Source organism: Canis lupus, chromosome 29, assembly GCF_003254725.2.
Source record: "Canis lupus dingo isolate Sandy chromosome 29, ASM325472v2, whole genome shotgun sequence".
NCBI lineage: Eukaryota > Metazoa > Chordata > Mammalia > Carnivora > Canidae > Canis > Canis lupus.
Genome location: NC_064271.1, coordinates 32,275,511 through 32,419,689, shown reverse-complemented (window position 1 = coordinate 32,419,689; position 144,179 = coordinate 32,275,511). Strand labels below are relative to the sequence as shown.

The window sequence follows — 144,179 nt, the reverse complement described above, 5'->3', positions numbered from 1 at the left end:
GCAGTTTCTCCACATCCATGCCAACATCTACTCTGGAATGAGCATCTTCATAACAGAAGCCCTAGAGAGCTTTCTCCCCACTTCCACCATGTGAGCACACAGTGAGAAGGCAGTTGTCTGGGAACGGGGAAACAGACCCTCACCCGATGCCAAATCTGCCAGGACCTTGATCTTGGACTTGGCAGCTTCCAGAACTGTTGAGACATAAACTTCTATTATTTATAAGCCACTCAGTCTATGGTGCTGTTATAGCAGAATCCAGATTGACTAAGACACAAGACTTCCTCCAGTCTGGCCCAATGCCTGGGCCCGGCTGCTTGCAGGCCTCTCCTCTTAGCCAGGAGTACTTGACGTCCATTAGCAGGCACGCCGTGGCCCCAGGGAGGAGAGAACGGTAGCCCTGGCATACAAGCCTCACTCTTAGGAGGATTTGCTCCTAAGATCCTGGGAAGGTTTAGGTATGGCTTTCTCCTAACTCCCGTGGCACTTGTGTATCTCTAATATAACTTGTCACGTGGCAATTTTTTTTGCCGTATGTCTTTGCCTTAATAGATTGTGAACACATGGAGTGCAAGAATCATTTCTTTTTCACTTTGGTGCCTCTTAAATGAAGCAAAGTGCCTGGATTATGCTAGGATCTCAGTAAATATTTGACACTTTTCAAATACATGTATATATGCACATATGCACACACACTCACTGCACCTAAACATTTATCACATTTTTTTGCCCTGAGAATGTAGGTACTCAGCCATAATTCTATTACTCTAGTTCAGCTAGCTAGCTGTCTCAGCTGCTCTTTGCTCCCAGTTACATTTTCCATCTTGCGTTCTGATTTTGATAACTGGTGCCTCCTTTTGATTTCTATGCTTAAGACTAGGTTTTTGGGGGGAAGAGCGGGGGGTAAAATCGACTGTCTTCTGTTCTGTCCCAATGTCCTTCTTGTCATTATTTCATGAGACTCAGTGCCCAGTGCCCAGGTTCTGCAGGTAAGTTTGGTACGTAGACTCTACTCCCCAGTGCTGCCTCACTGCCAGATTTGCCACATAAATACCAGCTCCTTGTTTGTTACTGTGTTTTCTGGGCCACTAGGACAACCTGTAGCTTATGTTGAACTTCTGGATATTATCTGTAGATGTGGACCTGTAATCTTCACAGCATGTCCACCTGCCACACTGGATCTCCTCTCATACCTAAGACTGTCATTCCTCTGCCCACAAAGGCATATCCTGAGCTCTCGATGGCTGTATGCCCTGTAATGGAAAACCAGCTCTTTTATTTTTAAGATTTTTTAAATTTATTTTAGAGAGGCAGGGTAGGAGCAGAGGGAGAGAGAGAGAGAACAAGCAGACTCCATGCTGAGCATGGAGCCTGACGCAGGGCTCCGTCCCCCAACCCTGAGATCATGACCTGAGCTGAAATCAAGAGTCGACTGTTCAACTGACTGAGCCACCCAGACACCCCCAAATGCAATAGCTTTTGATAACTTGGAGGGTCATAAATCCATTTTTGTGCAACAGATGAAAGCCCCATCTGCAGAAAAAAATGCATGCAAAAACACATGAAATTTTGCATCTGATTTCAAGCAGGTGATGGACTTTTAAACTGAAGATCTAGTGACCCAGCATATCGGGTGGGGGGGTCAGACACAGAGGAAGAAGGGCAGTCATTAAAGCCAGTGCCATGGTGGGCACCCACTGCCGTCTCAATTGTCACTCTTATTAGATAGGAAAGGGATGTAGTCATTCAGGAGGGCAGGACTCTTTTTATGTGCGATCTAAGAAATATGTATAAAAGGTATTTTCAAAAGCCATAATCTCTAAAGAAGTTTCATGAATAGCCTGCAACGTTATGATTATTGAACAAGATAAAGAAGTATGTTCTAACTGTCAGCAGGGAATGATTGTCACCTTCCACTTGATAACTTCAGCATTGAAAAGAAGCGTGGGCAAAATGAAAAACCCAGAAACTAAGCTTTTAAACATGTCAATAATCATGAGCTAATAGGAGAATGAAAAATGAGGAATTTGAGTGATTTTGAGCAGAGACTTTTAAAGATTTTTTTAAAATTTCAGTTCTGCAACTGATTCTAATGATTGAGCCGGGGAAAAACAGGAAAATCAAAAGGAATGTTTAGATTTCACTGCTGTTAAAAGGATAAAGAAGAATCTGGAGATTTGAACTGAAGTTTTCCAAATTATTCTTTCTCACAAAGAGGTTAATCAACCGTCAATAAACAATTCTGAGGGGAATTTGGTGGAAGATTTTTGGTATTTTGTGGATTAGTAATGGAGACTAATTTCACAGAGGATATGTGATATGTATACGTCAATATTATATATTTAGATTTTCTCATTTTGCAAACTATTGCCTTTATAGTCGTATGATGTTAGTCAGACTCCAGAAAAAGATTACCTATTCTTGTGAAGCTAGAGGAGTATGACTGGCTATCAGAATAAAAATGTTTTTGAAGAGCTAATTTTCTAAACAGTTTCAGATATTGGGAGGACTCTGATTTGCCTATGATAAGCAGTTTAATCTTGAAGGACAAATTCTTTTTTGGTACTGTAAAGTGGGAGTTAATAAAGAATTCGCGTTTTCTGTCATAAGGAAGATAAGTGATATTTCTTGAATGAAGTTTTGAGTAATTATTCCCATTTCATTTACATAAGATCATTATCCAAGATGATTTTAAAATGATTTCTTTTTCCACTTTTTTACATCTGTCATAAGAATCTAGAGTTCAATTACACTTTCTTTAAGTAATATGAAAATAAATAAATGAATAAATGCTCTTTTCTTATATGTTTCTGTCTTCCTTATTAAGAAATTCTCATCTTCCAGTTTTGGGGAGAAAGCAAGCCTCTTTCCCTTTCCCCAAACAATTGTTTTTGCTTATGTCAGCATACATGGTAAAAGCTCTTCAAGAAAGTAGTTGAAAAATGTGTAGAATCTATTATTCACCAGTATCTAATACCTCTGTACATGAAGGCATCTGGGAGGATTACACTTCCCATCCCCTTCCATTTGACTGGGGTCATGTGACTGGTTCTAGCCAGTGAATTGTAAGTCAATCTCACAGCTAAATATTTAATTGCTAGTGCCAGACACTCTAGAAGATTCTTCTGCTACCACAGTAACAATGGAAGCATGTGTAGAGATGGATCCACCATTAATTTAGGTCCTTGAGGCACTAAGATAAACAGAGCAATGAGCAGAGCCCCTGCCAACCTACACCGGTCATTGGCATATGCTGCAGAGAAATATTTCTGTTTTAGCCACTGAAATTTTGGGAGTATTATTTAGGACAATATAACCTAAGCTATTCTAATTTAATACAGGGAGAACAATTAATAACAGATACCACTAGTAATTCTGATAAAAGACAACTGCTAACTACTCTAATACAAACGATATGGATTTGATATATAGCATGTGCCAGACACTTAAAACTACTCTATGAGGTAATTATTAATATGATTTTTATTTTATAGATCAGGCAATTGAGACTGAGAGATTAAGTAAAGATTACCCAATTAGAAGATATTAGAATGAGGATTTGAATCTAAATAAATTTACTTCCCAATTTAGCTATTAACCAGAGTGACCTTCTAAGAACTCTCCAATTGTACCTTCTAAAATTTCATCAATGGTGTCCCAGGGAAAATAATGTTCTTGATTATACCTCTAGGTGTTTCATCTTTTAGTCAGTAATTATGGATGAGATGAATTTAACTGCAAGCTAGTTTTTCTACTCCCTTAATGAAACCATATATAAAGCTTTTAAAGTTGAATCAACATTTAGGGAATACCTATTATGAATTAGATGTTCTAGTAGGGGTATTTTACATATGTTTTTTCACTTATTCTTCCTTGAAATCCTTTCAATTTATAATATTACTATCCCCACTGTATAGAAAAAAAATGTAAGGACCAGAGAAGATATGTATTATGTCCAACATCACCCAGCTTGTAGATGGCAGTTTGTAAAGTTTTAGCTTAAAATCTTATGCCTTTCCTATTAGGAGAGAACTCATGCACATAAACACAGCAAATGAAGCAAAACTCTATTATGTTGATTCTTTTAAGATGAACTGGGTCTTGAACAAAGTTGGCTTAGAGGACTGTGAGAATTCCTGCCAACTCTGGATTCCTGACAATCAGAGCAGGTCTCATCATGCTGGTTCAGAGCACGCGCAGTGTTCAGGCTAGTATCCCAACAGCCCTGAACTGGGAAATGACTCTCCTTTCAGGGTTTAAGGAGAAAGTCCAGAATGATTTCCAAATATGCCTGAAATGACACTGCAAAAGCCACAAACACACCATCAGTTATGGCTTTGGGTTATTGTAAAGGTTTCCTCTTGAATACCCTAACATTTTTCCCTTTAGAAGAAGACTGTCAGTAAGCACCAGGGTTTTGGTCAACTACAACTTCTTGGCTTCCATACCATTCGGGTGACTACTTCAGTACATGATGTGACATCTATCTTTCATTAGGTCCCTCACTATATACTTCTATTTTTGCATTTCCAAACTCCAATTTAAAAAAAAGTGTTAAGTGAACTTCTTTATACTTTGCGCCTTAATCTTATTATGGACTTGTCTGTAAAGTTGGCATCATGACCAACTCTTCACTAAAATTCAAATTTAAATTCAGTGTGAACACAAAATTGCCACAGGAGCAGTAGTAGAACAAGGAAGACTTGATTCCTGTTATATTCAGTCTTAACCATATTTGGTTTGTCAGTAAAATTCCTCAGCAAGTTGGCAGTACCTTGCTCCAGGTGCGATAACTGTATATTTTATCATAATACAAATAAGTATACAGCCCTGCCCTTTACTTAACTCTGAGTTTTGAAGTTTCTTTATGGAATGTTCTGAGCTCCTGACACCTCTCTGCACATGAAAAGCATACTTTAGTTTCTTTACACAGCGCTTGTCGAAGGTTAGGACTAATTATAACTTCAACTCTGTTTTTGGAACTAAATCAAACCAAAAGTGTTAATGTCTTTAAAAATTCTGTCCATGAGTGGCATTTAGAGTCTCCTTGGGTGTTTGGAATTTACAGAGCTGAATTTTTTTGGTGGAAGAGTCTGAACACTGTTGATAAGAGAGATAAATGTCCAATGTCTACGTCTTCTCTCTGCATCTTCTGCCTCCAAGAGCCAGACATAGGATGGCTAGAAGGCAACCTTTCCTGTCAGACTCCCAGCAGCAAGGTGTTTATACTGCGATCATCATTTTCCTTTTAAATTTTTTTGGAATCAAAAAAATAAATAAATAAATAAATTTTTTTGGAATCACTGGAGTCACTGATGTTGCTTGCAAATAAAAATGATCAAATGTAACATAGGTCACCACAAATCAAATAGGAAAAGAAAATTGTGTTGGAATTTTGCCAGCTTGTAATCCCCAGAGAGTTGAAGCCTACCTGAAAGAAATGACTCACTTTTCTTTGGGTATAATTTCTTGAATTTATACATCTCACATTTGAGCCCTTTTTAATTTAATTTAATTTAATTTAATTTAATTTAATTTAATTAATTAATTTATTTTTTATTCTTTGTCCATCTTCTCCCACACTCTCACCACTACCACCACCCTGGAGAATAAAGTCAAAGTAAAGGAAGGATTTCATTGCAAGATGGCAGAATTCCTTCCTTCCTAATAACACTCTCCTTAGTATTTCATTTAAAACTGGTCCAACTGTTTTAAAGGGTAAAAATATGAGTGCTGGAAGATGAAGGAACTAAGTCCCAGGCCACTAAAAATCTCTCCTGAATTAAAATATAAATGTGAGGGAATTGTGCTGCCCAGAACAAAGATTTTTTGTTTTCTCTTTAATTAGCATTGTGGCTTTCATTAAGTTTCTTGAGTTTGGTAGGCTTTTCCTGGAATTACTTCAATTTTTCTGGACTCCTTAATAAAGCAAGTCCCTTCCACACGCAGGCTCAGGGGTGGACAATACCGGGCACTGCGCCCAGAATGATCACAGAGATCATCGGAAGTGTGCTTGTTCCATGGGTTAAAGCTAAGATTAAATGGATGGTATTTAATAGAAAACAGGAAGAGACCAGAATAGAAGTTTACAGAGGAAAAAATGCAAGGAGCCCCTCAATATTTGAATGGATGCTCGAGGTTTTCCATAATAAGGAAAATGCAAATTAAAACTTCACTGAGCAGAAACAAATAAACGTGACATTTGTTCTCAATATTCTAAAAATTTTGTGGAACATCAATGTCTTTTGAGATTGTAAGAAATATTTTGCATCCTCTTCAATCACCATTCCTTCTCTTTCACCACACACACACACACATATTTAAAGAGTTTTGTAGGGATGCTTGGGTGGCTCAGTGGTTGAGCATCTTTCTTGGGCTCAGATCGTGATCCTGGGGTCCTGGGATCGAGCCCCGCCTCGGGCTCCCTATAGGGAGCCTGCTTCTTCCTCTGCCTATGTCTCTGCTTCTCTCTGTGTGTCTCTCATGAATAAATAAATAAAATCTTTTTTAAAAAATAGCTTTGTAATAAATAAATAAGTTTGGGTTAGTAAGTTTGGGGAGCTTCTTTTGATGATTCATAATGTGCGAAAGCATATTAAAGTCTTTATGAAATTGTAAGTTAAGTGGGACCCTTTGACATGGTTTAACTGAACATCTTTGCCCCGGGAATACTGATTACATTTTTGGTGATCACAGCTTCAGAAATGTTGGGCTAGAAATAGAAGTAAGAATTAAGCCCCAAATTTGCAGCAACTTAAACCCTAGGCAAATTGGAGCTCTGCATGGGCAGCACATAATTGTGGAGGAGGCGGTAAAGCTACATGGTCCAGGACGTGGGCCTAGTTGTCAGAAACACGTCTTGCACCCATTCAGCCTGACCATGTACTATTGTGTGTTTGTGGGCAGATTGCCTCACTTATCTGCAGCTGTGACTCCTCATTTATAAAGACTGGAGATGTTAATATATACCTCAGTGTTATTGGGAGACGCTGGCACATTTTGAGGGACTGAAAGAATTGGAAGAATTTGGAAGCTTCATGAAACAATGTTTTCTTCAGAGTTAGTAAATGGCTCTAGACCTGTCAACCAAATCAATTTCCTCCTTCTCTGTTGATAATTATAGGTTCATGAGACTCTTTTTTTCTTTCTTTTGGACCAAAGCAGGTAGCCTCCTGAGTAGCGCTGGCAGGATTTCCTGGCTAGAAACAAATGTAAAGAAGAAATGAGTCAACTGTTCTCAGTCTAGGAGAAGTATCAACAAAAATCCAGTTCTGAGGACATGAGGGAAAGAAGGTATATCTCTTTATCATGTATTTATCTTGCTGCTTTTTGTATTAATATTGACTTGATATTTACTAGGTTTTTTTCTTTATTCCTGTGGCTTCCAAATCTACATCACATATTTATGAGAAGAAAATACAAATGTGCTATTTTTTTTTTCCTTTTCACATATAAACATCCTGATGTATAGAAATGTACCATAAAATAGTGATGTAGGAAGGAAGAGGAACCATGGGGAAAAGACAAAAAAAAAAAAAAAAGATAGAATATCTATTAAGTTAGAGAGATCTTAAAGGGCAAAGAGAAAATAGAAGGAAATAATCCTGGCAATTGCCAATGAAATGAACTGGGGGTTCCTGTCTCTGAGAAGTATTGTCAAGTATTTGGTGATATGAGCCAAAGCAGAAATGTGGGCTTAGCATGACCTTTGGATTTTGAGAAGATTATCTGAAGCAGATAATGATGCAAATGTATTTTTTGATAGTCAATATGGGTATCATATGATATTTTAGGTTCCTGGTACTTCTTCAAGTAGCCTTTTCATAATACTGCTCACCTAGTATTTTTAAAAAATATTTTATTTAATTATTCATGAGAGATACAGAGAGAGGCAGAGACATAGGCAGAGGGAAACGCAGGCTTCCTGCAAGGAGCCCGATGTGGGACTCAATCCCGGACCCTGGGATCACGCCCTGGGCCGAAGGCAGATATTCAACCGCTGAGCCACTCAGGCGTCCCTCACCTAGTATTTTAAATGCTCTTAGAAGTGATGGGTTTTGAGAGGATATAGATGTGAATTATGTCATTACCAGTATGCCATTAAGTCAGAATACTCTGAGGAAATTCACGCAAAACTGCATTGATACATTAAAAAAAAAAAGAGAGAGAGAGAGAGAAAAAAAAAATTGCACTGGTTTGTTTGCCACACATTTTTTTTTTTTCCTAGAATACCTTTCACTGCATCATTGCCAGTAAAGATAGTCTTGAAGCTATGAAGTGTTTGTTTCTTGCCAAAGTTCAGGAAGTGGAAACAACTCTGTTTCATTTAAAACAATAACAAATATTTATTCAGATCCTTTCATGGATCCTTCTAATTATGCTGTACTGCATTGGGGAAATAAGGCATATACATATTCGTTAATTTAATAGATATTAACTGAGTGCCTACTATGTGCCAGACTCAGTATTAGGCTATGGGATATTGCACTACACTGAACAAAAAGACACAAATGAACAACATCCTCCCCCCCCTCCCGCCCCAAACCCTGGTGTTGAGGCTTATATTCTTATTGGCTGGTTGGGGAGGACAGTGAGCAGTGGAAGTAAACCGTATAGAGCGAGTGATGAGGAATATATTATAAGGATAAAACCTAAAATAGGGAAGTGAAGGACAGGAGAAGTGAAGGGCGTTGAAATAGGTAAATTGGAGCTCTGCATGGGCAGCACATAATTGTGGAGGAGGCAGTAAAGCTACATGGTCCAGGACGTGGGCCTGGTTGTCAGAAACACGTTTTGCATCCATCCAGCCTGACCATAGATAGGGTGGCCAGCAAAGGCTTGCTGAGAAGTTGACTTTTACGTAATAGACCCAAGGAAGTGAGAGAGTGAGTAGGGTGGCTATCTGGGGGAAGAGCATCAAGTCTGCAGGGAGAGGAAATAGCAAGTGCCAGGGGCCCAAGTAGAAACGTGTCTGGCGTGTTGGAATAAGAGTAGGAGGTGGTGGTGGCACAGAGCGGAGGAAGAGCAAAGCAGCAGGAGATGAGATCACAGGCCCATTGATGGACACGTAGGTCACTTCTATGTCTCGCTTTTGGAAATTATGCGGCAATAAGCATAGGGGTGCCTGTGTGTTTTTAAGTTAGTATTTTCATTTCCTTTAGGTAAATACCCAGAAGTGGAGTTGCTGGATCACATGGTAGGCCCACTGTTGATTTTTTGAGGAACCTCCATACTCTCTCCCCCAGGGGCTGCACCAATTTATATTCCCATGAACTGCGCACAAGGATTCCCTTTTCTTCACACCCTCACCAACACTTGTTATTTATCTTTTTGATGAAAACCATTCTGACAGGTGTGAAGTGATAGCTCATTGTAATTTTGATTTGCATTCCCCTGATGATGAGTGATGTTGGGCACCTTTACATATACCTATTAGCCATATGGATATCTTCTTCGGAAAAGTGTCTATTCATCTCCTCTGCTCATTTTTAATGGGATTGTTTGGGTTTTTTGTTCTGTTTTGTTTTTTGCTATTCAGTTGTATGAGGTCTTCATATATTTGGGATACAGACTCCTTGTTGGATATATCATTTGCAAATATTTTCTTCCATTCAGTAGGTTGTCTTTTTATTTTATTGTGTGTGTGTGTGTGTGTATGTGTAGAGGCTTCTTAGTTTCATGTAGTTCCTCTTGTTTACTTTTGCTTTTGTTGCCTTTGCTTTTGGCATCAGATCCAAAAATCATTGCCAAGACTCATGTCAAGGAATTACTGCCTAATAATATCTTCTAGGAGTTTTATGGTTCGGGGTCTTAGAGTCAAGTCTTGAATTAATTCTAAGGTAATTTTTAAAGTAATGTGTGTGGTATAAGAAGGTGGTCCAGTTGCATCTTTTTGAGTGAGGCTGTCCCATTCTCCCAATACCATCTATTAAAGAGACTGCCCTTTCCTCACTGTATATTTTTGGTACCTTCATCCTAACAGACATATTCTTTAGCTGTGAAAACAATTGTGATTTGTTTGCCCATTAGTTTCTAGAAGCAATTGATTTTTCTGGGTTAGAAATTAGCTTACAAAACAGGTTAGGCGGCCTGATACAGAACGAACCCTTTATTTATTGGCATTCCATCTTACTACTGCTTTTACTTGCTGTTGAATACATGAATTTCTAAATGACATGGACCTAGGAGGTTGGATTAAATTGGAGGAGAGAAGGTGGAGAGAGTACAAAGAACACTAGGTTATGCCTAGAATGGTTTCGGGAGTAATTCTGTTTGCTGGCAGCAGGGCCACTCTTGTTTTGGTCAAATTCCAGACACCATCTGCTGGAGGTCCTAAAACATGGCAGCACGGTGCCTGGATATTCCACCTCAGGACGGGGATTTAGCCTCACATAATACCCTCCAGCTGTGGTTGCCTGTGCAGCAATTTGAACTTTCTTCCCTGGTGTTCTGGTGGATTTTTTGATAAAATTCCTTTCATCGTATTTTGGCCCATGATTTTAATTTGAATTTGCCTTTCGATTTAGAGTCACATTTCAGAACAAGCTAGAAGTTTTGGAAAAAAGAACCATTTACCCTCTGCACCACCCACACCTCCCTGTAATGCCTAGAAGCAATATGCTTTGATGGGGGGGGCCTCCACACAGGCCAAGGAATAGTTACTGTCCAGGCCGTTGGTTTGCTTTTAAAACTAAGTGCCTGGGCTCGTCTCAGAGCCTGTGAGCCAGATAAGGCAGCTTAAAGGCTTTTTACACAATCCTCTCTCATAACCCTCCCAGCACTGGACACTGCCCTGGGCCACGCTCACAGAAATTCACCTACAGAATTTGAGCTCCAGAGATCTGACAACTTCGGTAGCTGACAAGGGTTAAAACTGCATTAAATGTTGGGGATCCTGAAACACGCTGCTATTTCCATGCAGAAGGAACTGTAGTAGGCAAGAACCAAAAAGTAACTGAAAAGCATGTCAGTTAGGTTTTCCTAGCAACCCCCGCCCCCTTTAGACTCCTTTATTCCTTTCCTCATCCAATGAAGAATGAACAGAACTGAGGTAGGCTTGGTTTGAATTCTAATCTTCCACTATGGTTGTGACATCCTAGGCTTGCTTTTATTTTCCACTCTGAACCTCAATTTCCTCATTCAGAAATGGGAATAGCAATGTACCCACCTTCCTGGATTGGTAAGAAGGTTAAATTGAGATAATGTTTGTGAAGCACTCAACACCAGGCCTGGCCCATAGTAGATGCTCAATAAATCATCTTTCTTTCTTTCTCTCTCTTCCTTTCTTTCTTTCTTTCTTTCTTTCTTTCTTTCTTTCTTTCTTTCTTTCTTTCTTTCTTTCTTTTCTTCCTTTCTTCCTTTCTTTCTTCCTTACTTGCTTGAACTCATGACCCTGAGATCAGGATCAGAGCTGAGGTGAAGAGTCAGACACTTAACTGTCTGAGTCACCCAGGCGCCCCCAATAAATAATTCTTAAAAGAAGGACAACGAGTGCCTGGCTGGCTCAGTCGGTGGAGGGTGTGACTTTTGATCTCGAGGTTGTGAGTTTGAACCTCACATTGGGTATAGAGATTACTTAAAAATAAAATCTTTAAAAAAAAAAAAAAAAAAAAGAAGGACAAAGGGCAGCTATTACTATCTTATCTGACACGGCAACCCATGATCACTTTGTTCTCCATTCTTTGTGTGGTTGTTTTCTTTCCAAAAACAAATCATAAGATTTACATCAAAGACAAAGATTTTTGGTTTTGTTCTTATGTTTTTAAATCCTCTTGAGGTATTTAATGCAAAGCAAGAGTAAATGCTGTGTAAAGAGGAACACTAGATTGCATTCGAATGTATCAACCTAAAATGTGTTAGTTTTATAGAATAAATGAATGTTTCTTTACTTTGTATGATATGAGCAAAAGAGATTTTATTTCCTTTTTGTTTTTAGCCCTGCTCTGTAGGGGAAGATTATTAATGATTCAGAGACAGGACTTTAAACAACCTCGAATCACAGGGTGAGAAAATTCCTCCTTCTCAATTACCTTTCATGCCTTCTGATTATGTCAAGAAATGGTGTCTCAGTTCCAAATCAACAAGATTTTACCATTTTAGTAATCTTCTTTGTTGACAAAGAGAGGGCAGGGATCAGACTGCAGCTTTAGCAGTCAACAGTATTTATTGGGGATTAAATAATACTGTGTGGCTTTCGTTGTACATTTAGTACATACTGCAAATATTTTTAAATTTAATTTCTATTTTTGTTAGACTGATTAGTAAAATGACATTTGATTTTTAAAATATTTGAATAAAAAAATGGGCCACTAAAAAATAATTTACCAAACAATATCACAACTGATACCCATACATGGAAAAAGTGGGATGATGGCACTCCATTGAGCTCCATACTGGGAAACTTCTAGACTAGAAGACCTGCCACTTTTTCCTTGAGGAAAGTCCTTTTCCTAAAAGGACTCTGAGCAGCAGAGGGAGGATCTGACTCAGTCCGTTCATGCTTGGAGAAGCTGATAAGCAGGGCAGTGACTCAAGGGGTCACGTTGGATGAATACTCTTCCCTACCTCCTATTCCGCCTGCATTTTCCTTTTGGGCTACAAAGAACAAGGAAGGAACTAGAAAAGAAAATGAGATTGGAGCAGAAATAAGAAGAATATTCATTCCCAGTTTTTCTGGACATGGCATATGTTTTCTCAAAAAGAAAAAAAAAAGCTTCTCTTGTGAAAAAGAAAGACAACTGTAGTCTGAACAAAAGTCTCAAAAAAAAAAAAAAAAGTCTTATGCCATTTTAACCCAGCAATCAAAATATCATGGTAGCTGAAGCTATTGGCCTATTCACGGGCTTTTTATTTTTCTGCATGAAATAAGCTACTGTCCAGGATCTGCAGGAGGCATTTTCCATTTTGTGGATTATTTCTCTCTGTCTCTCTCTCTCCTTCCCTCTCTTCCTCTCTCCTTTTGCTGCTCTAGATTGTTCTGAGTTGTTCTTCCATTGCCTCAAAAATATTCGCCTGGAGAATATGAAACAATTTCTCTACTGCCTTGAATAAAACATTTGACAGGCAAAATACGATGAAGGCGTTGGTTAGGAACATTTTAGTCTGACAAAAATTAGTCTTGATATCTACAATACACAGTGTTTATGCAAATACCAAAAACTGACTGCAACTTGTTTGTGTGTGTGTGTGTGTGTGTCCCTTTGATAGACTGAATCCCAATAATATTCATTAAATGAACAGACCTAGGGGTACTATTTAATTCTTATTATTCACTTATTTAAAAAAAAAAAACTATTTCTATCTAGGCTAAGATTTTACTTATATTTTCTGGAGTGTGGGTATGGCTTAGTTAGCAGGGACCAAGAAATAAGTCGTTGTAGACAGGAAGTATCTCAGAGATGACCTAGCTCATCCTGTGCATTCTTTGAGTAGGTAAAATGAGGCCCAGAGAGATTAACTGAATTTGCCCAAGCTTATATCACTAGTGGTTGCATAGAGTTAAAGATGAAACCCAGAGGCAAGCTTCCCAGATGAAGACTTCATCATATTGTTCACCACCCAAGCATACAAGACTAGTTACCATTTGGTTCAACTCCTGTGACATGTCATCTTAACCATTTTTTCAGCTGCTTTAATAAAAGAGGTAAGTTTTTCAAATCAAAAAACTCCATTACTCCATTACATGTGCAAAGCCATCCATTACTCTTTACTCAGCTATTTTATTAAATGTTCCATAGTATATCCCCCCTTGAATCCTAAATGTAAACGTGCACTTTCCGTGAATAACTTTTTCTAATTGAGATCAAAGCTGGCATTAAAGTTTTCTCCAGAGTTGAGTCTCTTTCATTTCCTTTTTTTAGGAATGTGGACGTTAGGAAATTGCACCTCAAGCTGTAGTTTGCCAGGGGATCTATCCGTCTTCACTTCAAAGCAATGTCTTTCTTTCATATTTGTTCCTTTGATAAACAATGTTGCGGCATTTATTGCTGAAGGGAAGAGAGAAAAAAAAGTTATCGTCCAGGCACAACATGAAATACTTTGAGACATTTCAAATAGTGCCTTAATCTGATGGGTGGTTCCGCATACAGACTTAGACATCATTTCCCAAGAGAATATATGTGTGCAAATGGTTGAGTAAGCTCACCCTTATATTTTATATTCATAAATTACAATTTATATATTAATATATATAACATTATGTAACACACATATATGTGTTTATATATATTTATATTTATAAATATATTGTGTGCTTATATATATTTATGTTTATAAATATATATATTTTTATATACCCCTGAATGGAGTAGAGACAGATTATTTTATTGTTACTAATAGTGATCTAGAGGAAGCCAAGTTAAAAACTGATTCTTCAAGGAGCATGATTGCTCTATTTTTCTAAGAGTAGTCATCATCCAAAATCATTTAAACATTTATTATATGTGGATCATTTCTGTGTCTATTTTGCCCATACATGTTACTCAAGGAGAAGTGTTATTTGGTGGCGATGGAGAGAAAGGGAAGACATTTCATGAAAACAGCAAGCTATGACATTTCCAAGTTAATGGTTTAGTCACATAATCCTGTAGTAGCCTCTTATTCTTTCATCTATACATATGCAAGGATTAAATAGTGTGATATTCATTTTTTACAAAACCATCTGTACTCTCAATCACTTTTATAGACTAAAAGAATTTGCAATTAAAAGTTCTACTTGTATGATGTTGATCTTCTTGGATTATGACTATTTAAGGAACCAATCTATATTTTTTGCCTCCCAAAAGACCCAATCTTCCCATAACTCCGGCCCTAAATCTTCCAGAAGACCAGTGCATGAGCCACTGACAGGCCAGTAAGTCCTGGTGTTGCCAGTTGCTCTATCGCTCAGCATCCCCTGAGCTGCCCTCAGCAATCACGTCTCACTGTGCCTTCCCACAGTGTGACAAGGCGTGGCCTCCAAGGTCTTTGTGAACTGTTTGGGACAAAATACACAGTCCCACGCTTTTATTTTTTTGTACTTCAAATCACGTGCTGTAATTTTGATTTTTATATGTGTTGATGTGCATAAAATCAGAAGTAAGTAGGATTTTTTTCTCCTGATACCCTCATTCTTTTTTGTGCTTTATCTTCATCTCCCATTCATCCAAAACTTCACACAGACTTATTACCTGATTACATGTATACCCCTCCCTTAGTTACACTGGACTATCTAGTGTTTGGTTTGTGATATTTAAAAATTCACAAGGGCGGAGAGCACTGGCAAGGACGACTCTTTTAAACTTAATGTCTTTTCCTGTTAAAATGGTACCTCAGTCGTACATAGGTTTTCCTGTTCTGTTTTTCTTGAGTTTATCTAACAGAACATGTGGAAATTAATTCAGAAGAGAGGCAGTCTAAGAATTTATTTAATCTCTTCAACAGAAAGTTACTGAAGATAACAAATTCAATGTCCATAATTTAAAAGAAATTTTTCCTCCCACAACTATAAAATAGTCAATATATCTGGAGGCTGGGATTAAGTATGGTAAGTTTTAAATAAACTATCACACTTTTTATTTGTTATCTGTTTTTTGTAGAAAGATTTATTCTAAGGTCTATAGTCTTTGGTTCCTGCTTAGTATTTTCCGTCCAAGTTTAGCAATATTTTGCAATATTTTCAGATTTACAACAATAGCAGCTATATTTTTATTGCCATTATTCATCAACCTTACAATTATAACTAAGTTTTTTAAGTATAATTTTCATTTTATTATTATTTTTTTCTCCAGAGGACAGTTTTCTTCAGTCCTTAAGGACATGGCTCCTTACAGGGGCTTTGGTGGAGGTCGTGGGGCAGCACCAGTAGGTCTAACTGGGCAGGGGTGTTCGGTTCTTCTGGTTGCCCAAGAGTGATCCTGGTTACCTTGCTGTGAACAGCACAGCTCACACAGTAATGGAGTTTCACACGCAGCTTGGGGAGCACACACTAATCATTTAACATTATCATCCTTTTATCACAGCTGCTTCAATAAGATCTACTTTGAATGAAAAGATATCTGAATAAATGGTTTTAAAGATTTGATTAAAGCACTAGTACCAATCTTTCTCTGAAACACTACTCCCGCCTTAAATAATCCTATATGCCCATTGTGTTGTCTTGTGTATTAGTATAACTTCATAAATACCTACATAGATATTTTTCACGGATTTATTGAGGTGAGTTGATATACAAGAAGGAGCACATATTTAATACATGCAGTTTGATAAGATTTAAACTATGCATCTGGGAAGCCATATGATTTTATTAGCATAGCTATGTTGATAGTTACATGAGTTTTTTCATCAAAGGAATTTTTAATTTGTTTGTTTATTAAAGATTTTGTTTATTCACTCATGAGAGAAACAGAGAGAGAGGCAGAGACACAGGCAGAGGGAGAGGCAGGCTCCCTGTGAGGAGCTTGATGAGGAACTCTATCCCAGGACCCCGAGACCATGACCTGAGCCAAAGGAAGATGCTGAACCACTGAGCCACCCAAGTCCCCCTCAAAAGAATCTTTTAAAAGAGAAATTTTTAGGGATGCCTGGGTGGCTCGGTTGGTTAAGTGTCTGACTTCATTCAGGTCATGATCTCAGGGTCTTGGGATCAAGGCCCATGTTCAGCTCCCTGCTCAGTAGAGAGTCTGCTTCTCCCTCTCCCTCCACCTCCTCCCCCCTTGCTCATGCTCATGCTATGTTTTTCTCTCGCTCTCAAATAAATAAATAAAATCTTGTAGAAAGAGAGAGAAATTTTTAAAGTAAAATCTCAGTTGAGGTGGCTTGCCCCTGATTTGGTTCATTTTCTTTACCCAGTAGAACCATTCAAGATTATATATTTTGGGTGTAGATGGGCTAGACTTTTACCTTCATCATAATTCTAAAATGACCACTATCTTTATCTACTTGTTTTTACCTAATGTTCTCCTAATGTTATTCTATCATTTAATAGGATATCTTTGCAGTCCAAATTTTGCAGGACCCATTTTTCCAAATTCTGTGATGAATCTATTTGACTGCACATTTTTGTAGCTAATATTCATTTGACCTGATTACTACATATGTAAATTCCAAAGCAAAATAAGACTATTTGTGGGATGCTTGGGTGGCTCAGTGGTTGAGCGTCTGCCTTTGGCTCAGGGTGTAATCCCAGGGTCCTGGGATCAAGTCCCACATCGGGCTCCCTGCATGGAGCCTGCTTCTCCTCCTGCCTATGTCTCTGCCTCTCTCTGTGTGTCTCTCATGAGTAAATCAATAAAATCTTTTAAAAAAAAAGATTATTTTAATAATTAGTTCTCATTCTGAAATTATTTATGATTTCTAAGATGTTATTTTCTTTTTTGTTAGTCTGTACCCTTATGAAACATTTACACGCATGCACACACATACACTCAAGGTGTATGTCTTCACAAACTCTGTATTACTGTCAGCCCCAGCTGTCTAGAAGGCGTTTGTGTTGCCACTGGTCTGAGTAGCCCGACATCTGCACAGAGATAGCAGTTAGATCTTGCCCAGCCAGGAGGAGGCTGTGACGTGGCCTCCCATGGGTTTCATGCCAAACAACACACATTCTTCTCCTGCACCCTTGTGACGGCACGAAGGGGAGAGCAGATTGCAACTCTTCTAACACATTCCTCAGACTTCCGAAATGGGTTCTTTTTCTTGGAATCTCAATGCCTGGAGCCTCATTTTTCTTAGCTCAGAAAATTCATGTTTCTGAACTGTAAAAACTTGTTCTCCACACCCAATGGATATTGATTTTTTTTTTAATATCTTTATTTCCTCTGGCACTAGGTCCTTTAAAGATACCTGGTACTATTTTTAGGCCTCTGACATCCAGGTAAGGTAACAGAGAAGAAATATTGTTTTCTGCAATGTCTACTTCGTCACAGTTTCAATATAAGCATTTATGGAGGAAAGCTTCCAGGGTCCTTGCTCTCAAACAGTGGTGACATTCTCAAGAGGTAGAAGGGGTCTCTATAGTGTCTATATTAAACTGTGGGTCCTTTGAAAGTAATTTTTTTTTTGCATCGTTGCTGATCTAGCAAAATCACCACACGTAGCCAGTGTTTAACAATTGTTTATAAGATGAATCTTTATCTGGCTGAGAAGAGCGGTAAAACCCAGTGCCATATTAGGTCAGGCTAGAGGCAGCAGTAAGTGAGCACAAGAGAAATACAGCTCAGTGCAATTTAGAAAAATAATTTCTGGTTCCACAATTTATTTGATATACGTTAAAGTGGAAATTTTGAAGGGAGAGACGCTATTGCTCAGACCTTTGGAATATGAATGTCTAATGTTATCTGTCTTGTAGGTTAACTGTGGACTTTATTTGGCTATGGGATAGGCAGTTTAGGCAGTTCTGTACACTCAACGAACATTACTACTTCCACCTCGAAATGCATTCTCATCTCACTATGACCAGAAACATGAAAATGTGAAATACAGGGGAGACTAGCTTTTAAAAATGTATCTTATTTTACGCTAGCAGTCTAGGTAAAGTTCTGCACAGAGAGATGGAATGGTCAAAGCCCCCTTCGAGATTCCTACTGTCTTTAAGATACTGGGGAAGTCAGAGAAAGCATAAGAAAAAGAAAGCATCTAGTTGTATCTTAGTGATAAAGAAAAGATGCATTCTTTTAACTTAATCCTTGCTGAAAATCTTTCGGATATATTGAATCATTTAAAAATATATCCATATCTCTACCTCAATAAATATATTTTTCTACTGTTCAATTAAATACAGTTAAACGTTTCTTCAGAAATCCTGGACTTTTGCTTCCTTGGTCATGGTGTATCATTAATTGTTAATCAAATTCTTGATGAATTCCTAAAAGACAATTAAGAATATTCTAGTGGGCAGGGGTACAATAATATAAACATATAATCCCATATACAGGTTGGGGAAGAAAAATATACAGACAGGATATGGCCAGTGATGAAGATGGCATTTCAAATACCAACAAAATTAATTTTCATTGAATATAAGATGCTGTAGATTATGATATATACTATTACGTGTCTGTGCCACTAATAAGGCAAAGTCAAATTATATTGGCAGTAAGTCATTGACTAAATGCATTCTGATTTGAGAGATGTTAAAATTTGAAAAAAGTGTGCCTCTTAGAATTAATGACCCACTGCACATCTGACGTAACAAGATTAAACTATTAACAGTACTAGTTGCAGCAGAAATCATAACTACACAATGACCACATGAGGATTGGTGGGTAGATTGTTCTTGGGAAGAATGAGCAAGGTATGAGCAGAAAGAAGGGAGAGTGGATGTGTGATAATAGCTAATATACATTAACTGCCCAGCAGTATATATATATATATATATATACACACACACACACACACACAAAGCACACAACTTTTTAAATAAATGGAGAATTAAAAAATACATAATATAAATAGAATGTATTATTTAAGTATATACAACTAAACATATCATATACATACAATTAAATATAATTAAAATATGCAATTAGAAAATTTCTGGAGAATTCTGGATGATCAGGATGCGGACCTTTTCATGTCAATAAATGCTACCACAGCAGAGAAATCAATGGAAATCTGTAAGACATGCTGTGTTCTGCTTTCATCAGAGTGATTTTTTTTTTTTAACCTGAACTCATCTGTTTATAAAATACAAATCACTATTTGGGGACATGTGAGGAGGTTAGATATAAAGTTCCTGAAATGGCATATTTCTCCAGGGGACTGAATGTGATCTAAAATATGAAACAGTAAAGGGATGTTTATGATGAAAATTCCATTCACGCCAAGTCTTCAATATAGCTGTACTAATTTAATCCCTTTAGGGAAATTAGGGAAAGTTTAGGACATCTGGAAGTACGGGGAGCGAGCAATACAAACATAGTTTAAACATTTGGGTTACTCCATGATAATATATATTCCATATACGTACACATTCAAACTTTCATCCTCGCCTCCCCGCTCCCCATTGCTGTCTCCTTCAGAAATACTTCAGGGTCTTGTTTTGTTTTTTTGTTTTGTTTTGTTTCGTTTTGTTTTTAAGAAAAGAACTATAAATATTTAGAGTAAGTATTCTCAGCACATCATCACTGAATCACTGTAATTACTGAAAACTATATTCTTCACCAGGGCCTGTGTCTTATGGTTTAGCAGAACTTTGGTACATCCATTTCAGATTGGGCACATTTTCCAGAGACAAGAACCTAGAATCTTAAAACTGAGATTACATCAAAAAAGAGAAAATCCATTCAGTTATGCAGGAGATAAATAAACTGAATTTATGTGTATGTGTGATGAAGATAGTATAAAAAAAGACACAGTTCTGGGGCACAAGGGTGGCTCAGTGGTTGAGCGTCTGCCTTTAGCTCAGGCCGTGATCCTGGGGTCATGGGATCAAGTCCTGCATCAGGCTCCCTTCAGGGAGCCTGCTTCTCCCTCTGCCTCTCTCTCTGTGTCTCTCATGAATAAATAAAATCCTAAAAAAAAAAAAAAAAAAAGACACAGTTCTTACCCTCATAGAATTTTAATAAGCTTTATGTATTTACATACATAATTATTGCAATAATAACCATTATTAATAATGATTATGTTAGCTCTATTTGTTAAATTTTTACTGTAGCCAGGAGTTGTGTTGATGCTTTAATGCATTCTTGAATTGTTACAACAGCTCTGTTTCCTAGCTGTGTTTATTCCCATTTTATAGATGAAGAAATGAAGTACAAGGAGGTACAGTGGTTTCAATGAGGTCACACAGCAATTTGTGGCAGAGTCAACTTTGAAGTCGGCCTCTGTGCCCTACTGTGGCATGAGGATGTGATAAACACCCTAATAGGGATGTGAGCAAAATGCTGTAGGAACCAGAGAGCACTCTCCCTTTCTCTGTGGGTGTGAGGATGGGGGTAGGGTCAGTCAAAGAAGGTTTTACAGAGAAGATGACATTTGAATTGGCGTTAAAGATGATAGGAGCTCACCAAGGGAAGACTGAAGAAATGCCTTTCTGGGGAGAGGAAATAGTCTTTGTAAAAGCTAGAAGCCTTAGAGGGATCCCCTGTGCAGAGGTTGGAGAGCAGGCTTGGTGACAATGCAGTCAGGTGACGGTAAAATGATGCTCAACTGCATGGGGCCCCATAGACTGTGCCAAGGAGCTGGGCTTTGTCCTGTGTGCAAGAGAGTGGATTCGCCACGTCCTCCTTGGAATGGTGCCCTCGGTAGCCTGGTGTGCAGACCACCTGGGAGAGCTAAAGGGATGACACTGATGGTGGAAGAGGGGCATTATTCAAGAGTCATTTCAACGAGGTAAATCTTGGTGACTAAGTGGATTTGGAGATGGAGAAAGCGAGAGTTAAGACTATCATGAGGGCCTATCACCATGTTCACTACGTGATCATGAAATGTTAGGCTGTGACTAGGTCAGCATCACCAGCTTACTTCTTAGATTCCAGTCAAGTGGTGTAAATAGGTTTGTCTTTGGATCAACCGGTTTTCCCCTAAGAATTACAGAGGGCGGAATGTATCTTCTTGTTTCCATCTGACAGCTAGAGTTAACTTTTCTAAACCTGCACGCCAATTTTAAGTCTGCACCTTTAGTTCTGGGCAATTTAAATGATAAAGGAGGCATGACTATGTAAGGACATTTTAATAAAATAGCTTTATTAAGAAGGAGCCATTTATTATGCTTCAAGTTTTACATCCCCTGTCTGGGAACAGTGGCTCAATATACAGTTTCTCACTGAATCCTGAGTTCTTGGGACAGTCCCCAAATTTCTCCAGGACAGGATGTCAGTGACTTCCCCCCTGACCCCCAATCTGTTGCTCTTTCAGTCTGCTTCCTGTATTTTAGCTTCTATCCCATTCCCACCACCACCATCCCTCCAGTCCTGGTCTCTCTGGTCAAAAGAGTGTTATTGCTTTCCTCAGCTCCCAAACTGGAGTAGCTGTTGGGGCAACAGGAGCTTGATTTGGGATAAGCAGAAGAGATAAGCTCAAAGTCCCAACAAAAATAGAATAAGAAATACTCTGCCCTTTGAGACTTTGGCTGCCTAGACTCCAGCCTTGTATTTATGAAGCTTTTAGTGCATCACAGAAGAGACATGGGGATGGAAAATTGGACGAGAACTTCAGTTTTCTCCATATTTTAAATTTTAAGAGAAGTCAGTTATATATCTTAGAATCCCCCCCCCCCCTTTTTTTTCTTTCTCTCTCTCTCCTGTTCGTAGCTGTCTAAATCAGATCTTGTTGAAGCCAGGCTAAAATATTCTGAAATATTTCCTTTGCTTTATAAGGACATGCTCACCTGAGTTTTTTGAAAAGTGTAAAGGATAATTTAAAAGTGAATAATTTAAAATGTCTACTCTAGAAAAAAAGGAATAATCAGAACTGTACAAAGGCTTCAGATTTTATAGACTTACCATTCTATTTTGAAGACAAAGGCCAAAGTTTGAAAACTGTTCTTTCCTTATTTATATTACCCTCAGCTGAATTCTTCGAACTGCTAATCTTTTTACTGAATTTTGTGGCCTGGGCTTTTTCTTCTCCTTTTTAGGAAAATATAATAATAGATGAATGCATTATTGTGTAGAAGAGTTTCATATAACATGGAATCGTTCATGTAAGTCTTTCTGTTTGTCTAGGTTTTGCTTTAATAAAGTAAATAATACCTATTGATTCAAATATATTAGAATATTAATATATATTAATATATTATATATTATAATTATATATAATTATATATAATAAAGCAAATAATACCTATTGATTCAAATATATTAGAATATATTCTCATATTAGAATAGTCACATGACCTTTCAATATTGGCCATATAATTAGGAATCTGTGTGACTGTTTTACTGACAACTGGTGATTTAGGAGGGCCCAGGTTTAACATAGGGAGAGTTGACTTATCACTAGTATATATTAAAACCTTATTTGTGCATTCTTCATTTTAGTAGGGCGATGTGTATTTTGGAACTTATAAACTATGCTATTCAAGATATTTTATTTATGTAAAAAAACCCAAAAAACAAAAAACAAAAAAACGTTTTGTTAAAACTTCCAGGAAGTTTGGCTTGGTTCTTGGGTATTGATATTTTTGCCAAAATGCTCCTGGAGACCTTACATAAATGTTCAGAGTTTTAAGAAGTTGTTCAAGAACCACACAAATGACTGTCCTGATTTTGAAAAAGCACAACACAGAAATAATGCATTGCTCACAAAAATTATGAAACCATAGGAGAGGAAAGGAGGCTCCAGAATCTTTTAGCCTGAAATCCCAGGGATATAGGTTTGCCCCAAGCGTATGACACATCTTTGTAAATTATTCGTGGCTCCTTTCTTTAGCGTCTCAAAAGAAAACTTGGCAAACAAATAGTTAAAATCCTCTGGTCTAGGACCTCCCATTGCTCTAAAGGTAATTGATCTTATTTTTATCATTAGCTTAGCACCCAGTTAAACAGCAAGCACTATATTAGTCCTTGGAGTAACCCATAACTATTTTTTACATACAGAAGACCCTAAGTCATAACCACAAAGGCAACACCTCCTTTGTGTGAGTTTTGCTGTAACCTCATCCATTAACTCCAGACTGAGATTTCTTTGGCTCCTACACCCTCCAGGCAGTGCAGTTGCTTGTGTGAACCAGGAACTCCACGGTCCTGACTCACCACCCTCTTCCTGGGCTCATCTGGTCCCCATACAGTGCCACGACATGCGCTGCCACACTCACCATGAGTCAGAAAAGCTGAAAATGGTTTGGAAAAAAAAAAAAGACAGGAATGGTCATACTTTATTCCTGGAATGTGTTATTATTAGTTTGATCCAGTTAAATATTAAATGAAGCTGGCATACTCAACAATTAAATCCCTATTTTTATTCATTTTATTTTATTTCATACCTCATAGGAATAGATTCTTTGAACAACGTTTTGTTAGCGAAAGAAGACATTAAGACTTAGAGTTTCATCCTGACTGTTATCTTTGGTAACACATAAACTTCTATATATGTGAGACGCCTGGGGACTAGTCTTACTTCTCATCCCCACTGCAGTGGATCACTGCCTTCACAGCTGTACTAGAAAACAGGGCCTTTCGAAAGGAAGAGTTCAACCCTAGGACCAAACTTCCCTAAAGAAATTAAATTGGATATGCCTTTACTGAACACTTGCCATGTACGAAGGTGCTGGAAATCAGGCAAGGATAAAAATAAGACAGTTTTGGTCTTCACAGACTGACATTCCGTGATGAGTTTACAGACTCGTGTGATGTATGGGCTTGACACATCTATACACATTCCTTTGGTGCAGGGCACTGTGTGGTGACCATGTGGTATTCCGAGGCAGGAAATAAGACTGGAATGCAGAAGCAGATCTTCACAAGACAGGTGACCTTGGGTCAAGGTCTTAAAGACTAGGAAGGCAAGAGCTAAGACAAGACAGTGCATGACTTGTTCAGAGAATGGTAAGTAATCCCTGGGTGACTGGAGTGTAGAGGACATGAGTAGAGCCATGAAGAGGGAAGCTAGCAGGGTAAAGATGACTGTCCTCAAATGATACATGTAGAAATTTAGTCTTTTTCTACAAAATGGTGGTATCCAATGTAGTGTGAGCAAGGACTGGTAGGCCACCGTTTATAATTTACTTTTTGTCTCTTTTTAAGTGTATATTTGTAATGTATTTTTTAAAGATTTTATTTATTTATTCATGAGAGACACACAGAGAGAAAGAGGCAGAGACACAGGCAGAGGGAGAAGCAGGCTCCATTCAGGGAGCCCAACGTGGGACTCAATCTCAGGTCTCCAGTATCACATCCTGGGACTCAATCTCAGGTCTCCAGTATCACATCCTGGGCTGAAGGCAGAGACACAGGCAGAGGGAGAAGCAGGCTCCATTCAGGGAGCCCAACGTGGGACTCAATCTCAGGTCTCCAGTATCACATCCTGGGCTGAAGGCAGCGCTAAACCACTGAGCCACCCAGGCTGCCCAATTTTTAATGTATTTTTAAAAATTTACCAATTGGTGGAACTGTAAATGGATATTTTCTTGGATTAATATACATCTACTGGGGATCCATAATTAACCTGTTCCCCAAGAGGGAGCACAATCAGAAAGCACGGAAACAATCGGTATGAATAACCACATTTTCTTTAGTCTCAAGTAGAGGATGGAAGCAGATTAATTTTGGAATTGGGTGATGGAGATTATGAGATCTGGATGGGTCTTAGAGGTGATATAATTTAACTTGGTTTCTACAGATGAACTAGAACCACTGACTATCAATGATATGAGCATGTTGGTGGAAGGGCTGGGTCTGGATAATCTATTTGCATTTCTACCATGGACATCCTCGCCTTTTAACAATATTCTATAAGCAAATTGAAATAAATAAGTCCCATGTTCATGGCATTGACAGATAAACCCCAAATAACCTTAGCTGAAGCATGAAGAAAAGAAGATATTTAAAAGTGTAGCCTAATGAACGAAATGTTTAAAAATATATATATTTTTAAAAAGCGTTTAAGGTAAAAGCTTGTTATCTGGAAAACCGTCATATGTGATAACCCCTTATTCTCCCAACCACAGATAACAGTATTCTGTTCTGTGGTAAGAGGAAAGTAGCAGGGAAGGCAGATAGTCCAACTCCCAGGGCCCCTGACAATCCTCAAGTCCTTGAGTCTAAGCTGAAATTCTTAGAATACATTACTTTCTTGTTTTGAAATTTACCTCCTCTTTCTCTCTCTCTCTTTTTTTTTTAAGATTTTATTTATTTATTTGACAGAGAGAGCAAGTGAGCACAAGCAGGGAGAGCAGCAGGCAGAGGGAGAGGGAGAAGCAGACTCCTGATGTAGGATTCAATCCCAGGACCCTGGGATCATGGCCTGAGCCAAAGGCAGACGCTGAACAGACTGATCCACCCAGGCGCCCTCCTCTATCTTTTTTAAAGTTAATTTTTAGGAAGAAATCACACTTAGGCATTACAACATAGAACCAGCCTTGAGGTGGAAGGCTTGAAAGTTTGTTTATTTTCTCTGATTTAGTTTTACTACAATTAGGTGGAGGGTTCTATTTAACTAGTTCCTTAATTGTTTCAGATACTCAAGTCAAATGATACTTTAAATCAGAGGCCACAAAATGGAAGCTCATGGATAGAATTTGACTCAGATAGTTTTTGTCTTTGTATTTCCCACACAGTTTCTTTTATAACTTAAAAATTTTAAGAAACAATATTTAATTTTGAAAATTTGAAGAAAGAACATCAAAATATACATTTTATCTAAACTCACCAATTTTTACACATTTTGCACATGTGCTTTTCTTTCTCTTTCTCCACACATACACACAGACCTACTGTTTTTCATGTTTTTAAAAAACTATTTAACAGCAGATCGCCTATATTTTACTCCCTAATACTTCAATGTGTATTTTCTGAGAACAGTAATAACTCTAGTACAATGATAACTTCTGTAACCCCAGTATAATAATGAAATTTAGAAAATATAACATGGATATATTTCTCTTATCTACTTTCCATATTTCACTTTTATCCACTTATCCCAGTAATATTTCCTAATGCAGCTTCCCCCAATACATAATCCAGTGCAGGATCACATTTTGGCTTCTTGTCCTGTCTGCTTAGTTTCCTCAGTCTGGGAGAGTTCCTCAGCCTTTCTTTGGTTTTGCTTGTTTCCTTGTGATGACATCTATGGCATATTTGAGAATTCAGGCCAGTTATTTTTATACATATTTTATACAGTATACTCGGTTTAGGTTTTTCAAATGTTTCCTCATGATTGGATTTCAGTTATGCATTTTTGGCTGGAATGCTACAAAGCAGATGTTGTGCCTTTCTCAGGGAACCATGTCTGACATGAGATGCGCATGTGCCCTTCCTTGATGATGTCAATGTTGGTTACCTTGCCAAGGTTTTGTCTGTTTTCTCCACTGTATTGTTACTATTTTCCTTTTTGTGATTAACTAAGTAATTTGCAAGGAGAGGTTCTCACATCATGTAAGCATCCTGTTCCTTATCTGACTCCCTTCCCCACCACAACTAAGCAGCCACTAATGATTCTTGCCCAAAGGGTTTTTTCTTATGAGTCATAAAGTGACGATTTTCAAATTTCAATATTCCTTCTCTATATTAGTCAGCAGTGTACTGTAAGAAAGAAGTTGACTTTGTTTTTTCTCAAAACTTTCTTTTCTTGCCTCCTTTCTTTCTCCTCTTTCTTTCTTAACAGTATGAACTCATGGATTATTTTTTATTCAATTTTGGTTTTTTAAAGTTTTCATTTATTGAGAAAGAGAGAGCAGGAGCATGGGTAGGGGGCGGAGAGGAGGGGCAGAGAGAGAGGGAGAAACAGACTCCCCACTGAGCAGAAAGCCCAGACTTGGAGCTTAATCCCAGGACCCTGAGATCATGACCTGAGCCAAAGCCAGATGCTTAGCTGATTTAGCCACTCAGGTGCTCCTTATTCAATTTTGTTTCAATCTATTAGTTTTCATTTATTTTGATTCTCAAATTGTCCTAGATCTGTTGCTTTCATGCTACCTACTTGTGTCCTTTTGATTTGGTTATTTATTTAGTTACTCGCACTCCTTTATATTCTGTCACAAGATATTCTAAGACTTGTTTTGTCCTTTCCCTGAATCAGCCCCAGAATCAGCCATTTCTAAAGCAAACAAAAAAATTGGTTTCTTGTAGTGTGGAATGATAGAAAAGTTTCAATTCTCAACTGGGCATTAAGACCATTGCTTCTGGAATGTATTTATTTTTCAAAGTCTTTCGGTAGTTTTTGGCTATTTGTTGCTGCTCAACAAGCCACTCAAGTCACAATGACTTGAAACAACAGCTTATTCATGCCTCTCACAATTGTGTGTGTTGACTGGGCTCAGCCAGGCAGTTCTCACTTGGGCTTCCTTAGCAGTTGTAGTTCAGTGGTGGCTAAGGCGGGAGTTGTCCAAGGTTTGACTGGAATTGACACCCAAAGCTTGCTAGTTGATGCTGGCTGTCAGTTCAGAGATCAGCCAGGACTTTCAATGAGGGTACCTCTAGGTGGCCTCTCTGTGCAGCTTAGGCTTCCAAAGCATGATGGGTGGATTCTGAGAACAGGTGTCCCAAGATTAAGAGAAGGAAGCAGAATTGCCTTTGCTGTAACAGGCAAAGTCTGGTACTGGCCTGATGTCTCTTCCTGAAAATTCTATTAATAAGAGTAGACACAGACAAGCCCAGATTCAAACAGGTGGAGACATAGATGCCACCTCTCTTAGGCAGACTGGGGTGGAGGGAGAAAAGAGGTTGATAGTATCCATCTTTCTACTGTATTTATATTAGAAATGATGAATTTATACTGATACTTCCAATTTTGTTCCAGCCCCACGGTGATCTTCCTTGCAGCTCCCTTCTTCTAGGTTGTTCAATCAGATAACACATACCCCAAATAGTTTCAGGATTGCTGCACACATGTCACATTTCACTATGAAACACAAACCCAGTGTGAAGAGATCAAGATTTGTTTGCAGTTCTTGCTTTTTTAGACTGAGGGCATGTAGTTTAAATTTTCATACAGCTTTACTGTGTTCTTATTGTTTGTTCAATTTTATATTTTTTATTGCTATTATAAATGTTGCTCTCTCTCTTTTTTTTTTTTTGCTATTATAAATAGGATTTTGTTTTCTGCAATATTGTTGAAGTTGTATTTATTTGCCCATGCACTATTTTTTAATAGATTGCTTGTGGATATTTTAGTTGGACATGCACTGTTTCACAGTCTTCACCACTACCCCTTATCTTAGATCTAGCCTGTTAGTTGGCTAACCCCTAAAGGCATTTGCATTTTTTTCAACCATTGAAAGAAATTTTTTTCCAAATTATTTTATAAAGAATCTAATGTAAATAGTTTTAGTATGTGAAGAAATTATCTGTAATGCAAATCTCATTACAATATATGTGTTTTACAAATTTAATTTTTATAGGTATATTTTTTTAATAAATGCACTGACCTCATAATTAATTCATCTTTATCCAAGGCATACAATGGGCCACCTGGTATTGCACCCAAGTTGAACAGTGGGTCTTGTAATTTGAGAAGATTCTCTCAGCTATGCAATAATAATTATATATTGCATGTGTATTTAATAAGAATTATTCTGATAAACTTTGCATAGAATGCCTTCATACTGCTTGGCATTTACAAATCCAGTGTCTTTTAAGAAAGTAGTTTACATCAGAATTTCCCACAAGTCCCACTTTTAACTCATTTAAAAAGTGAGCAAAATAGGTCCTTGAATACCAAAAGCATTTATAATAAATAACTCTTGAATACTTTATTAATAGACAAGGATCTAAAGCAATTATCTAATCATCTGTTAATTTTGAAGCATTTGTAATATGATGTTTTCTAACACCAGCTAATTCTCCAATTCTCCAACCTCAACTGGGTGTCTGACAATTCAATTTAGTTCTGACACTATCTCCCTGGAGTTAACATCAGATCTCACTAATTAAAGGCCTCAGTCCCCAAAGGCACCGCCACTTTTGACACCAGTCACAAGTCCCAGGCCACTTATACTTCTGATTGATTGGTGGTAAATTGCGGACTCCCACCACCCCGTCCTCAGGTTTGATAATTTGCTATGATGGCTCATGGAACTCAGGAAAACACTTTGCTCATGTTTACCAGTTTATTATAAAGCATACACCTCAAGAGCAGCCAAATGGACGAGACTTAGAGGACAAGGTGGTGGGGAGAGGAACACAGGCTCCCATGGCTTCTCCAGGTGCACCACCATCCCAGAACTTTAATGTGTTCATCAGCCTAGAAGCTCTCCAAGTCTTGTTCCAGAGCTTCTCTAGAGTGAGTTCAGTGTGTAGCAAGCCTTCCTCTTCCCAAGAAACAGGTGGATAGGTCTAAAAATTCCAACCCTCTAATCTCCTGGTCTGGTGATCAGGCTTATCCTGAGGTGATCTAGGGGGCCCCCTCCTAAGTCATTGCATTGTAAACTCAGGTGTGACCCAAAGGGGCTTGTTATGAATAGCAAAAGACATTCCTATCACTCAGGAAATTCCAAAGGTTTTAGGAGCTCTTTGCCAGAACTCAGGAAAAGGCCAAATATATTTCTTATTATATGACAAGTAGATATTTCACATATAAACTATGACTTCTTTTCCCCCCAAAAGTAACAGTGGAGAGAAAAAACCAAGTGGGAGACAACTATGAATAGACTGAAAGGGAGAAAATGAGATGAGAAAGTATGGAGACATAAAGAGAAAAAGAATGAAGTGAGAAAAGCATTTATGTGCTTTAAAAGGCAACTTTTTAAACTTTTTACAACATCCCACAGGTTTCACAGAATTCATTTGAAGCTGGAATTGGTTTTAACTCTGACTGTTCATGATGATAACAGTTCTGGTCATTTTGAATTATCTTCTTTTTCTTTTAATGATGATGGTAGTGATGATGATAATGCCTTTTTTGAAAGATGCTGCCTACTTATTGTTAAAATATATATCAAACTTGGGGCACATGGGTGGCTCAGGGTGTGATCCTGGGGTCCTGGGATCGAGTTCCGCATTGGGCTCCCTATAGGGAGCCTGCTTCTCTCTCTGCCTGTGTCTCTGCCTCTCTCTGTGTGTCTCTCATGAATAAATAAATAAAATCTTTAAAATATATATATATATATATATCAAACTTACCATAAATTTTGATGATTATTCTTACAAACAAGTAGTTCATTTTCTTTGTTGTGGAAAAGTCACAGGTATCTTTGAGTATTACAAGAAGACAAAAATTAAGTCCTTGAAACTTAATGAAATGACTCAGGAACCACTTTAATGCAAGGCAATTATTTCAGGGAAGTTGAACTATCATAATCATTCATTAACCAATTGTAGAATGGTTCAGTGATGTTCTCTGTAGGAAGTACCTAGCCACCAGAGTCACATTATTAGTTTACACAAATAAACATAACAAATTTGCCTTGGGCTGGCTTGTCAAGTATTTAGTTCAATAAAGAAACATCACTTTTAAATTGTCTAAAATAGCCCCCAGAGGTAAATTCAGGAATACAGGAATAATGAAAGTAAGAACAGCTCTTCTCATTTAAAAGAAAACTCAACTAATTGTTTCTTCTCAGCTAGAGTCTCTAGTGAACAAATGAACAAGAACCAGTGTCTTTTGAGAGAAATATATTTAGGCAAATTTCTGTGATTACCGTGGTAGCAATAAAAAGTTATATTCATAATGACTTTCTAAATAATTTCGTCCGTCGCCTTCATTGCCATATGATTCTAAGAAGAGATATCTAACAGTTAATTTAAGAAGTCTGAATTTATATTGACTTTGTTCTCAGATTAGTAGGAAAATCAATGAGATAGGTGGGCAATGAGACCCCCAAAGAATAAAGACAACAACAGCAACGCTAGTAGCTACTATGCATTGCGTAGTTTGTCGGTGTCAGGCGCTGTTACCTTCCACCTTACCTTCCACTTCCTCAAGCCCTGTAAGGTAGAAAGAACCATAGAATCTATGTATGACTTTCCACTTACTGTTCCCTTTCTGTTCCGAAAGCTGCAAAAGAATTCGTCTAATCTTTTTCTTTTAATTCAAAGATTTAATTTATTTATTCATGAGAGACACAGAGAGAGAGGCAAAGACAGAGGCAGAGGGAGAAGCAGGCTCCACAAAAGGAGCCCGATGTGGGACTCAATCCCAGGACCCAGGATCATGCTCTGAGCCAAGAGCAGATACTCAACTGCTGAGCCACCCAGTCATCCCAAATTTGTCTAATCTTTGGCGTTGATAGACTCAGTGATCTTGAAGACAGTCTTTCAAGCATATATTTTTTTCTTCAAAGGGCATTCTTCTTCATACCAAATAGCCCACATTTTTCTCTTCTGTCTTCTTAACTTTAAAATTTGCCACCCCCCCCCCTTGTAGATGTGATTTTCTGAAATGTACACAGAAATTCAATGACCTTCTAATGTGTAGATGATTGAGGAGGGAGCAATCACTTCCCTTGTTCTGGAATCTAAAATTTTATATTCTATTAATTGCTGGCCCAGCCTTATCACATTATTCACTGTTTTTAAGTTTTGATGGCAACTATAACATCAAATTGATTTTCACATGTGAACTTCTGAACTACAAACTTCTGTTTTTGTTTTTGTTTTTTTAAAGATTTTATTTATTTATTCATGAGAGACACAGAGAGAGAGAGAGGCAGAGACACAGGCAGAGGGAGAAGCAGGCTCCAGGATCACACCCTGGGCTGAAGGCAGCGCTAAACCGCTGAGCCACTCGGGCTGCCCTGAACTACAAACTTCTGAACCACCCATCCTAGTTCTGTGATTCTTGATGCGAGGAATTTTTAATTTATATTTTATCATGTACTTAATATATATATATATTTTAAAGATTTCATTTATTTATTCATGAGAGACACATAGAGAGAGGCAGAGACATAGGCAGAAGGAGAAGCAGGCTCCCTGTGAGAAGCCCGAAGTGGGACTCGATCTGGGAACTCCGAGATGACACCCTGAACCCAATGCAGATGCTTAACCTCTGAGCCACCCAGGCATCCATGTACTTCGTATGTTTATTTGTGTTCTTGTATCTAATATATAACATTTATATATTATTTATATAGCCATCTTGCATAATATGTAAAAATAAGTTTTATATTTTACTTATGTTTGTATATTTATATGCTATAAATATTTACTTGCCTTATTAATTTTGTCATAATAGATCTGTTTATCATAATCTTAAAATCCATTTCTCTAACATATTTATTTCCTTCTGCCCTCATGTTATGTCAATGGTTACTGGTTCAGTGGATTTGCCAATTTGCCCAGTATTATATTTATGTCCTCACTGAAGTCACTGACCACAAAACTTTACACACACATCACAAACAGTCTTGGATAGTACAATGGGACTGTGCCATTATAAAATTTTACTCAAATTTAGATTTGTTCATCAATCAGTCTTCTGCTTGTATTACTATGTCGGTAACAGTATACTTTGCCAGATATCTTGCTAAAACCTTTAACATCAAAAATGGAAAACCTTTCTTAGTTAATTTCTTGTTAGCATTAATGAGGCTTTACTCCCTACATATTTTAAAAATCATATTTGTTAGAGAGTTTTGTGTGAGAGATTGATGTCAAGGTCATCGGTCTATAGGTTTACATCATCTACCCTCTCTTGCAAATTTAGAAAAATAATACCCTTTCTCCTGTCTCTGAGTACCTTTTATGAGAACATTTCCTTAAAGATCATGGACAATGGTTCCATGTTTAATCTTTTCACTGTACCCTGAGAGAGATTTCATCTAGCAGACCTAAGCTCATTTAGAATAAAAAAATTGTTCTCTAACCATTTTCTTCCCTCATTTCTGCTATAATTTCATTGCATTATTTTTAAGTTTTCTTCTCAATATCACAATCACCTCCTTGACAGAGCAAATAGAGAAAATGCTGGAATATTTTCTCTTTGTCATGAATTAACAGGTCGCTATTCACCATCATCATCACACCTATTCTTTATTTTCCTGGGACTGTACTTAGGACAAAAATGCGTTTGTTCATTCTTGATATTTTTGAAAGCCTTGGTTCATTTTCAACCTTAACCCTGGTTATATTGTTCTTCCAGTAGGCCCGTTTCACACTTTGTATTCATCTTCACTAGGTGTCATGATTTAATCTAATATTTATTGAATATTTTCTGTAATTATCTTGTTTGATATTCACAACATCCCAGGAGGTATGTATTATTAACCCATCTTACAAATAAGAAATTAAGGACATTGACCAAGTCAGGAATCTGGTATGCCATACAGCTGGACTAAAATAAGCAATCTTATTTCAGAGTCTGCACTCTCAACTGATATAATATATTGGCATTTCCTTCCATGTTTTTTTCTGACCTTTTAAAATCTGGAAAGTTCCTTTTGTAACCATATGCAGTAAGCCCCTTCTTATTATTAAAGGTATTAAATGTAGAATAATCTTGCTGCCCTCTTGAGTCACTTTTTCCCCTTTAAAGAAGATCTATGTCAGATTCTTTTAAACTTTTTCATATTTTATATGATATAATAAATGTGTATCAATTAACCCAAAATCTATCAAAGTAATGGTTAGCTGTTTTCTTTTTTTTTTTTTTTTAATTTATTTATGATAGTCACAGAGAGAGAGAGAGGCAGAGACACAGGCAGAGGGAGAAGCAGGCTCCATGCACCGGGAGCCTGACGTGGGATTCGATCCCGGGTCTCCAGGATCGCGCCCTGGGCCAAAGGCAGGCGCCAAACCGCTGCGCCACCCAGGGATCCCTGGTTAGCTGTTTTCAATCTGTTTTCCCATTTTGAAAGAATTGATATGATGTTGAATGCTTTTGACCAACCAAAATTATTGAACTGGTGTTTACTTGTTGGTGACATTTCAACAACATAACTAAATTATAAAATTTATCTTCTTGAGGGACCCTCTTATCCTAGACACAGGCAAGTACATTAAAGTAGGTGGGGAAATAGATACCACCACCACTCCATGGCAAACTGGCATTGATGTAGAAGGAGGAAAGAAGTTGACAGCAACCATCTTTGAAGTCAAGTTACTATGTAGCTCAGAAATGATGAGTATATACTGTGACCTCCAATTTCATTCCAACCTCACCATGGATGATCTTCCTTGCTTGATCTCCCTTCTCAGTTTCTCAGTCTAATAAAATTCACAAAATATTTTCAGGATTGTTGTATACATACCACTATGCAAAATGAAACCTACTGAAAAGAGATCAAAATTTATTTGTACTTTTAGATTCAATCTCAAGGACTCAAGTTCTAAGCAATAAGCCCAGGAAATTAATGAGAGGATTTTAAAAAGGCTCTTCAAAATAGGTTCCATCTATCCTCCTAAAAACATTCTTCTGAAGTTTGAAATTGTTTTTTAAAGATTTTATTTATTTATTCATGAGACACACACACACAGAGAGAGAGAGAGGCAGAGATACAGGCAGAGAGAGAGAAGCAGGCCCCATGCAGCAAGCCTGACGTGGGACTCGATCCTAGGTCTCCAGGATCAGTCCCTGGGCTGAAGGCGGTGCTAAACTGCTGAGCCACCCAGGCTGCCCTAAAGTTTGAAATCAACCTGATATTTAGATCATTATATTTAGAAGAATATAGAATGTCCAATGCTTAATGAAAAGAAGTGCAAGGCAGGTTGAGATCACTTCAGTAGGTCAAAGAAACCTGAATGGACCATCTCCATGGAAAACTCCTGAGAGGGCCAAATGGGGCTCACGGTAACTCTAAACCTTTGCACCTCTGGGTCACGCTACGTAGGCTTTCTTTCCTCAAATGTTAGCTTTCTTCTTTATCATATGCTGACTTCTGGTTTCTATTTACCTGTCTGAACCATTTTGTTGGCAGGAGCTATTTAATGCCCTGTTCTGTCTAGGGCTTCTTAATAGGCGCACCTGTAAGTAATTGTATATTACAACAAAAGTGAACCAACCATTCTTTTGGCTCCATTCTTTTGGTTGATCACAGATCAGCCCTGTTGGCACAGAGCTCTTGGCCTACAACACTCCTATTGATTTTCAAAGGTGGAAAAGTGCCTCCCCACCCCCATTTTGAAGGAAGGTGTAGTGAAGCAAAACCATCTAGACATGGTATTTAGCTTAGCTGAAATGAGAGCTGCTGATCCACTAGTGCTAATTAAAATCAATATTCTAAACAATGAAAGGCCAGGCTCACCTAGGAATATAAGAAACTTGCCAAATGCAATGCTGTACTGACAGGAAGAGGCCAAGCTCATCCTAAAAATACAGGCTGGGGGAAAACAGCCAAGAATTTAGTAAGATTTGGCAAACTTTATCCAGAAAATGTATCTCATAAATTCAGTTTTGATCAGAAGTAGAAATCTTGTCTTTATTCTAATTAGCTCCAACTCACATTCTAAGGTTGAGAAATAGGACAAATAATTAAACCTCTTGGAAAATCCCAGGAAATTCCAGTCTCGATTTCCTTACATCACTTAGAAAGCCCTAGAGTTCATTTAATTTTGAAAATAAATTTCAGAGTAGTTAAGCCACTTGTTATCCCTCACACAGTAAAGCAAATATTAGGTAAGCAAAGAATCACTATAATCTACTCACACTGGAGATGAATCACCTACTACTTACATGATGTATACAAGTATGTGAGCATATACTGCTCTTTATAGGAAAACCTTTCAGCCAAACCCAGTCCGATGAGACCTCACTACCCTGGTCTTCAGTTACTGACTCAGCTGGGGGCTCTGATTCTTTTTCAGGTTGTCATCACCTTAAATCTCTGAAATCAGAAATGAAAACCTTCAACATTTTATCCACACATCCTTATTAATAGAAATAGTATTACGAATGAAGTTTCCAATATTTTCCAGGACGAATGTTCTTTTCAGTAAATGGTCTCTTGATAATTGCTCTGTGAGCATTTAAACACTATGATTACCGTTCTTAAAATGACCAGAAGTCATTACTCAAAAGCTTCCTTACTACACAATTACTAGGTCATGTGCTTCTCCTGTGCTTTTGTGCTACTCCAGCATGATTCAACTTTTGTTGGGGAAATTAGACTTTGTTTGTGCCAGCAGCAAAAAATCTGTCTTTTATGAAAATCTGTAAAATGAAAACTTGCATTATTTTTATGCAATCAAGCACATGGAAATAAGTATTAGAAGTATTGAACTTTTGGTCTGTTACCAGATATTAATTATTGTGTGCCACGTCTAACGTTGTGATAGGGATTAGTTCATATCATTTCATCTGGACATCATCCTCTGAGGTGGATACTAAAATTAACTCAGTCTTGAAGAGAAAGAAATTGTTTAACAGGAATTCCTGTGTCATCCAAAGTCATGTGTCATCAAAAGTGAAGCTATTAAACTAATTCTTGGAAAAGATAATAGAAGTCCTAATAGTAGTGGTGATAATGGTGAGGAGGAGGCTGATTACTTAAGAGGTAGAAGGAACCGAGGGGCAACTGGAGAACCCCTTGGTTGATGTAGCTGGGAAGGCACCAAAAAATCAAAGAGACTCAAGCCATTTCTAGACTTTCATGAAACCTGTCTTAACTCATCAAAAGTTATGCTCTACCTCAAGACTTCTGGGTATGAATTTAAACTTCTCTTGGGGGTTCTAAGTCACTACAATAGATTTGGCACTGATGTCTCGAGTGGGTCTCTTCTTTACAAATCTCCCACTAAGCTCTAAGGTCATCTGGGGCCTATGTACATAGGCTCTTATTTCTCATCTCCTCCAAATGGAGCCAGCTATCCTAGAAAAGAGCACTAACCAATGGAAGGTTAAGAGATGGGTGACAGGGAACAGAAAAGTGCAGAGGAAGACCAGGGATTACCATAGTGGAGAGGAGTCGCCTGCTACTTGTATGATGACATCAGTATAGGCTCCATTCCAAAGTTAAGGCTCTCTTTGTCTGACAAAGGGGAATCAGGCCAATGATCTACAAACCAAGTTTTTTGGGTTTTGTTTTTCTTTAAATCCCAAGCTTAGTGAGGATTAGATCCTAATAAGCTACAATTTTGTATTGTGTTCCCCAAACTAGAAATCACAATAGAGATGTTGTCCTTTGTTCCTTGTCAGTGTTGTCAGACTCTAGACTGTACACTAGCGTTAATCTTCATGATCACTGAACTTTCTATCTCTGGTTACAAAAGCTCCAGGCTGCATGTATACAAGCCAAACAATAGCCAGGGAAGGACAAAAGTTCATTCATGAGACAGTGTCAGAACTGCAACAGAATAGAGAAACTATTTTTTCCCCCTTTCAAATGGGGATGAAACACATGCTATAGATTATTCTCATTGTCTGTGCTGTCACAAGGGTGGTTAGTGACAATTGCAGCTCATAACTCTTTCCTTCATTCCTGGGGCTGAACATCCATTCAGACCATTCAGTGGGGAAGAGGTGGGAATGATTTTACTTGAACATGGATGATCAACAGATTCTTGCTTGATTTTGGAACTAGTTCCACTTAAGAAGCATCCTTTCTGATGTTAAAAGGTTTATAGTTTGATATTTAATATTGTATTAACTTATAATTTTTTTTGTTTTTTTTTTTTAAGATTTTATTTATTCATGAGAGACACAGAGAGAGAGAGAGGCAGAGACACATGCAGAGGGAGAAGCAGGCTCCATGCAGGGAGCCTGACGTGGGACTCCATCCCTGGTCTCCAGGATCACGCCCTGGGCTGAAGGCGGTGTTAAACCACTGAGCCACCCTGGCTGCCAAACTAATACTTATTATTAAAGCTGTCTTTTGATAATATTAATAATATAAGTAATATAATGATAATTATATGTTTTACTAATATTTTAGAAAGATTTTTTTTTAATTTTTTATTCATTTATGATAGTCACAGAGAGAGAGCGAGAGAGAGAGGCAGAGAGAGAAGCAGGCTCCATGCACCGGGAGCCCGACGCGGGACTCCATCCCGGATCTCCAGGATCGCGCCCTGGGCCAAAGGCAGGCGCCAAACCGCTGCGCCACCCAGGGATCCCTATTTTAGAAAGATTTTACATAGGACTTCTAGACATGAGATAAACAAAGCCACCAGTCTCACTCTGATATAATGCATAAATGGTTAAAATCCCCTTCCTTGTCCTGTAACACCCATCAGTTGGATTCTGGTAACAGCTAAGGGTTTAGTTGTATGAAAGAATATCTCTAGAATTCTTCAACATCCTGGGAGAAGGTCAGATTTGCCTGTTTCAAAATGTAGTTGAGCTATGTCACTGCTTCATTTGACCACCATTTCTCAAATATGTGTTATCCTAAGCCAGTTCTGCAAACTAAATATAAAAAATTTTTCTTTTTACTAATCCATTCGGTCCTTTATAAAAGACTTTCTAAGTATCTAGTGGGTGCCAGGTGCTGTCCTAGGGCTGGAGATAGAAATGATTGAGTTATTATCTCTAACCGAAAGACCTTAAATATTTTGGAAGGTTAGTGCTACTAATATTTATTGGGTACTTAATATGTGCCAGGTGGTTTTCTAAGAAATGTATGTGTGTAAGTTTTTAATTTAATATATTATAGTATTCTTCTGAAGATAGATATATTCTTAATTATTATTATTATCCCTAGTTCACAAGTGCAGGCACAGAGTGACCTGCTCAGGGCTACATGGGACAGTAAGGGGTAAAGAATTAAATGCAGACCATTTGACCCTGAGTTCATGCTCTTAAATGCTATGCAGTGATATAAGGTGGTGCTATGGGAACAGCAGAGACAGTGTCTTACCCAGGCTGATGAAGGAAGCAGGTCCAGGCTGACTTTCAAAGTAAAAGACTGAGTAGGAGTGGCTAGCAAAGGAATGAAGAAGAAAACGTAAGGACCTAGTGGAGATCAACAGCAGGAGCGGAGCCAAGGCAGGGAGTGCCACACAGCGAGATGAAGGACCATCTTGAGGCCCTGCTGCTGGTGGCGGATGGAGTTGCGAAGAAATTGGTGTCAAGAGGGAGGGGGATGGTGGCTGGCCTTGAGGCTGGCAGGTGGACCCGGTGGACCTCTTTAGGGAAGTTGAATCTTTTCCTATTCCTGATCCTGAACTACACGCTGTATTGCTTTGTTTTGTTTTGTTGTTTTCTTGTCTGTTTATGTTGCTTTGAGCTACGTAAGCTCAGTGGCTCAGTGAGTAAATTTACATTTACAGTAAAAACATTTACAGTGAGTAAATGTCAAGTCACTTTTCTGAGGCTCAGTTTCCTCATTATAATTTAAGGAGGTTGGTTTAAATGACAGCATAGATCCCTTCTAGTGTTGGGGTTTATACCTGTGTATCTTATTCCTTTGGTCTCTTATTTGTGTGATTAAGTTCTTGTAAACCTAAGCTTTACCAAGTCTATCTCTGCCTCAGCTCGATATGGAAGCAAAGTCTAGTGCAACCAGTGGTAATTACAATTTGAAGGAGCAATGCTCCCCTTTACTCAATTTCAATGTAGGAGTTGGTGGGGATGTGAAGGGATGACATAACAGTAGTAGAATTACAAGTTAGGATACATGCCAGTAAAACCAAATTATATATTATTGAGGCAAGATTCTCATAAAACATCATTACTCTAGCGTGTGCTAATCCTTTGTTCTTTGGCTTTCCCGATTGCAATGAACTCTGGTTCAGAGATGCAGCTTTGTCGTGTCATCTCTTTTACTCAATTGCCTCATTCCCATTTCTCGTTCTGCCAAAATTACGTTGTCCTGCAACCTCGTCACCTCTGCCCTCCCGGTCTCTTGTCCTCATCTGTGACCTTTCTCTGTTTGGGGCCCTTGCTGCAGAGTTCACATCTTTGATCTGCCCTGTGACAAAAGTATTTTTTCTCTCTTATTACAGTCAATGAGCTTTGCTTCCCACTCCTTTAAGTTTAGCTTAATCTCTTTCATGTTCCTTGGTAAAATTAGAATACATTTCCATTTTGCCAGTAGTTTCTTAAAAATTTCTTGTTTGCAAAAACTTCACGGTCAGGACTCACAAGGCATATGTACAAGAGTAGATTTTTCCTTCATCTCCTAGCTCTCTCTCCGGCTTCTTCTCTCTCTCCCTCCTCTTTGCGCCTTTCTTCCCCACCCAGAAAGGATGTAAAAGATCTTAAAAAAGAAATATGGTACAACATGACTAGATCAAATGAAAGTAACATTCTGTAATTGAGGAAATCAAGTTAGAGGGGAAATTAAAAAATCAGGAATGAGGCTAATTTCAAAACAAGGGTTAAGAGGTTCTTCCCACAGGTTAAGAGACAAGACACACATTTGGCTCTAAGCAATCTAGCCCCTAGTGCTTAGGGGGAGACCAGATTCACCGCATCCAAAAGATAGACCCAGATGCAAGACAGTGCTTCTCAGTGCTGAGAGAATTGAGAAAATTTCTCCCATGGACCCTCCCAAAGAAGATACACTATGGACAGTGTTCTCAGCAATATCCTTAAATAAAGCCAGAGCCACACATGTGACTTTCTAAAGATCTATATTTTGGAGGCTGACATCATGCCAAAGCCAATTCAGTAATTTTAGAGGGCTACAACGTAGTCTTGATATGCAGCTCTGTACTAGGCTAGTTAATCCAGGGATAGATTTTAGAAGCTAGAGAACAGCAATGTGCATTCTCTGCTTCATTATTCGCAAGAGGCGATGGGGTGGAGAAGGAGAGAAGCTTCCATGGCCAAATGAATTTGGATTTGCAAACTCGCTTTGAAGATTCAATATGTAGGTTAGCATATAAAGAAAGGCTCTGAAAAATCCCATGGTAAAGAAACATTCTTACCTTAGTTCAGCCTACTTTTTGTTCAAATATATTTCAACATAGAACAAGTTTTTATTACCATTTGTGTCGTCTCCCAGCCCATTATTTGGGCCACTTCACTATGTTCAAGGAACAGATTAGTCGTTAATAGTTAATTGGGTTAATCACACACAAATGTTTACTTTCTTTTACACATATTGGAATATATCAGCTTCTAGACTGTTACAAAATCATGGTAGAAATTAGGTGAAATTGAATTAAATCTCACTAAGGACTTCAACGATATTTTACTTTGGGTCAAACAAAAGCTCTTCCTTTTAGAATATAAGAAAATGTCCATTTTGTTTGTTTGTTTTTTTTAATGACTACTTAAAGTACTACGGAAGTCAATTTAACCATACTCATTTACAATTTTTCAAATATTCTGAACATAAATAAATTTCAACTGCTAGTAGTTGAGTTTTTCTGAGCAAAATTTTTTTTTCAATTAGCTAATCACTTTTACATATCATAAGGCTGCACCATGATTAAGCTTTTAAGACAAACATTTCTTAGATATGCACCAAACACTTTCAGGAGGACTTTATATTTAATTTCTAAGTAGAAACGAACAATTAACAAGAAGTCATATCTTAGTTTCCCTTTTCAGTGTAAAGAGACAGGAAATTAATAGAAGATATTTAAAGAAACACTGTTGCATGCCTTCTGGCTCTATTATTAGTTGGGCAAAATTCTTCCTAGGTCTATTTTTTTCCCAAGCAAACAAACAAATAAACAAGGATCAATGAATGAATTGTATATGAGTCAGAAATTCTCCCCCAAATATTTCCCAAGCAGCACCTTTGCAAAATTAATTCTTTTCCATGCTCAGTCCGTGCTCTTTCCTTTGGTTATACAAACATGCTATTTTGGGATCACTATTTATCTGAGGTATAATGCAGATTCCAGCCTATCTTCATTTTTAGAACCCACATAATAATTAAATTCTCTACTGAGAAAATTACTAGGCAGAGAGAAGAAATCCTTCTTTACTCCACTAGACTTTCTTGTTAGAAAGAGTTTTGCACATTGGACATTTTTTAAAAGATTGTAGACTATCAGTTGAAACCTCTAGTGAGACATATACTTTCCTTTTGGAAGGTTATGGACAATACAAAGTATTACAACTGGAAGGGATCCTACCCCATAATTTTATAGATGCAGAGACTGAAGGTTAGGCACAGAAAGGGATTTTCCCATGATCACATACAAGTTGGTGGCAAAAATAAAAACAAAGCCTCGATGTTCTTATTCCTAACCTTGTGGTTTCCCCATGACGGCGCGCTGATGATTTTCAGAAATCCCTATGGGCAAATCAATTTTTTTTCTGTTGATGAAATAGGTTTCTAAAAGCAGGAAGTCACAGGGTTTCTAAGTATTTATTAAGCACTGACTATATTTGTAAATAACATGGTAGCAACACAGTGAGTCAGAATATCCCAAGATGTGAAGTGATTCTGGTGTTTGGAGGAAGCTTACCACACTCGGTGCATTTATTAGACTGAAGAAGTACACAAAATGCATGACTATCACATTGATCATCTTCGGTCCTCTTATTCTTAACGTTCAACAACCATCTTTATGTCAGTGACATTGAAATACTCATCTTTAGCCCAGGTCTCTGCCCTGAAGTCTAGCCTCATAGCTCCAACCACCAATGGACCGTCTCTCCTCTACGTTCCTCAGGAGTCTTAGGTGATATTTGAACTTATATCTTGAGCCTTCAATCCTGTCTTTGCCCTGCCCTCATCAGCTCCACAGTGTCCCAATCTGGAAATCTGGATATCCCCCTGATGCCTTCCTTTTCCCAAACCCTCACATCCAATCAGTCACCAAGTCCCAGAGCCTTAGTATCTTTTGCATCCACAACTTCCATTCCATCTTCCCTGCAGAGCTTTAGTTTGAGCCATTTTTGCTGTACTGCAACAGCCTCCTAATTAATTTCCTGCATCTCCTATCCTCTTTCAGACCACTAATCAATCTTCTATTGCTTAGGCAACAGGAAATTCCATACTATATATACTAGGTTATCAGGACCTTTTAAAATTCTATGTAATCCAGCAGTTACCATAGATCCCCTGCTTAAGGAACTGGCTAATCCTAAAGGCATTAGCTGCTGGTTTAAGCTGCTGCTTGAGTTCAGCACTACTAATACATTTTCTATGCTTCCTCCTTGTTTCAATAAATACTATAGGAGAAAGAGAAGGGGAACATGGCAGGTATAGTTTGGGCTTTCTGGACATATAACTAAATAGGTTTTAATAATTTTCATGAAGCATATTAATCTCATCACTTACTTGGGAGCAACCTTTATAGGTAGATATAGAAAGAAAAAATAGAAATGGCGCTATCATCTGTCCTCCCTCTTAGAAATGTTTATTTAGATCTAAGAAAGGCGTGAAGTCAGCAATGTACATAAATGTTAAGCAAATGAAAGTTTATGAGAAAGGATTATAAAAATTAATTCACGTTGTGGTCTTTGGGAGAAGTTCTAGAATGCATGAGTGTGGGTGCACAGGCACGCTTATGTGTGCATGTGTGGTTGTCTCATTTTCTCCCATTCACAGCAAATACAGTTTGGAGCCATTGTTTCATCAATATCAAGATGGTGACAGGTCTAAATTCTGAAAAATGGCAAATTTACTTTCTGGAAGTTACAATGGGAATAAAATGCTCACACTCTTTATGCCCTTTACTGTAATTCTCCTTAAAAGTTCACTGATTCTTTCCCTTTTGTAATTTCTTTTGCCAGTATTTTTTTTTTAAATCATACTTTTTCTTTGAAGAAATTGAAGAGTTAATGAATGACACCTGCAATAGCCAGGCAGCCAAATAGACCACAAGGCTTTCATAATCCTACCAAATAAGACAAGCACCTGGGACTACAAAAAAGCATGCGGGCTTCAATCAATAGAGATGTGTTTTATATCTTTCCAACCCAAAACACTGCTGAATAATTTATATGATTCTTACTCAAAAGAGGAAACCTTAAAAATTCATCGGCAGTCCCTCTTTAGGTATCTGTTAGCCTCACACAGCCCAGAATCCCTCCTTTTACTTTTATTCCCCTCCCCATTCTAGAGTATTCTAAACAGTTAATATACCTGGGAAGCCTCACAGCACTCATATCAGATTGGGTATGAGAAAGCACATAGGCAGATACAGGAAATTAAACAGAAGCAAAAATAGATCCACAAAATCACAGGACTTTCTGAGTTTGATAAGAGTGTGCAATCCAACATCCTCATTTTATAGAGGAATTAATTTTGTCAAATTTAGTTTCCAGAGCCAGGCAAATAGATATCAGTATTATTTTGTTATTATTATCACTATTATCATTATTATTTCATTGAGGGCACTGGGACAGTAAGGGTTATGGGAACTGTTGAACCCAGGCCACATGTTCTGATCTAGCATTTTAGGAATGCCCGTGTCTAAGCCCCTCTCATTAGCTTGCCTCTGTTAAGGTTAAGCATGTAGGAAGTGAGGAGAATGGTTCTATACAGGTCTGGAAAGGTATAGGAGGCAATTTGGGGGGAACTGGGAAGATTTTTATCTCAAAGTTCTGCTCCACTAGTTTGTCCCATTGCTTGCCACTTCCTGCTAGAGGATTAGACTACCTGGCATGATGAGCACATAAAGCAGGTTACACACGGCTTCAGACTTTTGTATCAAAGGACTGGCAGGATCACCACCTGCCTTATTTCCTTTTCTCTCTTTAACTTCCAACCTTCTTCCTCCTTCCCTTTGTTTATTTTATATTCTTTCTTTTTTCCTTTCCTTTCTCTTGTGTTTATCAGTGTCCATCATGTGCCAGGCATTGTAGCAGGTATTGCAAAAAGGAAGATTAGAAACTCCTTATCTGCCAAGAGTTCAAAGTCCAGGGGGGAGGCTAAATATAAAAACTGAGTTATGAGGAAAATGCAATGCCATACATGCTAAATAGAGCTCCTTGCAAAGAATTATGTGAACCTTGAGGAAGGAACACCTAACAAGGGAGTTGGGTTGAAAGGTAGAGATAGCGTGGAAACGATCAGGAAAAGCTTCAAAGATTTCAACAGAAAGGACCATGTTCATTTCACAAGCAACGTGCTGAGGATTGTTCTAGGTGCTGGAGATGACTGAAGGAAACAATCCTCTCAATTTGCCCAGGACTTTCTTGGTTTTAAAACTAAAAGTTTCACACCTGAGTTCTAAGCAAACCCAGATGATTGGCCCGTCTACTAGGGACAGAGTGGCAAACGAGACCAAGGCAAATCTTTGAGTTTATAGACTTCTGTCTAGCATGGGAACACACACTAAACACATAATTCCCATTTATGTATTTTTATTTACTTACAGTCATTTCAGTGATAATTTTACAGTATTTTAGTTAGTTGTAATCTAAGAAAGAAAATACCAGTTCTGTACGTTAGAGAATATTTCCCTAAAGAATGTTTAAGTTGAGGCTTTAAATAGAAGTAGGCATTAGCCAAGCAAAGAGCAGCAGTAAGAGGAAACAGCACAGGGTAACATAGAAAGAGAGTGATGTTTTGTGCCTTTGAGAAACATACAGGAGGCCAGGGTGTCTGAGCGAGTGGTGCGAGAGAAGCCCAGAGACATAGCAGAGTCAGATGATGTCTGCTATTGAGGGTCATGTTAGGGACTTACAACTTAATAAGAGCAAAGAAAGTCACTGAAGGGTTTGGAGACAGACTAACATGATCACATTTTTTAAAGAGGTTACTATGGCTATTGTTTGAAGCATGAACTTGGATGTCATATAGAGAGGGGTTGTGTCAGAGCAGTGAGGAAGCTATTGCTATAGTCTGACTATAGACTTGAGCCAGATAGACAAAGGCAGAGGATGAAAGATGAGGACAGGTGAGAGAAATTATAAAGATAGAACTGGCAGGACTTGGTTGGTTGCCTGACTGTAGAGAGTGAATGCAAGATGAGGTGCCATTTACTGATATTATTGAGTTACTCAACCCAGGAAGGTAGAAAGACAGATCCATTTCAGCAATACTGTTTTTGAGGGGCTTATCAGAGGTCCAAAAAGAAGTGTCAAGTAGGCAGTTAACTGTGTGTATGTGTTCAGAATGCAAAAGAGAGTGTGGAGGTGGAGATGCAAATGTGGGGGCTGTCAGCATAAAGAGGCCACAAGAATGGATAATTTTACTTGTAGAGACTAAGAGTGACATGAGGAGACTTAAAATGAGATTCTCTCCTAGGTAAAGGCAGTAGAAGAGAGGAGACTATTTGCAAGAGAGTGAGTGAACAGATATATTGTGGAATGTGAGCCAGTTAAATAAGAGATAGAAAACCAGGGGCTCCAGGGTGGCTCAGCTGGTTAAGCAACTGTCTTAGGCTCAGGTCATGATCCTGGGGGCCTGGGATTGAGCCCCTGCTTCCTCCTCTGCCCCTCACTCCACTTGTGCTTTTTTGTCTAATAAATAAAGTCTTTTAAAAAGAGAGAGAGAGAGAGAGAGAGAGAGAGAGATTGAAAACCAAAGATTAATGAATAGTTAGAAAAGAAACTTCCTTGGGAATAGGGAGTTATCCAGGCATTTGCGAACCCAGTAAAGTGAAGGAACAATCGCAGTAATGAAAGGTTGAACGGGCATGCTAGCTGGAAGGTTAGGAGAAGGGTGATTTTCAGTGAGTGATTTTGGAGGTTACACTGTTTTCCCTGGAAGACAAGATCCTTGGTGCAACCATGGGAGGAAATGGCTACGGCAGAAATGAATGTAAATACTCACATCAAAATTAAAGTCTTCTAGGAAGACGGCTGATGTGGGGGTACAGAGAAAGACACAGGGTCTCAGGCACAGAGTCCTCAATAAATGGAGGGGATATGGCTGGGGAGTCAGTGGATGATTGCAATGAGGAGAAAGAGTGGTTTAGCTCAGTGCTAGAAGCTTCAACACAGATGTGGTTTTTCTTCCAGTTTTATTGAAATATAATTGACATAGAACAATGTATTAGTCTAAGGTGTACAACAACGATTTGATATAAATATAAATTGCAAAATAGTCACCATGATAAGTTTGATTAACGTCAATCACCTCACACAGTTACAGACTATGTTTTTTCTCATGATGAGAACCTTTAAGAACTCCACTCTTAGCAACTCTCAGAAATACACTGGAGTATGGCTAACTCTAGTCACATTATATCCCCAGGATTTATTTTATAACTCAAAGTTTTTACCTTTTGATCACCTTTACCCATTTCCCCTACAGCCCACCCCCTACCTCTGGCAACCACATTCTCTGTATTTATGAATTTGGATTTTTACATCCCACGTATAAAGATATCTTCTCTTTCTCTGACATCTCATTTGCAGAATGCCCTCAATCCATGTTGTAAAAAATGACAGGATTTCCTTCTTTTTTATGGCTAAAAAATATTTTATTGTATATATATATATATATATATATATATATATATATATATATATTGTGTGTATGTAGATATATAAATGGTTACTTCCATGTGTTGGCTATTGTAAGTAATGCTTCAATGAACAAAAGGGGTTAGATATATTTTGTTTGTTTGTTTCCTTTGGATATATACCCATAAGTGGGATTACTGGATCATATGATAGTTTTATTTTTAATTTTTTTGAGGAACCTCCATACTGTTTTTCATACCAATTTACACTCCCACCAACAGAGCACAAGGGCTCCTTTTTCTCCACACCCTCCCTAACACTTGTTATCTTATGTCTTTCTGATAATAGCCATTCTAATAGGTATAAGTTGATACCACTTTGTGGTTTTAATTTGCATTTCCCTGACAATTAGTGATGTTGAGAACCTTTATATGTACCTGTTGACCATTTGGATATTTCTGGAAAAATGTCTATTCAGTTCCTTTGTCCGTCTTTTAATGGAATTGTTTTTGTTCTCTTGCATTGTATGAGTTTTAAAAAATATTTTGATATTAACCCCTTATGAAATATATGATTTGCATATATTTCACTCCCATTCTGTAGGTTGCCTTTTCATTTTGTTGATGGTTTCCTTTGGCATTGTAGACACCTTTTAGTTTGATCTTTTTTTTTTTTTAATTTTTATTTATTTATGATAGTCACAGAGAGAGAGAGAGGCAGAGACACAGGCAGAGGGAGAAGCAGGCTCCATGCACCGGGAACCCGATGTGGGATTCGATCCCGGGTCTCCGGGATCGCGCCCTGGGCCAAAGGCAGGCGCCAAACCGCTGCGCCACCCAGGGATCCCCCTTTTAGTTTGACCTAATTGCACTTGTTCATTTTGCTTTTGGTGGCAAATCCAAGATACCATTACCAAGACTGATGTCAAGTTGCTTACAGCCTATGTTTTCTTCTAAAAGTTTATGGTTTCAGGTCTTATGTGAAAGTCTTTAATCCAATTTGAATTTATTTTTGTTTATGGCTTAAGGTAGGGGTCCACTTTCACAGCACATGACTATACAGTTTTCCCAGCACTTTGTACATTCTTGGTTCCTCTTTTGTAAATTAATTGACCTTTTTTTTTTTTTTTTTAAAAAAAAAAAAAAAAAACAAGGGTAGGAGTGGGGGTGGCTATGGCAGTGAAGAGCAAGCTTTAAAAATGGTATGGGAAGTAAGGTCAGTGTTCCCACTTTTCACTCCTAAGTTACATGAAAAGTAAAAGAAGGCCTGTCTCCCTTTGAGAGTGTTGCGGAATTTGTAGAGAACAGCCGGGTTTCAGATAAGGTAGAGAGATTGAGGAAGTTGAAATGGAAGGCTGTATAATTATGTTCTAAAATGCTCGGGAGACAGGAAGTAATAGGGTTTGGGGTTCAAACAGTCTGGAGATGATAGGTTGGTTTAACAAAGGAGGTTTTCACGAGTAGTAACTGGTAAAACCAGGAATAAGTGAAAGGTGGATTAGTTCCCTCATGGGGGAAGGTAAGTATTTGGGTTTTGGTAGCAGCGCCAGAGGTTGTGGGGTGGAAGCAGGTATCATTTTCCTAGTGGCCCTCTCTTCTAGAGAGTTGTGGTAGGTGTGGCTGGGGAGGCAGTGTGAGTGGTTCTGAATGAGGCAGTCCTCTTAATTAAGTATGCTTTGATGTTTGGTTACCTATCTCTCGCCTAACATTGAATAACTGCTTTGTTGCAATGGTCATGGTTTTACAAATTTCATCCTGCCAGATGACAACCATTACTATATATTTGCCTAGGTTTGTTTTATCCATCCACTTCCTTCAATATCAGTCTCAATATTTAGAAATGCTTGTTTCCTTAGCTGAGTTTCTTAGGTCATGGATGATAAACCTGGCCTGGTGATTTCTTGGGCACTCAACTGGCTCTCCCTGTGACCTCCAACCACCTCATTGCAATGTGAAAGTTCACCTTTGGAGTTTCCTGATGCAGGACTGACCTGAGAGAAAAAACAAACAAACACTAGTAGACTGAGAGTCAAAGATTACTCTCAATATTTTTGTAAACTATTTTCTTTCTACTGCAAAATGGCCAATCATAGATTACTTACTGTTATTTGATAGCTATGGGATGTAGAAAATTTGAGAATATGTCACATTTTAGGCGTGGACCTAAAAGTTAAAATTTAGAAATAAAAGGCTATGAATTTGAGCTTTCCTATGCTCTGTCACCATACTCTGCATATTGTGTTTATCCCTGAGGGTGAAATGGTTCAGCTTGATTAGCAGACCCCACAAAGACATCTAAGCTCAAATCCCTCCTGGCTTTTGTTTATGTAACATTCTCTCCATGGCCTTATCACAGATAGGCCAGAGGGCTGCAATCCTTATCTAGAAAACACAACCAAGGGTTTCTGCCTAACTTGCTTATGCCATTTACTTTCAGTCTTTAAGGAAGAAAGAAAGACTTCTATTCAAAATTACCTAGAGTTAGTCTGAGCTGTCTCATTCCTGTGCTCCTGGTACAATACTGAGAAAGGGAAAATGTGGGCAGAGTTCTCTTGGTATATGATGCCTCCCCATTCCCTGTTCTTGACTGGCCTAGAATTGTTTGATTATGAGTTTTGTTCACTTTGCTTGTTCTTTGTGTAGTCATTAAACCTCAGGTTCCATGCTTTACTGTCTGCTTTAAAAATAAAGAACAGGTGCCTGGGTGGCTCAGTTGGTTAAACATCTGCCTCTGGCTCAGGTTATGATCCCAGTGTCCTGGGATCAAGTCCCACATCGGGCTCCCTGCTCTCCGGGGGTCCTACTTCTCCTCTGCCACTCCCTCCACTCATTCTCTCCAATAAATAAATAAAACCTTAAAAAAAAGTAAATAACAAATACAGTTAGCGCTGTGTACGCTCAAGGAAAGATAAAGAACCAAGATTCCTGGAACTAATTGTGATCCTCTCTATATTCTGCAAAAATATTTCACTCCTCCAAAAAGGGTTCTGTAGAAACGCACATGAACTTCTCTTAGACAACCTGACACTGCTCACAAAAATTTAGAGCTACTTTCCCAGAATTGTCTACAGGGCCACTTCATAAGCCAACCAAGAAAATATGGCTCAATATCTGAAAGTCAAAGCCTCAACCTTAAAAACAAGACAATCAACACAACCCCCTTTTATTATCCAGTTTGGTTCCCCACCTTAGTTATAAAAGCTAGCTCTCACTGAATTTTGAATGTTTTCAAAATACCAAGACATCTCCCAAGGTAATGATTTGTCACTGTTGAAGATACTGGTACAATGAATTCAAACAAGTGAACTGAAGGTTAGATGTTGAGTCGGAATGCTGACCTGGTGCAAGTCATTGACTTTTTTAAGTCTCCATGTCTTCATTTGTCAGATATGGTTAATGATGATCCCTGACTCATGTCTGGAGGTCCTATTAGGTGTGCTCTCTGCACATATAGCATGATGACCCCTTGTTCTTACAAGGATTGGATTAGACAGTGTCTGGGGACTGGTCCCATGACTGAGAAGTGTTATAGAATTAACATAGTTCAGGGCTGGAAACAAATGAAAGGAAGTTCTGAACTGTTTTGAGCACGGATGACTTCACCAGAGTAAATATTTGACTTACTAAGGTGCCTGGAACCCAGTGAATATTTATCAAATGGATAAATGTACGGAGTCCTGAGACTTCAGGAGAAAATCAATAGCCTTACTCATGTCCTGATAGAATCTGAACAAATGAATGAACGAAAATACTTAACTGGTAAAATATATATTCTTGCATGTTAAGGGGAAATATCTGGCATTATATAATACCTGCATTTTACCCTTTAAGAAAGGTTTGGTTTCCTTAGACAAAAAATTCAGATTAATAATCAACCAAAGAAAATAAAAGAGGAAATATTTCTGATTCTATTTCTTAGTCTGCTCATCGACTTTGGACTCCATTTGAGGATAAAAAGCCATTTCTTCATTTCTTACTTCATTAGTCCCTTTATCAAGCACTTTTGTGTGATGCGTACTGGGACATATCCTGAATGAGACATTGTGAAGCTCTGTGAAGCTCACGTTTATACTTTGCAGCTTTCTCAAATGCAAAGGTTCCTGGCAGGCAGATAATCATAGCCGACTATAGTGCTGGACACTTCCACATCAAGGATTTCCACAGTAATAAGATCATCATCTTACTGTTCTATTGCCTGGAAAATAGCTCTACCAGCAAAACAAAAAGGGAGTTACCTGGAAAATTGAGACCAGATCAGAAAAGGTCCCTACAGAGGACTTAGGATTTCCAAGGTCTAGGATTGCTACCTACTGTCATTTCTCAGTTGTTATACTATTAATAATAATAACAATAATAAATTCATATACTGCTTTAGGCAGTATCTTCATTTCATGTATAAAAACTGGGACTCAGAGAGCCAACCAAGCATAATTGAGAGGTGACATTGTAAGGGTAATTTAATTTAGGTCTTTTAATTACCAGTCCAGGGCACATTCAAACATACCATGATGTCTTTTCTTCTAGCTACTCCTTCACCCTTCATTCTGTATTAAAAATTCACCAACTTTATTTTGCGATATGCTAGAAAAGAAAAATGTGATCATTTCAGTCACAAATGAAAGCATAAACTAGATTTTAGTCTGAGGATTGCTTAATTGACAGGTTCATGGCCATCAAGAAATGGTCAGCGTTACTGACTAACTTAGGGTAACATCCAGAAATGTTTTATCCATGTAGAGTTTGTGGTGTGATAATATTCACAAACTCTTACATATGCATATGATAAACATTTTATTTATCAGAAACCCCAAGAAGAGTATAGAAGACCCCCTCAGAATTGGTGATTTATTTGTTCTAAATAAACTAAGTATGGTTAAGAATGGATCCACACAAAGATTTTTTTTACCCTGTTTTTTTTTTTTACTATACTCAACTTTAAATCGGTGAGACCCCCTGACCTAAGCCAGCATCTATAAGTGAAATGGTTTTTATATTGATGCTATGACCAGATGTGCCATTACATGACTTTCTACATTAGCACAGGAGACTAATGTAGAAGTTACCTAAAGACTGACTTTGTGAGGGTCTTTGAGTGATTCAGATGAGCCATACTGAAGCCCTGTGCATGCTGTAGGTCTAAGTTTTTTTTTTTTTTTTGTAGGTCTAAGTTTTTAAGGGTGCTCAGAAGATAAGTAAAGTATGAGCCTTTTTATTTGAAATGAGAGGCTTTGAAGTTGGAGAGCCCCATGTAAAGCCTAGTTCTGCTTTTTTAAGAGTTGTGTGCCTTGGATAGATTCTTTCTTCATAATTTTGCATCTCAATTGCCTGTCTATAACATGAAAATAATGATATCTACATCATAGAATTATTGGGAGGATTAAGTGAGATATTACTTACAAAGCAGTTAGCATCCTCTCTGGCACACCATTGTCATTCAGCAAATAGAAACTTTTAGAGCTATGTATAGGAAGAAAAGCTACTATATACATACTGACCAGTGAATACTCACTATCTGTTCTAGTGAGAAAGAAAAAAAGACATATAAATATAAATATCCCAATGATTCATGCACAGCGAAATAGGAGAAAATCCAAAGAAATATGCCCTATATCTGAATATCACATCAAGTTTCAAAATGCAGGCTACGTATGGACAGTGAATGGGTCCCGTCATAAATAGCCCTGGCCTTCTTAGGCATTATCATACATTCCTACAAAAACAACTACAAATCTGTGTACGTAAGATATCATATCTTGACTGAATTCCCCAATTCTGGGGAATATGATGCAAATCTATCAAAAGATTTTGCTTAGGGGCTTAAGTAGCCAGCTGGGAGACTTCTTCAGAGGGGAGGAGTCTGATGAACACATTTGGCCTCACTACTGAGGTCATCAGTGGGAGATCACACAGTACGGTATTTATCATTTAGCACAGCTTAGATCCATTGGGTGTGGGAATTTAAGGTAATCGGAAAGAGCTTTTCAACCCATATTACTTGGGGCTGAATCTTGGTTTTATTGCTTCCTGTGTGGCTCACCTTGGTCAATTTTACCAGTATTAGTTTTCTACTGCTGTGTAACAAGTTACCATACTTTAAAGCCTTAACACAATACCCACTTATTAGCTGACAATTCTGTAGGTCAGAAATCCAGGAGGGTGTGACTTGGTCCTCTGCTCTCTGAGGTCCAATAGCGCTGAGATCAAGCTGTCAGGGAGACTGGGGTCTATCTAATCTGGAGGGTCTGGGGAAGAATTCATTTCCAAGATCATCCTTGTTTCTTATGTCCATATGTCTGACGTTCCATTTTGTCACTGTCAGCCTCTAGCCACTAGCTTTCCTTGGAGCCCATCTGCATTCTTTGTCATATACCTTCCTCCACATTCAAATCCAATAATAGCATGTGAGTCCTTCTCATACTTAAAGTCTCTCTGACTTCCCCTCCTGCTTGCAGCTAGAAAATATTCTTCGTTTAAATAACTCACTTGACTGGATCAGATTTATCTGGGTTGATCTCTGAACCTTAAGGGAAACTGACTTGGAACTTTAAGTATATCTACAAAATCGCATCACAGTAGAGCCTCTATTAGTGCCTATAACCAGGGGATGGAATTTGGGGGGTTTTCCTTTAGAATTTTGCCAGCTGTATTACTTAAACTTTCTACTTCAGTCTCTTCATCTCTAAATTGGGATAATAATAGTGCCTACTTCATGAGGCTGTTGCAAGGGTTAAATGGTGTAATATATGTGAAGTGCCTAGAACAGTTCTGGTGCATAAGAATAAGCTTAAGTGTTTTATTATTATTATCAGTTTTGAGGCCTACTGGCCCTAATCCTTAGGTTGGCACCTAGTCAACTCTGTGGTGGTTCCAAGGGTGTATAGCGCAGCCTGTAGAAGTAGTATTCGTGACAGAGGAGAAACAGACATATTTGGTGGGAGAGAGCAGGGATGTTGCAATGCCAAGCAGATAGGGAGGTACCCAACAGAGAAGGGGACACAACCAGAAAAGGAAGGAAGAAAGGACAAGGGTCACTGGAGGCTGACAAGTTAATCCTGAGCACACGGGTAACATCTTCCATGGACTTCCAGAAATGCTCAAGGGGGTATCTTCCAAGGTAGGCTCTAGCTGTGTGTTAAAATCCCTGGAGAGCTTTTCAAAGACACTTAGCCTGGGCCTCATCTTAGACCAATTAAATTAAAATTTCAAGCCTGCGTCTAAATAGATTTTTAAAAGCTCCCTAAGTATTTCCATGTACTACCAAGGCTATAGGGAACTGGGAAAACACAAAATACTCCTGAAAGGGATCAAAGAACTATCATTCCTTATAGATCGATCACACTATCTAGGGCTAAACATGAGACAATCAAATCTGTTTTTCTTTGGGCTGAAAGCACCTGGCCTTCCAGTGGGGCAGATGGAGAGCAGTTCTGGCCTAGTCGTAGCCAAGATGGGTTAACAGCCAGAGAGACAGTACTTCAGTGGGGTTGCTGGGTAGGGGAGCAGTATGAGGAGAAATAGGATTACCCTGGGAGCAGCAGCAGTGTAGGGAAATTCTCCCTCTGGTCAGTCCCCCACTGGCCTACCAGCCACCACATAACACTAGTATTGGGCATGTGCCAGGGCATCTGGCTCAAAATAACAAATGTAAGTGGAACTGGAGTTAATCCCACTATGGTTGTGACTGAAATCCTTGACTTTTCCCTGTAATTACCCTTGTCCAGGGAAATCGGGGTTACAGGTAGGAGTCAAATTTGCTGCGTTGTTTGTTTTTTCAACAGCAGACTTGTCTCGGCTAACATTAAAGCTGAATTAAGAGCACAAATCAGTGGAGCGAAATGGAAAAGATAGCTGGAAGTAGATTCAATATGGTTGACAATGAAGAAGTCAGCTCAGGATCTCAGTTTGGCCTTTGCTGATCCATAGGGAAGACAAACTACATAATGATGAGTTAACAAGATATTAAAATGTGTGTGTGTGTGTGTGTGTTTTCTGGAATATCTCTCTTTCAGAAATGCTTTCATAAGTTCTACACAACCTATTTGATAGTACTTAGAATTTTTAAAATTATCTTTGTTCATTTACGTCAGACCTTTTTTCCAAAAACAATGTAGATTATGGATCCATTTATAAACTATTACATCAATTTTTTAAAATTTTCAAATCTTGATAATTTGTACTTAAAGCATTTGATGATCTTGTTTTTATTCATATGGTTTTCTAGTAAAAGTTTAACTTTTAAGCATGCCTTTGAATGATAGTATTGCCTGTAAGGTCTCATAAAGTGCTTTTAATCTTTATCCTTAAGGCACTTTCCTGAAAAGTACATTTCTTGGCAAATTATACCAGCCTGCTTGATTTGAGGTCTTTTGGCTGGCCAAGATATTGGTGGAAGAAGTTGCATGAATCCAAGACCTTGGGCACTTTCGCTTCTTTTCACAGTGAATTCAAGATCCAAGGCAATCTTTAATGCTCTTTCCCATCTTTAAATCAGTTTTCTCATTGTGCTCACTTGACATGCCTTCCTATCTTGCTGCTCAATGCAGATGTGAATTATTAAAGATCAAACTAGAAGACTGACCAAGTGGAAAAATAGATTATAGGTTGTAGATATCTTTCAGCCCGGAACCCAAAGTGAGGGGAAGCTTGGGCCAGTGGGTAAAAAGATCCAAAGTGATTCCTGAAATAGAATCCAGCACTCTAGATCACCTAGACATAGGATAATAAATAGAAAATAATAGTTTTTGTTTCTTCTCTTAGAAGTGTCTTTACTGGGGCACCTGGGTGGCTCAGTGGTTGAGCATCTACCTTTGACTCAGGTCATGATTCCAGGGTCCTGGGATTGAGTCCTGGGATAGAGTCCCACATTAGGCTCCTTTCAGGGAGCCTGCTTCTCCCTCTGTCTGTGTCTCTGCCTCTGTGTCTCTCATGAATGAATAAATAAATAAATAAAAATCCTTAAAAAAAAAAAATGTCTGTACTAAGGTCTTTTCAAAACAGTCCCCAAATCAAGCAGATAGAAATATAATATATAGGTCATTCTAAAAGCTATATTCTTAAATCCACATTGGTCCATAGTTGTGAAATATGGACCAAAATATATGGAAAGGCCATTGACTAGAATTGTTTTTAAGATAATAATTTTTTTTAAATTTCTTTTATAGAATTAGTTTAGTTGGGTTAAATTCACCATTCTCTGATTTTTTAAAAGTTATTCTTCGGATTTTTTTAATATTATTCATCCAAAAAACCCCATTTTTAAAGTCAAGATAACAGGATGGGGTATCATCAGCTCTATGCCCAAGCACAGAAACAAGCCCTGAGATGCCTCTCACACACATTGATCCAGGCTGGACTGCAGAAGCAGGCTGAAACTTACTGTATTCTGAGCTCAGCTACCTTTCCAATAGAATCTCTAGTTTTTAAATATAACTTATGGCTCTGTAGAAAATCAATCCGTGATCTGAATTATTAGAGATCTAATTTAGCTATACCAGATCTTTTTTCATTTAAAAAATTCAAAACTGCCTGAGAATGTTGAAGTCCCAGCAAGAAAAGGCCAGTGCTATTTTGGGCTGTCTCTGAAGACTATCACAGGGAAGGGAGGGAGGAAAACGGAGGTAGACACATCTGGGATGCTATTTTCAGGCTCCTGGATTCCAGAAAGATTCTGGAAAGCTGGAAAGAGACCAGAAATGTAAAAGGAAATGATTAATGAGTGAAGTTGGGGCAGAAGAACTATAGATTGCTTGTTCAGGATATGATTGAGACCTTGAAAACCAGAGAGAACAAGGAAAAGCAAGAAAGAAACCCTCACAGGTATCAGTCCCCAGGGGGACGGTCACACATTTAAAATGAACCTGAGCTAAAATTATATTAAAGAGAAAGAGGGAGAGAGCGAGAGAGAGAGAGAGAGAGAGAGATGGGTCACATTGGTTCCGAATCCCACCAAGACCTCAAAGGTTTGGATCAGATCTCCTGGAGACCGAATGGTGGCTCTCAGCCCTGGCTGCATATCAGCTTCCCCAGGAGAGTCTAAAAAAACCCAGCCACACCCAGGCCTTATCGAAAAAGGCATAGTACTAAGAACAGCTTTAAACCTGGAGAGATTACAATGATACCTGTAGGTTGCATGAAAACACATTTATTAAACTAACATTCAAGTCACAGGTATTTTTAGAAATCAGCATAGTATTATACATTATTGTAAGGGAAATCTTAAAGTTAGTTAAGTGGTTAAATATGAAAACTTCATTTTAATTTGAAGACTGGTAATAGTAACTTTATTATTTAGTAATACATACTAGAATCCTCTAGTGGATCTTATTAAGATGCAGGTTCTAATATGATTGGCCTGAATGGAGCTTGAGATTCCCTTTCTGAGGTGTGGCTGATATTGCTGATCCAGGCACTTATGTGGTGGAGCAGTAGGCTGCAGTAATTTAAATGGCCTCTTTTCCCATAGTCTCAGACCTGGAAAACCTCCAGAAATGATCTCTACGTGAGATTTGTCACGTTTATTTCCAATCCAGGAGGGTGGAGTTGGAAGAAGAAAGACTTCTCTTTAATGTATCATAAATGACTCAGCATTTACCTTAAAAGCATATACGTCATGGGGAAATAACGTTTTAGTTAAAGAAATTTCATCCTTAGCATGCCCCCAAAGAGTTAATTCATGCACTCCAAAATTATGGCTTGACTCGAAGTGAACTGTTAAATGCCATAAATAAACTATCAGCACAAAGAAAAGCAGCAATTTTTTTATGCTAAGAAAATAACTTGTTCCTGGTAAGTCTGGTTGTTTTGCACTCACTGCTAACATAAGGTGCTATATACGTGGTGAAGAAGGTAAAGAGGCCACTGGAAGAGCCAAGGGAGGCCAAGGAGCAGATGTACTTGGAGTGAACATCTTAAAAAATGTTTCAGATCATATCCCACATCTAAGAATATTACACATGTTCCTTGGGAAATGTTTTCTTTTTTCTTAACGCAAGTGAATTAAGCAAACACAGATTGCCCACAGGCTCATTGTTTCTTTTTAGGAATTTAGCTCTAAATAAGACTTTCTTTAAAAATGATCATTCTTAGGATCCCTGAGTGGCACAGTGGTTTAGCGCCTGCCTTTGGCCCAGGGCGCAATCCTGGAGACCCAGGATCGAATCCCACGTTGGACTCCGGGAGACCCAGGATCGAATCCCACGTCGGGCTCCCGGTGCATGGAGCCTGCTTCTCCCTCTGCCTATGTCTCTGCCTCTCTCTCTGTGTGACTATCATAAATAAATAAATAAAAATTAAAAAAAAATTTAAAAATGATCATTCTTTACCAACTTTTAGTTTAGTTTTTTCCCTCCCTTTAAGTTTGAATTTTTTTGGCCTTCAAAATACCTGCAAAGTGTCAGAGTGTTGTGTTTTCAAATGCTCATCAGTTTTTGGCACAAAGAACAAACTAATTTCAAACTCAAAGTATTTTAAATCCATGGTCGCTGTGCTTATAGGTAGTGCTAAGAAGTCCTTAGAGTCCAACAGAGTAAGAGAATAAGCAAATAATGTTTGATCAACTACTAGAAATTAATGAGGAAGTCATGTAGTCCTCCTAATGGGTATTTTTTTCTAATCGTGTTCCCAAATATTCACAGTCTTTCATATTTCAAAGAGCACATGAGAGTTACTCAAAGGGTAGTAGAAATTTCCCTGGACGTGGAGGTTGTGCTCTTGCCAAAGTTTCCCTACTAAAAAAAAAAAAAAGGGGTTGAATATGCCTTATTTCTTCCACATTCTTGTCCCAGTGGCTCCTGCCTCCAATGATCCTCTGAGAATGTTTGTAATTGAACCATCCAGTATGGTAGCCACCAGCAAGGTGTGACCACCGAGCACTTGAAATGTGCCTTGTCCAAATTGAGGTGTCCTGTAAGGATAAAATGCATACTCAGTTTCCCAGACTTGGCATAAAAAATAATATAAAGTGCCCTATTCATAATTTTTAAATTTATTTCATGCTGAAATATTGCCATTTTGTATATATTGGGTTATATATATTATTAAAACAATTTTTACCTTTTGCTTTTCATTTTTTCAAAAGTGACTGATGCAAACTCATGAATGTATATGTATTGGGCAGGGTTATTATATAGTAAATATCTAAATTAGTCATTTTTGTTTTTGGAACAATATCTATTTATTGAATATTTGTTATCCCTAAGCCAAACACTTTACTTGTTTTAACTCACTTCATCTAATGATCTCTACTTTACAAGTGAGGATGTTGAGCTTGGAGAGGTCACATAACTTGCTCAAGCCACACTTCTAGTAAGTGGGAGAGATGGGTTCAAAAGGACATCTGCCTGAATGGGTTACCTTTTCAAATGTATTCAGCTCTTGGCGAGGAGCCTAAACCTCACATTTTATAACTGGTCATGTTGGCTTGCAGGCCTTGTGAAGTACATGGGAGGTACTAATAAATACAAGAATAGCAAAAAGACTAAAAGGAGTAGATCCAAGTGTTTGGAGAGGTTTTTCTCTGTGTGTGTGTGGTGGGACCAGTGTGATTACCCAATCATCTATATATAAAACAGTGGCAATTAAAAACAAACATTTACATGTTGCTGAATAAGCTGTGAACTTGATTTAAAACTGTGGAGTAAGCACATCTAGCTGACAGCGGTACTTAAAACAACAGTTTTACACAATGAATGAAAAGCCATGACTTCTGCAGCCAAACTCAACAAATTGAGTATACTATTGAGAAATCCTGGCCGGTCCATTTAATCCCCATTGTTCAGCGTGTGAATCGTAGGGTGGACCTTTTACAACAGGCCTTTCCAAACACCAGTTGTCTGATAGGGGCCCGGAACCAGACCCAAAGGAACTCAATCATTCCTCTATATTAGAAGGGTCTTCATCAAGAGGGCCAAACAGAATTTCCTATGGAACTTTCAAATCTTGCCATCAAATGTACACAGCCATCCATATCTCTCTGTTCCCTTTCCCAGCTAAGTTGCTTCAAGAAATAATCAAGCCTCCAATTCCACTTCTTAACCTCATTTCCCTGTTCAGTTCACTCCCTCTGATATCTACCTCTCTGTCTACACAGAAACTACCTTGTTATGGTTCTCAATGACCTCCTTCTTGTCAAATCTAGTGGACAATTTACAGTTTGCATCTTTCTTGGTCTGTTAGCTTGCTTTTGACACAGTTGACCGTTGCCTCTTTAATTACTCTTATCTTGGCTTGATTCTATATTCTCCTGGTTTTCATCAACATTCTTGGATATTCCTTCTGAATTTCTTTCAAAGGTTCTGTAGTGGAAACATCCTTTTATTTCCCTCTTGTCTCCCCTGCCATAGCATCCCCCCCATCACTGATGTCTACCCAGTCTTCATCATGTGTATCTACCTCTCTTCACCTTTAGAAACATTAATTCTTACTATGGGTTTATTATTGTCTCTCCCACCCCATCCTCATCCCCACTCCCCAGGATCTATCCCCTCCCTAAATGCAAATCATTCCATCAAGGATAGCATGGGCAGTATAATCAGAATTTAGGGATCTAACAATAATCATAGATTATTCTACTAAAATCATCTGGTTTCTTTGTCTTCCCAAATAGCCCTTGTCTGGCTCATATTTGCCATTACAGCCTCAGTGCCTGGAAGAGAACTTGGCACATATTAGTGTATGTCAGTATGATTTCGGCTGGAAGTAACATAAATTCCAACTCAAAATGACCTGAACAAAAAAGAAATTTGGCCTATCATAGAAATGGAAGTCTAGTATAGAGTATACCAGTGGTTTAATGATGCCAGCAAGAGCTCCACTTAGTTACCTTCTAGGTCATCTTCGTCCTAAGGCCAATTCCATTCATCAACATGGCTATGCCTGTGGGAAGCAACGGGAACAACATGACCCCTTGTTCAAACAGAAATCCTTGTCCTTTTATTTTTCTGTACCTTTGGTCAACAGTGGATAATCAACAACCATAATGAGCCCAATCATTTTATTTTCAGGGGACAGGAGGGAAGAACACCTATTTAGAGTGCATTTCCCAGATGTGAAAGTCTTGGGACAGGCAATATAAACAGCCAATCAGATTTCACATAGGTATCATAGAAACCATATTACCTAGTTTAAGGAAAAAAAAAAAAAAAAAAAAAACTGAGATTTTCCCAACATGAATCTCTCTATAAATTCCATTAAGCCAAAGCCTTCCAGAAGCAAGTTTTAAATCTTTGCTCCAAAAAATGTCCTTTATCTTACAAATCCCATTCTACTTTTCCACTTGCCAATTCCTGGGACTATCCACCTCCCAATCCCTGAGGAATAAGTCTTTTCTGTGTGGTTCTCTAAGTCTTGCCCTGAATCCTTGGGGGTTGAGGGGAATATAGAAATAGATACAGATACAAAAATTTCAGAAGCATTCTGAAAATTTTATTTATTGAGCAAACAGCCCTCCTTCAATTTCTTCCAACTGATTCAAGTTGCCCAAACTCCAAACATTAACCCTAAAGCCACTAAAGACAAGCTAGTTTTCTTTTCTTTATGATGCAAACTTTTAGATGTTTCCTAGCCTTGCTGTCACACTTCTTCTTGCTCTGTTTCAAATCTATGTTTCCTTTCCCTTGGCTTATCTGCTATTTTTAGCTCAATGTCTGTCCTTTGGATTTGTCAGTCACATTTATCCCAGATTAAGCCCTCAGCATTTTCTCAAAGCTCTGCTTGAACTCTGCCCTAGCTGGTTCTGCTCTCGACTACCTCGGGCTGCCAGGCTCCAGGGTCCCAAATCCCTCCAATAGACCTGCACACGGATACTTCTCTCTCTTTGTGCCCTCTCCTGCTTTGTGTTTAAATTCCTTATTTTAATTCATATTTAGCAGTGTTATGTAGTCCAAACACTAATTTCCCATTGTTCATCACCCATTACACAACAGCCTACTGACAGAGGCATTTACGTGATGTTAACCATCCTTGGCTCTCCCAGTCAGGAGGGACAGGCTCAAGCTCAGGCTGGTAAAGCTCTTTCACGTTAGCCAGCCTGGGCCCTGTTTGGTTTCACTTGAGTTACACGAGCCTGTTTAATTGAAAATCTGACTCACACCATAGAAATCGATATCTGAGCTAATAATCAGCTGGATCTAACGAATTCAGGCTTGCCTCATTTTTAACATTTGAAGGACCTCTTTACTTAAGTTAGGAAAATAATAATATCAATTATTAAGAAAAAGAAACATATTAATTGAGACCAGAAGTGGGCAAACTTTTCTGTAAAGAGCCTGATGGCAGATATTTTTGGCTTTGTGGGCCTTATAGTCTCTGTTACAACTGTTCAACTCCACCATCGCAATATGAAAGCAGCCATAGGCAATATTAAATGAGGGGGTACGGTTGTGTTCCAACAAAACTTCCATTTATTGGAACAGGTGGTGGGCCAGATTTCGTCCGTAGGCAGTATTTTGCCAACCACTGATCCAGATGGCCGGTACCCATGCTGATTGATGGGCCCCTTGAGGCCAAGATGTGTGCCAGGAGGATGAGAAGGTATGAAGTCCCTCTTGATGGGAGGTCGGTTTCTTTGGTGGTAAATAATATGAAACAATTTAGATTACAACAAGTCCAGATATTTTATGACCTAGAAAACCACTCTGGACCTTGTTAAGCCAGGCTCTTGGGAATACATTTTTGACTCTCCTCTGCTATTAGAGGAACTCTATTGGGAAAGCTTAAGAAATGCTGACTGGGAGATACTTCTCTAACTAATGACTACATGGTAACACCAGTACTGTTTTGTCTAATCGTAGTGCCTTCATTTCCCCCACACAACTCTGAAATGTGACTACTGCTGGACTTGTTGCATTGTCCTGAGACTAACAAATTTTTCTCTCTTTCAGAATGTCACAGTAGTCCCTGCCTGCTGGCCGGTGAGACTCTCAGGCTTTCTTGGTAGTTTCTCAAAAGAATCCAGTTATTTTAGCACAATGTCCTGAAGCTTTCTGCTATTGTTCTGCTGAGGTTGGTGCAATTATCATGTCTTTAAAAGTATATATATATATATATATATATATATATATATATATATATACATACACATATCTTTAACTGCAGTATACTTGACACACAATGTTACATTAGTTTCAGGTTATTATGTCTTTTCTGGCTTATCCCACATCTGAATATTATATAGTCAATCCTCATTATTCAGATTCCATATTTGTAATTTCACCTACTTGCTAAAATCTATTTGTAACCCCAAATTCAATATTCATGACATTTTCACGGTCAGTAGCAGACATGTGCCGAGAGGCAAAACATTTGAGTCACCCAATTTGCAAGTTCCCAGCTGAGGTCAAACAAGGTGACATCTGCCTTCTTAGTTCAGCTCTCATACTGGAAGTCTGTATCTTTTTTCAGTGCATTTACTGCAATATTTATGATTTTTGTGCTTTTTGTTGGGGATTTCGCTGTTTACTTGGCTCCTACGCATAGTACAGAAGTGCTGTCTGAGGTTTCCTAAGTGCAAGAAGGCTGTGATGTGCCTTACAGAGAAAATACGTGTGTTAGATAAATTTCATCCAGGCCTGAGGTATAGTGCTGATGGCCATGAGGTTAATGCTAATGAATCAACAATATATATTAAAGTGTCTTTAAACAGAAAAGCACATACAATAAGGTTATATACTGATTGCTTGGCAAAAGTACTATAACCAGAGGCTCACAGGAACCCAGCTCTATATTTCCCCTAGGAGCCATGGTTCAGCAATCGCTAATTCAGTGTTCAGTGACTTTACAGAACTACCACAAATTACAAGAATCCATTGGAATCCCATTCGCAGGGCCCTGCTTACTTTGTGCTCAGTTTTGGCCATTCTCAAAGCTGCTCCATCATACTGCCATCTACTTCTCTAAAATGGGTCCTAGGTCTTGCCACTCAAACACAGACCAACAGCATCAGCATCACCTGGGAAGTTGGTAGAAACAGAATCCCAGGGGCACCTGTGTGGCTCAGTCAGTTAAGCATCCAACTCTTGATTTTGGCTCAGGTTGTGATCTCAGGGTGGTGGGATCCAGCCCTTCATCAGGCTCTGTGCTGGGCGTGGATTAAGATTCTCTCTCTCCCCCTCTCTCTCTGCCCCTGCCCTCACCACCTTGTGCGAAAGAAAGAAAGAAAGAAAGAAAGAAAGAAAGAAAGAAAGAGAGAGAGAGAGAAAGAAAGAAAGAAAGAAGAAAGAAAGAAAGAAAGAAAGAAGAAAGAAAGAAAGAAAGAAAGAAAGAAAGAAAGAAAGAAAGAAAAGAAAGAAGAAAGAAAGAAAGAAATTGAGAATCCCAGGCCCCATCCCAGATGTAATGAATTGGAATCTGTATTTAAACAAGATCCTGGGCAGCCCTGGTGACTCAGCGATTAGCGCTGCCTTCAGTCCAGGGCGTGATCCTGGAGACCCAGAATCGAGTCCCACGTCGGGCTTCCTGCTTGGAGCCTGCTTTACCCTGTGTCTGTGCCTCTCTCTCTGTGTGTCTCTCAAGAATAAATAAATAAAACCTCTAAAAAATAAATAAAATAAATAAATAAGATCCCTAGGTTATTCATATATACACTGAAGTTTGAGAAGCATTCTTTTAACACATTTCCTTCATGCCCACAATGATCTCACTGGTTACAGGTTTATTTTAACTGGTTACACTAGAAGCTGCTTTACTCTCCACATGCCAAACACTAGCCTTTCATGGTCAGTTCTATATTTCTAGTCTGGTACCATCCATCCACCTACTCACAAATCCATTAATGGAGTCAACAAGCTTTTTTTCGAGTATCCATTTTGTAGTAGATATAATTCTGAAAGTAAGATTAGACAGAAAAAAATCCTCAGACCTGCATTCTGTAAGGGAGACAGCCTGCAAACCAACACCATAAATTGCCAAGTAAATAGCAAGAATAGACTCACAAAAGAGGCACAAAGGTAACGTGGGAGAGTGACACTGATGGAAATGGTCTGTGAATGCTTCCTGGAGGAATTATTTTGAACACAAAATAACTTTAATCCCTGTCAATATGATTCAGCAATGAAGTTGTTTTAAAACAATAAGCATTAAGCATTAATCCTTTCAAATCTAATATGTAACATCCTCCGTGTACACACATCACAACTACTTTATAATAATTTCCCTACCCAGGAACAAAAAATAACAACAACAAAAGGAGTGTAACTAAGAAATTACAGAAAATATATGCAGAGAAAGAGAATTTTTTTCATATCTACTCTTCGGGTGTCTCTTAATCCTGTGTGATAATTCAGTTTCCCTTTCCTTTCCTTATAGAGTCTGATAATCCTGCAAAACGGGAGAGTTCATTTTGTGATCTACTTGCACCTAATGTGACCCTCTTCAGGCCAGAACTCTATACAAGAAATTAACCTTTTTCCAGTGTCTTTTAAGAGGGCACAAGTTCATTTCCCCTCTTATGTTAAATTTTTTGATAGAATTATGAAACAAAAACATAGGAAATGTTGAATCTAATGAGCTATTGATTGTTGATCTGAACAGTCATTTAGGTCTTGGAGAATAGCCTTATCCTCTGAGTGCAAGTAAGCTACACTATAGCTCGCTATCATTTTTCACTGATTGTCACAAAAGCACCTCAAAGCTGGCCTGTATCAGCCACTTCAGTTCACAAATGAGAAAGCTGAGGCTCTGGAAAGTAAAGGGATTTTATGCTATGAGTCAGCAGAGCCCTGGGAAGCTGCGAGGGAATATGAGCTGCGGGCAATTTTGGATAAGACCGTTCTAAGTCAGCGAGTGACTTTATGAAGAGGTAAATATGAAATTAAAAGCTATAATTAACTCTCTAAGCTGGGGCTTTGTTCTGTCCTCTTCATTCTGGACTAGTGAAAACATGCTCTTAATATCTTAGAAAATAAGTAGAGGAAGGCTGAGTAGAAAACGTGGAAGCTCTGGGAGTCGTGCAGGTGTAACGAAGCTGGCCTCCCACCCTTACTGATATTACAATTGTGATAGATGTATAGGGGTGAAGGTTACAGTGTACATTATGAGTAATTTATACAGATTTAATGTACTTCTGGGTAAAAGGAGTTGGAGTCATCCAGAAAATAAATAAATAAATACATACATACATACATACATACATACAAAACTCCTCACAATTCACTTGTACAGTTGCAGGAAGCTGGCATATTATTAAGTGATGGACTTTGAAGTATGGACCGAGAGTAGCAACCCAAGATAGCTCTTTAAGAAGGTAAAGAGTTCGAGAAGCTGGAGAAACTGGGAGCTTGGAGTGCACAGCTACAGATTTAGCTCTGCCTCTACCTCGCTGTCTCCCTGGGCAAGTCCTCTCCTGTCTGTTTCTCCATGTGCAGTGAGGGGAGGTAGCTGGACGCGGTGACTTCCAGCATCCCATACGTACAGTTCTTGTGCTGGGTCTACATTTGCACGCGTGCGCTCACCAGGGTCCCAAGAGAGACCCACTCTGCAGACATCGCCCACATCATACCCAGCCGTGTTCCTCCCCCGTGCTTTGTGCTAATCGCCTCTTTCCTAGGGATGCTATTTCCCACCTGGGAAACCTGCTGAGGTTCTTCCCCTAATATGACGGGAGAAAATAGTTTGATGTTTGGCACACTGCTCAAATTCTGTTTTCCCTAATTACTGACTGTGTACTGGGGTTGGTTCCATGCTTACTAACTGTGTGACCTGAAGTTCTGTCTAGGCCTCGGTTTCTGCTTCCATGAAACAGGTATAATAATATCTATTTCACAGTTTCTTGAATATATTAAATGAATAAGGTACTGCTAAGTGATTCTGTGTGAAAAGAATGCCAGGTGCATAATCGATTTCAAAAACATTCATTCCTTTCCTACTTTTTCCATATTCTGCTGTTTACTATTGCTTAAAGATAAAGGGATAGTACTCCAAAAGTCAAATTTTAGGCACCATTCAGTGGTGAGAGACAGATTCAGCTTCTCACCCTTGAAGCTCCACTATGTAGGCAATAACATATTCTGCTTAAGCACACCACCAATTCTCTTTTTAATAGATGGGAAACGTGGGGCCTTACACCAACTATCCACTAAAGACTGAGTGAGAGTAAATAAGAGCATGTAGGCACTTTGCACAAGTCTGACATTCCATATTTATGCCATACCTTTGGGGAAGAAGAGCTAAAATAGAACATAGAGATCTTTCTAATGTGGGCAATAGGGGCCACGGTGATGATGCTGAGGTAATGCTTGGATGAGCTAAAAGGAGCTGAAGCAACCAAATTGCCCCAGAGAAATGAGAGGAAACAGGCAGGGTCATGGCCCAGGAATAAGGATTAAGGTGTGCTGATGCAAACACTGTGATTCTTTTTTGTATATTTAAAGCCAACTATAGCAAGGAAGAGATAAGAAATGTATCCTCTGAACTCAGACTTTTAATAAACAGCATTAATGTGAAGGTCCCTAACTCTCCATTAAGTCCGATAAGGGCACAAAGAACATAGAGGACAAGCTATATAGCTGGGTGATGTGTCTTTAAATTGTTTGCTGGGAGAAACCTCTCTCAGAATGCAAAGGTCCTGAGGTCAGATGGTCTTGCTAGAATCTGTTGATACCCACCCTCACCCCAGCCTCCCACCAACCCCACCCCACCCCACCCCACTCCCCCACACATTTCTTTTGCTCTTAGCTTAACTTCTAAGAAAATCGCTCATGGTAAGAACATGGTAAAGAAAGCTTAAAATGCCTTATACGGCACTAATAAAGTTTTTGCCCTCATTTTTAGAGAAGAAATCTAGGACATGGCATGACCGTGAACTGTAGGAAGCTACATATGAGTGCCTGCGCTGTGAAGAGAAACCATGTGACTCGTCAGAGAATCAAGGATGATTCTAAAAGTGTTGCTAGTTTATTTTGTGCCAGGCAGGAAGCTGGGATTGGAAGAAGCAAAGCAAAATTAAGAAAGTAGGATCTCAAAAAAAAAAAAAAAAAAAAAAAAGTATGGTCACTGACCTTAAGGGGCTCACAAGTTAAAAGGGGCAACAGACTGTGTCTCCTTTACTGTTGTTGGCACAGCAGGACCTCAGCATGGTAACTTCCATTTGCAGAGGTAGCTGCCTGAGGAGCAAAGCAGTTAAGATGTCTCTGACAGCACAGACTCAGGGGTAGAAGGGTGCTTAACTCCCCAGCATACCTCCAGCGTGCCCATTCTTTCCTTTGTCCCTTATGAGCCTGAGGCTCCTAACTTTCCTTTTTTTTTTTTTTTTTTTTTTTAAGATTTTATTTATTCATTCATGAGAGACACAGAGAGAGAGAGGCACAGACACAGCCAGAGGGAGAAGTGGGACTCGATCCCAGGACCCTGGGATCACGACCTGAGCCAAAGGCAGAAGCTCACTCACTGCACCACCCAGGGGCCCCACAGGGGCATCGTTTTCATACCACTTAATGTTCTCTAAAGATTAAAATGAAGCAAATGTGTTATCTTCAAAATAAAGGAAATCAAAGGGTTCTGCCGATTTTGTTGTTTTAACATGTTGAAAATTGAACACATAAAGGATTAATTGGTGCTGTTATTTTCATAGTCTTTAAAGATAGTGATTATCAATCAATCATTTTTAAATTTTAATTCAGACAAAATATAGTTTTTGGAAAGAAAAACATCAATTTTGGCATGAATTGGGGTGAGCTTGGGCTTTCAAAGTAAGTTTCATGCCTTATGAATTCTTAACTTACATTCTATAAAAAGAAAGGACAAATGCATAATATATTTTTAAAATGCAGGATAAGTCTGGGACTCACAGAGTTAAATGATGCCATCATCAGGAGTCATTGGAATTATTGATTTTTCCTAAGCTACACTTATTTTCTCACATTAGTAATTGTGTGCTTATGCTCTGATGCCAAGGTGTGCGGGTGCCCACTCTTATTCTGAATATCCCCTCTTATTCTGTACCAGCTTGACAAAAATGGGCCTGAAGGAGTAATAGATGCATTTGTAGTCTGGCTTTGGCATGCACACAGAAGACATTGAACTTGACCATTTCAATAATACGAGTTTCAAAAGGTTGGTAAAGGAATGGCAAGATCTTTTATAAGTGACTGTAGAAGAGGGTAGATCTACTTTCTCAGGGGATCTTGACCTACTTCCTTTCCATGAAAATGGGTATCAGGTTAGAGACCTTCCTGAGGATAGCAAGGACCCAAAAGAACCATTCATCCTCATCGTATCTTTTCTTCTATTCAAGTAAGACAGGTTACCTAGGGAAAAAGAAGCACAAAGTAACAGAGGAATGAGTACTTCTGCTTGAAGGTAAACATTTGAAAGTCAAATGCTTGAGATACTCTGGCTACATTCAAGAACTCAAGAGTGAGCTTACAAACTTAATACTCCATCTGCTTGGCATTTTCTTCAAATTGACCAAGTTTATAAAAAAAATAAAAGGGCGGGGTTTCCCCTACTCTTTGTGTTTCTCTTTTTACCCCATAAACTCCCACAAATCCTATGAACAAATATGTGAGGATTTTGTGAAAGGAAAGTCAGTGACCTTGAAGTAGGTTGTAGGACTAGCCATGTAGCAAGAGATGGTCTGCAGTCCTGAACCTCAGTCCAGCCCCTGACTCCTGTTGAAGGAGGCACTGTTGAAGCATGAACAAATTATATTTGTGTGCTCTCTTTTAAAATAAAGACCCTTAAAAAATAAACTAGAGAGAAACCAATGTATTCTGAAAAAAAAGAAAAAGAGCTGACCAAATATATATATTTTAAAGATTTTATTTATTTATTCATGAGACACACAGACTGAGAGAAAGAGAGGCAGAGACACAGGCAGAGGGAGAAGCAGGCTCCATGTAGGGAGCCCGATGTGGGACTCGATCCCGGGTCTCCAGGATCACACCCTGGGCAGAAGGCAGGTGCTAAACCGCTGAGCCACCCAGGGATCCCCAAGCTGACCAAATATTAAAACAGTACGTGTGTGTGTGTGTGTGTGTGTGTATGTAAAACAGTGAGGCAGTGTTGCATCAATAGACAAAATTAAAAAAAAAAAACAGAACACAAAGTCCAGACATAAATAGAAAGTCAAATATAAGAAAGAATTTAGTATCTGATAATGGTGCCATCTTAAATAAATGTAGGAATAATGGATATTTTAGTATATAGTGTTAGACATCTGGGTGACCCCCTGGGATACAAATACAAAGTTGGATCTTTAATGCACACTGAGCTAACAGGATAAATTTCACAAGATGAAAAATGTAATATTATAAAGGATGAAATCCTAAAAAATTAGAAGAAAAATGTAGGAGAATGTTTTTATAACTCAAAATCAACAATCATTAAGGAAAAATTATTAGACTAAAAACAAATTTATTTTAAAAGCCAGTTTAGGAAAATAAATACTGTAAGCAACCTCAAAAGACAACCGACATATGGGAAAAATATTTGCAACTCCTATCACAAAAGACTAATTTCTCTAATATATAAAGAGCTTGTAAAAAATCAGGAGAAAAACCCAATAACTCAAAAGAAAAATGCGTGAGGAATGAACAGACGGTTCACAGAGAGTAAATTAAAATGATCCAAACATATGAGGAGACACTCAACCTCATAGATAATAAGGTGCATGCAAATTAAAACTACACTGAAACACAATTTTCCACCAATGTGTAAAAATCCAAAGTAGAGGCACTCTGTTGATCTGTTTATAGAGAAATCAGTGCTGTCATGTACTGTTGGTAGGGTGGTAAATTATTACAACTCCTGTGGAGAACAATTTTGCACTATCTATCAGAATTATAAATGCATATTATATTTCACCAAGCAATTCCACTTCTTGATGTATATGCAAATTTTCCACTATAACCCTTTATATATATATATATATAACAGTACGAGCATGCATCTGTGAGAGAGTGGTTAAATGAATTACAATACATTTAACATGATGGAACATAAAACAGCTATTTACCCAAAAAAAAAAAAAAAAGGAATATTCTGTATAGACTACAGGAAGAACTCTCTGATTCATTGATAAGGAAGGAAGGTTCAGTATCATATGCTCTTTCTATGGTAAACAGATGAGAAATAAGAATCTATTCTCACATTTGCTCACATACTCAAACAGAGACTCTGGGAGGATACCTGATAATAGCTGGGTGGCAAGGGGTTGGAGGAGGAGAGTAGAAAGAAGAATTTCAGGCCTTGGAAAGAAGGAGTTTTCATAACTACAGCTGCATGGGATCACAGAGACAGCCTGGGGCCCTGGTGGTCCACTCAGGATGAGACAAATGGCTTTGGCTTCATCTTCCCCGAGCCCTTGCCAGCAGCAGTAGGTGGCTTTCAGACTGTAGGAGCACAACCCATTCCAGAATCAAAGATAAGACTTAGAAAGCACTGCAAAGGGCCATTGCATTAGGACTTGGACTCAAGCCCTTGGCATCCCTCCTTTTAACCCATTTTGTCTTCCACTAGCCTACTAGTTCTCCATAGGGGTAATTTTGCCCCAACATTTTGTCTTCCACTAGCCTACTGGTTCTCCATAGGGGTAATTTTGCCCCCAAGGAGGCATGTTTGGTTGCCATGACTAAGAATACATACACTTGGCATAAAATGTCCATAGTGTTGAAGTTGAGAAACCCTGCACTAGAGTGAGATACCACGGAAAGGGTGGAAACCTGTGAGGGGAAAGCACAGAAAATGAGGAATGTTCTATCATTAAGAAGACTGACCCCCTTACACCCACTCCTGTGTCGGTGGTAACTCAGAGTCCTGTGTGAGGCAAGAGACGGATGGTTTCTCGGTGTCCTGGTATGACAAACACTGGGAAGCTCAATCGTGAATAAAACATAAAAATGGATCCAAAAGACAAGGCCATCACTCAAGAATAACAATTCCTTAGCTCCCCACATGGCTTGGAAATCTCTGTTCAGGGCTGGCCCTTCTTACCATCGCCCTTTCGACTCACAACGAGGCCTAGGTTGGCACAGACCCTGTGTGGAGCCCTGCAGGGACGTGAAGAAGCAGGGCTCCCACCGCGAAGGGCTGCGTCTCTGGAAGGGGAGTCAGCAGCTGCTAACAAGTCTCCACTTCTCACAGAGAAGCTAAAAGAAAGAAGAGCCCTGGGCTGACACACCAATTGCCAGACACTAGGGGCAGGTTTGCAGGGAAGGGAGGAGAGGGAGCGCTGGAGGACACTCTGGACCTTGTTAAACCAGGCCTCCCAGCAGCCTGCCCAGCATCCCGGGGTGGCCACTTGGCTTCCCCAAGGGGGTTGTGTGGTGAGGACTGCGGCCTGGGGCATCCTGGGTGGGCGCCCGGCTTCTCGCAGGGTGTGCAGTGTCCACCCAGCACCCAGAAATGTGCTTGCTTTCCCATTTCCCATTTTTCAGGATTTTTTTTTTTAAGGGAGCTACAGTGGCCCTCTGTCCTGCTTGGAGGTTCAGCTTTAGGACTTTTGCCTGGTTTCCTTAGGGGGCTAGTCCTGTAGGCTCAGAGAATTAAATCAGCGGCCTTCGTGGGCCTTTTCCCACTCTTCTGCTCTCCTTCCTTGGCTGTCCCTGAGGCACTAGGTCAGTCTCTTTTTGCCTATTCTTTCTGCGGGTCCTTGCAAGAGAAAGCAAGGTCCAACAAAGAAGACTGTAAGGTGCTTCCGATGGCAGAGCCAATAACACAGATGTGTCTGTCCCCCCAACACCCTGCTGCTACCACAAAGAACTTTGGAGAGTGGCAGCCCCATTCCCCGCGTGTTAAGCCCTGGGCTAAACGTTTGCATTCTTTACTTTCTTCACTGCTAGTAGCAATCCCACAGCGTGGGGACTGTCGTCTCCAACAGCGACTGATAACGCAATACCTGCACACGGCGGGAAGGTGGGAGCGCGTGATAAAAATGGGTGACACCTGCTTCACCAGCTGAACATATAATTAGATAAGTCTTCGTTCTTCCCTTAACTGTCTAGGAACAGGAACTCAGTAATAGAAGGTCTAAGGTTGCTCTCTTGAGGGGTCAGCGTACATGTTCTCCCACTGTAAACGGTTCGAGAAGGCCACAAACCCACTCAGTTCAAAAGAATTAATCCTCCCTCTGAATGCCAGGCAGACAGAAAATGGAAGCATCTGGCTGGTGCATTCACGTCATTGGTTCTGCTCCTCTCCCGCAGTGTCTGTTACTGTCCCTCAGTGTCCTATTGAACACTTGGATGTTTCCAAAGTCCAAGGTCCAAACAATATTATTCTGTCAATAAAGCCTGCGTTGGTCCTGATTCTTGCAGGGGCTGCTGGAAAACCCATTTACTGGGGCTCATTAATTTACGTTTCCGTACTCGACCACTGATCCCCAAACAGGATCAACAAGCCTGAGGGGGTTGGGTGTGCAAGGGTGTCAGCCTCATCCGCCCACTGTGCCAGAACCAGCTCTAGGCCGTGAGCCTCCGGCTCCACCTTCATTCCTGGCAGCTTCCCCTCTGAGGCCTATGACATTCTTTCCCACCAGAGGACATCTGTCACTGACATTCCAGCGCGATAAGGAGATCTTTCCCAATGCAGAAATTTATAAAAAAAAAAAGGAAAGGGGTCTTGTTTCCTTTACTTCTAAGCATTTCCTTGGTGCCTGGATAAATTTTTCTGCCTTCTTCCTGAAACCAGATCCCATTTTACATGATATGTAGAGGGCCACGTTCAGGAGGGCACACATGGTTCTGAAGTGGGAGAGCGAGGTTCTTGTCTCTTGGGGAAGGACAAAGGAGAGCGAGTAAAGCGATAGAGTTTTATTAAGCAAGGATACAGTAAAAGCTTTCAGGAGTGAGAGGGGTCCCCACAGGGTTGCCACTGAGGGCTTTTCTGGTTGGTTTCTTACTGAAGGCTAACCAGGGAACTTAAATTCTTTTAACATCTCTTATTGATAGCACCACTGAGGAAGGACGAGAGATAATACCTTTAATGGCTTACTTCCTTTTTAGGGCCCAGGAATTCTTTTTGGGCACAAGTAGCTGTTATAACAAGACCCCATCTCTAACACCTAGGACAGGATGGTCTGATTTGTTTCCTTATCTCTGGTTCCTTACATCTCCTCATTTTGGGATTTCCATGAGCCTAATCCTGTAGCCCCCTACCTATCTCTCCTTACCTAGACCCGCCTGTCCCTTACTCAGTTCTGTTATTTTTTCCCCTCTAGGATAATGGGTACATATTGGGCTTACATTGTCATAACTAATGTAGGCCCCTAAAGTAACTTCTCCAAATAAAAGTAATTTAAAAATTTTTGCTTCGAGGTGACTATGCCTCCAAACATAAAAGAGCCTGGCTCAATTTTCAGAGTTCTATGTTACCAGACACCCCTTACTTCCTGCGGGAATCCATCAATTGGGCGATATTTTAATCACACCGGTGTTTTCTTTGCCTCTAAAATGTGCCCAGCCAAACAGTTTATATCGCTATCTAGGCTACATCATTTCTCAAACTGCTGAAATAAAACAGAAACAAAACATCTAAATAATTCCAGATCATCTCAAAAACAAGCCCATTACAGTGGAAGTCACAGCTCATAAATAACTTGGTTCTATCAACATGCGGTTATGTAACATCGGGCTTGGTGCTGCAGACAGTATATTCCCCATGGACACTTTTCAAGCCAGCTAAAAATGCACAACTACCTCCAAAACGGTGACAGAAGAAAGGAAAACAAATTCCAACCCACAGGAGGCAGGCTGGAATCTCATTTATGAAATCATGAGCCATTTCACATAATGCAAAGTAACTTCTGTTACTCTGGGAAGAATGTTGAGCACCAAAAGAAAGTTCCCTTACCAGCTAGCCTGGATTGAACACACATATCTTCTTCTCTTGTGTTTTCCCAACTCCCCAGTAAAAGACGATGGGCTTTGATTTAGAGATATAAGCCCCACAGGGGCAGAGAAATGAGAAAGAGGTAACAGCATCAAAATGCTAAAAACAAGAAAGATGGAAAAGGCGGTGGACCCAAGGAAGGTGAATTTCAAACCAGAAGCAAGGAAATCTGCAAACCAATCTGATTTATGCGGTGAGGCCCCCAAAATTCTGGAGTTGACAGTACCTGGTACCTCTGGAATAGGATGAAGAGAGATGGTGGGGCTGCAATAAGGAGAAGGAGTTGAAACCATAGCTAAGAAGTAGCTGGATCAGGTTGTTTCTTTCACTCCAACAGGCTGGATGATGGAACCTCCCCACTCATTCAGAAAATTGAAGGTTTTTTTCCTCTGGAGAGGGTAAAGAGAGAGTCTCCAAACTGGGAGACATTAAATACAGTAAGGATGGGGATTCTCTTTGGGGGTGACTACTTAACTGAATGTCATTCATGTTCCATAACCAATCAGTCCCATCTTTGACCATTCTTGACCATTCTTGACCATTATTTATGATCAAGAATTAGAATCAACCCAAAGGTTTCTTGGCAATAGAATGGATAAACTAATTGCAGCACATTCTCACAGTGGAAACTCACAGAAATAATGTTGAATAAAAGAAGTCACATACAATATGTCACCTATTGTGAGTTTCTAATTGTAAAAAAGTAATTAATTTGGAAGATGTAGGAGGACTAGAGTCTGATAGGAGACATTGAGAGCCTTTCAGATGCTGGCAATTCTTTATTTCTTGAGCTGAGTGTGGTTAAATGGGTATGTTCATTCTGGGATAATTTGTTGAGGTGTATATATTTATGATCTTGTTGCTTTTCCATATAAATGTAATACTTCAATAATGAGATTTTTTAAAAGTGGTCCAGCTAACAGATCTATAAATTACATATCAACTGCAGAAGTTTCAAGACCCTATTTTCATTGTAGGTAGGGGTTATTATATAAGACTTGCATTAGTGGAAAGGAAATGGGTAAGACCATTGGGAAGGAAATTCTCTTGGCCCACAAACCTCTACTGAGAGGCAACTTACACTTAGACCATGACTTCTATCATTTACACCCACCAGTCAGAGTAAGCTCATTCTCTCTATACCATAGTTGTGCAGCAATAATAAAATCTCCATTTCTTCCTAGCTCATTTTGCTAAGCAGAATTCTAGGAAGTCCCCAAGATTCCAGGCCCCTGATATACTCACACTTTTTCAGGTGATTCAATTAAGAATCAATTTATGCACCAAAATGAAGGGGTTTTTCAAATTTAATTAAGTTCTTAGATCTTTGAACTTAAGATCAGGAAGTGATCCTGGGTGAGCCTGTTTTGATGAGAGCATTTTCGTGGTTGGTCACAGAAGAGAAAATCAGAGAGATGTGCTCTCCCAGAGGGAATCAAACCTCCATGCATTAACTGCCCATGGAGGCCATTGGCAAAGAAGTGAAGGCAGCTTCTAGGAACTGAGAATGATCCCTAGCAAAGGCTACCAGGAAAATGAGGACCTCAGTCCTACAACCTCAAGAAAATGAACTTTTCCAACAACTACTGAGACCTCAGGCCCCATATGAAAATCATAGCTCTTGGTTTCAGCCTGATGAGACCTTGAGTAGAGAATCCAGCAATATCATGACTGGGCTTCTACCTATAGAAACTTAGAAAATAAACTTGTGTGGGTTTTTGGGTTTTGTTGTTGTTGTTGTTGTTCTTGAGATCATTCATTCATTCATTCATTCATGAGAGACACAGAGAGAGAGGCAGAGACATAGGTAGAGGGAGAAGCAGGCTTCCTACAGAGAGCCAGATGGGGGACTCAATCCCAAGACCATGGCATCACAACTTGAGCCTTGAAAGCAGACACTCAACCACTGAGCACCCAAGTGCCCCACTTGTGTTGTTTTAACCACTAAGTTTGCGGTAACTTCTTAGAAAAAGGGTACAATCATCTTCTCCCAGTATTATCAGCCCCCTGCTCACTTTCTATGTTGTATTCAAAAAGTGACTAATCAGCAGTTACAGTTGGCTTCTTCAAACTTTCTAAAAGTCTCTAATACAAGAATTGTCCTGCATTTCTCTGTATAGCATACCAACAAAGCCCCACATTAGTGTCTCACAAAAGCTGATAGCTCTTTGGTCTGCAACCCAAAAGACTGAGAGGGGTCAAAGGTGAACTTTAGAAAACAAAGCTTAGTTTGAAGAAAGTGAGCACAAATTTGCTCACCAGCTCTTGAAACATTAACAGGAATAAATAATCTTTGAGAGGCAAACAATAATAATAAAATAAAGATGTAAGCACATTATCACATAGAACTACTTTCACTTAAGGAACTAATCATAGAATATGTTCCAACTGAAGGATAGACATAATTTAGATTTTGAAAAGCTTTGAACCAATCTGTGTGACAGAGGCAATAAATGACAGGAAAAAAGGTGGAATTCACTCTTCTCTGAGGCTAATATGAGGAGGGATGACCATGTCTTCCCACAGCCCAGTGTGGGGGTTTCTTTTGGCACCAGACCATTGTCTTAAATGCAGTGTGGGTAGATCCTTTGTCTCTGCCATGCCGATTGTGTAATTTGTGCATTTAACTCTTCCTGTCTTTGTTGGATCTGCACCCTTTTTCTACAATCTATAGAGGCGGCTTTGTATCATCATTATGATAAACCTGCTGCCATCTTTTAAAGGAAGTTGTAAATCACACTTGAAAGCAAACTTCCTAAGCATAATTAAAATAATTCCTAGCATTTCAAACATACATATGTTCTATATTAAAATGGGAATTGAGTTGAGGAAAGCTGCATTTTGCAAAAGACTGTCTGCACAAGTGCTGGCTGAATGTTTGTGGATTTGTAGTGAAGAATTTCACAGTGCTTTGTGGTTTCTGCCAGTTGGGTGTCAGGGAATTCTGAGAAATGGCCTAATTAAATCAGCACATAATGAAAGAAGACATAATGCTCTAGGTCTAAAGACACAATGTGCCTTTGGCCAATGCAGACTGTGACTGCATCTAAACAAAGTGACTGCATCTCGAGAGAGAAGGAGCGGTCAGCAGGAAAGACAGCACATTGAAAGACAAGATCCACAGAGCTCACCCAGCACTGGTTAAGTGAGAGACAGAGTGCATTTGGGAGGTTAGAGCCATCTTTTCACTAAAAAGATAGAACTTCCTGGGTGGCAGAGTTATTTCATCAAAGTTCCCCTAGACATTAGGGGAGTTGTTTCCCCAAATCAAAATCCTTTCTCTGATTTTTATAATCACCAAGAGAAATTCTTTTTTTTTTTTTTTTTTTTTTAAGAAATTCTTATTTAAAACATTTGCTTTTCAGGTGTCATTTTATGAAGAAGGAGGTATTATGAATAAGTAACTGGAGCATTGCGGCATGTATGTTTAATTGTGACTTTGGTTGTCAGTGATGCTTTATAGATCTTACTTCTGCCAATTTACAAAACCGTAAGGGTACTTGTCAGCTCTGTGATGACTTTGCTTTGGCCTATAAGGTAGGTTCTACTACTGGCCCATTTTATTGATGAAGAAACTGAGACACAGAAGTTAGCTTCTTCATGTTTACCCAGCGACTCAGTCAATGATATAAGAGGAGAAAAGAGATTTTTTAATGGAGATTACACTGATTCATAGAGTGGTTTGAGAGGAATCAAATCTTCATAATATTGAGCCTTTTAATACATAAACATGGTGTATGCTTCAATTTATTCTACCCTTAATTTCTCAACCACATTTTGTAGTTTTCTATGTTAAGGTTTTCTACATCTTTAATTCATAGATATTTGATGGGATTATTTTTCTGCATTTGTAACTCTAAAAATTGTAATCACTAATTGTTGTCATTATGTAAAAATACAATTCCTTTTATATGTAGATCGTATATCTGGCAATGTTGTTATATTCTCTTATTAATTATAATGACCTGTAGGAGATTCGTTTGGGTTTTCTACATACACAAATGTGTCATTTGTGAATAAGACGTTTCATCACTTCTTTTTAATCCCTTATATCTTTTATTTCTTTCTCTTGCCTTATTGCACTGGTTAAGACTTCGGGTACAATTTTGACTAGCAGACATTCTTATTTCATTCCTGATTCACTTCTCTCATCAGGTTTGCTCTAAGATTTTTATAAATGCCCATTATCATATTAAGGAAGTTTTCTTCTTTTCTTAGTTCACTAATCCTTTTTATTATGAGTCAATGTTATATTTTAACAAAGGCAGCTATCCCTCTATTGAGATAGTCATGTGACTTTTTTCCTCTTCTATTCTGTTAATGTATTGAATTATATGGATTTCAATATTTGATTAGACCCAGAATTCTTGGAATAAACCAAACTTGTTCTTGTTATATATATTACTAGATTTGGTTTGCCAATATTTTGTTTAAACTTTTACATTTAAATCATGAGAGAATGCCTGCAATCTTTCTTTTTTGCAATGCTCTTGTTAGGTTGCAGTGTAAAACTTTTACTAGCCTCATAAAACAAGTTAGGAAGTATTTCCTCTATGTCTGTTTGCTGAAGGATTTGTAAACGATTTATGCCATTTCTTTATTAATTGGAAGAATTTACTTGTGAAGGCTTCCTGGTCTCAATATTCTTTGTATCATAAGTAGACTTACCTCAAAGCTAATTATTATACAGGTCTTACCCAGTGTCCTGACACAAAAGTATGGAACCAAAGATCATACCGCACTGAAGTGTTACCCTATGGCACCAGCACCAAGAGGTGACAAATGTGGAACTTGAAGCTGAAATGCAGTAAACTCTTCCATCTATCAGGTATGTAGATTATGGGGCACCTGAGTGGCTTGGTGGTTGAGCGTCTGCCTTCAGCTCTAGTCATGATCCCGGGGTCCTGGGATCGAGTCCCACATCAGGCTCCTCTCAGGGATTTCTGCTTCTCCCTCTGCCTATGTCTCTGCCTCTCTCTTTCTCTCTCTGTGTTTCTCATGAATAAATAAGTAAAATCTTAAAAAAAAAAAAGATGCATAGATTGTAAGCAGAGAATACAGTTCTTCTCAATGAATAGTCAAAAGTCCTCTTTTAGGAATACACGTGATAATGCCTTGAAATTTATAGCTCATATATAAAAGAAAATTAAAGGAATTTTATCCCAAATTTGACAACAATCCTAAAGGTTTGTGACATTACAATAAGTCATAAGTCTGAAAGAAACTTTTTTAACTGACCAGTATTAATATAATAATGTGAACAGCTAGCTAAAAGACAGATTTGAATTATCTTATCCTCATGACAGAAAATGACATTATAAAATTATTGTTATGTATGTAGGTGATCAAAGTGTTTACAGATAAATGATCTAGAACAAAACTATTAGAAGCATGCCAAGCATCTAGTGAATAACATTACTATATTATTTTTCTAGATTTGGTTATAGTCTGAAATTGGACAGCTTTTTATTTCTTTATATTTTATTTTTTAAAAAGACTTTATTTATTCCTGAGATATACAGAGAGAGAGGCAGAGACACAGGCAGAGGGAAAAGCAGGCTCCATGCAGGGAGCCTGATGTAGGACTCGATCCCGGGACTCCAGTTTCATACCCTGAGCCGAAGGCAGATGCTTAACTGCTGAGCCACCCAGGTGTCCCAAAATCGGATAGTTTTTTATAACTTATATTTTGTTGTGATTTGTTTGCTCATTCAAAGGAATATTCATTTTCACAAGTGATTTTGTATTTTTTTTTCTTACATAGGGTCCTCAAAGTTGTGTATATATCACATATTGAATATAGGAGGAAGGAAAAAGGGATAGAGGGAGGAAATTCAATAATTAAAGAGTAATGAATTCATTTGAAGAATAATGGAGAGTATCTCTAAAACAACATTGGAAAATATAAGGCAATTGAATAATATTTTGAATATTTTGAAGAATATATAGTTTTAACTATTTCAAGCCAAATTATTAATTGTAAGTGTGAAGATAATCTCAGGTATGCAATATATCAAATAATTTACATTTTTTGCACCACTATAAGGAATCTACTGGAAGATATGTTTTATCAATTGGGCAGGTAAATCAAGAAAGAGATACACACAGAATTTAGGAAACAGGGCATCAAACATAAAAGAGGCAAAGGGCACTCACGGGATCACGGTAAAGGGAGATTCTAAAATGGTAGCCGTCAGTGATCCCACACAGCAACCACTCCCGACTGGAGAAGGCCAGAAGGCTCTTGGCAGTTTTCTCTTTGAAATAATCAAGTGTTTGAATGTTCTGAGAGACAATTTACACAATTGGGGCAGGTGGTAAATTTTAGTATTGAATTAGTGATAATCACATAGAAAACTATTCAAACAAAAAATATATGTAATTATTCATGAGGTGAAGTAGTGAGTTGCACAAGATATAAAAAATGATCATGGTACAGTACATGGTTTAGTACTTACATTGTCATAATAAGACATACCGAATGTTGATTCAATAAAAATTACTATATAATTGGATTCAGTGCATGGGCCAAAGTGTTATGGGAAGACATAGTAGTGGCGGGGCAGGGTGGAGTGTGATTAGGAGTCAAATCCTTATATTTCAGAGTGAAAAGTCTATAAATAATGAACCAATCTGAAAAAGCAAGAAGGAAGATACTGGCAATTATTAGGAGAAATGGTGTTGAACTCCCAAAGAATAAGCTTAAAACATTGAAAATGGTTGTTTTGGGAAAGTAGAAAATACAATGAAATTGATGACCTTCAAGAAATTGCTCTATTTTTTTCACATCTTGTGAGGGGAAAATTGTAGGGAAAAAATGAACTGAATGTACATAAAAATTTATAGAAATAAAAACTAAATTTAAAAGCACATTAAAATTTTAAATGTTTTCCACAGTTATGTATTCTTTATATAATAGAAAATGAAATCACTTAGGGCCTACTAGGTAGGCAACTTGCTCTGCTCAATTGATTTCAAATTTTAATTCTTTGAATGTTTGGGGAAAGGAGAGAGTTAAGAAAAATTATGGTATAAGTTATAACTTAATTTCAACTGCTTCAAAAAGCAGTTGAAAATGTTGTTAGCCATAAGGATAAAAGAGTTGTCAGATAAATTTCTCTAAGTGAAATTACAGATCTTTCCCTAGCTCTCTTCCATTCTGTGCAGGAGTCAACTTACAAGAGAAGACCTTTTCTACCTCCGCTGTTGCAGGTCTATACCTTGAACACACTGCTTATGCTCATTCATTCACTTAATAAATACTTTTTCTGTCTATCACCATGGTAAACACTGAGGACGGGTTGTTTAAAAAGATGAGGCTAGTCCCTGCGCATCAGGTTTGATGAAGACACACTTTAAACTGATGATATTGATCCCCTCACCATGCCTATGATTGCTATGTTCCTGCCCATACTGACTCCTATTTCTTCTTCACTCCACATCCTACACTTCACACAAGACCTAACTTAAGGTGTCTCTGACTCACCCATGCCAATCTTTCCAAAAGACCCTAAGAATTTTCTTCAATATTCTTATGTTTGTCTCTAAAAGAGGTATTTCTTTTATTTTTTTAAAGATTTTATTTATTTATTCATGAGAGACAGAGAGAGAGAGAGAGGCAGAGACACAGGCAGAGGCAGAAGCAGGCTCCCTGAGAGGAGTCTGGTGCAGGATTCGATCCCAGGACCCGGGCATCAGGACTTGACCCAAAGGCAGATGCTCAACCACTGAGCCATCCAGGTGCCCTCTAAAGTGGTATTTCTTTAGTATTTTCATAGCGATATAGGTACACTGATATAAGTACATGTAGATGAATGGCTGACTAAGGTCAATACTGGTTGACTATGTATCGGATATAGCGGATGGTCATACGAGAAACGGAGTCCCATCTTTCTTTATTATTCCATACTGCATACAAACTTCACAGAGTGTGAATTTTCCTTGTGTACAAAACTGGGTATCAATATCTATCGAGCTTCCTTATAGTAATCATAAACATTTTATTCAGTTATAACCACTTCATAATAATAGCTGACATACAGAGTACTTACTATGTGCCAGACACTGCTCTGTGTGCTTTAATCAATTAATACCTTAATCCTCAAAGAAATCCTGAGATATGTGTATTAATTGTCTCATTTGATGAAAGACAAATTTGAGACTTAGATTAAGCAACTTGCCTGCTGTCACAGAGCTTGCGAAATGCAAAGCCAGGCAATCTGGCTCCAGTGTCCACCCTGTTAGCCTCCGGGTGACACTTCTCATTAAGGAAATGCTCAATGAATAGCAGGTAGTGTTAAAATAGGAAAAGCAGTTAATTTAAATAATTTATCTTATATCAACTATTCATTGACTTTTCTGTAGTTGATAATTGTAATTCCTCCATATTTCATGAACATGGTGTTTTGACTTCAAAATGAGAACACTAATTAAAAATAATGAGAGAAAAAAAATCTCAGAATTTAAAATAGTTGAGTGATAGTTTACCACATAGCTATGGAACAATTCTTAAAAAGGAGTATCAGTAGAATTAAAACTATTCTTTAGACGATAAAATAAGAGAACAGTATTTTGTCATGACTATTTTATTGGTGCTATACATTAGATCTTTGCTTATTTCCATTTTCCCTGAAAAAAGATATTTGTACTAAAAACTGCCCCTTCCCAGCAAGAGCCCAAGTGTGAACAGCTGATCTCAGAAGTCATAAGACTGTGTGTTATTTCTGGAAAATTAAAGACATTACCTTTTGTTCTATGGTTAATTGCATTTGATAATTAGGAAACTATAATCAAAATCTGAAAAGAGCAAGAGCAGTATCAGATTAATCATAAAGCACAGGATGAAAATAAAAACCTTTAAAATGAAATTACAACAATAATTTTTCTAAGTTTTCTAGGCAAATTTAATAGTAATGGGGCTTGAGAACCCTAAAGCTAAAAACTCACAAGTTTCCTTTAAAAAATATTTCACAAATAAAGCTACAATGCTAGTACACATTTCTTACAGATGACTTCGAAAACGTAAAAGCAGCAAAGAAGAAGTAAAAACTGTAAATTCTTTGTTTCACTCTAACTACAATCACCACCCCTACTTGGTGCTCATGCTACTCTGTCTCTTAATAAAAGCATCAAGCATTTATGGTTCCTTTAAGAAGAAAAGAAGAGATTTGTGAGATTCAGCAATTAGTAGTATTTCCTCATCCATTCTATTCCCTCCAGCATTTTGTCTACAGAAGAGCAGAGGTGGAGTTGGCAAAAGTGTGAAGCAAACTTCTGAACTGGCCTTATATAAATGCTAAGTCAGTAGCACGGCTGGCTCATGCAATCACTAAGAATCTCCCTTAAGTGGGTGTAAAAGACAACATAAAGCTTTCCATGGCTTGTCAGCCAGATCCCTTGAGCAAACCACTTAATCCCACTGAGTCTTTGCTTTCCCCATATATTAAAAAAGACAAAAAATAAATAAATAAAAAAGACAAAAATACTTCCCTTACTATCTAATCTTGTTGTAAAGTTCAAATTACATGTATAAATTATATATACAATAAATACCTAATAAAAGATAGCACATATATTATATATAATTTATAGAAGTATTTTGGAAAAGGACAAAGCGTTACATAAATTTTGGTAACTCTAGCAATAAAAGCATATTTTTAAGTCATATACTGTTTATTATGTGAAAAGAGGTAAAACTGGTAAATTCTTCCTCAAACTATCATTATGTGCTTATTTAGAAAAATTACTTAGCTCTTCTTTTTCTTTCTTTATATAAAAGAATAGTAATGGTAGTGGCAGCTACTATTTAACAGGCCACTGGCAGTGCAAAAGTATTTAAGTTCATCAGCAACCTTTGGAGGTAAGCAATTCAAGATCAGGATTAGGGTGAGGCACTCACATCAGGTACAAAATCTAAGGGGGCAACAAAAATTTCAGTTTCAAGATAAACAATATCTTAATGTAATATTTTTTAAATCAAATGCAATCCAAATAAATCAGTGATGAAGAAGATATCAATATTTTGAATACAAAGCAGTCACCTTGCGTAAGCTTGAATACATTAATTTCTTTGTGCCTCCATTTCTTTATCTAAAACGGGGGGAAATAATAATAATTAATAATAATAATAATACTTACTACTTAGAGTTGTGGTAAAGATTAAATGATTTTGTATATGTTAAGTGGTTAGAACGGTACCTGGCACATATTAAATGCTTGAAACCTGTCATTTAAAATCATTTAAGATGACCATGATCACTATTTCTTCAATTTTTAATAGAAGAAAATTGAAGAGTCAAAGAATTTAAATGGCTTGTCCAAGGTTCCCAAGCCAGTCACAGGATTCACACTCAGGAAATTGTTCTCCAGAGCCCTTTTATTGAGCACTAGAGTATAATGTTTCCCCATGAGGATGTTATGAAAACTTCATGCTGTTAAAGCACTGAGAGCATGAGCGTGTGTTTATGTGCACCTCGCACATATACCGGGGAGTGAGTTGATTTAAAAATCTCTCAAAATTTTACCTCACATTAAGGTATAGACTGAGAAAGCTTAACCGGCTCCACATTGTTCAGCAAAGAGGCAACAAAGGAAAGAGAAGAAACCCCCTCCAGGCTGACTGTGGGACAGGGTCTACCTTCCTCTCACTAAAGAGCTTAGAACACATTATATAACCAGGTCTTTTTCTTTTTTTCTTTTTTTTTTTTTAACCAGGTCTTTTTAGATAAGAGGGCAGTCCAGCTGTGTAAGGAGATAGGTCATCAATAGTTAGCATTCAGCCTATGGTTTACCTGCTTTAATCCGTTCTTTTGAATTGAGCTGTAGACATATTTTTTAAAAAGGAAAATACCTAGAGCTATTTGTTAACAGGATAGTAGAAAACAACACACACGTGTGTTTATACAACTCTATCCACAACATACATGGTACAGAAAGGTGGCGCTCTGTTACTTAAACGGCTTATGACTTGAATTATATCTCTTGGTAAAGCGAGCCTCTCAAATTATTTGTACAGATTTCCAGGTCGGTCACAGTCATGCTTTCTAAGAATGAAGGTTAGTTGTTTAAATCTGTGACTCAGTGCTATCCAGCCTTTGTTACTGCCTCTTATATGCTATCCTTCATCCAGATTTTGGAAAATAATTTAATTTCCCTTGTGAATGAACTGGGGCAAATTAGAGGATTAATTTCTATGCTCCTTGAGTATTTCCTCACTGAATATTAGAAAGATTTCAAGTACAGGGTCCTGGTTTCTAGTCTTAAGCATAATCCTGTAGAGTGAAGCACGATACAATCATGCCTAAATATGACAAAATAGGCTTGGATAGATTTATATGATATCTCAGAAAAGCTGACATGTGCATGATTCCTTTTTCTTTCTTTCTTTCTTTTTCTTTTTTTTTTCCTCTCCAAGATTTTATTTAAATTCAAGAGAGTTAACATACAGCCTAGTATTAGTTTCAGGAGTAGAATCTGGTGATTCATCGCTTACACGTAACACACAGTGCTCATCACAACAAGGACACTCCTTGAAGAAAGTCCATGGTATTTTGATAGGGATTGCATTAAACGTGTAAATTGCCCTGGGTAACATTGACATTTTCACAATATTAATTCTTCCAATCCATGGGCATGGAATATTCTTCCATCTCTTTGTGTCTTCCTCAATTTCTTTCAGAAGTGTTCTATAGTTTTTAGGGTATAGATCCTTTACCTCTTTGCTTAGGTTTATTCCTAGGTATCTTATGCTTTTGGGTGCAATTGTAAATGGGATTGACTCCTTAATTTCTCTTTCTTCAGTCTCATTGTTAGTGTCTAGAAATGCCACTGACTTCTGGGCATTGATTTTTGTATCCTGCCACGCTGCCAAATTGCTGTATGAGTTCTAGCAATCTTGGTGTGGAGTCTTCTGGGTTTTCTATGTACAGTGTCATGTCATCTGCGAGGAGGGAGAGTTTGACTTCTTCTTTGCCAATTTGAATGCCTTTTATTTCTTTTTGTTGCCGATTGCTGAGGCTAGGACTTCCAGTACTATGTTGAATAGCAGTGGTGAGAGTTGACATCCCTGTCTTGTTCCTGATCTTAGGGGAAAGGCTCCCAGTGCTTCCCCATTGAGAATGATATTTGCTGTGGGCTTTTCGTAGATGGCTTTTAAGATGTCGAGGAAAGTTCCCTCTATCCCTACACTCTGAAGAGTTTTGATCAGGAATGGATGCTGTATTTTGTCAAATGCTTTCTCTGCACCTATTGAGAGGATCATATGGTTCTTGTTTTTTCTCTTGCTGATATGATGAATCACATTGATTGTATTATATGGTCTCATTCATTTGGGGAATATAAAAATAGTGAAAGGGAATAAAGGGGAAAGGAGAAAAAATGAGTGGGAAATATCAGAAAGGGTGACAGAACATGAATGACTCCTAACTCTGGGAAACGAACTAGGGGTGGTGGAAAGGGAGGAGGGCAGGGGGTGGGGGTGACTGGGTGACGGGCACTGAGGGGGCACTTGATGGGATGAGCACTGGCAAATTGAACACCAATAAAAAATAAATTTATAAAAAAAAAAAAAGACCCCCTTAACGCCCATCAGCCATTTGGCCTATCCCATTCCCTCCAGGACCCTCAGTTTGTTCCCTAGAGTTAAGAGTTGCGTGATGCCTTTTTTTTACAACTTGCATGTATTTTACAACTTCACAACATATTTATAAGCCGCTGGTTCAATGAATTGAAAACAGGTCTTTTACTGCCTTCTATCAGGGAACTGCCACTAACTAAACTTGTAACCTATTGTCTTGGGACCCCAGTTCCTCATTTTAAAATGGGGCCAATAATAAGACTCTTGTAATAAACTTGTGAGGATTAAATAAGATAAAACACATAAAGTGTTTGGAAGAGGGCATGACAAAAATGTTACTTCGTCCAATATCACTATTGAAAAAAGTCTTGAAACATGCCAATATAATTACACTACCTTTAATAATGTGCATGGGAATTTGCCTTCTTAGGTCTAGAGATCCTTATTCCACTCAGCTTTCTAAGACACTTTACATCACTACATCACTATAGCTAACATTCTGTGTCTTACTCTTCTACAAGGAACAGTATAAGGTTAAATAGGTCACGATGCGTAGAGGAAGTATGGTGTATATTGAATCTATAAGCATATCTCGTGTACACTCATGATTGCAGTCATAGTAGCTTTTACGTCTGAAAAAAATTAATTTCAGGCCAAAGATCTTCCTAACTTAGAAGAGAAACCCTGCTAATAGAGTACAGTGATATAATGATTTTGATTAACAATTACCTTAGGAAAGACAAACACAAAGATTTTAGAACCTAATGGTGCTTTCTGAAAGCAAAAACCTTTATTCAACAGCCGAAATAGTATATTATTTAACAGAATCAATGTCATAGCTTCTCTAAGCCAACCCAGGAACACACATTCCCATCATGTTCTAATTTAAAAAAGAGAAAAGGATGGCTTTCTATGTGAAAAGAAAAAAAAAGAAAGTTAAGAGCAATATAATTTCAGTTACAGTTTGGATTTGCATGACTGGTCGGTAAAGACTTGGCTTTTTCAGAACCAGGTGAAAAAACAGACCTGACCGTTAGTTTGAATTTGCAAAATTCAGACTCATGTGCTGTCTCAGGACCCTACCTACTATAAAAAGGGAGAATTGATCATCAAAAAAGACTGACTAGGAAGATATGTTATTTTGTGTGGAAGGCCAATTTGGGGCCAATTTTGTCAGGGTACAAATGAGGAATTTGGGACAACAACGAACCCAATTCCTACCATCTGGAATGGATCTTGGGAACTTAGCAGCAGATTCCTCCCAGCCAATGCTAAATATGGGAAGCCTTCTGCTGGAGAATATTAAACTACATATTAGGGTAGTTTCACCCTTCACCTGAACTACTTGAACTACTTTCACCCTTCACCTGGATTCAAGAAACTATATGCTAGTCATCCTGATTCTTTAATGAAAACATGAGAGAAGAACAACAAAGCAGTGCCTTTTTGGAAGATTGTTTCACAATTAATTAGCAATTCTGTGTAATAACTATAAGAACCCAAGAATCAAGACTAATCCTTCTCCTCTTTCTGAGGTATTCCTTTGATGTACAGTTCAGGAGTTGCTTCTGACCCTGCCACTTAAATTGAACTCTAAGACACTGTGATGCTTAGGTAATCTTTCCAAATAAAGATCTAGAGAGCACTGACCTTTATGGAGTGTGCACCATCAGCACTATAGCACTAACATGCTTTGGAGGAATGGCCAACGTGGCCAATGGTGCTTATTTCACTTGATCAAGGGCATTGTGGTATCTTTTCAATTCAAAGTCTTTTGCCATTTAAGGGTTCACAACATCCTGCCCTCAAGAGCAAGAATTTCCTTATTACACACTCTGAGTTCTTTAGATGCAGCTTTCTAAAAACATCCCGACCACACTAACTTGCTTCTGCCAAGGACACCATCTTGCTCCAGGCATTGGGCACTGACCCAGTCTGACAGAAGCAGGGCAGGCTAAAAATAGCAACAACAAAGGCAGCCAAGACTTTGAGGATGCTTTCACATTTTCCTTTTTTTCTTCCTTTTTTTTTTTAAACAGTGCAATGCAGCTTTATTGCAAGTCTAAAACATCTAAAAGTCATACTACATATGTCGTAGTACTTCCCACCCGTCTTTGCTCCCCACAATTTAAGAATACAGACACACAAATATGTATATGATTAATCCTAAGCAATAAAAGTGTATTTTTCTAGCTCCGTATCCTGAACTCTCAGCAAGTGTTCTGCACTCAGATCAGGTGTAACTAGTTGCCCTTTTGCTATACTGCAATTATTTTCCTCTGACATCTTTGTATTTCAAGTGCCTGACCTGTGGTAATTATTTAGTAAATGTTGAATAAATTAATGAGTGAATGTATATCAGTCAGGATACCCCCAGGTTATGCTGCAGTGACAGATGACTCCAAATGTTTATTTCTTGCCCATGCTTTATGTCCATCGGGCTCAGTTGTGGCTCTGTTCATGTCACTTCTTTTCATTGACCCAGGAAAGTCATATGTATAATCTCAACATTAGTTGGTTGAGATAATATAATCTGCTTTCAGGGAGGGACATCAAATACCACAAATATTCACTTCTCTAAGCTCCCACATACAGAACACATTTACCCACTCTCCACAGGAGATAATCCTACTAGCCCTGACATCAGGCTCAAAATCCTGGGACTTGTGATGATCTTTACATTGGTCTGGAGATGTACTAACAAGTTATCAACTCAATACTTACCCAATATTCGATGTCTGAGCAGGATCAGGACAACCGCATAGGTATTTTCATTCAGAAGAGGAAACAATGGTAGCTATAGCAGTCACTAGTCCATAAAAGTTTGAGATCACACTGGGAGGTTTTATGAGGCTCTTAACCTGAGGGTGGGGATTGTTCCTTGATTCCAACCCCGGGAATGGCTCTGAAGTTCATTACCCTCCCTGGCTCTAATTCTACCCTCTGAGAAGTCTCCCTTTCTGATTGGCCACATCTGAAGAGAATATCGGGGATCACGCTTTCATTGGGAGCTGAGGTATATTCTTAGTCACTTTCTACCCATAGAAATATAGGTGCCCAAGTCTCAAGAAATCAGTCTCTTTTAGTCCAGTGGGTTTTGTTTTTTTTGTTTTTTTTTGTTTTTTTTTGAGTACCACTCACTCAGAAATGTAGCTGGCTTCTCATCTACTTGACTCTGACAATAGACATGCCTCTCTTTCTGCATTCAATCCAGGTATTTGGGCCCATCACGCTCCGTTGGGCATGCCACACCAATAGTCTCTCTTCCCTGAGCCATTTGTTCAACACAAGATATACTAAATGTCACACTGATCAATTCAAGGGTTTTAACAAAGGATATAATGGTCATATACTTGATTTGTACCTAGCTGAATTTTCATTGGCCCCCTTTGTCACACAAAAGCTGTCTCAGTTTTATCATTCATGGGTTATGCATGAGAATCACTTGTATCTTTCAAACCAGCAAGTTTCTAAGTGTCTTGTCCTTCCCTATTTTCTTTCACTTCCTCTTGCAAACTGGCCAATGTTGTCAGAGCTCTTGGTCAAATGTACCTTATCAAATGCAGTCAACAGAAATTGAGATACATGATACTGTTTCTCAAATTCCTGGCCAAGAGCAATGAACTCATTAGGAACATTATTTGTCCTCTAAGCTATTAGAGGGCATAGATTTTATTTAAAGTATTTCATCATTTCATAACGTGAATTACCATGTAAAAAACCTTCAGGAACTGTTCCTTTCTACCCACAATCTGGCTTCAAGGCCATTAACACTAGTTTATTTTGTTGTTGTTGTTCAGGTACTAATTTCTGTGTCAATGTAGGCTAAGTTATGCAACAGTAGTAAACAACCTCATATCTCCAAAATTTGAGTGACTTATGACTACAAGAGTATATTCATTATAGCTCCTGCTTCACATCCATTGTGGTCACTTTGGGCTGTGCTTCATGTCTCCATATTTACTTCAGGACCCAGGCTGATGGACAACTTATCCCTGGCCATTTTGCCACTCTTGCAGCAGAGAAAAAAAGAGACCATGTGCTGGATTTTAAAGCTATTGTTGGGGAGTAGAACATTCCATTGACCAGAGAAAACCATGCCATGCCTGACGTCAATGAGGCCAGTATGTATAATCTTTCCCCTGAGAGAGGAAATCTTTTAGAAAGATTACCCTAGGCACCAACAACACACACCAAAAATTTGGCAAGAAATGAGGAAAAAGTTAAGTACTTATCCTGGCATTTCTATATGAATTATATTTCCAAATAACTAAATTGATAAAGGCAACATTTTTCTTTATGAAAGAATTCCAGCTTAGTATATGCTAAAGAGGTATTAGAATTGGAAATCAACATTGTGCAATCTCTAAACAATTGAATCAGAGGAAAGACATCAACAGATATGATCATTAGATAAATTATTAACAGAATCCTTACAAAGGAGGGGTCAAAGTGTCATCTCCTAACTCCAGTGATCAATCTCAGTGTCTCCAAAAGTGGGAAAACAGAAGATTGTATGATTCTTAACGGAAGCAATATGAAGTATATAGCAACACTTGTGAAGAATTCTTACAAAAAAAGATGTCCAGAATTTAATCAAACCCACTTATTGGAAATATGAAAGACAAATCAAAATTGACTTTATTTCTTAAACATATCAATATCAAGGGTGAAAAGGGTGGAGGGAATTTGGCTAGCCTTAGATAAAGAGACTTTAAAAAGATTTAAGCCAGACTTAATAGATCTTGATTGTTTCTGATAATAACAAATCAAGTATGAAAAGACTTTTTTTTTCAGTCAATGAGAGCAATCTCTATATAAAGTAGATGTTAGGTGATACCAAGGAATTATTGTAGCATTTGTTAGATGTCATATATGGTGTTTCTTATGCTATTCTCTCTATTCCTGTGTGACATCTCTCATTAGAAAAATCTTTTAAATTTTATTATTTATTATTAAGGGGGAAAAGTTTACCCTATTTTACATTTTTACCTTCACTGCATGAGAGTGCCCATTTCCTTTCACCTTTAACATTTACTTTTTGTTAATCAAATGGAAAAAAAATTGCCGTTTTATTTGCGGTTTTCTAATTATTATGAAGTTGAGCATCTTATATCTATTTTATATTTTTATTTCTTTTTTTATGAATTATCTGTTTATATTACTTGCTACTTGTAAAATTGGGTGATTTGTCTTTTTAGCTGTGACCATAGTGGGGCAATTGTGACTATTGTGTGACTATCGTGGAGTTAAGTATCAAGTCACGTGGCAGGTCAATTCAGAGCCTGGCTTAGAACTATCTTCAATAACCTTTCAAATGCATCATGGGGTCTTCATTATCCCAACTTCACAACAATAATTAGTTTCTTCCCATTTGGGATTTTTTCTGCCAATTAAATGGAGTTGATATTACTTAATGTCCATATACTTCCTGTCAAGTCTAAATTTATTTAATTTCAACATGACATGTTTTGTTTATGTGCCTGATAGTAATAGGTAAGATTACTAAATCTTAATACAGACACAATCTGGACCTCAGTCGAATATTTCTCAGAGTTTACCTCCCTAGCTTTAAAAGAAGACCAACCTTACTCACAGACCTAAAATCTTGCTAAATGAATAAATATTTCTATTTTCATTTTTGCTTTAATACGTTTCATAAAGACAGCTCCTCTTACCTTAAAACTTTGAAAAAGTAGTTTTGATGATCTTGAAAGTGGCCATTTTATTCTCATACTGCTTCTCTAACAAAGCAGCTCTTAAGCTTGCTTAAACCTATCAGTGCAATCACTAAATGTAGAGTTAAGGGACCTAAGATACGTTTTGTTGACAAAAGAATTTTTTGGACTAAGTAATTTTTATACCCATCTCTAATTGCTTCTTTAAATAGGCTTCTCCTTATAACTCATGTTAATCAGGGAACACCTAAATTCTCCCTATTGCATATGTGAACAAATATGGGCTTTATCCATTCTATTCTTATTTTAATAATAATTTCTGAGAAGCAAATAAAATGCCTGACTAGATTAGTAGGCATTTTAGAATACCAATGACTATCTAATTCATCACATATAAATCCTATTATAAACCTATAAACTCTGAATCAGCAAAAATTGAAAATGATAAGACCTATAAAATTTGGAGTAACTCTCTACCACTGGCTCCTAGTTGTAATGATCATTAAAATTTTGATATAGTTTTAATATACTAGGGTTCAGAGTACAAAAGACTCAAAGGCACACATCATTCATGCTTAGGAGCCCTATTTTTTCCATCTCACTAGCCCTCAGACAACTGTGTAAGTCCTTTTCTGTTTTTCCTGATTGGCAAAATTAGATTTCAGACAGCTCCCCTTGGAGATGTCTTGTACTAACCTTAACTGGTTCCATTATAACGAGTTCACTAATGCACTTATCAGAGCTCTACCAACTCATGGAAGCAATCATTCTGTTCTAAAGTCCTCATCTTTGTGGAAGCAGGTGGAAATGTTTCAGATGCTGGCCAACAGGACTGTTTATAAACACTCACACTGGTTCTGACTCACGAGGTACCTTTTTCTTTTGTCCCGGAAATTACTTAAATATGATTCCCTCTGGTTGGATTTAAAATGAAATTTATTCCATTTCTTAAAAATGTTATGCCTATCTTGCCAAATTATTTACCTGTTACAGTGTTCAAGGTTCATACAAACTTTATTGTGGCTTCCTTCGTAATGAATTAAAGTTTAGATTCTTTTGTCCAATATTAACATTGAGAAACAAATAATTTCAGGTGTAACACTCCAGCATTGATGACGGTAATCTATATATTTTCAATTTATAGGGAGATTATCAAAAGTGCATAAGCCTATGGCTTTTACTGATTTTTCACCAATTTTTACCATATAGAAGCTGTGGTGGGTTATGTGTTTGAGCTTAAGAAACATCAAGTTAAAAATGCTAATACTGAATCTACTACTTGTGGAATTAATACCCATTCTCAGTTTCTCCATACAAAAATCCCATTCCCATTAGTGATGGATAACCAATTAATTGTAACTAAATGCTACTAGGTGGGGGTTCCAGAAAATAAAGGGAGCTGACTAATCTGAAAGGCATATTTCTTCCTTTTCTTATATCATTTTATTTCTGAGAAATTATGGCTAGAGTGGCAGTGCCTGCTTCGTGAACAGGAAGCTACCTTGAGGATAAGAGCTGTGTGCTGAGAATGTCAAGGCATAGAAATAGAAGGAGCTTGAGACAACAATGACATCGTGAAACTCCATACAGCTCTAGGAGTGCCTCAAAATGTGCTTTTCTGTAATGGGAAATAAGCCTCTATTTTGGTAACGCTATTTTAGGTCCTAGCAATTGAATATAATTCCTAATTTAAAAAAAAAAAAAAAAAAACTACTTTAGCCAAGTGTGTTTATAATAACACCACCAGAATCAGAGTGATAGTCTTTTGAAAGACTATACAATCATTTCAAGTGCTGTAAAGGTCACATATATTCTATAACCATCTTTATTTAAATGTATGTCTTAATAAGATGAGACTTTAGATGAAGTTAGTATTTCCCGCCTGTCCCCTGACCTAGTGAATAAATTGGTACACAATACCCTGTGTACCAATGATGGAATTTTATCACTGTAAGCTAGACATTAAGAGATCATTAAAGCATATTTATCAATTAGAATGCTCAATTACAAAACTGAAGATGCAGCATCACAGTAAATGTTTTGTCTTTCAGCATAATTTGGTATCATTGGACTTTATACAAAGAATATTTCATACACACTTATTAATATACATATAGTGAACATGTGCTATGCATAAATCACTTCCCACTGCTTCTGGGGTCAGACCTCTTCTTTCCTCCCAAAATCTCTCCCACACTGCTCAACTGGGGCTAACCCTCGAACCTATCTCAAGCTATAGGGTCTGTTATCTAGCTAGACCTGGTCAATCAAATTACCTTTTATTTCTGGTCACAGTGAGTGACTGTGTATTGGTAATTGACACAAGCTGAACCAGTCAGACCCTTCTTAGGATATTTTACTGAAACTATTGGGAAAGATTTTCTTTTTGCTCATAGAAAGTCTAGGGATGCTGGGGCCAGTCGTCCCATCACAGGATGAAGGCTTCTGAAGAATACAGAGTTAGCAACTTGATAACCTGACATTATTTGAGCCCATAGATTCAACTGTGCCCAAAGCCACGCATGCTCTGTTACATATGACCATGGTCCTTTTCTATTTAAATAAGTTCTGTTGCTTTAATCCAAGAGTCTTGGTTAGTTGAAACTGATATTAGGAGTGTGGGATGTTATAAATACTAAACACCAATATATGAAATTATTCCAACTAAGTTGCAATAAAGGGCAAAGAATCTCCTTTAATCACCATTTTGGAAGGTGGCAAGTCTCCTGCTCTGCTTATGTCAGCTGATGTAACAGCCACTTGTATCTTGTGACACAGGCCATGTTACCACTGAGGTTAGAGCGTTAGGAGACAGGAAAAAAACACCAGGATGTCAGAGTGTGTTAGCCATTTCTTGCAGCCTTTAGCAAAGTCATGAAGAAAGTGTATTCCTGAAAGAAGATACACCTAGCAACAGAAATAGTATGCAGTCATGATAAGAGAAGTCTTTTTTGCCAGAGGCCAGACATTCAAGATGACTGAGAGTCAGATAATCATGGACCCTGGGGGGGAATGAAACAGTGGAATTTCCGGACCCAAGTTATTTAAGGTTAACATAAACAAAGAAAATCAGGAAGAACAGAGAAAAATAATATCAGAACACAAGAAAAGCCAGAGAATGGAGTAAAGTCTGGTTTTTAAGTGCCCCAAACACCTTGCTGAGCATTCCCAGCCCCAAACAAGGAGGAACAATCTCTACTAGAAAGCATCATCCAGTCAAATGATAGCTAGGTATTGCATGTGCTGATAGCCCAGTGACAGCAATATAGCTCGCTGGTTCGTATCAGCAGGCCAACATAAACCCTAGGCTTGGGATAACGGTAGAAGCTTGGTGACAAAAGGCAGAAATTATAGAGTTCAGATTCAAGTACCATATCCTGGCTTTGGTTTCTCACCTCTAGTCTCAAGAATTCAATTCAATCGGCAGTAAGGTGGGCATTAAGAGTATTAAAGAACCAGATAAAACTCAACGCTGGTAAACAAAAGTCTCCAGCTGCTCAAACCTTAGGCCATCTCCAGGCTCCTGAACCTTACACAGATAGGAATTGCTAAAACAGAACATTTCTGAGAAGAGGAATCCTGCCAAACCACCTTTGTGTACAAGGTGATATCAGACAATAGGAAGAAGAGCTCCTCTGGGGGAGCAGATGTGGGAGCCAAGGTTGGCTGGCCGAGAAACTCACTCCTCTGCCAGAGCTGGTCTCTGTTGTCCCATCCCGGGGGATATGGTACATGCTATGGACTGGAGACTTCTGTACTAGACTCCTCCTCCCTTTCCCAAAAGGGAGCTTTCATTTGAGTTTTGCTTGATGGGCTTATCAGTAAATTAAAGTTGTTAATCTCCAATTGAACTAACCAAGGGGAATTGTACATCATTCAGAGATATCAACTCGGAATTGGATGCAGTAACTGGATGGGATTTTTAAATTGCCTTAAATATGCAGTATCGGTGCAGCCATTTTCAGTTTTGTATGTGGCAAAAGCAATTTCTAAAAATTACATGTATTAAAAAAAGATTATATGTATACAAATCTTTGGGGCACTTATAATAAATAGATACACATCTGTATATACATATATACGTGTATATGCGTGTGTATGTGAGTATATATATTATATGTGTGTGTAACTACTGGGTTGCTGCGAAGGGAAATATTGTTGACATGTATATCTTCCTACCCAGTACCCATTTTCCTTTCTGTTGATAATAGAATCTCTTTCTTGAGGACTGTAATAGAATTATTGAGCTTTTGCTGAAGAATATTTGTCTAGAGTATGACCTCTATAAGGCATAAAGTTACAGATGCAGAGAGGGGAGCCTGTAAATATAAAGGCGCCTCATACAACTGAAAAAAAAAAAAGGTGTAAAAAGAAGCCCGGCTGATATGCAGGCTTCTCCAGGTACTCTATCATCGTGATTCTAGAAATATTCAGGATCTTCAGAGTGGTTAAGTACCCTTTGCATGCCACTTCACTGTACTTCTGTACTGTAACCTCAAAGACTATTAAATTACTTATGCGAACAATTTATGAATCTGATCTTCTTTTGCAGACTAATACATCATATTCTGGATGTTTCAGGCAGAGGTGGCCCACAGTCCCCCAGCCTCAATAATGGGTAGGTGACTCAGAACAAGCCACTCAAAGCATTCCACATCCAGTGATATTCAGAGATCAGGTTTAAGCCAGCTAGGTCAATTGAGTCCTCTCTGCCACTTTTCTGCCAAAACAATCAAGAAAGAATTTCATGGCCTAGCAGGGATGTCAGCTGGTAAAAAACCATCTGAGACTGCTGGCAGCAATCTTACCTGCTGCTTGGAGAAAGCCCATCCATTAGGAGAGGAAAAGGAAGGCTGTCACAGCATCATTTGAAACCCTGCATCTAGATGTACAGTGAAACTCAGCTACGTAGGTCAATCAAGAATTCCATTTATGTGTGTGTTTGTTTAATATTTTATTATTTTGCTTCAGGTTTTTTGCTTAAGTTACATTGAATTCTGTTTCTGTCACTTATAAGCATGAAAACCCTAAATGATAAGTGGCAATTTCCTGCAAGAGAATTTAAAAAGCTTGTGTTATGATAATGAAGAAAGAAAGCATAATATCTTACTGGTGTGTTAGATGCCATCGTGAAAGGTTTTTTTGCTTTTTTTTCCATCTTTTTTTTTACTTTTATGGAATTTTTCATTGAAAGGATTTGAAAGACTTGATTGAATCAGCAAGATGAAAGCTATTAAAGTAGATAACAAATCCTTCAAGTTTGGCTGTTTTGCTATGTGAAATTCTAAAAAAAAAAAAAAAAAAAAAAAAAGAATGTGAAATTCTTTGAAAGAACTATAATATACTAAATGAATTTTTAAAATATTTTATTGAGCTATTATTATGTGTCAAGCATTATGTTACATCTATTCTATGGGATTAGATTTGTGGGGGGAAAATGGACCTAGTCTCTGGACTTACCCAATCATCTAAAGTAGTGATAATAGACCCTGTATTAAGCAGATATTAATATAAAGTGAACGTGTTTATCAGCATTTAGTTGTAGAGAACAAAATTCACTCCAGCTGGTTTAAGCAGAATATGTGACAACAAATCTTATAACAACCAGATATTAGTATAGAATGAATGGATCTATCGATGTTCAGTTGCCAAAAAATGTAGCCGAAGCTGAAAATGACTTTTGCAAAGTCTCAAATGGCTTTCAGAATCATTGTCAGGGCTTGAAGAAATACCCCAGGTCTATTTTTTGGGTACTATTCTGTGGTCACGTTAAACAGAGGAGCAGTGTCACCAGAACCAAACCCTCACAGTGACAAGAGAAAACCTGCCACAACTGTGTAATGCTGTGACCAGGAAGCTACTGTTTCTGCAGACAGCTCCAGACTGTAGTGCCTGCTGCCCACAAATGTCCATGTCCTGCCACTCAGTCTCCACCTCGGTCTTACCCGAGGTGTTGTACCATTGCTAATGCCGTCATAGGGAAAAAACAATAATAATGGCCCTACAAGGAGCAGAAGCATAAAAGGGAAGCGTTGTAAATGACAAGCCGAGCTTAATCATATCTCGAAACCTAGCTGCAAGAGTTCCTTACAAATGTAATTTTAGTTTTTTAGCCTTCTAGAAAGAGGTTGAGCTGGACAGAGGTTGAGCTGGAAGTTCTAACATATCCACAATGGAGAACACGCCGTTGGTTTGTAAGTTGGGTGGGAAAAATCCTAGTTTTAAAAAAATTACATTCCAGAAATCTTCTATTTAGAAGATCTTCCCATGTCTTCTTTTAGCTACTGATACATTTAAAAGCCAGAGTGTATGTTTACTGATCTCCTTTAGGCTTTTAACATTTTTAAACAGAAGGATTATGTGGTGGTCCCTAGTTATTTATTTTTAATTGACATAATAGCCATTCAACTCAATACAAGACTTCAAGGGCAAAATAATAAAATACAAAAAATAGTGCTAATTTGGCACTATTTTTTTCTTCAGCCAATTAATTAAAAGAGAAGAGATAAAATTCCATTGTGAAAAAGGATCACAGTTACAAACAACTTACCAGCATCATTATTTATACATAAAAATCACTGAGAGATGAAGTTAAAAAATGTAAATTGAAGCTAAAGTTTGCTGCCATTCATGTCCACAAAATACTATGACATGAATACAACCTTCTCAGAAATAGGGTTTTTTTTTTCTTTTTACAGTATCCATTTCCATATCCAAACTGATATCTTTTTCTTCTAAATTAAAACAAATTAGAGAACATCATTCTTTTGCCAGATAGGATTACTCTGCATAGACCCTTTAGCACTTGACAAATCAGTTATATTAATGCCAAAACACAGCAGAAAACATTTCAAAATTTGTAGTTTTCTGGACTGGTTTTGATAATTTGTAGGTGAAAGAGTCACCGTTTAAAAGTTGCTATTCATTTTGAGACATACAGAAATTAAATAACTTTTTCATAGATTTTGTTTAGTAATAGTCAACAAATGAATATTTTAATTTTAAGAAAATAAAAATAAGGGGTGGTGCCTGGGTCGCTTAGTTGGTTGCGTCCGACTCTTGATTTTGGCTCAGGTCATGATCTCAGAGTTGTGAGATCAAGTCCCACATCAGGCCTGCACTCAGTATGGAGCCTACTTCACAGAGCCTGCTTGAGATTCTTTCTCTCCCTCTGCTCCTCTCCCTGCTCGAGTTCTCTTTCTCAAAGTAAATAAATATAATCTTAAAAAAAAAAAAAAAAAAGGTAAGGGAAATATCTTAAGTTCTAGAGATAATACTTTTTTGTTTTACAATGATCTGGGATATAATATTGGTGAAAGTGAAAAATTGGTGAAACATTCCACAAACATCTGTTGGAAACTGGCTTTACTTTGGGACAAAAGAGTCATTTTACAGCAAGAGGTGTAAATCCCAAAGCCTTCCCTTGAAGGGTCACAGTATTTTGAGAATATTCAATGGACTGGTGTGTTCCTGACAGAGGCAGTTGGTATCCAAGGTTAGCAGGAACACCAAGAAGAAACCCGTCACAAGAAAGGGCCTTGTATGGACTGACCTGAATTCAGTGTCAAGGCTCTGGGTGCCAGAGAGGAGCAGTAGATACCCACTTGATTCAGCCTGCCTTGAATAAAATGACTGTATTTGAAATACAAGAGCAGAGGACTAAGAGTATTCCCCCTTAGGAATTTCAACCCACTTTGGCATGGAATATGGTAGTTCAAATGTCACATTTGTGACAGAGAATTCCTGTGTACCCTGAGAAAGTATTGCAACATTAGAAGCAGATCTTGGCTAGTGGATTGACCATACTTTCTTGTTTCTTATTCTTTGAAACTGTTGAATTAGACTCTGGTCTAAGTAAGCAATTTGGAAAGAAAAGATATGCAAGTCTGTTGCTCAGAAAGATTCCAGGGTCTTAGCCTAGACCACCTAGGTACAATTTTCAGGAGGTGTGGATTAAAATTCATTATTTTTTCAAGGTACCCCTGATGCAGCCAAGGTTAATAATCAACTAGGTTAGATCATCACGAACTAAAACAGCATCATATCCTTTCATTTCTTATCATTTCTCTACAACCCTCAAATCGTTCTCAGGTACTGGACGAACCATAGGCTTTATTTTTTTTTAATTTATTTTTTATTGGCGTTCAATTTACCAACATACAGAATAACCCCCAGTGCCCGTCACCCATTCACTCCCACCCCCCGCCCTCCTCCCCTTCTACCACCCCTAGTTCGTTTCCCAGAGTTAGCAGTCTTTACGTTCTGTCTCCCTTTCTGATATTTCCCACACATTTCTTCTCCCTTCCCTTATATTCCCTTTCACTATTATTTATATTCCCCAAATGAATGAGAACACATAATGTTTGTCCTTCTCCGATTGACTTACTTCACTCAGCATAATACCCTCCAGTTCCATCCATGTTGAAGCAAATGGTGGGTATTTGTCATTTCTAATAGCTGAGGAATATTCCATTGTATACATAAACCACATCTTCTTTATCCATTCATCTTTCGATGGACACCGAGGCTCCTTCCACAGTTTGGCTATTGTGGACATTGCTGCTATAAACATCGGGGTGCAGGTGTCCCGGCGTTTCATTGCATCTGTATCTTTGGGGTAGATCCCCAACAGTGCAATTGCTGGGTCGTAGGGCAGGTCTATTTTTAACTCTTTGAGGAACCTCCACACAGTTTTCCATAGTGGCTGCACCAGTTCACATTCCCACCAACAGTGTAAGAGGGTTCCCTTTTCTCCGCATCCTCTCCAACATTTGTGGTTTCCTGCCTTGTTAATTTTCCCCATTCTCACTGGTGTGAGGTGGTATCTCATGGTGGTTTTGATTTGTATTTCCCTGATGGCAAGTGATGAGGAGCATTGTCTCATGTGCATGTTGGCCATGTCTATGTCTTCCTCTGTGAGATTTCTCTTCATGTCTTTTGCCCATTTCATGATTGGATTGTTTGTTTCTTTGCAGTTGAGTTTAATAAGTTCTTTATAGATCTTGGAAACTAGCCCTTTATCTGATATGTCATTTGCAACTATCTTCTCCCATTCTGTAGGTTGTCTTTTAGTTTTGTTGACTGTATCCTTTGCTGTGCAAAAGCTTCTTATCTTGATGAAGTCCCAATAGTTCATTTTTGCTTTTGTTTCTTTTGCCTTTATGGATGTATCTTGCAAGAAGTTACTGTAGCCGAGTTCAAAAAGGGTGTTGCCTGTGTTCTCCTCTAGGATTTTTTTTTTAATTTTTATTTATTTTATGATAGTCACAGAGAGAGAAAGAGAGAGGCAGAGACACAGGCAGAGGGAGAAGCAGGCTCCATGCACCGGGAGCCCCATGTGGGATTCAATCCTGGGTCTCCAGGATCGTGCCCTGGGCCTAAGGCAGGCGCCAAACCGCTGCGCCACCCAGGGATCCCTCCTCTAGGATTTTGATGGAATCTTGTCTCACATTTAGATCTTTCATCCATTTTGAGTTTATCTTTGTGTATGGTGAAAGAGAGTGGTCTAGTTTCATTCTTTTGCATGTGGATGCCCAATTTTCCCAGCACCATTTATTGAAGAGACTGTCTTTCTTCCAATGGATAGTCTTTCCTCCTTTATCGAATATTAGTTGCCCATAAAGTTCAGGGTCCACTTCTGGGTTCGCTATTCTGTTCCATTGATCTATGTGTCTGTTTTTGTGCCAGTACCACACTGTCTTGATGACCACAGCTTTGTAGTACAACCTGAAATCTGGCATTGTGATGCCCCCAGATATGGTTTTCTTTTTTAAAATTCCCGTGGCTATTCGGAATCCTTTCTGATTCCACACAAATCTTAAAATAATTTGTTCTAACTCTCTGAAGAAAGTCCATGGTATTTTGATAGGGATTGCATTAAGCGTGTAAATTGCCCTGGGTAACATTGACATTTTCACAATATTAATTCTGCCAATCCATGAGCATGGAATATTTTTCCATCTCTTTGTGTCTTCCTCAATTTCTTTCAGAAGTGTTCTGTAGTTTTTAGGGTATAGATCCTTTACCTGTTTGGTTAAGTTTATTCCTAGGTATCTTATGCTTTTGGGTGCAATTGTAAATGGGAATGACTCCTTAATTTCTCTTTCTTCAGTCTCATTGTTAGTGTATAAAAATGCCACTGATTTCTGGGCATTGATTTTGTATCCTGCCACGCTACCAAATTGCTGTATGAGTTCTAGCAATCTTGGGGTGGAGACTTTTGGGTTTTCTATGTACAGTGTCATGTCATCTGCGAGGAGGGAGAGTTTGACTTCTTCTTTGCCAATTTGAATGCCTTTAATGTCTTTTTGTTGTCTGATTGCTGAGGCTAGGACTTCCAGTACTATGTTGAATAGCAGTGGTGAGAGTGGACATCCCTGTCTTGTTCCTGATCTTAGGGGAAAGGCTCCCAGTGCTTCCCCATTGAGAATGATATTTGCTGTGGGCTTTCCGTAGATGGCTTTTAAGATGTCGAGGAATGTTCCCTCTATCCCTACACTCTGAAGAGTTTTGATCAGAAATGGATGCTGTATTCTGTCAAATGCTTTCTCTGCATCTAATGAGAGGATCATATGGTTCTTGGTTTTTCTCTTGCTGATATGCCTTATTAAAAAGAAGAGAGAGAAGACTCAAATTAATAAAATCATGAATGAGAAAGGAGAGATCACTACCAACACCAAGGAAATACAGACGATTTTAAAACATATTATGAACAGCTATACGCCAATAAATTAGGCAATCTAGGAGAAATGGATGCATTCCTGGAAAGCCACAAACTACCAAAACTGGAACAGGAAGAAATAGAAAACCTTAACAGGCCAATAACCAGGGAGGAAATTGAAGCAGTCATCAAAAACCTCCCAAGACACAAGAGTCCAGGGCCAGATGGCTTCCCAGGGGAATTCCATCAAACTTTTAAAGAAGAAGCCATACCTATTCTCCTAAAGCTGTTTGGAAAGATAGAAAGAGATGGAGTACTTCCAAATTCGTTCTATGAGGCCAGCATCACCTTAATTCCAAAACCAGACAAAGACCCTACCAAAAAGGAGAATTACAGACCAATATCCCTGATGAACATGGATGCAAAAATTCTCAACAAGATACTGGCCAATAGGATCCAACAATACATTAAGAAAATTATTCACCATGACCAAGTAGGATTTATCCCTGGGACACAAGGCTGGTTCAACACCCGTAAAACAATCAATGTGAACCATAGGCTTTATCATCGAATATACACCAGGAAGTTCCTGGTGTATATTCCTTCCTTTTATGTTTATGTTAACTCTTTTGTTCAACATTGGATACACATTATGCACACTTACACTATACACCTCAATGAGATCCTTAAAATAGAGTGACAACCAGAATACAGTCTCTGACCCTCCAGGAACAGAGTAGATTGCTTCAACCTACCACCAGTGCAGGATGGAACCATGGGCCTGTTTAGCTTTCTCAAATGGATGGCATCAGTTATAACAGCACTGCTGTAATTCTATTAAAGAAAATCTAAAAAACACAATCAATTGATATAAAGTTCATTATTTTAAATTTATTATTTAAATTTATTAAATTTACTTAATTTAATAAATTTCTTCAACTAATTTCTCATGAGGTTTTCAGCATTTCCAGGGATAGCTGAGTTTGGAAAATTTGAACTCAGGTGATTGTTGTTGTATCTTAGTGTATTCTTACTTTGTCTTAGTTCGGGATAATCAAAAAGACAAACAGAAACAAACAAAAAAAAAGCACAAAAGAAAAAACAAAAACAAAACATACTTATTCACATTTGTCCCAATTTAAAGAAGTAATGAAGGTAAATTTCTTTATTCAAAACTAGCTCAGTTCTCCTTATCAGATAACTGAATTATATTAATTATGTTTAGGACTCTCAGAGGGAAAAAAGCTATTTCTAGAGTTCTTGGTTTAGAGGCTATTGTTTGCAGGTGATTCTAAATGTATTTCTAAAAGCCTCATTATGTTTTACCAAGGACAGTTTCCTCGGTTTCCATAGTGATATTCAAAATGTGTGTAGGTGCAATCAAAGAGAAAGATTACATTAATAGGTGGTTTAGCATTTCTGTTGAATATGAAGGTTGCCCAATATTTTAATACAATGGAGCTATTTTTTTTAGTCTTCATTCTGTAATGGATACATTTAACATCAGATATCTTCTTATGAAATGAGTAATAAGGCCCACTTTACTTGAATTTTAAAACAGTTTCAAAGATATTGAAAGTTATTCTGGTTTTATCTTGCTTTTATAAAGATGATATGAATAATGACTTCAGGGAATTACTGAGAAAACACTTTTTAAATAACTGTGTTCATTGCCTTAAAAAAAAAAAAAAAAAAAAACAGAGGGATGGCGAGGAGAGAGGTGAACAGATTCAAAATGAATGGATTCTTGCCCTCAAGGAGTTCATGTCATTTTCAATCTATTGATGGATTCTAGCCAGTGGTTCTGTGTAGAGGGTAATTTCCACTATAGTATAACCAAACACTTAGGAACCTGATTTAATAATAGATAAAAAATTTATGTACCCAATGAAATAGGGAATAAAAAAATAAAGTTGCTTTCAAAAAGCCCTTAGGATGCTCTTTTTCTCTACTTATATACTACGTAGAATTGGCTGGCTTAGGAGCCAGACACCTGCTGGGTCTAGTAAATTACCACTGAATCGTTTTAGGAGCAAACAGAATCAACAAGATGTCTTATGGCATTTCTTCCGCCAACAATTGTCTTCCCCAGTTACTGCCTGAGGATTCTTATAAATTACATGAACAATGGTCCTTAGGAGAAAATTAAAAAAACAAAACAAACAAACCAAAGCCCATCTGCTTATACTAGCCAACCATGAGAAGAAAAATATTAGTAGATTATCAGAAGGATCTAATTTAAGTTTTGAGATAGGAACCTCCAAAGTGCCTTAGTTACGTGTTGATAACATCTTCCGGTTGTTTAGATGTTGATAACAATCTTTTAGTGCTCTGGGTTAAGCATTTAGTTATAAAGTGTGTTCAAGGAAGATTAAAACTGGAGGAAAGTTTAAGAGTTCTGAGTTTTCTTTTAAAGATACATCTATATATTTATATCTACTCATCTACCTATCTATTCAGTTGAATATTTATTGAGTGCATGTTGTGTGCTTTCACTATGCTTGGCATTATGGAGAAGAGAAAGAAACATTGTCTATTTCCAGCTCATGTAGATGATGTAGGGATAGACCTACAGCAAACACTCCTAATCCCTGAAGTGTGCTACAAAGGGGAAGTAGGTATGAACACTGGTAATAAGCCTATGATGGGAAGGAATTTGGAGGTCAGGAAGTCCTCTCAGAAGAAGAAGGCATAAGGCAAGATGTGAAGCTTCAGAAGTAGGAGTTAACTAGAAAGATGATCAGTTTCTCCAGAGGGCAAAGGAGGAACCAGAGATAAAGGTGGAGAGGTAGAGACAAGATCTTACAAGTCTCTGTAGTCCATATTTAGAAGTTCTAGCATTGTCTTAAGAGCAATCAGTATTAAGGGCCATTGAAAAGTCTACAGAGGTGTGGGTAGATGTTGCCAGATTTCTGTGTTAAAGAGTTACAGCTGTGAAGATTAGAGGACGCATTAGTTGTATTTTCTTTAAACAGTAGTAAATAAATATCACCCAAGGTAAGGTTTTTAGCTCTGACTTTGGGTTCTCTAAAATTAGTATTTGGGAGACCATAGGGGCTTATTTACACACACACACACACACACACACACACACACACCCATTGCATGGGCTTATTTGTAACCTAGTAATAAGGTGTCAATGTAAAGTTGTCAGATTGTTAAATCTACATAGCCTCAAGCTGATCATTACAGAAAACTATGAAAATGCGATGACTAACAGAAGTCTGGATTGCTTTATTTTAAAAGTTTTAGGTATTCTGATGAATATGATAATCGAAAGGAATGGTTGACTACATCAAGTTGTAATGAGTTCAAGGAAATATATTCAAACACAGGAAAAGAATATTTTCATTACCCGTCTTGTATTTGAAGAGATAAAAATTATTGAAATAAATGAAATATATATTGAAGACATTCCCAAAATTAGGCAGTGTATTCCTGTTTTCAGACATGACAAATAGGTAAAAACAGGTGGGATTGGGATACTCCAGGCTAATAAGAACCAAATGCCTCACACATTAAAGCATTTGTCTGAAAAAATATATCTTTAGAAAGGCATAAAAAGAAGAATTTTTTTAAAAATGAGGAGAAAAGGGGAAGATGCCCACATCAAAATAAGTTGTAATTCATTTGTACCCCCAAATACTAGGATATAGATTTCCACTTCCATCATGAGAGAGTAACTGGTATGAGACTAGCCCTTCATCCATAAACAGATATATGAAGTAATGTTTGTCAGGTTTTAGACAATAGGCATAGCAAGATTATGATCTTTGAAAAAAAGAAATAACCTGAGATGGGGGCTAAAGAATTGCCTAGGGCTTTAGGCTGGAGGCATTTTTGGACAGTGCCAAGGGAGATGGAGCCTAAGCAGAGCACTAAAGTCCTGTTGAGCTAAAGAGAAAGATTGGGTGTTCATTGCAGGATTTCTTTTCCTTTAGTGCCTGCAGTTCTTGGTGACACTGCTTGGAAGAATGAAGAGGTAGGTCAGATGAAGAGTGGTGGGCAGCAAACCAAAGTTTATTGAGCAATAATAAAGCAAAGTTTATTAAGCTCCTGAAGATGGAGGGGATCCGAGAGGATTGCTGACTTGGTGACTAAATCTAGGGGCTTCTATGGGACCTTTGGTGGGGGCTGTTTTAATCTGATTAACCTTCCATATACTTGCCACTCAATCAGGATTTTGTTCACATATTAATCTACCTATCAAGTCGTTGTTCACGTGGGAAGGGATGGAGGGCTCTTTGCTGGGTGACGTTCATAGCCTTAGGGATTGAGATCAAGAGGGCAGTGGCCACCACTGTCCTAAGACCAGCCAGGTAGCCGCAGACCACGAGATCAAGCTCTTTGTTTAAATATCCCTCTCCTTTGAGTTGGCCTCTGAGCCTGGGTTAGGACACCCTAAGGCCATTCCCTTCCTTTCTGTCACATATAAGTTGTAAGTCCTCCCAACAGGAAAACTTAAAGCTGGGGCACTGAGTAAAGCCAAGAATAGCAGGATGGGATCTTTTTTCCTTATAAGGTTAGTTTTCCTCTTAAGACAGGGGCCCTTTGTCCCTGCTTGCCTTTCTTCCAACTCTCCTCCATCATTCCCCCGCTCTGAAGAGGTAAGCCTAACTGCTGTTAGGGAAAGCAGCGATGACCGATCTTGGCTACTTCCTGCTGAAAGGCAGAGGTGACTAGGATGGCAGTTAGAGTTCCTCCTCCCTGGGGTGCCCATCCAGGAGCCTGAGGAAAAAGTCAAAGGATATGTTCATGGCAGGTTCCATCCTGACCACCTTTTGAAGTTTGGAATTCCTCTTTTTCTGCATAAGGTTCCCATTTGATGCCATAGAGAAGAATTATGTCTGCTGGCAGCCAAACCAGTTCAAGGGGCCAAGCAGAGATAGGTTAGCAAGAAGGAGTAACAAAATAAGAGTGAGCCAAAGAATAGAGAGTATGATATAGAAGAGTAACATTTAAGAAGACATATCTGTGTTCTTGGCATTTAAAGATGAGTTTGAGGCTCTCTTTAGGTTCACTAAAATACCTCTATATAAGAGAGGTATGGGACTCTTCAGGCATTAAGAATGAGAGAAAATGAGATCTCCCCAGGTACATCCCAGGGGGCAAGAAAAAATTTGTTATGTATTGTGCAGTGACTTCCTTAACAACAATACCGCAGTTGGACAGTTAGTTGGCCCAGGGAGGAGAGTAGAACAGGGAAGGTGGTTCCAGTATCAAGAAGGGTATTGACTGGTTTTCCTTCTATTTCCAAAACCACCCAAGGCTCTGAGTTCCCTATGGTGAGCTGTATCAGAGGAGCCATGGCGTAGAGCCCTGGGCCCCATCAGTCCCGATCAGGGGTGCTGGCCTCCTTAGCCCTCACAGGTTGAGATCCCAAGGACATTCAGATTTCCAGTGTCCCCTACAAGTGGGACAAGGGTTACAGGGCCTTGTTTTTTGCCATTAGGGACATTCTTGCCACCGTGTCCCGGGCAGCCACAGAGATGGCATCTGGTGCTAGAGCCCTTGGAGGCTGAGCTGACCACAACATGCAAGGCTGCAATCAAAGCCTCAGATTCCTCTTTAGCTTCTGCTCCTGTTCCCTACTCTCCTCTTGTTCCTCTCTGTAAAAAACCAGGTTGGCAGCTCATAAGAGCTCTTCTAGGGTTCCTTCAGGGCCAAGAGCCAACTTCTGCAGTTTTTTCTGAACATCTGGAGCCAATTAGGTGCTGAATTTATCTTTGAGAATGATCTCAGCCTTGGGAGAACCAGGGGAGAGAGTTGGATATTTAATGAGAGCTTCTCTCCATCTTTCTAAGAAAACTGTTGGGTTTTCTTCCTGAGTTTGGGTAACAGTTAATACAGCATTATCATCCAAGCAAAACTTTAAAGTTTCAGGTTACCAGAGACTTTGAAAGCTATCTATTCAATTATAGCTATTAACCCGGGAAATAAATGAAAGAGAAGCCCCCATGCACCCCTCAATCTCTCTATGACGCAGGCTTGGAAGTGACAGCATTATCAGTTTCCAATGAGATCACTAGGGTCCCAATTGGGTTCTTGAGGTGGTACAGCCTGGGCTCCAGTTTGAAACCAGAAGCCACCCTTGAACTCATCCATCCCTTGGTAATGAAATAACTCATCCTTGTATCTTTCAGTGGCCACCAGAAGCCCACATTTTTCTCCCTTAGAGAGGGTCTGATTTAACAGAAGCATTACCTCCTTCCAGGTTAATTCAAATACATAAGTGAGATCTTGGAAGGCTTCTATTCATATGTTGTTCCTCAGCCACAGGCCATGGGAGAGAAGAGCCAGGAGGCTGGGATCAATCCTACACTGCTGACATAGACCTTTGCTTTCCCGTAAGGCCCAGAAACATTGTATATAAGGTACTTCTCCCATCTTCCCTCATACTTCCAATTCTAATACTCCCCTCAGGTGGCCATGTCTCATCCTCCAACTTGTATTGTGGCCATTTGCAGGACGAATTCTTCTGAATTAAAAGCAGGAAGGGGAAGGCATTCAAAAGGAATACCGGTTTTGGTCAGAGAATTGCCCATCTACAAGAAAAGAAGAAAAAGTATCCCTTATCTCAATGTCTGATGGTTGAGTAGAAAGACTTTTGGGAAGAGAGAAGCCATCCCCCATCTCAATTTCTCCTTTTCATTTCCTGATTTGTGGTTCCTCCTACTCAGGGGACTGACAGCTAGACCCTCCCTCATCTCTGCGAGGTGCTGGGTAGTTGGACTTACCCAGGTTTGGCCCTAGCTCCAGAGAGCACCCCTGGTTTCCCCCATCCTTTACTTTTCTGTCCCATCATTTCCCTCCCATAGGCCTCTAGGGTACCCACTGACCAGCTAGACTTAGAATTGTTCTGTCTGGGATAGCCACATAATCATTTCAGTAAAGGCTAACTCTTGGAGGGACAAGGAGGGGAAATCCACCAGGATATGTCCTGTGGAACCAGAGACTGGGAGATCCCTTACTTAGACTTTATTCCTTTGCCCTGCTTGGCTATTCCTTCACATAGGTGGCATAGCTGGGGGGGTGGGAGGAGCTAGTAATGCCCAGGATAGGAAGAGTCAGTAACAGGAGAGAACAAATGGAGATCTGTGCAGAAAAGAAGCTTAAAATCTGCCTAAAAATCTTTTTAAGTTTTTGGCTAAATAATAAACTCTGCATGTAGGTCAAGACTCTGTAAGATCTGGCACAGAACAGATATTCTGGAGCTGTAAGCTGAATGTAGATTCTGGAGGTCACGCAATACTTGGAAACATTGGAGTTTTGACCAATGGAGTAGATAAACCTCAGTAAACACCTTGGATATTTAACTGAGGCTTCAGGAAAGCCATGCTTTAGTGTAAAAACTACTCTAGACTAGAAATCGGCTGATTTTTTTCTATAAAGGACAGATTGTAAGTATTTTAGCTTGCAAGCCATGCAGTCTCTGTTACAACTAATTGACTCTGCCGTTATAGAATGAGATCAGCTGTAGACGAAAGAAAGAAAGAAAGAAAGAAAGAAAGAAAGAAAGAAAGAAAGAAAGAAAGATGTGTTACAATAAAACTTTATTTACAAAAATATTCGGCAACCCAGATTTTGCCCAACAGTGTAATTTGTTGATCCTCCCTCTAGATCTTCCATAACAAAGCCTAAAAATGAAGCTTAAAATATCATTATGCTTCATTAATAAATTAACTGCCTGTCAGATCTAAATTCAATGCTCTGAAGATAATTTTTAAAAAACTATTAACAATATAGCATCCAAAATGTCTTACATACAAAGAAAAAAATAGACACGTGAAGAACCCTGAAATGTGACACATTTATAGGAACACAAATAATCAATAAAGAAAGAGCTAGGGATAACAAGGATATTAGGATTAAGAGACAAAACTTTAAAATAACCATTATTACTATGTTCAAGAATTTGAAGATTTTAAAGATTGCATAATAAGTGAACAGATGGGGAGCTTCAACAAAGAAAAAGAAATTATTAAAAATGCAAATTCTAGAACAAAAAATTCAATATTTGAATTTTAAAATTCACAGTGATTCACAGATAAAAATATCAGTGACTTGATGACAGAACAACACAAATGATCTAAGCCCAAGTAAAGAGAGGAAAAAGTCTAAGAAGAAAATGAACAGAACCTCCATGACCTGTAAAAAATATCAAGTGTTTTAAAATTTTGTATTGAAATACCAGAAGAGAGGAAAGAGAAAAAGAATGAGGTAGAAAAATTCTTGAAAAGATAATGGTCACATTTATTTCAAATTTGGCAAAAAATACTAAGCCATAGGTCCACGCTCAAAAATCTTGAAATAGAATTAGCACACACACACAAAAAAATCACATCTATGCATATCAAATCTAATTGTTAAAATCAAAGATAAAGAAAAAAATTCTTTAAAGCAACCAGGTGGGGTGGGGGGGAGGAAGACACTTCATATACGGGGGATCAATGATAAAAAAAATTACTACTTTCTTCTTATTAGAAATAATACAAGCCTAAATACAGTAGAATGATTTCTTTAAAGTACTGAAAGCAGGGAACTGCTGATCTTGAATTCTACATCTACTGAAAATATGTTCAAAATAAAAGTGAAATATATTTTTGGACAAACAAAAACTGAAAAATTTGTTGTCCACAGACCTATAATATAGTAAAAAAAAAATTTTAATCTTCAGAATGAAGAAAAATGAAACCATTTGCAAATCCAGATCTATACAATGGAATAAAGAATATGTATATAAGTAATACAACTTTTTTCTTACGTCTTAATTTCTTTAAACCATAATTCATTGCTTATAGCAAAAATATAACAACATATTGTGAGGTTTATATAAAAAAATACAAGTAAAGCAGCATAAAACATAATAAAAGGTAAATAGAAGTATATTGCTGTAAAGTTCTTATATTTAATATGAGGTAATATAATATTAGTTTATAACATCAATTTTTAAGCTATAATAAAGTATAGATTTTTATAATCCCTAGTGCTACCATTAAACAAACAAAAAAGTGTATATTTAAAAACGTCAAGGTGAGATAAACTGAAAGAGTAAAAACACAAAATTTATTTTAAAAAAATAGCAGGAGAAAACCAAAACAACCAAGTATAGATGGAACAAATAAAAAACAAACAACAAGATAGTAGAACATCTTATTATGTTCAAACATGCCAATAATACTAAGCATTCCAATCAAAAGACAGAAATTATCAGGCTACATTAAAACAAGACCTGACTCCATGCTGTTTACAAAAAATATCTATTAAATATAGACATACAAATAAGCTAGGGGTAAAAATAGAGGAAAATATATATTATGCAAACACCAGTTAAAAGAAAGTTGTGTGCCTTGGATAATGTTTAACAAAGTAGACTTCAAGATTAGTAGTATTAGTAAAAAAATTATTGATAATAAAAGGGCCAATTCATCAGGAAGATATACTAATCCTTAATGGACATGTACCTAATTATAGATATTTAAAACATACAAAGTAAAAACTTACAAAATTGAATTAAGCAACAGACAAATCCATGGTCATAGCTGAAAATTCTAACATTCTTTTTTGATAAGTGCTAAAAATGGTGGAAAAAATGAGTTAAGTATATAAAAGATTTGAACAACAGTATAAACTAATGTGACCTTATTAATATTTACAGAAACTACACTCAACAATGCAGAATACACATTCTATTTAAGGGCATATGAAACAAATACCAAGAGAGACTAACCTTTAAGCTATAAAATAAGTAATAAATTTTAATAGATGAAAATCATACAAGACATTCTTTTACTGGAACAGAATTAAATTAAAAATCAATAACAAAAAGATAACTGGAAAATACCCAAATATTTGAACATCTAATAAACCATAGGTTAAAGAATAAATCACAAGAAAAATTAAAAAGTCTCTTGAACTAACTGATAATGAAAATATAATATATCAAAACTTACGGTTAAAGTAGTACTTAAAAGGACATTTATAGCTTCAAATGCTTATATTAAAAAAGAAGAAAGACATAAAATCAATCACTTGTTTCCACTTTAAAAATCTCTTAAGGGATCCCTGGGTGGCGCAGCGGTTTGGCGCCTGCCTTTGGCCCAGGGTGCGGTCCTGGAGACCCGGGATTGAATCCCACATGGGGCTCCCGGTGCATGGAGCCTGCTTCTCCCTCTGCCTGTGTCTCTGCGCCTCTCTCTCTCTCTGACTATCATAAATAAATAAAAATTTAAAAAAAAAATCTTTTAAAAGCACGGAAAAGGGGACTTCTGGTTTCTAGTCCAGCATGTAAGAAGCTGTAAGTCTCCACTCGTCCTAAAAACAAGTAAAGAGCAGGTAAAACTTAAAAAGCAATTCTTAGATCCATGAACAAAAATTACTAATAGCAGAAAAGAAAAGAAGATATCACTATAGGTTCCATAGACATTAAAGTGATAATCAAGAAATACTATAAATAATTCTATGCCCACAAATTTGAGAACTGAGATGAAATGAACCAATTCCATGAAAGACACAATCTGCCAAAACTCGCACAAGAAGAAATAGACATTCTGAATAGACCTATAACTATTAAAAATATTGAATCAATAATTAATAATTTTCCAAAGCCAAAAGCTGCAGGCCCAGTTGAGTCCACTTATGAACTCTACCAAACATTTAAGGAAGAAATTATACCAATTTTCTACAATCTTTTTCAGAGGACAGAAACAGAGGGACTATTTCCAACCTTACTCTATGAGACCAGTATCACGCTAATATCAAAACCAGAAACACATTGCAAGTAAAGAATACTACCAGCCAATATTTCACATGAATATGAGGCAAAAATTCTCAACAAAATATTATCAAAATGAATTGAATAGGGGGGATTTATCCCCAGTAAACCAGGCTGGTTCAACATTCAAAAACTAATCAATGTAATCCATCACATCAATAGGCTAAATAAGGAAGTCACAGGATCTTATCAATACATTAAGAAAAAGCAGTAGACAAAATCTATCACTTATTCATGATAAAATTTTCAGCAAATTAGAAGTAGATGGGAACTTCTTCAATTGGATAAAGAATATCTACAAAAAACCTGTGGCTAACGTCATGCTTCATGTTGAGAACCTTGAAATTTTCCCAAAAAGAACAATCACAAGGCAAGGGTATCTCCTACCACTACTGCTTTCCAATATGTAGTAGAAGTCCTAACTAAAACAGTAAGACAAGGAAAGGAAATAAAAGGTATATAGATTGAGAAGGAAGAAATAAAACTGTCTTTGCTGATGGTATGACCATCTATTTAGAAAACCTGAAAGAACAAATAAACTTTTGGAAATAATAAGCAATTGTAGCAGTATTGCAGTATACAGGGTTAATACACAAAGGTCAGTTGCATTCCTGTATATCAGCAATGAACAAGTGGAATTTGAAATTAAAAACACAATGCCATTAAAAACACAAATAAATTCCATTTGCTTTTAGCATTCAAAAAAATAAGTATAAATCTAACAAAATATGTACAAGATCACAAAAATCACAAAAAAGGAAAATCACAAAAACCTGAGGAACAAAATCAAGAGAGCACTGAATAAATGGAGAGAAATTCGGTATTCATGGATAGAAAGATTCAATATTATCAAGATGTTAGTTCTCCTTAACTTGATTTGTAGATTGAACACAATTTCAACCAAATCTCAGCAAGTTATTTTGTGAAAATTGACAAGCTGATTCTAAAGTTTATTTGGAAAGTCAAAAGACTCAGAATAGCCAACACAATATCGAAGAAGAACAGAGTTGAAGGACTGACACTATCTGACTTCCAGATCACTAAAAGCTACAGTAATCAAGACATTGTGGTATTGACAAAAGAATATAGAAATAGATCAATGGTACAAAATAGGGAGCCCAGAAACAGACCCATGTAAATATAGTCAACCTCGTCTTTGACAAAGGATCATAGGCAAAACAATGGATCAAAGATAGTCTTTTCAACAAATGGTGCTGGAATAACTGTACATTCACATGCAAAGAAAAAATCTAAACACAGACATTACACCTTTCACAAAAATTAAATCCAAATGGACCACAGACTAAATGTAAAACACAGAACTATAAAGCTCCTAGAAGATAACAAAAGGGAAAATGACCCCAGGTTTGGTGATGACTTTTTTAGATACACCAAAGGAATGATGTATGAAAGAAAGAATTGATAAATTGGACTTCTTCAAAATTTCTGCTTTGTGGGACACCTGGGTTGTTCAGCAGTTGAGCGTCTGCCTTCGGCTCCAGGCGCGATCCCAGAGTCCCAGTTTCAAATCCTACATGGGGCTCCCTGCATGAAGTCTGCTTCTCTCTCTGCCTGTGTCTCTGTTTCTCTGTGTGTTTCTCATGAATAAATAAGTAAGTAAGTAAATAAATAAATAAAATCTTTAAATTTTTTTTCTGCTTTTTTCAGACACAGTTAAAAGAATGAAAAGATAAGCCACAGACTGGGAAAAAAAATATTTGCAAGAGACATAACTGATAAGACACTATTATCCAGGGGCGCCTGGGTGGCTTAATTGGTAAAGTGACTGCCTTCAGCTCAGATCATGATCCCAGGGTCCTGAGAAGCCCCACTTTAAGCTCCACCTCGAGACCCCCTTTGGGCTCCTTGCTCCAAAGGGAGCCTGCTCCTCCTTCTCCCTCTGCTCTCTCCCTGCTTGTGCCCTCCCCAGCCCCTCCTCAAATAAGTAAATAAAATATTTTTTAAAAAACAGTTATCCAAAATATACAAAGAATTTTTAAAATTCAACAATGAGAAAACAAATAACTCCGTTAAAAAATTGGTCTAAGACCTCAACAGATATCTCAGCAAAGAAGATAAGCAAATGGAAAATAAGCATATGAGAAGGTGCTCCACATTATAGGTCATGAGGGAAATGCTGATTAAAACAATGAGATATCAATGCACACCTATTAAAATGGCCCAAATCCAAAACACTAACAATGCTGGCAAAAATATGAAACAACAGGAAAACTCATTCAATGCTGGTAGGAATGCAAAATGGTACAGCCATTTTTGAAGACAATTTAGAAGTTTTTCACAAAATGTAACATAATCTTATCATCTAATCCAGCAGTTGCACTCCTTGGTATTTACTCAAAGGAACTGAAAACTTATATCTGCACAAAACCCTGCACATATGTAACAACAGATGTTTATACATAGCAGCTTTATCCATAAATGCCCAAACTTGGAAGCAACCAAAATATCCTTGAGTAAGTGAATGGATTAAATAACTGGTATAGCCAGACAATGAAATAGTATTCGGCACTAAAAAAGAAAAGAGCTACTGAGCCATAGAAAGATATTCAGGAAACTTAAATGAATATTACTAAGTAAAAGAAGTCAATCTGAAAACGTGTACATTGTATGATTTCAACTCTATAACATTCTGGAAAAAGCAAAACTATAGCTATAGTGAAGGATTTCTGGTTGCGAAGGTTTAGGGGAGAGGGACAGTTAAATTAGCAGAGCCAGAGGATTTTTAGAGCAGTGAAACTTCTCTGTTTGACACTATACTGATGGAAACATGTCATACATTTGTCCAAATTCATATGATAAATAACATGAAGAGTGAATTCTAATGTAGCATATGGACTCTGAGTGATAATGATGTGTCATTGTAAGTTCATTAATTACAACAAAGATATCACTCTGGTAGAAATGCTGAAAATATGGAGGCTATTCACGTGTGGGAACATGCAGTAGTATGTGGGAACTCTCTGTATCTTCTGCTCAATTTTGCTGTGAACATACAACTGCTCTAAAAAAATAAATATGAAATCGGTTTTTTAAAAGCAAGAACAAATTAAAGCCAAAGGAAGTTTTAAAAAAATGGAAATAGCACAGATGAGAGCAGAAATGAAGTAGAAAATGAACAATAAAGCCTTACAATTGGTTTTTGAAAAGACTAATAAAATTGAAAATATTATGATATCGTTTTATATTGGAATTTTTAAATCTTCGGGTATTTTAATTTTTCTGTGTCATGGTTTATTTTATGTGTCAACATAAGGGATGACCAGATAGCTGGTAAAACATTATTTCTGGGTTCATCTGTGCAGGTGTTCATCTGGCAGAGATTCACATTTGAGTCAGCAGTGTAAGTGAAGAAATTGACCTTCACCAATGTTGATGGGCATTATCCAATCCATTGAGAGCCTGAATAGAACAAAGTGGTGGAGGAAGGGTGAATTTACTCTACTGGGACATCTATCTTCTCCTGCACTTGGATATTGGTGATCGTGATTCTCAGGCCTTCCAACTCCACCTGGAACTTACCCCATTGGCTCCTCTGGTTCTCATGCCTTTGGGTCTGGACTAGAACTACACCACCTACCTTCCTGGGCCTCTACCTTGAAGATGGTGGATTAAGGAGCTTCTCGTGTCCACAGTCATGTGAGCCCCATAATATCCCTCATAATAAATCTATTTTTGTGTGTCTGTATGCAAACTATTACTTCTGATTCTCTAACGAACCCTGACTAATACATTATATGAGTTAGATTAACAGTTCTCAATCACATCTTCCTCACATTAGTGTGTTGTAATTTGTTACTAGTAATAAGTTATCAAATTTTAAAGGAATTATTTATAATTAGAAACTACGTAAGTTTATCCTTATAATGTTACTTGCATTAAAATTCATTAGTATATGTGTCTTAGCTCCAGCTGCTATAGCAAAACACTATAGACTGAATGGCTTAACAACAAGGATTGTTTGAAGTTCTCTTAGTTTTGTTTGCTGGGAAGTTCAAAACCAAGGAGCCAGCAGATGCAATGCCAGGTGAAGGCCCACTTCCTGGCTTGTAGAGGGCTTCTAGCTATATCCTCATATGGCTCAGAGGGACATCATATTTCTCTTATCTTTTCTTGTAAAGGTGCTAATTCTACTCATGGGCGCTCCATCTTCACAACCTAATTATCCTTTAAAAGCCTCATCTCTTAATCCTCCTAATCTTGGGGATTAGGGTTGCAACATATGAATTTGGGGGAAACACATTCAAGTCACTGTTTGTATGCTTTCCTGAAAGAGAAAGAAAGGGTGATATCTTAAACTATACTTTGAGAATTGTACATAAGCACTGAAATCTCCATGGGAATATGTCCCAAATTTGGACATCACTTGTCATACTTGTCGAAATAAAGAGGAAAAAAGTTAATGGCTAAATTAGCCCAGCTAATGAAGTCCCTAGGTTAGCACATAAAAAGTCAAAATGAAATTACTTGGAATAAAATCACAGAACAATGATCACAGAACATGATCAAAGGATTGAAGAAAACCAAGCGTCAGGTCTGTTGGTATTCACACCCATTCCTGCGTGAGAATCTATTAGATCCTAGGCCCAAGTTTATAAAAGAGGTCTTTCTAAAAATAAATTCTGCCTTTTAAGCTAAGAGAAATGTTTTGTGTTTCACGTGAATCTTTCTGAAAACTTCAGATGACAAATTTACAAGCGATGTCAAAATCTTTCAGGGTAATAGAAATTAAACAGAATTATAGGTCTCAAATTTATACTTCCTTTGTTTCATTCCTGACCATCCCACATAGATCTTTAAGTTCTCTCTTTGAATGAGGAAGACTGTGACAATTTTCCCTATCCAATGCAGAAGTACAGGAGTAGCCTTGTATCTGAACAAGGATTTGGTAAAATATATTATCAGAGGAAATTGCCAACCTTTCTAACTCCATGGCTACTTTCTAGAGCATATGTAACTACTGTTCATATGTAACTTCTGTTCATATGTAATTTCTGTTCATTCAACAGCAAATTTATGAAGTGCTTCCTGTGTGCTAGGCGCTGTCCTGGGGATTTGGGATGCATCGTTGACAAAACAGATGTCTCTACTCGCAAAGTTTAAGAATAATTTTCCCAAAGCAGAATACCAATCATTTTATAAGCCTACTTAAAAATTTCAGTACTTCCCCAGCTTCTGCTAAGTTAAGAACAAATCCCTCCGTCTTTCACTAAGAGAGTCCATAGGCTGGCTCAAGCTATCTTTCCATGTTTTTCTCCTGTTTTTCACTTTCCTTGAGATAATTTTACACTCCAGTCAGACTGGGAGATTCTTACTCTCCGGTTTTCACCCAACCAGATGCCCAGATGCCTTCCTTTTCTGCCATCTTCTTTAGTCCTCTCAGTCTTTTATTTTTCCCCCTTCCCTCCCTCCCTTCTGATTCTCTCTCCCTTTTTACTAAGCCACTCTGCTTCCTCAGCAAACATTAATCAAGCGCCTACGATGTGCTGGACGCGGTGCTACATGCTGGGGAGTAAAAGCGGATTTCTCTTGTTTCTACTCATTGAAATAGACACAAGCAATGCTTAGATTTGAGCACAAAATACAAGTTAAACTTGGGTGAGGCAGAAAAATGTTACACAAATGTCCTTCTGCCCAGTTACTGGCTAATGTCAAACTATAAATTCCAAGAGAGCAGGACCATGCAGGCTGTTGACTTTTTTTAATCCCCAGCACCTGGCACATTCCCTGTTAGATGACTGATGATCAGTTAATAATTATTGAATAAATGAGTGAATGAATGAATGAGAACTAGCATTAAGATCACAAAATGACTTTAGAAGAGTAGTAACAGATGACAAAATATTTGAGCTGCCCAGGATCCCTGAAGAGAGAGAACTTGGAAGTCTTGGAGTCAGAATTATTAAACAATTTAAGAACTGAGTCCCGAGTATTGCTGAATTGTCACTCCTCTGAACTATCCCTAAGCCTGCTAAGGCATGGGAAAGAGAGCATTTATTTTAAAGATAATGTTTTTTGAATCCAGGGACACATCAAAAATTTTTTCAGCTGCACTTCTTTTTATCAGGCAATGAATATCCTTCATAGCTGAACAGCATAAAGATTAAGAGCAAGATCACTCAGATCACTTAGATCAAAACAGTAGATCTAAGAATTCATTTCTAGTTTTTACTTTTTTGTGAAGTCAAGCAAATTAGTGTCTCTGAGTTCAAATTTCCTTACTGCTAAATAACTGATCTGACACTTAAAATAGAATCTGGCACATAATTAAACACCTAGTAAGTGTTGTTTTTTCTTATAATAAAAAGAGCATGCCTCAAGGTGTTCATAGTCCAGTAGGAGAAGGGGGGGGGGGAGAGAGAGAGATGTAACAAATAATTACTACATAAAATGGTTAAGGGCTGATAGACGTAACTATAATTTGCAATCGGAGTATGAAACTGATTTATTTATGTGCAACATTAAATAAATTACCACCTAACTGGTAACTTTTTTTAAGATTTTTAATTTATTTATTCATGAGAGACACAGAGAGAGAGGGGCAGAGACATAGGCAGAGGGAAAAGCAGGCTCCATGCAGGGAGCCCGATGCGGGACTTGATCCCCGGTCTCCAGGATCAGGCCCTGGGCCAAAGGCAGGCGCTCAACTGCTGAGCCACCCAGGGATCCCCCCTAACTGGTAAAGTTAACACAGTATATTTACTCAGGGGTACTACTACCATCACTTAATTACCTGATTGTAATAACAAATATTGACAAAAAAAAAAAGGAAACCCCACAAGAGAAAATAAGCATTCTTTTAATGAGATGGCTTTGTTTTGATCATAAATTACTTACATGTATTTCAATTGTTCTAGGTTTCCCAGAAGATTGTTCAACTGTGATAATAACAGTGGATCTGGCTCTTATCTTATAAAGGCAGAAAATATGCTTAAGATCTCAAATCACAACAGCCTCTGTAAATGTGCTATTTTCACAGCTTGCTTCACACCTCTTCTACCAGCACCTGGTAATTCTTTGTGTATCTTTGTCCTCCAGAAAAAATGCTGCCATCTTCTCAGACTGTGTCTAAATAGGTTGCACACACCCAAGAGTTCTGTGCTATTTCTTCACACTCATCAATCCCATCTGTCTACCCTTGTCCTTTTGTTCTTTCCATTGTGATTTTTCTCCTTTGGTTATGCTGGAAAGATCAAAGAGCAGATATTCACTTGGTATGAGTATATTGTCAGGATGTTAAGTCAGGAATGTTTAAACCAAAGTCATCAGAACCAGAGTAAGCCTGATAACACGATGGGGCCTAATGGTAGTGGCTCGGGATTGTCATTACATGAAGTAATAATTACTGCACCTGGTTCTGTATATGTGCAGATGAGTAGAACATTCTGGTTAATATAATTCCGGTCATTTGAAAATATGAAAGACTATGCTTGGCTTCCCTACTGTTCTGCTTGTTCCTTAACTTTTTGGTTATTTTTTGTTCAGATTTAGTTTGAAATATATTTTCCTTACCATTTCTTCCCCGTGGAGAGGAATGTAGGAGCATATAGTTACTGTTAATGTGAGTGATAAAAGGTATAATATCCAACCAAATCATACAAAAACTTCCTTCCTTCTCCAGACCAATTAAAGATTTATGTCCCAGAATTATCCTGTCAGGACTAAAAGACTGTTGCCACTGCAAATAATGACCGGAATTTCAGGGGGAACAAATTCGCTTTCTTAAAGAGCTTAACGTTAGTCAATTTTGGCTCATTCATGAGGAGAGGTCTTGAGAATATGCTTGCCCTTAAGCTTAAGTAAGGTTGAATAATCAGGAAATTACATGGTAGTAATTTTATTATCGTGTTAGTTGGAGTCTTTTTCCATTTTCTGCCCTTCTTTTCTTCATTAGCTTTGATATCAGAATCTGCATGGTATTACAACATCTGCCAGCAGCTGCAGCCCTAGAACCTTCCAAATGCAAATACAGTGGAATTCCAGCCTTCTCACTGACCTGAGTTGAGTCATATGGTTAGGTTGGTGGAATGCTCACTTGACTTAAGCATGGACAACATGCTTTTCCCTGAGCTTGACTGAACACTGGGAAAGGATGGCTTACATGGGAAATTTAGGATGTTATTAAATAAGCAAAAAAGATGAAATGGGATGATAGGCACCCAGAACACAATAAATGTCATCTAGTGATAAGTGATAACGTGTCACTTGACAGTCAGTTAACATGTATTGAGCACATAGCATTTGTCAAGCAATGTTCTGAGTGTGTTGACTCAGAAAGAAAATAACTTCCTTTGTTACTCTGTGATACAATAACCCATAGAATTAGATAGAATTTTGTTTTTTTTTTCTCCCATTCTTTGTTCAAATCTATAATTAAAAACTCAATATACTTGACACGAAATTAAAATTATAGGATATTAGAGCTGGGAAATGTTTGGAGCTTTATTATAGAGATAAGTTACCATTAGAGGTAGTAAAACATAGTACAGGATTCTCCAAACCAGTTTGATCAAGGTCTTCTAATGAATAGAAAATTATTGAACATGTGTGTATATTACTAATGAACCAAAATCTTCTACTACTCTATTAATGTATATGTTATAAAATGTACACCAAAAATAAGTATTGCAGAAGAACCATTTTAAAGGTGAAACAGATGATATTTTATAATATCTTGTTAACCATGACAGCTTCATGTTATTATTTTTTGCAGAATATTCACTTCTCAGGATTCATCACTACAATGGTGGGTGAAAATCCATAGTCCAAGTATTCTTTTGATAATTTCAGATATTTTGGCCAGATTATTTCCAGTATTATTTAAATAAGACTTTTAAAGAAATTGTGTGATGTTGCTAATACAAAGCTAGTAATAAATCTAGGAAAAGGGTCAGTTGTGCCTTTTTTTTTTTTTTTTTTTTGTCTATTTGTGCCTGAATTATTAGTACCTGCTTCAGTCTGCTGTTGTGTTTTGTTTCCTACAGGAATCTTTGTACACCACCATGTATTCTGTAAGTATTATTTTATTCAAAATAAAAAGTATCAATCTGGAGGGTTTCTTCACTGGGTGCTCATCATCTGCACTTGGAGAAAAAAATCCTCTGTTGAGGACCAGACTCTTTCTTTCTTTTTTTTTTTTCACCCACTCTTTCTTTATGATTCTTCCCACATTTTAAGGGCTAAGTTATGGCTCAATGAAGAACAGACATCAGTGTGTGTATTAACTATTTTAAAATGGATTTTCCCCCATTTTTAAAAAAAGATAAAAATTAGTGCTAATATTTTCTCTCCCTCTACCCCCACCTGTGAACTGCCTTGAACAGTGTCTGGTCCATACCCAGATTATATCAGGAGATCAATGACTAGTGGCACAGAATGAGCATAGGTAAGCACATTGCATATCCTGGTCCTGCCTAAAGCCCACTGTGCAACCTTAGTCTATTTGTTCATCTGTTAAATGGAGATTATGAAGTCATCCTTGTGGAATTTTTGTGGCCATTACATGAGACCATTATTTCAGTGCTGAGCCATCTTTTTCTCAAGGGGAATTAGGTGCTTTAATTAGGATCCTGTGTGGTCTGACATCAGACTGTCTAAATTCAAAGGCCAAGTCAACACATAGCCTTGGGCAAGTTACTTATGCTTTCTGTGGCCCAATCTCTTCACTTGTTAAATGATAAATAATATTGATGGCACCAACTTCTAGGGTTGTTTTGAGGATTAAATGAAATAATATTTGCCTAGCTCTTAGCACAGTGCCTGATATAAGGAAATTCTTTGTGAGAAGTCCTATTTTCATAGTTACTCTAAGGCTCAATTCAGAATTGATTATATGTACATAGTATATGCAAATATTTATATATACATAATATATATAAAAAGTGATTATATATACATAGTATAAATAAGGATTATATATATATACAATATTTACATATTGTATATAAAATACATCCTTACGATTTAGACCAGCTACTCCTTCCTATAGAACAGTAGTCAGTAGTCACAAAGTGAAGTCTGGGATTCCTGGGGCCCTCCAAAACTCTTTCAGAAGTACTGAGAGGTCAAAAACCATTTTCATAAAGGTACTAGGAAGTTCTTTTTTTTTTTCTTCACTCTCAGTCTTTCATGAGTTTATATGGGATTTTCTAGGAGCTACATATGTGATATTGCAACAGTCTAAATCAAGAAGCAGCTATGAGAATCCAGCTGTCATATATTGAGCCAGACATTACAGAGATTTGTAAAAATCCTTTACACTCTTCTCACTACATTTTTTGCATTAGAAAACGATTTTTTATAAAAACATATATTATTCATATAATAGGCTTTAAAAACAAATTTATAAATACTTAAGTTTTAAAGTTCTTAGCTGGGGAGGGGAAATTGGAGGAAGCAAGTCAAAGGCTATAAACTTCAAGTTATAAGATTAAGTTCTGCTGATATAATGTATAACACAATGACTATAGCTAGTACTGTTGTATGATATATAAGAAAAGTTATTAAGAGAGTAAATCCTAAATTCTCGTTACAAAGAGAAAAAACTTTCTCCTTTTTGTCTTTTCTTCTTGTCTTTTTATTGTATCTACATAAGAAGATGGATGTTAGCTGAATCTGTTGCAGTAATTATCTCATGATACACATAAATCAAACCATCATGCTATACATATGTCCATCATTTCTCAATAAAACTGGGGGGAAATTTTTCCAGTTTTAACTTTCAATAAGGTAAATTTTGATAGATATAGCCCATAAAACACAAGATTTTGGCAATCCTCAGTAATTTTTGTGTAAATGGAGTTTTAAAACCAAAAAGTTGGAGAATTGCTGATATAAAAGGTTGTCAATGAAAAAGTTGACATCACTTTTAACCACCAAAATTAGTGACACATTCTATTCCACTCTATGTGGAAGTAGACCACAGCAGGTAACAGGAGGTTAAGCTGGGTGCACAGAGCCCTCTAGGTGAGGTGGCTCTCAGAATCTGGTGTAAAACACTGAGCATTCTATCTGGTAAGTGCCAAAGGATCTGTAAAAGGTAAGTGTCACAGAATCATGGTAGTTGAAAAGGGACCCAGAAATGTCAAATATCTTGCTTAAGGTAGCTCATTACTGATGGAGCTAGACTGCCACATGGAGTTTTCCTCCTCCAAATTTTTATCTGAGGGTGAGATTTCGGATATTAAAGATTATGGAGCTTCCAAGATTATTTTTCTGTCTTACAATTCCTCTGAAATGTAGTAGAAATAAATTACAAAACACATATTTATTAATTTGTAATTCTATCTGAATGTATGAATCTCATGTTACCATTGTCCATTTTAACTAGATCTTATAAGACCTACCACAGAGAAGCATGTTTTTCCCATTGTAAACTATACAACTTGAAGACAAAATATTTGCCATATTTTGTAAGTCCCCTTACAGAATTGTTCAACCCAGAAACACAATGTCTTATCCAATATCACATTGCTCTATTCCATCTACATTTCCAAATTAAACAAAGAATAAACTAAGGCAAACTCAAACTACCAAAAATTGAGTTTATTTTGGAATAGCAGAGGAACTGTAATTTGGGAAATGCAAATGGTGGCGATCTACAGGTGAATCCATTGGTTTGGGGTGAACTGTATTTTGGGGCTGAGTGTAAAGAGAGAAGTCCAGCCAGAGTCCAAGCAGTAAATTCATTGGTTTGAGGGTGGGGAGAGATTCTCGATGGTTGTTCATTGGTCAGGAGATAAATCCTGGTTTTCTGGAAGCCAGACATTTATGGGAAATTAGTCTTTCAGTTCTTAAGTTTTGTTTTCATGAGGGTGCATGTGTGATTCTCCATTTCATATTCTCTGGTTCCATTTTAGATTGAAATCCTTGCACAATACCTAGTGATCTTTAGGCTTTTTTCTTTTTCTTTCTTTCTTTCTTTCTTTCTTTCTTTCTTTCTTTCTTTTTTTTTTTTTTTAAGAGAGAGAAGGAGAGACACTGTTAAACATATCCCATAGAAGCAATGGCATATTTCTTCCCTTCCTCATCTCTCAGTCTCAAATAATTGAAGCTGACTGCAACCGGTCAAATAACTAAAATTAACAGGAATGAATCTTCATTCAGCTTGTACTCTCCAGACATTTAAAAATGCATGCTGGGAATTAGTGACTTAATTCTGTTTGAAATCAACTTTTCAAGGTGACTTGTGACCATGTTTTACTTTAAATTGGTGGGAGAAGGGTAGAAAAATTTGTTCATTTCAATCATTTTTCTTTAGTAGTATTAGAAACCAAGTCTGAGTTTTCACTGTCCCCCTATGGAGCTCCCATAAATTCTAAGGATATTTAAATAATAATAGCTGTCAGAGTGTCATAGGGAATTTTGAGGCAGCTTGATCCTTAGCCCAATATAGGCAGTTCCAAAGCAACTAATAATTTAATAATGTTTTTGTCTTGCAAAAGTGATCTGCAGGCTTAATTTGCTCATAGCCACAAAGTTTTTGAATGTTTTTGCTTGTCACCTGAAGTTTTCTTCCAGGTTATGACTGTTGCAGTGATTCATAGAAAATACATTCAAGATGCAGGTTCCCTCTTCCATGTTTTTTTGCAGAAAGTCTCAGAGTCGAAAGCATCTATTGTAGGGAAGAAAAAAATAGCTCTCTACTTTTCTGAGTTCTTGGCTGAGACATTCCTATAACAAAAGACACATTAACATAAGAAAGAAACAAACAATGCTAATTACCTGTGGAAGCCCTACAAAGGTATGAGACTCAAAAGACAGCCAGATAATTGAAGCTGAGCTAAGGAAAGGGACAGGGTCTGGGACTTGGAAGAAGGAAAGGCAATTCATCTGATAAATGAAAGAGGAAATGTTTGGCAAAAGACTTTGCCCTGTCAGGTAGGTAGGTCTCTCAGATGCAAAAGTGATCTCTGGTAACAGCTCTCTTCCTGGTACAGGTCCCCTTTCTAGTGTAAATTTCCTTTATAAATGTAGAATTTCCTTACAAAAGGTATCTTTCACTCGGTTTTCAGAGCTTCTCATGTGTCTATAGTTTCTTTAAAACAATCAGCTCAAAAATAATGCATATGCCAAAGAGTCATATATTGGGGTGACAAACTCTGTTCCCCTTAGTTGCCAAAACATATATTGGGTTCAGAATCCAAGTCAGAGATTTCTTGTCAAAACTATACTGTTTGAGTAAGCACAGGTAAATTATTTAGCTCTATACTTTTCTGTAAATTCTAGAAACATCCACTGTTTCTAGAGAGTTGGGTTTCTCTGGAGGCTGGGAAACATGAACAGTTCCTGGAATCTTCCTGGAAACTGGGCTCTAGGGAATTTGTCTAGCTTAGTGTAGATATCCTAATCCCACACTCTGATTCAGGGACATGGAAGCTATTTTATAATTTTGGTAATGGGGTTGTTACAGATCCATTACCCTAACCACTGCCCAGAAAAGAATATAATTCCCAGGAGCTTTAGCAAAGGATCTTGACCTAACTCATCTTCCTTTTGTCACTGCCTACCAAAACGTATACTTAATTGTTAAGATCTTTTACTGACTTTTGATAAATACCAGGGTATTTATTGTTCATTTGAAGAAAGAAAAAGAAAGATTGTTGCCATGTTATTTTGCATTTTAGTCTCAACTTGGGAGAAAGAATGCAAATCACAAGTTTGAATTATATTTAGATTAAACTCCTGGGGATTTATACATTCTGCAAGTATTATTAAAACAGACAAACGAAAACCCCCGAATAATTTTAAAAATAAAAACAAATCTGATTATCTTATATTAGTATATTGGAAAAGACGAGGAGCTTCCTGGGCTTAGGGTTAATACTACAGGTTGAATTTGAGATATAATCTTACCCTTTCTGAATTTTTTTTTTATTTTAAAAAATTATTTTATTTATTTACCTTAGAGAGAGAGACAGAGAGAGAGGGAGAAGCAGACTCTCCGCTGAGCAGAGGGCCCAGCAAAGGGATCCATCCCAGGACCTAGAGATGACCTGAGCCTAAGGCAGATGCTTAACTGACTGAGCCACCCAGGCACTCATCTGAAATTATTTTTAAGTACTGCTTCCTATCGCTATTCCATTGAATGGATAGTGGAACTTCCCCATATATAAATTCTTTATTATAAAATGGCTTTATCTTCACTTTCTTTCCCTCTACTAAATAATACATTTAGTTGAGAGTTCCATTGGTTGACTACATGCAGCTATGGGTTGAGTTACAACTGGGAGTGACTGCTCTTTAAACTAAAACAAGGAGGGCCTCTTTCTGAGCTCAGAAAATACTCCAGGAAAACTTGTTTTTCCTGGGGGTTGGGGGAGGAGGGGGGGATGGTAAAGCTAATCAAAATGTCTTCTGTAAAAATCTGAAGTAAATCAACAAAAGTTTTCAAATAACAAATAAATTAAGATCCCATCGTGTCACCTCAGTCACTCTTAAGGAAGGGTGGATCAGAAAACACTCATTCACTGCTCTTTCAAGAAGTTGATTTGTACTCCTTGGCTCAAACTCTAAAAAAGTAATTTAAAATAAAAAGGATATGGTAAATATGCCAATTCTGGCTAAGGAGCCTCGCAGTAACATGACAATGATTATGGCATGTGTCTCTGCTAGATTAGTCATGCTTTCAGTGGTGATTTACAGGGACTGACTCGTTCTGCTTTAGGCTTAATAGGGCTTTCCAAATCCCTTCATGTATGATTACATAGCATTCACTCATTCATTCAATAAATATTTATTCAGTGCCTACTCTGTACCCCAGGCTAGGTATGTTGAAAGCTGGCTCCTCAAAATGTCACCAACACAAAGCTGACAAGACAAAGCTGAATTTATTGAATTTATTTATAACTGGCATTACCAAGTGAACCAAGCTTCAGTAGTGTCTCTAATGAGAAATTCAAGGTCAGGATTTACTGAGAATCAGTAGTTTGGTTTGAGGCAAGTATTTCAATGGTAGGAGGTGGCTTGATTAGGATTGAGTAGAGATCAGGATATAACAATTTGGAATTTGTGGAAAGAGCAAGGTGAAAATTTTTTAGGCAAGAAATTCAAAGAATATTCATCAGTTAACTGTCTGTTGTGTTTCCTATTGAAAATTTCATAGGTCTTTCTGGAAGTTAACATAATGAACAGCTAAGTTATGTGCCTGGGCAAGAGTCTCCTGGATTAGGAAAGTTATGCTAATGAAAGCAATGGAATAGTAAAGTCATGTTAGTAATAATCAGGAAGCTGTGTGGGAGTAAGGATGGGGATAGGTCATTCTCAAGCACACCAGTGAACAAAATGACAAAAACCCTTGCCTTTGAGGAATTTGTATTCTAAAAATTTCAACCAACTTCAGATTGTGAACAAAAATGACTAGTTTAAATTATATGCCAGTCACTGGATTTTTCTTTCATAGTTCACATTTAAACTTAGCTAGGCACTATTTCTTCATTAGGTTACTCAACAAGGCTTTTTGGAATCTTCCAAATGCTAGCCTTGGACTAGGTGTGATGGCCTCAAGAAGTCATTGTCTAGTGGGTGACATCAACTTGTAAATACTTCCCTATAAAAATAAGCCAGTAAGGGATTCCTAACAAAGTTATTTATCTGATAAAATTAGTATTTATTCCAGCATGGTGTCTTATTTAGAAAAGTATTGACTTGCCAATGGCAATGCATGAAAAGGACGAATAAATGGGTAAAAAGGTAAAAAAAAAAAAATTAAAAAATTAAAAAATAAAATTTAAAAAAAAATGGGTAAAAAGGTGAATCTGCAGGCAGCTTTATAACCTTGATCCAAGATTGTTAAATTTGTTTCAAAAGGATTATGCATTTGAATAAGACCCAAGGTCATTGCATTTACTTGTTCTTATGACTAAGCATGAAGAAACTGCTACTGTGTCTCCTCCTCCCCTTCTCCATCTGTGCTGTTATTCTACAGGTGATTTTAACAGTTAATTAGAAGCTACAAAAGTCACAGGACTTCTACAGCTTGACAGAGTTATGTGTGAAGTGACTAGCCATAAGGCCACTAGAAGGCGGGAATTGAGTTTAACTGGAGAAGGCATGCCCTGTCTAAGGGTATTCACATTGCCCTGGGGGTGGTGCGGGGGAGGTGCAGTCCAAAGAAACGTCTGGAGTCTTGGTCCAATTTGCCTATGACCAGCTTCCTAGCCTTGATTAACATAAACAAATGTCATAGACTAGGGCTTTCCTTTCAGTCCACTGGGATCTCCTGGTAGATTGAGAACCCTGTCTTGTTAGATAAAAAGCTACCATGTACTTTCCTGTGGTAACAGGGACTTGACCACCCATAATCCCTCCTTCTTTTTCAGAAATTTCACCCACGCAGGGAGATCTCAAAATATAAGGAAAGTAAAGGTACTATGGGCTTTAATTTCATGTAAAAGTCAATGCAGCAGTCATTTCACTAAAAACGATCTTTCTTTCTTTTTTAAAAAAGATATTTATTTATTTATTTGAGAGTCAGAGAATACAAGCAGGGAGGAGGGACAGAGGGAGAGGGAGAAGCAGAGTCTCCACTGAGCAGGGAGCCAGAAGTGGGGCAAAATAATCTGTCTTTAGAGAAAAGAGAAAGATTAAATCCTTTGAGTTTAAAATATTGGTCAATATGCTATACTTAAGATACGTTTAATTCGTATGCATCTTGTTTAACGTATTACCTTCCAAATGTGATTCTATCCTCAGAATTGTGTTTGTACATATTACAAAGTCTAAAAAAAAACAGATCTGTGTTCATAAATTGTTACAACGGGAGAGGCTGTTAGTGTTCATATAGGTCTAATTCCCTATTTTTCAGATGAATGAGCAGAGCCAGAGAGTTGGATCTATTCAATCCACGTCACAGAGAATGTCAGAGGTGGAGCATAAGACTAACCCTGAGATCTCTGCCCAATTTATACCTTTCCTTTAAGGAGTTTTTCTTCTAAGAAAAGAGACTGACAAAGTAGACAAAACTATCTCCCTTTTAAAACTACTTTTAATAATTAACAAAGTAATACACAGAAGTTGAAAACAAATAATACAGAAATCTATAAAGTAAAATATTAAAGCTCTAAGCATCACTTTCCTCATTCTCAGTTGTATTCTTGTAGATATTTTTTCATGCACACAGGAAACATGCAATATATGTATGCTAATTTGACTTCTGATTGTTGTTACTAAAATGGAATTATACATATATTTTTAAGGTTTATTTGAGAGAGAGAGAGAGAGCATGAGTGGGAAGGGCAGAGGCAAGGGGAGGAGAGAATTTCAAGTAACCTCCACACTGAGAACAGAGCTGGATGTAGGGCTCAGTCTCATGACCCTGAGATCATGACCTGAGCCAAAACCAAGAGTCCAGTGCTTAACCAACCGTGCCACCCAGATACCCCTGGAATTATACTTTTGCAATTTCATTTTTCTTCAATAATACATTATGGTCATCCTTCTAAATACACGCTACTTTTTTTCTTTATCCGTGGAATGTTCCATGGTGGGTGGGCCACGACTTGTTTTCCACATTTCCTGATTAATGGCTGTACAAAAATGTTTCATTAAACATGTTTTTCATGTATTCTTTATCAGTCATGCTAACATTTCTATAGTAGAGATTCCTAAATATGGAATTTCTGGGTCAAAGAGTTTTGCCATTGTAAATAATTTTGGTGGGTACTACCAAATTACATTAAAAAAAAAAAGTTACACCCCAGCCACAGTGAATGTGAGAACTCTCTCCAACACTATCAAGTATGGCATTTGCATCATCTTCTGTATTTATAGGAAGCAAGTTCCTGAATCTTAACAGGAACTAACATAAGCATAAAGGAAGGAATTCACTGAGCCAAATTTGAAAGGGGTAGAGTTATACTGGCCTTAGAGAAATCTATAACTGGGGATTTGAATGTCACCAGACTGCACGCAAGCACCCCTCTCAACCCCCGCCTCATCACGTCTTTCTCCTGTATGAGCTTGTCTGGCTTCTTCGTGAGCCTTCCCCTCAGTTTCTAGGAAGTGACATTTCAGCTCATATCCTAACAGTTCCATAAACAAGAAGGAGAAAAGAGGCTTCTTTTTCCTAATTTTGTTTGAAAAGCCCTAGGGTAGATTCTGATTGGCCAGCTTACATCACATGCTCACCACTTGAAACAATTATTGAGTGCAGGGGTAGGGAAGTGCTATGGCTGGATCAGCTGCAAGCGTGTGCCATGATACACACAAAAGGGGGGGAAGTATTTGACTGATTTTTGTATAAATATATATATAGATATATAGATATCTATATATATCTATCACCAGAGTGTATGTATATATGTGTACAGATGTGTGTGTGTGTGTGCGTATTCATGAAAACATTCATTAAATTTAATGGGTATCTACAATTCATTTACACAGTTTGAGATCATGGTTCAGATTCTTACATGTAAAACAATTTTAATATTTATTTGTTTAACAATCATTTGTTTAATGTTTAAACAACTTCCACGGACAACATGTCTTCATCTCGAATGTCTGTGTTCTCTAAAGGTTTGTTATAACAAGTTTGGAGTGAAGAAAGAACTGCAAATTTGTATTAATTTTTTACTGTTTCTCCACAGAACACGTCTGAACTATAAAGCATATAAAACCCCAGTGATAGTAAAATTTGTCATAAAGATCATTTGTTTTTGACCTTCAGTACTTTCCTAAAACTTGTCTGACAGAATGGAATCCAGGGTTTTACTAAGTTATTGTTCTGGTACAGTTAATCAAATTTAGTTATTAGTGTCTAGTCCTTCAGTAAAGACTCATAAAATAAGAACATGAATACGGAGTGTTGTGATAGCTAATTGTCCTTTGGACCCCACTTGGGAGCTTACTGACTATTCTGACATTGAAATTGCTAGATCTGTGTGGTAGGGTCCACTTTGATTCTTACAGTATATGCCTGGGGCAAGTCAGATAGTGCAGGGTCTCTCAATCCAGACTGCAAAGGCTTGGATTCTGGCTATGATACTTCCTCACTATGTGATCATGTCTAAAACAGTTAACTTCTATGTCTCCATATCCCCCCTGTAAAATGGGATAAAAATGTCATTTCTCTCATAAACATCGTGAGGACTGAATAGGTCAATATGTGCAAAGTACCAAGTACATAATAAGCAAGCAATCAGTGTTCATTATTATCAATATTAACTAGGGCAAGCTTAAAGTACAGTTTTGTTAGTATAAAGTTGAGTTTTAATTATGAACCTGTAGAGGTATTATCGGTATTGATGAGATGGTTTTTATGAGTTCCTATTATAAACTATTATAAAGAGAAACCAAGTTATCATTAATTGAGTACTGACCATGTACCAAGCACTGTTCTAAGACTTCTCATGTGTTACTTCATTCATTCCTCACTATGACCTTCTGATTCCATTTTAAAGATAAATAAATAGAGGCACTGAGAAGTTAAGGTACTTGCCCAATGTTACAAAACCAGTAAATGGTGGAACTTGACCTTGAACCTAGACATCTAATTCCAGAACATAAGTGTTTAATCTATTTCACTCTGATGCCTCCACAGAGAAACACAGCTGAGGGCATAAGTCATGAGGGTCTTTCAGTAATTTTTACAGTTGTCTAGGTAACCTTCAGATGCCTTCAACCAGGGCAGCAGAGGGACAAGGGCTAGAAGAGCAGAAGCCAGGGGGTGCATTGTGGCACTGCCCCCTTAGTGGTTATGCAACCTGGAGTTAGTTGTGTGGACCTTATCCTGGCCCACTTGTGAAGAAGCCCCCAAATCTCCCTAAATTGAGTAGGATGCACATTCCAAGATTCCTTCGCACAAGGTTGAGCATTTCTCAGGACTGGACATGGAGAGTGCTATGCTGGAAAGTAAGCAATGTGAGTGTGAGTGGCAGGGTGCTCCTTGAAGGAGAGGAGCCCAAGGTGCCAGGGCTGTGGAGGGAAGGAAGGGTGATTCCAGCACTCAATTTTATTCCATTAAATCCACTCAACAAACCTAGAAGGAAGATGTTACTGTTATAATATCACAAATGGAGGAACAGTCATTTCTAAAATCAAATGCAATGTTCTAGGACTGGAATGGCTTTAAATCCACGCATGAATTTGGGAGATGGTTTTGTTTTGTTTTATTTTATTTTGTTTGTTTGTTTTTGCCATAAGGCACCTTACACATAGACAACATTCTAAAGTTGCTTTGCAAAGCAAATGGACTATGTGTATCTAGCAGGGAAAAGAGCAGAAAACAAATCTATTACTTAATGGCTCGTTGCTACCCCTGATGAATAATATATGTCTCATCACTCTTCCCTCTACATTTTGCTTGCCAGCCTCTCCACACTGGCGTGAGTATTTAGTCCAGTCACCCAAGTTCAGTGCCTCGCACACAGCCTCTGAGGACGACCTCATCTCTGGGTGTGCCTGGGTGTCATGTTTGTCTTTGTTGAACTACTGCCCACACCCAAGTGACCAAAACCTGGCAAGATAAGACCACCCTTCTATCACTGTTTCCAGTAGTCCTTCCTCCTCCTGTGGTAGCCCTCTTCCCTCCTCATTTGAATTTAAGAACAAGTGATTATTGAATTTTTCAAACATCTCTCCCCCAGATAGTGTCCACCAGCATTCTTGCATTCTAATTTCATCAAAAACATTTAGTCAGTCTGTTCTCAGACTACAAACCACCTGTAGGCATTTATAGGTAAAACTGGAAATAAAAAAATAGGATATAACACTTTATTTTATTTATTACAGTTCCTATATTAACATTTGTTAGTATTTTGTTTATTTTATTTATATATATATAGTTATTTATTTGAGAGAGAGATAGAGAGTGAGACACCCCTGTTTATTTTATTTTTAAACAGTTATTCACTCACGTGGTTAAAAATCAAGAGGCACAAATGATATATATAGGAGGAGGAATATATCCTCTGATCCCACGCCCTGGGATAAATTCTCTCTCCTTTGAGAGGTAAAGTTTTCAGTGTCTCAAATATCAGGCTAAATGTATTTTATGTTTATATAACCAAGTAGCTACTGTAGTCCCACATTCAAAGAGAGGAGAATCAAGTTCCACCTTTTTAAGGGAAGACTGTCAAGGAATTTGTCTACATGCTTTAGAACCACCCTACATATACAATCTATTTTTATTAACACAAATTTAGTACCTATTCTCCTTAATTTGTTTTACTCAATACATTTTGGAGATAATTCCAAATCCACATATGAAGAGGTCCCTTTGTTTTATTTTGTTTTAGTTGCATTGAATTCACTTATAAGGATTGATATACCATAATTTATTTTACTGATGGGCAATTAAGTTGCTTCTAATCTTTTGCTCTCAGAAATATTATCATTTCACACATGTAATTTTCCCTGTAAATTATTTGAAATAGGATTACTAGATCGAAAGGCCTGTGCATTTGCAATTTTGCAAAATTTTCCTTCATAGACGATTTTCTCAGTTATACCTCCACAAATAGTATGTGGCAGGAAAAGCATTGTTTACATGAAAAAAAAAAACAACAACATTTTCTCCGTATCTCAGTTCTAAGGATCTGAAATTGCAGTCATTATCTTCTTCCATTGTGACAATGGAGTAAAAATACAAGATAATAAATTACCTTCATGTATTCTTCCGTCCTAAGCAGAGCCTAGAGTTAGAACAATGCGAGGAAATCACTATAAAGAAGCATAGAGGAGTAAATCCCCCTGTGCAAGAGGTAAGTCTGCCCCTGATGTTTGTAAACCTGATGCCCCACCAACTTCCATACTCCTTCCTCACCACCAACTGTAGGAAGGATGCCAAAGGTTATCTCAGTGGCAAGGTTGGCATATGCCGTCATGCATTGATCCACACACATATGTATGAGATGTCTATTTCATCTGTGTCATGTGCCTGGTGATACACACTCCAAGGCAGCTTAGAATGAAGTTACTATATCTCTAGGTCAAGGCCAAGGTCAAGTCAAACCCCAGCATGGATGATGAAAGCAAAACCCTGCTATGGAAAGGAAAGACAATAATAATTCTTGGAAATCTCATGATTCTGGCCGGTAGAAGCTGTTTTCTTTGTCCTTGCAGTCTTACAGCGCAATTCAGAGTACTAGCTTTGAATTCAAATCTTGTTTCTGTATACTTCAATACCTCTGTTTAATCAACTATAAAAGGCAGATTGATGTAATTTAACCCTCTCATGAATTAAGGTGAAGATTAAATAGAGTAACATATGCAAAATTCTTAGAATAATGATTTCCCCATATCAAGCTCACTAGTATTGTTAGTTTTCTAATATTACGATATTATTACAAAACATATTCTTTCCTACCATTGGTAATATAATCTTAAAACTCCAATAATATTAATATTAATGACAATATTATTTAATATTATTATCCAACTTTTTTTCTCCCCAAAGATTCCATCTATTCACACGTGGGAGACACAGAGAGAGAGGCAGAGACACAGGCAGAGGGAGAAGTAAGCTGTGTCTCTGCCTCTCTCTCTGTGTCTCTCCTGAGCCCAATGGGGGACTCTAGCCCAGGACTGGGATCAGGCCCTGGGCTGAAGGCAGACACCGAACCACTGAACCACCCAGGTGTCCCTATTATCCAACTTCTTATTTGTTGTATTAGTTATCCATTGCTGCATATCTAATTACCTCAAAACCTAGTGGTTTAAAATATTTATTATGTTAACTTCTGTAGATGAAGAATCTGGTTTTGGTTTAACTAGATGCTCTGATTCATGTCTCTCTCAAGACTGAAATCAAGGTGTTGGCTGGAGCTACCCTCATCTCAAGGCTCAATTGGGGAAAGATTCACTTGCAGACTCACTCATGTTGTTGTTGGCAGGATTTGGGTCCTTATAAGATTTGGCTGGAGGCTGCCTTTATTTTTTTACCACATGGATCTCTCCAACATAGCAGATTGCTTCGTCAAGGTGAATGAGACATTACAGCCAGAGAAAGAGAATGGCAGACAGACATTTTGCTTTATCTTAGAAGTTTTTATACTTTAATCTCAGAAGTAATATCCTATCACTTTGGACACACGCTGTTCATTAGAAGTAATTAGTAGGTCTAGCCCACATATAAAGAAAGGAGAAGGATTGAATACCAGCGGGGAGATCATCAGGAGCCATGTTAGAAGCAAAGCAGCCCTCTACAATAGTTCCCCCCAGCACTGGAACGAGAGGCCTGGACAAGAACAATCTCACAGAGGTGTTTACAAGTACTATTTAACTGAGGTAAAGGGGCACTGAGGGGGGCATTTGACGGGATGAGCACTGGGTGTTATACTATATGTTGGCAAATCGAACACCAATAAAAAATATACAAAAAAAATAGCTGAGGTAAAGACCATACTAGTTATAGATTATGTTATAGTTCAAGATGAACCTAAATATCCTGTTTGCCTAATTTTCTTTGCAGTAAGAAAATGAAGTCCAAGATAGCACTAAAACAGCACATTTGAAAGGGATACAGTGATGTATGAGGACCATAGTGCAGATGTCAGCTTAGGTATAATAACAACCACTCACAGGCATGCCTCAGATATATTGTAGGCTCAGTTCTAGGCCACCACAATAAAATGAATATTGAAATGAAATCAGTTAAGTGCAGTTTTTGGTTTCCTGGTATAGGTGAAAGTTATGTTTACACTGCCCTGTATTCTGTTAAGTGTGCAATAGCATTATATATTTTTTAAAAATATATCTAAATTTAAAAATACTTTCTTGCTAAAAGATGCTGTCATCTGAGCTTTCAGAAAGTCATAATCACTAATCACAGATCACCATAGCCAATATAATAATAATGAAAAGTTTGAAATATTAGCAGAATTACCAAAATGTGACACAGGGGCACAAAGTGAAGAAATGCTGTTGGAAAAAATGATGCCCATAGACTTGTTCAACTCAGCGTTGCTATAAATCTTTGATTGGTAAAATATGGAATATCTACAAAGCACAATAAAGCAAAGTAGATTAAAACCAAGTATGCTGGGCAACCCTGATGGTTTAGCAGTTTAGCACAGCCTTGGGCCCGGGGCCTGATCCTAGAGATCCAGGATCGAGTCCCACGTTGGGCTCCCTGCATGGAGCCTACTTCTCCCTCTGCCTATGTCTCTGCCTCTCTTTCTCTCTCTCTCACGAATAAATAAATAAAATCTTAAAAAAAAAAAAAAAGGTATACCTATACTTTTGTAAGTTCTTTCCATTCTCAAGAGCACTGTGATTTGGTTATTTGCCAACAGAATGGGGGTGGACCATTCCTGGGAGAAAAAGAAGACATTTTGTAAAAAGCCAAAAATGCTTTGAATCTGCACAAATAAATGGCAACATGACTAAATCAACTTCATTTGACTAGTTGACACTGTTTTACCTTCTGGAAATCTGCTAAGGAAACTGCATCCATTCAGTGAGGGACAGAATCAATTATTGGTTCTGCTACCATGAAGAACTCTGGAAGCACAATTCCTACTTCTTTATTTCTTACACCAAAACAAAATTTCAAGTGGCTCTAATATTTTAACGCAAATAAATTCACCAAACTATGAGGGAAAATAATTTTCTAGCCCTGGAGTAGACAATACATTTCTGTGTATGAATCAAACTTAGAACTCATAAAAGATTCATTCGTAAGTTTTAATACATAAAAATTAAAGGTTTCTCCATTGCCAAAAAATAGTAAAAGTAAAGACTTAAGTATTAAATTATATAAAACAACATGAAACAAGTATTTGCAACATCTGCTTTGCTCAAATGATAATTTCCTGAATATATAAACTCTTCTACAAATCAAAAAGAAAAAGAATTAAAAAGATCAAAAAGTGGTCAAAGAACATTTAAAAAACAATTTTGTAGAAAATATAAGTGACCTTTAAACATGTGAAAAAATTCTCAGACTCATTCAGAGTAAGATAAATACATATTAAAATCATAAGAAAGTACTATTTTTACTTATTTGATTGCAAAATTCATGGATTTGTGGCAAGTACAGAAGAATAAGTCCTCCCAAATTGCTGGTAAGACAGTAAACTAATACAACATTTTTAAAGGACAATTTGTCAATATCTATCTCAATTTTAAATATACATTCCCATCAACTCAACAATTTCTCTTCTAAGAATTTACCCCACTCAGACATGCACAGAGGAATATTCCAAGACATTCGCTGAAGTATTATTTAAAACAAAACATCAAAAATACACTTAAATAAACTCTTTAAAAAGTTTTAATTTTTATCCCAGTTAGTTAACATATAGTGTCATGGTAGTCTCAGATGTACAATACAGTGATTCAACAACTCCATACATCACCCAGTGCTCATCATGACAAGTGCACTCCTTAATTCCTATCACCTACACTTAAATAAACTCTTAAATTAGAGTTTGTTTAATTCACAATATATCACTACAGTGGAATATTATTTGGCCACTAAAAAGGATAAGGTAAATCTCAGTAAATACAAAAGGAATGCTCTCCATGACATATTGCTAAATTTAAAAAATTAAAAAACAGTATGTGTAGCATGCTTTATTTTATGTTTAAAAAGCAATAAAAAGGATAACACACATATATGTATATACTATCTGGCATGATATACAGAAATGGATAACAGTGATTTGGTTTTCACTGTGTAGTTTTATCCTTTCTTTTACTATTTGCATGCATTTCCTATTTACTCTCTATATATATACAGTGGAAGATACTAAAGCATAGTGCTTGTAATGAAAGGACTATCTCTGGTCAAATAGGAAAAAGGAATTTATATATATGCCTATTGTGGTGTTTATTGTATTGTGCATCTGGTCTCTTTGGTTTATGGTCTGTTCATAATGAACTCTCACTTGTTTGAATTGCAAAATAAATAAAGATAGTAATGAATTATAACTGATAGAATGAAATAAACATCTATAAATCTTGACTAATGAATCTAGACATAAATAATTGACTCAGCAAATAAATGAATAAGAGGTTCTTTCTCATAGTTTCACAGTATTCCAGTTAATAAATGTAGAAACATTAGTGGAATGAGAACATCTCTATTAGACAAACACCACAGTAGTAAGGTTGTTATAGGCAGAAATCAGATGTATACTAAAGTGAGTGAAGAAATAAGTAGAAGTAGGATATTTGGATAGTCTTTAAGTATGTCTCAAAAAGATACTTATTGATTACAAAGGAACTCATAGTAACTTTACATTGGAGAAGTCAGTAGACACTGCCATAACCAAAGATTAAAATCCACATCACCAGTAAGAATACCTATTGGTATTAGGTACCTACGGATGTAATGCACCCAGAAGCACACACCATCACTACTGTGGCAATATTGCCAAAAATTCATAGCCTCAATCTAATCAAGAAAAGTATCAGATGAATCCAAATCGAAGGTCATTCTGCAAAATAATATTTTTTTAAAAAGTTTCAGTCATGGGCATACAAACTGGTACAGTCATTGGAAAACAGTATGGAGGTTCCTCAGAAAATTAAAAATGGGATTACCATATGATCCAGGAATTTCACTACTGGATATTTTCCCAAAGAATACAAAAATACTAATTCAAAATGATATATGCACCCCTATGTTTACTGCAGCATTATTTACAATAGACAAATTGTGGAAGCAGCCCAAGTCTCCACTGATAGATTAATGAATACAGAAGATGTGATGTATACATATAATGGAATATTACTCAACTATAAAAAAGAATGGAGGTCACCTGGGTGGCTCAGTCAGTTAAGTATCTGACTCTTGATTTGGGCTCAGGTCATGATCTCAGGGTTGTGAGATTGAGCCCAGAATCAGGCTCTAAGCTCAGCACAGAATCTGCTTAAGGTTCTCTCTCTCTTTCTCCCTTTGTTCCTCCCCACACTTGTGCTCTTTCACTCTAAATAAATATATAAAATCTTAAAAAAAAAAAAAAGAATGGAACCTTGCCATTTGCAGCAATGTGGATGGATCTAGATAGTAAAATGCTGAATGAAATAAGTCAGCCAGAGAAAGACAAATACCATATGATCCCAGTCATAAAATAAAGCAAAGAAAAAAAGAAACAAATGAAAAAACAGACTCTTACATACAGAGAACAAACAGATGGTGACCAGCGGGGAGGTGGGTGGGAGGAGGATGAATGAAATAAGTGATAGGAATTAAGAGTATACTTATCATGATGAGCACTGAGTAATGCATAGAATTGTTGAATCACTATAATGTACACCTAAAACTTTAACACTATATCTTAACTATCCTGGAATTTTTTTTTTTAAATGTCAGTCACGAAAGAAAAAAAGAAAGAAAACTAGAGGAACTGTCAGATTGGAAGATGAAAGTGGCTAAAGAGGCATGATAATAAATGTAAAGTGTAGATCCTGGATTGAATCCTGGTATAGAAATAAAACATTACGGTGAAACTGCAGAGCTTTTCATAAGGTCTTTAGATTAGTTAATGGTGTTGTATTTAGTTAATAGTCTCGATTTCCCGGGTTGCAATCATTGTACTATGGCCATGTACATTTGCTGAAACTGGGTGAAGGGTATACAAGAACTCTCTGTACTATTTTTGGAAATTTGGCATAAGTCTGAAATTATTTCAAACTTAAAAAAAAGGGGGGGGGAATATAATTCCTTACCTCAGATCTAGTCAATTCAGAGAACTTTAATAACCTAGGTGTTTCTCTTGCAGAGAAAATCCTGCTTGGCTTATTTATGGCAAATAGGCCAAACCCAATTTAAGGAGAGACATTTTTAAACTTTAGGTAACTCTTTCCCTTGTGTAATATCTGATGATGACAGAGTACTCTTATCAAATAATTACCTGAACGTTGAGATATACTGATAAACAAAAGCAAAAACAAAAGACTACTTTGAGAGAAAAAATATTAATGCCCATTTTTTCTGTATCTCTCTCTGTCTCTTAGACCACACATAGGTGCAATTTCACTACAATCGCAGGCTAGTTTACAATGATGTGAAGAAGTTAGCTCTGGTGAAACAGATAAGATCCACAGGCAGTGCAGAAGAATGACCTCTCAGTAGTCATTGTCTATGATAAAACACATTATTAAAAGTTGACTCATTCTTTTAGCACTGGACTATGAACTCTTCTAGGATCTAGGAGCTCTAGGGGAATAGGGGAAAAAATAGAAGACTATTTGTGATTTTGATCATATGTTATCTAATTTGGGAGAGAAAAATATCCATGTGAAATGACTTAAGAATTAAATACAGAACAATATATTACAGTTCTACCTCAAGCAAATGGAATTCAGTTTATCAGAAGCCTTAATTAGCTTTTTTTTTTTTTTTTTTTTTGCTTTCTAGTTTCCACTTATAGGAGAATGACAATAACAAGAAAACAAAATGAGTTGGAGGTGGGGTAGGAGGATGAGTGGTGAGGAGGGGGAGACTGGCATAGTACACAGACTTCAAGGCTCTGCTGAATCTGCACCAGGTTTTTGGTCTCTTCAATTGCTCCCCTCCAGGCTTGCACTGCACCCCACTGGAACTTCTTGCTCTTCTAACATCACCAAGAAGCTCTAAAAGCTCTGAGAAGTTTGCATCTCAGGAATTTCACACTTTTCCTGGATCACTTTTCTCTTTCTTTTTAAACACTCCTTCTTACTTCAGGTCACTGCTCAAATGACCACCTCTGAGGCCTTTCCCTGAACATCTGTGTCAAACAGCTGGCTCACTCTCACTGGGCCCCTATTCCCCTTCGTCAACTCTACTTTTCTACATAGCTTGTGCTGCCATTTAACTCTGAGATATATTGATTTATTGTCTATCCCCATCTCTCTAGAAAAAGGACCCCATGAAAGCAGAAACATTGTTCTGTTTTTTTTTTTTTAATGCCACATTCTTTTTTTTTTTCTTTTTTCTTTTATTATTCATGAGAGACACAGAGAGAGAGAGGCAGAGACACAGGCAGAGGGAGAAGTAGGCTCTATACAGGGAGCCCAACGT

At 37.8% G+C, this 144,179-nt stretch overlaps 1 long non-coding RNA gene across 2 annotated transcripts; it reads left to right on the top strand.

Moving 5' to 3' along the window:
* Window positions 1-24,325: 24,325 nt before the first annotated feature.
* Window positions 24,326-69,198, top strand: LOC125753991 (uncharacterized). Of its 2 annotated transcripts, none has more exons than XR_007407101.1 (5): window positions 24,326-24,464; window positions 63,122-63,239; window positions 63,590-63,710; window positions 66,012-66,504; window positions 68,966-69,198. It is a non-coding gene; the product is annotated as an uncharacterized LOC125753991 (long non-coding RNA). The 2 variants fall into 2 exon arrangements; XR_007407102.1 differs by lacking the exon at window positions 68,966-69,198 and adding an exon at window positions 68,475-68,958.
* Window positions 69,199-144,179: the final 74,981 nt, after the last annotated feature.